The sequence below is a fragment of the Carassius auratus genome, chromosome 35 (genome assembly GCF_003368295.1).
Source record: "Carassius auratus strain Wakin chromosome 35, ASM336829v1, whole genome shotgun sequence".
In the NCBI taxonomy this organism is placed as follows: domain Eukaryota; kingdom Metazoa; phylum Chordata; class Actinopteri; order Cypriniformes; family Cyprinidae; genus Carassius; species Carassius auratus.
Window position 1 is genome coordinate 2,200,020 of NC_039277.1, and position 144,179 is coordinate 2,344,198.

Here is a 144,179-nt window from a genome sequence, read left to right on the forward strand (position 1 = left end):
TGACATACTGTATACTGAATGTAATAATTACATATACACACATGAATGAGGACAAGGTCGGTGGAGTGAATGTTAATAAGAGACAACTGTGACGTACTGGGGTGCCTTTCCCAAAGGCATCGTTAGCTGACTATGGTTGTTATATCCACTGAACTCTATTGGTAATGACGGAAATTGCAACCATAATTGCTTTTGGGTAACGCACCCCGATCATGAGTCCCACAGAGGAGCTCTGGAAGGATCAGACTCTGTTCCAGAATCAAATCACTGAGGTTGCTTCTGAAAATAGTGAGGGTGCTTTTTAGCTTTCATGGACATCTATTTTGACATATAATATTTTTGTCCCGTCCATTATTATGATTATCACTAGGTCAAGAATTGCAATTTATAAAATAAATAAAATTATATCTGGTGGGTTGAACAGAGAGGTGTAGTATTGTATTATGCTGACCCTATGTGCACACACAGCAAAGAAACACAATATCTGGTGACAAACATCTCTAGAGGCCCAGAAATAGAGAGTAACATTACAAATTGCATTATTCATATGCTGTGGAAGCAGAACTCCATTATACATGTAACCTTCTTTGACACCTTTGACCAGGATTTGTATATTTCTGCAAATATTCAGCAAGATAGCTGAGGCACTTTGTGTTTTGGGACTGATGCTTTAGAATTGAACTCTTGCTTCAGAAACTAAAACTATTTTGAATACTTTATAGGAATAATCTGTCATTGTTTACTCACCCTCAAGTTGTTCCAAACCTGTACGAGTTTCTTTCTGCTGCTGACCATAAAAGAAGATATTTTGAAGAATATCAGTAACCAAACTGTTGACTTCCATAGTATTTTTTTTCCCATGGAAGTCAATGGCTACCATCAACTGTTTGAGTATATACTTTTAAGTATATTTTAAAGAGCCACACAGATGGGAAATCAAAAATTACCTGTATTACAGTGTATGATGTAGCTGTCCATCAGTGTAAACAATGTGCAAAGTAATTAAACCAGAAAAAACACAATTTATGAAGTTATTGGCTTCTAAAGTAAGGAGTCGACTCTGAATCGCTGAAACGAGTCGTTATAGATTTCAAATCTTTTGCCCATCTCTATGTACATCACTAGGAACACTTTGCATAATAATCTCCGCCCACCGTCTTGGGAGAAACAAAACTCTGACCTGCCCCCCCCCCCCCCACCCCACACAGACGCTTTGGTTGGTGTGAGAGCATCATGTCGAGGAGACAGTGTGTTTCTTAATTGTAAAGGCAAGTTTGTTTTATTTTCACTGCCAAAGAATGAAGATCAGAAGAACCAATGGCTAAAATTCAGTTTTACCACAATACCAGAGCAGTACAACAAATCCCTTTTGTTGTGTTCATAACATTTCACTGATGACTGCTTTTTCTAATCTCTGTGAGTTCAAGATGGGATTTTTAAAGCGTTTGGCCATAAAAGAGGGTTCATTACCAACTTTATTTGGACCAACAAGCATTTCCGAATCACAACCTGTAAGTATGATGATTATGAAGTTATGTGTTTGTTTTCTCCCGAGCGTCTTCAGTATGTGTGCTGTCTGCAGCCTTTGTCTGCACTGATCTTCATTTACAAACATTAAAATGAAGTGTAACTCCGTGAATACTCAACGTAGAGACATAAGAGAGATATCTATAGAAAGCTTGACATGTCTACTTTACAACTAAACAAGTGCTGCCGAAAACAGATATACTGTGATAAAGTAATCCATATGAAAACAATGCGGTGTCTGTTTTTCACGTCTCCCTTCATTATATCTAATGTGACCACGCCCCCGCACTGAACGCACTATTCAGATTCAAACTGAAGCGCGGCTTGAATACGCTCACACAGAAAAAAAGCAGCGAGACTGTTCAAGTTTTTTATTTTACTGTTTGCTTCGCGATGAGAGGAATAAGACATAATTCACCCCAAAAAGATGCTAACGCATTGTTTACCGTGAAGCTGTGTGCGGAACAACCAATCAAACCTGACTATGTCAGTTGACCAATCAGAACACAGTATGCTACCGAAAGGTGGGGTTTAAGGAAACTGAATCTTTTGAACAGCTTCGCGCGAACCGTTTGGGGATCTCTGAGAATTGAAGTAAGTTTAAAATGATATTTTGACGAAATGACAATGTTTTTTAACCTTGGATGGATTTAAACCTGTTGTACAGGACTTATAAACAGTGATAAGAAGCTTAGAATTTTCATCTTACTGGCTCTTTAATAAAGTATATGTACGTCTTTTCCACAAGGGCAGTTCAGTATCCAATGCCAATAGCAATGCTGATGCACTGCTTTACGAAGTTACTTAAGACAGTATCAACCTATAAAAGAATTACAATAGCTGCACTAATGCTCATACTGAATACATTCATTAACTGGTTTGTTGTAGCGCACTGAATGCTGGGTCTAGTCTGAAATAGCAAGCAGCTCTAGATTTCTCTTTATTCGGAGGATACAGATCTTTGTGAGTGCTGCTGAGTCACTGAGCTGTTTATTCAGAGCTCTGTCAAAAGCATGTCTCATCTCCTTTGAAATTGCCCGTAATGAAGATTAATAGTACAGCTCCCTTGCATTCAGCGGTGATTTTAATCAGATAAATTGAAGCGGGCTGCAAGCGCGAGTATGAGCGCTCTCTGCAGTCATCGTTCATGGCTGGAAAGGTTCATCAGGTTCTGCGAAAGTGCCCTGAGGGCCATCGCTCTCCTGATTCACTCACGTCTGTGTTCTGCTGTCTCTGTCCCTTTCCAGACTTTCTCCAAACCTTTCTCCGGCTCACACTGTTCCTCTCACTTCTTCTCTCAGAGTTTACCTTGGAGGCAGACATCACTCAATAATGACTCAGATGCTTTTTGACTTTAATTTGCCTCTGTTTCAGTCTTACCATTTTTGTTTCATTCCAAAAGTATGGATGAGAAACCAAATGTATAAATATATATTCTGAGTAGGAGACACAGCTGTACACAGCTCAACACACTTAAAGTGATAGTTCACCCTTAATAAATTTGAATTATTTCATTCTTCACTTATGTGAACTCTTCCTTCTTTCTGTGGAGCTTCTTTTTTCCCCCTCTTTTTGAAGAATATCCTACCAGGTTTTTCAGTATAATTACAGCAAATGAGAACCATCCAAAATAAAAATAAATAAAAATAAAAACCCTAATAGCAATTATTGCAAAACAGTGCATTGTTCATCAATTGCTAAAAAATTACTTGCAATGTACGATATGTGCATTACTGAAAACACATTTTTCCTTCATATCTACAATTCAATGAGGTAAAACTGTATTTTGTGGTGACTGACAGCAGAGCTTGTTTAACTTATTTAACTTGCAGCATTCTATGATGTTCTGGCATTTAAGCAGTTACGACTAAACTGATGTTTTATGACTCTGGCATATTGACATTTATTATTGAATAATTTCTCCATATAAATAGCTTCAGTACTCATCTAATGTCTTATCATGCATATAAATATATCTGCAATGAATGTGGTGCATTACAAAACCAAATTGGTTTTATATTTACAACTACTGAACATTAAAGGTGCAGTTATGTATAGTTGTTTGGTAAAATGTTGTGGTCCAAATCCAGTAATTTCAATTGGAATCCACACAATCAGGAATTTCTTGTGAGGATGAAAGTCTTTCCAATGCTGATTTCCCATCAGGTTCAATTCACCATGTTGACCAATAGAAGGCTGCTTGTTTTGAAAGTGACTTCATGCATCACTGTTGGCAACAGATAATGGGGCTTCTTTGTTACAGTTTTGCTAATGTGATCTCACCTAAAGGCTTAAAGTCAACATGAAACCAAAAACGTACTTCTTTAACACACGTTCCATGGTCTTATTTGCATTAATTATCATTGTGCAATGTTCCAAAGAAAGAAAATAAATCAAAGCCTATAATGGTTTCCTTTATCTATTATTTATAGTTTGCTCCACCTCTACAAAGGATTTTTTTTTCTTCTTGGCTGACCTCCTCTTATTTTTCAGTTCCTCCCTTCAAAGTTGCTGTAATATACAGTAGAAACCACCCATCTCAATCCAATCAATTCCTAATGGGTAAATCCAAGCTGAAATACATAACAATACCACAGTAAAATAAGTTACCAATGCTGTTTCATGTTGATTTTAAAGCCTTGAAAAATATCTGGGTCACTGAATTCATTTGATAGCATATATGTGGCATGTTTAATTACTTCACAAGATGCTTTGGGCAAAAACACTGAGCCGTGAAGAGCCGTCAGCGCAGAAGACGGTATGCCATATTTGATGCTTTGATCTTTTTAAACGGTGAGCTTTATTCACTTACATAATCAAACAGACAATCTTCATAAAATATTCATTACATTTCTAATTTGTATATGTCATTAGTGGGTCCCAAAAGATGCTTCCGGATGGCAGCGAGGAGAGGATGTAACACTGGAGTAACTGTTTGGAGTGATATAAAGGGTGTTTACTATGATTCAATCATTTTTATTTATGTTTAAAGGGACAATAAGTAACTTTTTAGGTATTTTATTATCTAAAATCAATATTTTTATTCATAAATATGCCCTCAATGGTGTACAAATACCTATGCCAATGTTTAAACTAATCCTCGTAAATGAAGAATTTATTTTCTTTATATACATGGGACGGGTAGGTCGACGGAGGCTTCCATGTAGTTCCGCCATCTTGCAAAACTATAATAGCAGAGAGGGACAAAAAGTACTAAGCCAACGCTTTTCCACAGCACGTTTTCGGTCAGAGCCAGAAACGCAGGTGCAGAGCAGTGAGAGGCGCTTGAAACTGCACTGGCAAGTTTAAAAGTCTGGATTGCATTCTTATTATGGACCATACATATGCCGCGCCACAGGAAAAGAAAACATTGTTGCCAAAACAGTCAAAAATAGAACGTAAAAGGAAACGTGACCGTAGATTACAGAAAACAAGAGTTAATGTCGGGGAAGCTTTTTCTAGGTGGAAAGAGCTAATGCTTGATAAAGATTTCAAAAGAGACGCTGAAGTGGCCTGTTTTCTTCTCGACAGGTAAGTCAGTGTTACAATCTATAGACCCTTTTACAGTTGGTAAACAAGGTGACGTATTTGTGTGGGCGGGGCTTAGCTGGAGGCAGAAAGATTCCCCTCAACACTTGAACAAATGGTAGCTAGCGAGTTTTCTTAGCTTGTTTTTTTTTAACAATGGCTGGAGAAAATCTGAATATATCTGCTTTATCTGAATATTTAAGGTCACTCACTGTCCGGGACCGCGATAATTATTTGAAAAAGTTAACTTTAACGGACGGAACCAGATTGGTCGACCCGTACACAATCACTCATTGGATGGACGATCTGACAGGATTACCTCCGATTGAGTGACCTGACATCTACACTTACCTGATAGAGAAACCGAGCGTGTATAGTAAAGAGAAACTGAGGGCGTATAAATCCTTAGATTAAATAAAGAGTGACATTACAGTAAAATTATTATTAAGATGTAAATATTTTCTAGAAATAAAAATTCTGAAGACTGCTAATTAATTATAAACTTTATGTATTTATTCTTTCTTACCATGTTCTTAAATTCCGGTCACAATTAATCACAACAATGTATATACAATGTTCCCCGTCGATTCTGGCAACCAACAACACAACAAGACGACATTTTAAGCTCCTTGAGTAGCCGACCCTGTGTTGGTTTGTATTAGCCGCCTCCAGTTTTCTGTTTGTTTTGCCTCCAGCTAGCGCCGTGACGTACTTGTGAAATCCGCGCAAAAGGGGTCTATATTATAATATTTTTTCTTTGCTTGGTTGTTATTATATAGATAGACGAACATTAACTGTACAGACAATGAAAATTCATTGCTATTGCTAGACATAAATTGTACAAACCTCGGTTGCTTCTCTTCTCTGCCTTTGTAAACTTTGAATTCTATCAAGATCGTCTCTCGTAGCTGCCAGGCATCTTTGTCATCGTGGTATTGACTCTCGCTCTCCTCCTCTTCCTCGTTCACCTCCTCGCCTAGATCCCACTGATCCACTGCCTCTCTGTCCTCTCCCTCTACCTCTACCTCTACCTCATGTTTTCCACAGTCAGTAACTCATACTGTAACATGCGTTTGTTAGTTGTCATGTTGCAGTTTGTTTGAAATACTGTAACACACCTGTTCACTTGAAGGAAAACTCGACGAAGTGCTATTAGAAGACATCCTGTCAAAGCTTTTTGGTACATATCGTCTACCGTAGATGCAACGCGAATTTGAAAAAATGAGGCGCTGGAGAGCAAAATTAGTTTGAATGCAAAATACAATTTCACCACTAGATGGGAGTAATTCCTACTTAAAGTCCCTTTAAACTAAAGGTGCGTTCCATTCGACAGGGTCCCTACGCAGTGTTCACTGCTCCCTACTCCCTGAGCATGGTATATCGGTTGAAGTGGACTTCACTGACAATAACCGCTCATTTGGTACGCCCTGCAAACGTCATCAAAGAAAGTCACAGATGGGGTCGCACAGATTATGATATAAATATATAAGATTACATTCATATTTTAATTTTTATTTAAAATCACATTTAAAATATATACACTATACAATAAAAAAATCATTGAGTACTATATAATGAAAAACGTATGTTTATTATACACTTGACAATTTCTGCTATTACTTCACTATTAACAGAATTGAAGCCCTCCTGTCCTACAGATATGAAAATAAACTTTTATTTGGTTAACTGTATAGCTTATATGTGTTTTTAATAAATGGTCATATAATTGCATATCGGTCTCCGGTGCGCCTTCTTACTGGCACAGCCGTATAGTAAACACTGAGGTAAATAAAGAAAATAAAGAAATATTTCTAAAGAAATATTTAATAAACAAAAATGGCAGAGCCTCATCTGCTTCTAGTCACTTTTACATTATCATACCTTTTTACAATCCGTAATGAATATGAACGAAGACAGCGAAGACGGCCGTTCTGACTGGTGATGACGTGCTGCGCGCAATGACAGTTGGGGGATAATCGCTCTCCACTTCCTGTGAAGTGATGTATCGATGTTCCCTTATTCCCTGTGCCGTGCGCAGTGCCCTTCGAACTGAACATGTTCGCTCCCTTCGGATTGGAATCTCACTTAAGATGGCAGAATACCCTGTGAAGTCCACTTCGCAGTACACTTACGGTCGAATGGAACGCACCTTAAGAGTGTGAGATAGTAAGACTAGTCTACTGACAGGAAAAGACAATTGGTTTTAGTTTGTTGAAGAAATTAAAATAGATGTTTAGATTTTATGTTTAGGTTGTTTCCATGTGTAGGGGTGTTGTTGGCGCAGTGGATAAGATACATGCCTTCGGTGTGAGAGACCCAGGTTTGAATCCACTGTGAGACACCAATGTGTCCCTGAGCCTAGATGCTTCAGAGGCATGGGACCTCTGACATATCTAGCAATTTTAAGTCACTTTGGATAAAAGCATGAGCTAAATGAATAAATGTAAATATTGTATTACACTGTAAAATGTGGTAACTTGCAAGTGTTAAATAGCTACACTCTGCAAGACATTATCCATTAATTGTACACATTGAAGTTCAAAATACATTTAGAAAAATAGTTTATATTAATACAGTACTTTATGCCCTATATCTATTTCGAATCCAGAAGGAGGCACCTGCAGCAAAGCTGTTTGATTATAACGGCCGCCAGCAGAAGAACAGTGAATGCAGAGATTTGCACACGTATCTCTTCAATTGTTCCTTATACCAACAGAATCAACTTTAAGCATGTATTGTCTTTTTAATAATGCATTACTGTATAAGTTCAGCATACATAGGCTATGTTTGTTACAGTACATAGGGACCGGAGACAGAGAATGACAGGGAATGATGTTTATTCGACACAAGCAGAGGTAATGGTGAACGATGGCAAGTCAAACTGTAGGTGAAGAGGTGAAGAGTGAGTAATGGGTGCGGATACTGTCTTGATGTCTTGGAGGATTGATGATCCAAGAGGTGGAGGCTTGAGATGATGGAGGATGATGACACACACACACACACACAATGGGAACAGGAGGTAACTGGAGATCGCTGGGGGCAGCTAAGTATAGAACACGGTTAGTCCTTGAAGTAAGCAGGCAGGTTTGACCTAGTTGCGAATGAGACCGGACAGTGACTGCGTGTGTGTGCATGTCTTTTGAGTGCTGGGAGATTGGCAAGTTGATGAGGGGCAGGTGAGTGTGATCAGTATTCTGGTGATGACGTGACAGTACCCCCCTCCCCACGGCTTGCTCCTGTGGGCCGAGGACCCCGACATCGTGGTGGTCTTCCTCTTCCCCGCGGGGCAGGTCTGTTGGGGTGATTCGTGTGGAAGGTGTCCAGCAGGTTTGGGTCCAGGATGTCGTTGCGTGGGACCCATGAGTGTTCCTCTGGACCATAACCTTCCCAGTCCACTAGGTACTCAAGTTGTCCACCACGGCGTTGGGAATCCAAGATCTCACAAACCTCGTAGGCAGCACCTTCATCCTGGATGAGTGGAAGGGGGCTTCGGCTGCGGCTATGCCAGGCTCTGTGGAAGGGAGACAGAAGGGTGGTGAGTTTTGAGGAGTGACACATGGAATGTGGGGTGGATATGATACTCAGGAGGGAGTTGTAGTTTGTAGGTGATCGGGTTGATCTGCTCTGTGATGGTGAATGGGCCAATGAATCTAGGACTCAGTTAGCGGCATGGTAGATGCAGGCGAATGTCCCTGGTTGACAGCCAGACCTTTTGTCCTGGTTGGTAGGCTGGAGCTTCGGTGCGGTGAAGGTCTGCTGTCATCCTACTTCTACGTAGGGCCCATTGTAGCTGGTGGTGGGCCGAGTCCCAGACCCCCGGGTGGCCAGTGCCTAGTGAGGTGTGAGCAGAGTGGAGTGCACCGTGTCCTGGTGATATATTGCAGGTCCGGTGGGCAACCCGTTGAGCAACCCGGTGGAGCATTGGTGGAGGAATTGGAGGAGGGTAGAGTGTCCATGGACCAAGTGATTGGGCCAGCTATTAGTTTTTCAGGAAGTACAGTTTCAGGTTCCTCCAGGTTTTCTTCAGGAGTGTAGCAATGGGATAAGGCGTCAGCCTTGATATTCTTGGATCCGGGCTGATAAGAAATTGAGAAATTAAAACGGTTAAAGAATAGTGCCCATCGAGCTTGCCTGGGGTTAAACCTCTTGGCCATACGCAGATACTCAAGGTTCTTGTGGTCTGTGAGTACCAGGAAAGGATGTTTGGCTCCCTCCAGCCAATGCCTCCACTCTTCAAGTGCCAACTTGATGGCTAGAACCTCTCGGTTGCCATGTCATAGTTTGCCTCTGATGGGTTGAGCTTGCGGGAAAAGAAGGCAAATGGACGGAGTCGACTGGGGTTCCACTGCTGCTGGGAGAGTACCGCTCCTACCCCTACGGTGGAGGTGTCGACCTCCCCGATGAAAGGCCTGTCGGGATCAGGATGGACCAGTAGAGGAGGGGTTTCGAAGGCCTCCTTCTGGGTATTGAATGCCTCCGTGGCAGCTGGGGTGCAGGACAGAGACTTGGGCTTATTATGGAGGAGACTGGTGAGAGGATTGGTGATGGAGCTGTAACCCTGGATGAAGCAGCGGTAGAAGTTTGCGAAGCCGAGGAATCGTTGAAGTTCTTTAATGGTAGTGGGTGTTGGCCAGTTCCTTATGGCATCCACCTTCCGGGTTCCACTGCTATCGATGTTATAACCAAGGAACTGCACTGAGAGCTGATGGAAGGAGCACTTCTCCGCTTTCAGATAGAGTTGGGACTCTTTCAGGCGTTTCAGAACCTCCACAACATGTTGTCGATGTTCTGCAAAGCTCCAGGAGTAAATGAGGATATCATCGATGTAGACCAGGATGAATTTGTGGAAAAACTCCCGGAGCACCTCGTGTATGAAATCCTGAAATATGGTGGGGGTGTTGACTAGGCCATACGGCATCACAAGGTACTAGTAGTGTCCATGGAGGTGTTCCAGGGCCACTGGGATGAAAGTAAGTGGGTATCGGAATTTCACGGTGATACTGTTGAGGGAGCGATAATCAATACATGGCCGCAAGCCTCCATCCTTTTTCTCCACGAAGAAGCTTGAAGCAGCAGGGGGAGTTGATGGACGGATGAAGCCTTGCGCCTGCGCCTCCTTGATGTATTCCTCCATGGCCTTCTCTTCCGGGATGGAGAGGGGGTAGATCCTTCCCCTTGGCACTGGCTCACTCGGAAGCAGATCTATAGCGCGGTTCCATGGCCGGTGTGGAGGCTCATTTGGGGCAGAGGACGTCACTGAAGTGGCATAGCATAATGGGATATTTACTGGCCGTTTTCAACTGGACTCTCAATGGAGGTGGTGCAGACAGACAGTTGCTCCGGGAGAGGAGAAGATGGAACCGGAAACCCAGACAGACAGTTCTGGAAACAGGTGTCTAAAATGTACTCCATTTTCACAATGGATCTGATTAGATAATGAGTTAAAGAGATTAAAAGATTATATAATTTATGTTCCATTCGTAGTCATGGATCATGGAAGGACAAATTAATCACATTGCATCATGGCGTACAATACTCTACCCATCATGCACTGGTTGCACACTCAGTTTCACAAACGTAGTCATCTGGTTATTCATACATACAGAAAAATTATGAATATTGAAAAAAGTGAGTAGTATAGTAGTGTTGTGGTTTATTTGGTAATATTTTATAGGCTGTAGTCAGAATAAAATGTATTGTATTGCTGTTGGTCCATCAGAACTAAAAACTCTCAAATATGTACAGCTGATAAGGCCCTGTGAAAGAGAAAAGATACAACACGGTGTCCTTATTTACATGCACACATGGCCTTTTTGTCCAGTCATGTGTGAGAAAACCTACACCGTGACGAAATGTGATTCAGTCTGTGTGTGTGTGTGTGTGTGTGTGTGTGTGTTTGTCCCACATAATCTGCTCTTCAAACTCCATGTTTTCTGGAGATCACTTCTCACCATTGCATGCGTTTTGATGTTACCATGGCTACTTTCTCTCCGCTGAGGTTATTTTTAGTATCTGTGAGCTCTCACCGCAGGCAGACACGTTCTGTGTGAGAGGACGGCCGCTGAGCCAAGATGGCAGTGACAGAAGAATGAGGAATCCTGTGGCTGAGCATTTCTATATTGTCTCAGCTAAAGAGGATTATGTGTATGGAAGAGCAGCAGCATTCTGGAATATAAACACGTGTAGTTGAAAGAAAGAAAACAGACCGTAAACAGGGTTGTGAAGTGGGCACCGCAGCTCAAGCCATACACTGACAATGAACACCATAGCATTACCCACAGATTCACCATGGATTATGGTTTAATCACTTTTTGTGGCGTAAATATTTGAATTGTTCCTTATATTCATATATCATATCATCTTAATATAATATTTAATAACATTTAAAACATAGTTAATCTTCCTTAATTACAATATCATAAATAAAGGAACATAGTCATTGAACATAATTTCAGCATTTTAATTTGATCAGGTGACCAGATGTCCATGTTGTCCAAGTCTAGTGCTGTGTCATTCACTATTCCTGACATAAGTCCTCTAATATACTCCACTTGGAGTAGATGAAAATGAAAACAATTAAAAATAAATCTGTAGCTGTATGATATTAAAGGTGCCATATGCAGAAATTGAGGTAAAAATATCCATAACATGACCTACACGCAACAAAAGAATGAGAAGAAATAAGGGTGATGATGTCATAAAAAAAATGTCAAGTTATAGTGCTGCAGAGATATCAACCTTAATTAGCATTAGCATTACTAGCCCCGGCCCGACAGGTGTTGTAATACCAGTTTCGGCCGTGGGAGGCGGTATGCGGGCAACATAACCACCAGCCAACCTGCAATACACGAATAACTCACAGGGCGTACCTGGACCTGATGTCAATCGTGTGGAAAGTACAGCCCACTACTTTCAGTTCAGAGAAGAGAGCGGAAGGATAGCTGAAGCCCTTGGCAAGAGACCAACACCCGCTACAGGGAAACAACGCGCTCGGAATCACAAATCAAATCCGATAAGAATACCAGAGTAAACATCGGCACTGCTTTTAATCGCTGGAGACAACTGATGGACCTGAAAGAAATGAGGTTCGACTCCGAACTTGCAAGTTAGATGCTGTTAGTATTTCGCTAGAAGTTTTTTTTATATGTTTGGGTATTTGTTTTCGGGAAGTTATAACATAGAAATGTATAAACGTGCTAATGTTAGCGATGGCTAACCATAGCTGCGTTTGATAATTAGCTAGCTATAACTTAACGTTACCCATTTTATTATATAGGGTTGTTTATGTCTTTACTCATGTACATCTCATCAGTAAAGACGCTCCTGTAATTAGGAGTATATCTCCAGCACGTGTGTTCAGATCAGGTTTGCCAGGTTTTCACAACAAATTCTGCCCAGTTGCTTCTCAAAACTAGCCCAATCTCGCTTCCAAAACATGGCTTCCCGGGGTTAAAATATAGTTTTTTTAGCAGGGTTGCCCTGGTCTAATTCGCATTTTAGGGGCTAAATATCACATTATTTGTATTGGGGTCGCTGTGACCAGCGGACATGAAAAACAACCACCACAGACTTGGCAACACTGGTTGGCATTTACTTCACAGAGCAGTAATTCACTGACAATCTACACAACATCGATGTTAAAATCGCAGGCGATTTTTTGTCGATTTTGAAAGCGATTTTGTGTTAGTTGTCGGTAGACTAAGGCTCTGTGCAGTAACTGCCGCTCCACCTGAACCAGTGTTGCCAAGTCTGCGGGTGTTTTTCATGTCCGCGGTTTGAAGCAATCCCAATACCAATAACGTGATATTTGGCCCCTAAAATGCCAATTTTACCAGGGAAACCCTTCCCAAAAAATTATATTTCAACCCCGGGAAGCAATTTTTATCGGGGAACCTCCCGGAAACGCGATTGGGCTAGTTTTGGACTAGTTTTAAGAAGCAACTGGGCAGGATTTGTTGTAAAAACCTGGCAACCCTGATCTGAATGCACATGCTGGAGATATACTTCTAATTACAGGAGCGTCTTTACTGATGAGAGGTGCATGAAAATCGCATTCGATTTTTTGCACAGCCCTATGTATCATAACTAACCTGCTCTGTCAAGTCTGTTGGTCTCCTCCGTGTCCTCTTTGCTTCTCGGTTTTTCTGTGCATGAAAAAATTGATGTGTATCGTGAAAGCGTGTGAAAAGAGTCAATTGCGTGTGTCTCACAGTGAATGCTTGAGAGTTGGCACATTAGTTCTCAAGCAGAATAAAGGACAGGTTGATTATTGCTGTTTAGCGTTTGTATTAATCTATGATGTGTCCCTGTTTGCCTACAGGGACATAAAAAAATAAATTAAAAGTGATACGTGGACCAAGGTGTCTGAGATTGTTCATTTTAAGTAAAGGATCCTAATATTTCGTCCACAACAATATTTAATGAGGTTATAACTCTGCAGGAGATCAACAAGCTTGTTTGCTTTGCGGCCGCTTTAAATACAAAATAAGCATTCGATCTACGTTAGAGCATCTGAGTGCTCACAAATCTTTCTGCAGCGTCGTGAGCAGAGCGGCAAGAACGATTTTTGACGCTCTACACGCCGGCGGCGTGAACGCACAGTTAGGCTTCGGCTATGGCTGTAGTGTTGTTGTGAAAGTAGGGGCGGAGCATAGAGACTATGCCGTTTCTCGTTTGTTACTCTAGAGTAGACCAATTCACTTTATTGAGGCATACTGCCCCCATCTGGTATGGAATGTGGAGTATGACTTGATTTTTTTTGCCAAACATTACAGATGGCACCTTTAAGCTATACTCACATTAGATAAGCGTTTAGGTCAATGGATGGATGTATCATTCAGCTACAGCCACCATCTTCTGGTGATGCACGGGAAATCCCAATCCTCACAGAGTATTATAGGTTTTCTCTAGCCTTTGAATGTACACTCGTTACTATGGTTTCAGACACCACTACAAATGGCTGCCACTCAAATCCTGCACTATTTAAGGATACAGGTTGCAATTTCGAACATAGTCTAGGTTTTTCTCCTACTGGACATGTTCCTGAAAATCATTACTGCACAATTTCAGGCTCCAAATGGATCACTACTGCTCAGACTCAAGCTCCAAATGAATCACTGCTGCACAGACTCAGGCTCAAAAAGAATCATTACTTCGCAGATTTGGGCTCCAAATAAATCTCTATTGCATGGACTCAAGCTCCAAATGCATCACTACTGCACAGACTCAGGCTCAAAAAGAATCAGTACTGCACAGACTCAAGCTCCAAATGACGTGATGTGACATTCAGCCAAGTATGGTGACCCATACTTGGAATTCGTGCTCTGCTTTTAACCCATCCGAAGTGCACACACACAGAGCAGTGAACACATACACACACTATGAACACACACCCGGAGCAGTGGGCAGTCATTTATGCTGCGGCGCCCGGGGAGCAGTTGGGGGTTAGGTGCCTTGCTCAAGGGCACCTAAGTCGTGGTATTGAAGGTGGAGAGAGAACTGTATATACACTCCCCCCACTTACAATTCCTTCCAGCCCGAGACTCGAACTCACAACCTTTCGATTGCGAGTCCAACTCTCTAACCATTAGGCCACGAATTCCCCCAGTATTAAATCATTACTGTGCAGACTGAGGATCTAAATTAATCAATACTGCACAGAATCAAGCTCAAAATGAATCACTAATGTACAGAATCAAGCTCAAAATGAATCACTAATGCACAGACTCAAGCTCCAAATTAATCACTACTGTACAGACTCAAGCTCCAAATGAATCACTACTGCTTAGACTCAAGCTCCAAATTAATCACTGCTGTACAGACTCAAGCTCCAAATGAATCACTCACTACTGTGCAGATTCAGGCCCCGGAATGAATCACTACTGCAGACTCGTCAAGAATAAGCAGAGCAAAATAACAGTAGCCACTTCTGAGTCAATTTGGCTTCATTTTACAGTGAAAACAAACAGAGACATGTCATCCAATTAGTTTTATTTTTTGTCTATGTTTATAATAAGAATTGGTTAGTTGGACTCTCATTCTGACAGCACCCATACACTGCAGTGAATCCACTGGTGAGGATGTGATTTAATGCTACATTTCTTCTTTCTTCTACAGTTCTGATGAAGAAATAAGCTCATCTACATCTTGGATGGCCTGTGGATAAGTACTTTTTCAGTGTTTTTTGGGGTGAACAATTTTCAACCTACACACAGCAGGTGATATAAAAGACCTTATTTTCTGTGTTTACAAACATGATGTAAATAAGAATAAATACAAGACATACTCATAAGAACCAATGGCATAAGACTGGAACTAACAAACAAACAATAAATAAATGTACCGGAGATTAATCATGATTAACTATTTTAACCAGTTCTAATATTTAATGTAACTGAACCAGACATGCAATTTTTACAAAACTTTATAGGCCTAATTTAAAAATGTTGACACATTCCCTGTAATAGGAATTGCAGATGCATGTCACAGTGATGTTCTCTACTGCATTTGTGTTTCTCCTGGTTTCTCACGCTTCCTCTGAGCCGGAGGCAGGAAACTCAGCAGGGATCATTGAATAAACCCATCACAGGGGAGGTCAGATATTTCCATCGGTCTTATTTTCTCACGCAAAAACAAATGTCAACACGCTTTCCCGGCCTAAGATAGAGGGTCTGAAGACAATTTTCATTCTGTCACTGAAATATTGCTGTCTGTGGCTATCAGGGATAAATTAGTAAATATCTGCTTTTTCTCTTTCTCTTTTTCTTTTTCTTTCTTTCTTTCTTTTTTTTTTTTGCAATTCCTGGTCAACTGGCAAAAGCACATAATTGCCCTGCAAATAATTATTTAATTAATTAATTCATTCATTCATTCAACAATTTATTCATTTATTCATTCAATCAATCATTCATCCATTCATTCTGTAGAAAATACAAGTAAGGCTTTCCTGTAAAAAAGGTCCCACCATAACACTACAATTTTGTTTGTGGTTGTCATTTTCATATTAAGCAATATCGATTATCAATGCAAATAATAAGTATATTTAAATATATTGCTAAATTACGTTTTAAAATAATTACACTTTTTTTGTTCGAATTTTCGCTCTCTTTTCACTTTTCATGTATTTACTGACAAATAATGAGCATAAATGCAGTAACATAGGGTAAATTTAGAGCTGAGAATGAAGCACGGAATATCTTGGACACAATTCCCTTTGTCAGGGTGGGTTGGACTCCCTGGAGTCCCATTTACTAAATATTGGCTCAGCCAAACTGTCTACACATTGATTTAGTGCAGTCCTAAGATACCTATGTCCCTGCCTCTTACATCGCCATGGCAACCCATCAGTGCAAGGGCTGCCGATGTTGTGCTACTAGATAGAAATATCAGTTGGGCTTTATTCATACACATCACATGCTGCCTGTGTCAAGTAGCTGTTTTACAGTTAAACAACCATTAAGAGCTCAAAAATCAATATCAGCTGTTTGAAACAGTAGATGACATACAATTATGCCTTGAGATTCTCCATTCTTGAGCAGGACTCCTGTTATTTTGAGCTCTTGGGTCTTTTTTTCCTCCTATATATATGGGCTGTGGACACGAATCCTATATATATAACTCCATCAGCCACCTATCAGAACTCTAAGAATTTTTGGCAACCACTAACCCCCCAACCCCCCCCCCCAACCCCGAAACAATTATTTGATTAATTAATTTGTGATCACTTCAGTCCTCTTTAAAAACTAATTTGAAAACATACTTTAGAAAACCATCACGATTTATTTGACTATACTTTTTACAATTGAAAACATATTATTGTGTATTTCGGCATTACATTATGCAGCCATGCACAGAAATTATTAAAGACTCACATCATTGTCTGAAAGTACTACATGACACCGAGAGAGAAACATCATGTGGAGTTATTTTGTTTTCTATTATTAAATCTAATGTTGTATTAAGTAATAATGAATCATTAGTGTATCATGATACATATATTAGAGTAAGAGTAGAGTAAAGGGATTTATAGAAGTGCAAATTGATAATTAATGTTGTTGTTTTTAATAAATAAAAAATAAATATAGACCAGATTAAACATATTGCCAATAGACAATTACATTAATACATGTTTTGTCTATATTCTTAATGAATATTAGCTGGTTAGTTAAATGATTTGAAATTGAATAAATTTTCAGGGGGCGACTTGATGTATAACCAGCCGTATTGTTGATTATAAATGCTAAAAATAATAATAATTTATATTAATTCATTGTAGATGGATATACCACATTTTTTCTTGTCGTGCGAGAGTAGGTCTGCAAATGAGCAACAGTCAGGCCAGAATAGAAACAGACAGCCTCTCACACACAACACCACTGTGTTCCCAAGATTCATTGCAGTCATTGAACCCTTATGTTGTTTTAATTGTCTGCCAATTTCCATATACGTTTCATAAGAAAAAGCAGTGATATCATCAAAGGATACACATGAATGTCCTAATAATGAATCAGGAAGTCTATATTGTAAAGAAAAAAAAAAAAAAAATCTACATTCCTAACTCAAAGTTTTCTAGTGACTGGTCACATCTAAATTGTTCAATTTGTTTTTTACAGTGTTGTATATGGCTCAGTCAGTAGTCCTACTCCCATATATGAAATACATGGGATACAATGGAATAGTGGATTGCAATAAGGTATACAACCCTACCCTAATACTAAATAAATATTTTTTTAATCATACCCTTATTGGGGGCTGAGACCCCTAAAATGAAAATCCTAGAATGACCTCTGCAGTTTTTATCACCTAGTGGTGCACTTTAAGCCATGAAAGGAATAGTTCACCCGACAATGAATATTTGCTGAATATTCCCTCAGGTCATCCAAGATGTAGATGAGTTTGTTTCTTGATTTTGTGTCATTGCATCACTTGCTCACCAGTGGATCCTCTACAGTGAATGGGTGCCGTCAGAATGAGAGTCCAAACATCTGATAAAAACATCACAATAATCCACAGCACTCCAGTCCATCTCTTAATGACTTTAGATGCCAAAAGTTAAAGGTTTGTAAGAAGCAAATTAATTATTAAAGGGAACATGGGATGCCCATTTTGATTCTTTAAGGTCTTCATGAAATGTCTGCAAGATACTTTGGTTAAAATTCCTCAATGGTCGTGTAAAACAACAAAATATTTACCTTGTCAAAAACAGCTCTGTTGAAAGTGAGCCATTTTTTGGTGCATGTCTCTTTAAATGATAATGAGCTCTGCTTATCCAGCCCCTCTCTTAGTTGGAAAGATTTGCCAATAATCATAAAAAAATATATAAACTGCAAGAGGTTCACGAGTTTATGAAAAGCAAATAATTAAATCATAGAAATATAAAATTAAAATAAACAATTTAAAAATAAAATCAACTGAAAAAAAAAAAAAAAAAATTGTTTACCAGCATATGACAATTAAGAAATGTTAAATAACTTTGAATATTTAAATGTGATAATTTATTATTAACTCATTACCTTCAAATATCAGGGGTACTTCAAGGAAATATATCACGTGAAAGAAGATCATAAGACAAAAAAAAGTTGGGAATGCCTGAATTACATGTAAATAAGAAACGTGAACATGCATATCTTAATGTGCTTGGATGACAAAAGCTTACCAAAGAACACGATGTAATACATGGTTAAATATCCACTGAGTGATCATTCAAATAACTGAATGTGTTCATCAGTAGTTGATGCAGTTTGAAAATGCTGGGAAAAAAACTTTTTAAAACTGAAATGATTTTTATATAATTTTTATATAATCCCTAATAACGCTTCCTCTAGTGTAAAACTCTATCTCCCTTTGTCCTCTCACATCAAAATCCAACAACATATATATATATATATATTACAACCAACGGCATTTGATCTATGCAGATTTCACTCCTCATTCAGACCAGATGATTTTTTCACCGAACAAAGCAACATTTATATGATATTAAAATGCAAAAGCTGATGCATGATAAGTAGAAAAGTAATAGGATCTGATGATCACCGGCACTGACGTGCAGCACACTCCATCAATCCACCGTTCATTATGCAAACCCACACTCTGTTTCACCAACTGTCTGCTCCGTGAGGATCTGTAATGATATAGGCAGACATTTCATGGGAGTCTTTATCGCTGATGATTGTTTTAATTGTTGTTTTACAGACACATAACATAAAGCCATTTTCAGGTCCAGATGAACTCACATGCTCAAACTCAGCAGCCTTATAATAATCATAAACTGTCATACTTTAATAAAATGTGTAATGAACATGAGGAAAAACAACCTCCCCTCCGTCACCAAATCTGGACAGCACTCATCGTTTATATGGTGTTTTGAAGTACATGGGTTGCATGATACATGCTTCCCACTTCCCACATTTATGAAAGAAAAAATCACTGATCAGAATCCGTGTTTATGAGATTTAATGGGAGATGTATGATTCATGAACAAATTATATGTGAGTCAGATCTTTTCAGTGAATCAGTGGGTTCATTTAACAGAACTTGTCTGGATGATATGTTCATAATTAGTACCAAAAAAATGTAAATGTCCTCCACCTCAGGCCATCCAAAATGTAGTTGATTTTTGTTTCTTCATCAGATTTGGAGAAATGTAGCATTGCATCTTGTGTTCACCAGTGGATGCCCTGCAGTGAATGGGTGCCGTCAGAAAGAGAGTCCAAACAGCTGATAAAAACATCACAATAATCCACACCTCTCCAGAACTTCTCTGGATGATCTGTTAATGAATAAGACTGATCAAATTCTCAAAACTTCAAATTATTTCATGCAAGCATGCCATCACTGTGGGTGGGTATTTATTTATTAAATAAATGCATTTAATACGTATACGCATAGCTACGTACATAAATGAATGAATGTATGAATGTTCAGGGTATAAATATACTATCAAAATCATAAAAACTCTTTTATTTTAATTTCCACAAATTCTCATTACACACATACACATATTTACAGAATATATAACAGACAGAGAGAGAGAGAGAGAGAGAGAGAGAGAGAGAGGGCGTGGGTCATCTCCCCCCTGGGGAGAATTTTACCTCATCTTACCCTGTATATGATTATATTTGGTTACATCTGATTACACAAATTTGTTGTTTCAGATAGCCTAAAAAACAAAAAAAAAAACAAACAAAAAAAAAAACATTTCTTTACCATTGTCAGTAATAAAAGAGAAATGAGTTGATGAGAAGAGGATTTGGCCTAATAGTTAATGATTAAATACAAAGGAGAGTCTTCCCCTCTCAGATGCATTGAAAGCTGCTGGCCTGAGGGGTAAACACACACACACACACACATAGAGAGAGAGAGAGAGAGAGAGAGAGAGAGAGAGAGAGAGAGCACAAAGCAACATGCACTCTCTGCATTCCTCCAGTCTCTTTGTCCAAACTGCATATATTAAACGCCCGACAGCACATCCTCAGCGCAAACAGATGCCTGCCATGATGACAAATGATCATCTGATAGTAGCTGCCCCGTGAAACATGTTTTGTGGGCGTGAACAGGACATGTTCTTGTTTTACTTGTTGGTATAAGTAAACGTGCGTTCACATGGACGTATGTTGCCGTTTTTGAGACTAAAGTAGCTCAAACGAGCTTTATTGTAGCATCCCAAACGTTCAAATCACAGCACGCTTATGTTTGGAAACCATTGGGGTCTTGTCTGGAGTTTTTTACACTGTTAAAGAGTTGGATTCCCATGCTAAACATGGACAAAGTTTCAAAAATTAAGTTGTACAGTACATTTGAAGGAGTATTTTTGTTCCAAAAATACTCCTTCCGGTTTGTCACAAGTTTCAGAAAGTTTTTTTCGAGTATGGCTCTGTGTGACGTTAGATGGAGCGGAATTTCCTTATATGGGTCCTAAGGGCACTTCTGCCGGAAGAGCGCGCGCTCCCGTATAGCAGAGCACTGAGAGCACAACAGACTTCACTGATCAGAGCGAGAGCGTCGCGAAATGTCACAAAAGAAGTGTGTTTTTGGCTGCGAGGGCAGCACAACCCTGCACAGATTACCAAAAAAAAAAAAAAAAACAGCATTAAGGGACCAGTGGATGGAGTTTATTTTTACAGAGCATCAACGGAGTTGTGCAAGTGTTTGTGTTTGTTCCCCTGCATTTCGAAGATGCTTGTTTTACAAACAAGGCCCAGTTTGACGACGGATTTGCGTATCGTTTATTTCTTAAGGATAATGCAGTCCCAACGAAAAAGGGTCACGATCGGGTGTTGGAACCGCAGGCGGTGAGTAAAACTGCTTCAAATGTCTCTGTGTTGTTAACTTAGCTATCGGCGTGTAAGCACATCAAGTAAACAACATGCGATGTTGGCATCAAACTGCACTTTCCACATGTACAGCTTAAAAAACAAAAAACAAAAAAAAAGACGACATAAGGTGGAACCGCTTAGCAAATATGTATAGTTTCAGTACATACCACATAGAGACGTCGTTGCTAATGCTGCTCTTGTTAAATTTCAGCCTCTGGATTTGATTCTGGATCATAAATATACGCTGAATCTGACTGTTAGCCATGGTTTGTTTTTGGATGATGTTTTTTTAATGTCACAGCTTCCAAACGCTCTCAACGCAAAATCCTACTCGCGCTCGTGATTCTTTAGCTCCGCCCACAGGTCACGCCTCCAGGCGCTCGTGTTTTTCCGGGAAAAAACGGTACAGACTATATTTCTCTTATAAATATGATAAAACTTAAGACTTTTTGGAGTTATGAAGGATGCAGTACTACTCTATAGGTACTCAAGATTAACAGGATATTGAGTGAAAACTAGCATCCCCCCCCCCCCCCCTTTAAGTCCATGTCCAGTTCGCAAACAAATCGTTCTTTTGAACCGATTATTTTTTAGGGAGTCTGTTGAAAACATTTCTGAAGTTGACTGAAGTCACTTTCAAACCAAGTAGTTTTCTCTTAGTCAGCTTAAACCTGATGCGAAATCTGCATTGGGAAAATATTTCGTCCTCACATCAAAATAAAGTCTTGCGGACCCAGATGGAAACTGCGGGATTTCACCCGTGAAAATCCGCTAAAATGTAAACGTGACCGCATTTTACCACTTTTCAGAAATGACTCAGAATCGATTTTTGAACCAGTTCACTGAACCCGTGCGATCAAATGAATCGAATTCCCACCGCTTGTGCACAAGTAGGTCTCTGCAGGAATTAATGGGAGTTACCAGATCAGTGTGTTTTTACACCATGATACCTGATTGGTTGATGTAATAGTGACGTTAGGTTTAGGGGTGGGGTTGGGTAAGGGGGATCATTTAGATGATTTATTTTTTGCATGATTTAGAAACACCCAGCAGTTTGAAAACACCCACATGGTGATAAACGCCCACTTTTGCTCTGCAGAGACCTAAGTCTCCTTGTGCACGTACTCCCACCTCGAATTTCCCTGTTCTTCTCCCGCGAAGGCTCGGCTGCTGAGTATTAATCACATCACGCTGATAACTCTAGTAGATTTAGCATTGCGTTGCGTCATAAATATTCACGAGCGACTCCTTCACCATAGTAGGACGGGTACATTCGGGTTCCCGGCCCCGCCTCCCACTCTTCCCAGCGTCTGTGTGTTTGTAACTGAGTGTGTGTGAACTCCTTGAGCATTCACGATCGCCTCTAATCACTGATCTCCAATCAAACACTAAACCCAGCTACGCAGAAACGCTGCAGAAAACGCAGATAATGGAATACCGGTTTTCCGAATCTATGCCCAAATGAACACTGATGGATTAATTCGGGAGTAATATACATCAATCGCACGGTAAGTTGCTAGAGGAGGTCGGAGGGGTGAAATGAAGAGGCATGTGGTAGATTGTTGCAACCTGCCATTGTCTCGTGCGTCCGGTAATATTTTGTTTCCATTTTACATTTGTTGGCAAAGAAGCGAGGACATTTCTTAACACGCCTTTTATTTACATCTTTCAAAAATAATTGCATATATAATTGTAATAGTAAAGCATGTACAACCTGACTTGTTCGGACACCTAGTGAAAGCTACATGCTGAAGTGATCTTCTCATCCTAGTCTTGATGGAGCATCTCCGCGATGATTGACAGCTGTCTCCATGGTATGATGCATCAGTGATGTAGAATTTGCATTTGAAAGGCATAAAGTGTACTAATAGTGAAGTTCCGAAGATTTTGTGCATCAAGCAAAATAGATAAATTATACATGATTATTTTTACGAACAAATACGAAGCAGAATCGTGTTTGATGATTTGACATTTATCTGATTTGTCCCAATGCCATCTGTAAAGCCATGGGCACACAGATGGGTCCACGTAGCCTTTGGGTTCAGTTTTATTCAATCAGATACATGTTTTGGCCAGAAAAGCAGAATTCTGTGATTTATGTAGTGATTTACTGTATCCTGCAGACTTGTGATGATCATTTGGGATCTTTCTGCACCAGTGCAGGACTGTAGTATATTGTGAAGCCACATGGTCACATGATGGGGAAACCCTCAAGTGAGTGGGCCACAGATTTTAATGCATGTTTAAAGCATGGTCTCTGGTTGCTGTGGTTGCCCAAATTGAAAATAAGTTTACTTTATAATGATTACAGGCATTTTGTGTGGATTGTAGTCACACTTGTCCTGAAATCATACAGTATTGCAGCCTAATGTTATAAACTGAAACAACAACAACAACATCAACAAAACAACAAAGTACAAAAGCTGTCACTAGGGTGGCACCTCTTCAAAAGGTAGCCTACACATTTGCACCTTTATTTAGCTCTAAAGGGTGGATTTTGATAGCTTAAATGTATATTTTAGTGTCTACGGTTTACATATTGGTATCCTTTGCAAGGGTACTGCAACTTAGTTTTTTTTTTTTTTCTGAGGGTATGTTAGTGTTAAGTAAGCTGGTGCTTATTTGATTGGTGAAATATGGGTGTTTTTGTTCAACTGAGCTATCCAAGTGGAGAGAAATTGAATTGGCCATCTGAATGAAGTCTGAGTTTGGTGTTTAAACAAACTACTTGTGTCTTAGTTTGTTTGTCTTTAATTCCAGAGTGGCTTTTTGTGCCATGGAACGATTTTACTAGCATTATTTGTTTAGCTAGATTTAGCTAACATGTACTAAGTATGCTTGTGGAGCAAAAAGTCAGTCAGTCATTATTGTCTGATTTTTTTTTTTTTTTTTTTTTTACTAAGTAAGACATGCTTCTGGATCGACATCAGCTTTTTTTGTCATTCCTGTCAGACTAACCCAGCTGTAACTCTGTAAGCCGCTCTAAAGTCCCAGCCTGATAATAATGTTGTTGGAGCTCCGTCGCCAGCCCTAACCCTAAAATCTGATTGGATGACAGGACTGTTGTTCCTGGACCAACAAGGATGTTGACGAACATAGCTTGTCTAGGACAACGAAAAGCCTATAGAGAGACTCATTTGGTAACATCTGTTCATGACAAGTGAACACATGGCTGATAGACGGATGGGAATCTCACAGTATGCCTGAACTATCAAAGACTGATTCCTGCTGCTGGATTTCATTTCAGTTGTAGTTCAACATGGTTACTATCATTTAGCAACTACACAATATATAGATACTAGTACAGTATGTAATTAAAAAGGTAATGCTAGAGAGTTTTTGCATTTGTCAGAGGTCCGGTTTAGGGTTTCCAAAGTCATGGAAAACCTGGAAATTGAGGGAAAAATTTAAAAGAAAGAAAACTGGGACTTGCTTAGACCTCTTTTCTTGAGCTCTTAAGGTAGAAGTTACTGTAAGGTGCAGCAAATGTGAACCATCACACATGATTTACTATATACTAACCTCAGTATCCTGTCCGGTTGGAAAATCTGTGAGACTTGGTGCAAGTAAAACATCTGAGCACACATTCACAGCTCATCATGTTTGCCAAGGGTTTATTTGTCGATTTTCGTTTGGAAAGTGTCCTGGCAATGTTTGAACAGCATGATATATAGACAAGTAGTTGATTGTTTAGTTGTAAAAGCACCATTTAATCGAAAAATGCTATGAAGTGTGCCAGGTCAGATATCCATCTGGTGTGAAGTCAGCTGTAATGCTGACCTGAGAGACAGGAAGATGAAAAATACTGAGATCCGCTGTGACCCCTTTCATTCTTCTGATGATTTTAATTACTCAGCAGTTGAAATGCAAAGGAAAATCACGGTTTCCCAATGGAAAAACTTTTTGCGGGGCACTGCTGACTTTCCTGTACACCAGTAATCGATTTTCCTCGACTGTTAATTGCTGGTAAATTGGAAAGAGGAAATAGTGCTCAGCTCTTAGAGGGTTTAAAGCAAGAATTATCCATGCGAGACGCTTCAGATTTATGTGTTCGTTCTAGAGAACACATTTAAACTGAACCCTGCTTGACTGTGCTTCATTTGCTCATTTCTGTTCTGACATATTTAAACCGGGTTAGATGAATACTTAACCCATCACACAGTTAAAAAACAGTACTGTTCCATATACACGTTAAAACTATTTTTTATGTTTTATGTTTATGAAATGCTCGTTTTCACTCAATATCCTGTTAATCTTGAGTACATTTATAGTACTGCATCCTTCATAAATCCAAAAAGTCTTTAGTTTTATTATATTCATAAGAGAAAGATAGTCTGTACCAATTTTTCCCGGAAAAACACGACCGGCTGGAGGCGTGACGTGTGGGCGGAGCTAAAGAATCACGAGCGCCAGTGGGCTTTTGGTAAGCTGTGACATTACCCAGAGCCGTTGAAAAACATATTAAAGGCTCTGACATTACCGTGAGGGAAAACCCATCATCCAAAACAAACCATGTCTTACAGTCAGATTCAGCCGTTTATTTATGATCCAGAATCAGATCCAGAGGCTGAAACTGAACGAGAGCAGCAGCAGCAACGACTCGCTCCGAGCGGGGCTCGAACCCGGGTCTCTGGCACGGGAGGGGACGCACTAACAAGGAGGCAGAGATATTTGAAGCAGTTTTACTCACCGCCTGCGGTTCCAACACACGATCGTGACCCTTTTTCCTTGGGATTGCATCATCCTTAAGAAATAAACGATACGCAAATCCGTCGTCAAACTGGGCTTTGTTTGTAAAACAAGCATCTTCGAAATGCAGGGAACAAACACAAACACTTGCACATCTCCGTTGATGCTCTGTAAAAATAAACTCCATCCACTGGTCCCTTAATGCTGTTTTTTTTGGTAATCTGTGCAGGGTTGTCTTGCCCTGGCAACCAAAAACACACTTCTTTTGACTTTTCGCGACGCTCTCGCTCTAATCAGTGAATCGCTCTGATCAGTGAAATGTCTGTGCTGCTCAGCCTCGCTATACTGGAGCGCGCGCTCTTCCGGCAGACGTGCCTCAGGACCCATATAAGGAAATTCCGCTCCATCTAACGTCACACAGAGCCATACTCGAAAAAAACTTTCCGAAACTTGTGACAAACCGGAAGGAGTATTTTGGGAACAAAAATACTCCTTCAAACGTACAACTTAATTTTTGAAACTTTGTCCATGTTTAGCATGGGAATCCAACTCTTTAACAATGTAAAAAACTCTGTATGCATGAAATAGCATTTCACCCCCCCTTTAATATGGATTTTATTGTGATTATTGCTAAATAATGTTGTACTGTAAAATATAAAATAGACAATTGAATAAAAATGAATAGATATTTGTGTTTTATAGTAGAACTTTAAAATGACTTAAAATTACTAATAGATGTGTTCATGTCTTCATTTTAAACCGTTAAACCATCTAGTTTATATTTTGGCAGTTTACCTATGTGTTCATCTGCAGCTTGGTACTTTGGCATCGCAGAGTTCGATTTTTAGTAAATGAAGGTGCTCTGAAATGGGCAACACATGTATTTATTCAGTTAAATCACAACTTTAACGGTTTAACTGTCATATTAAAGGGATAGTTCATCCAAAACTGAAAATGACCCCATGATTTACTCACCCTCAAGTCTTAGGTGTATATGACCATATAAATGGCAGCTTAGGTGTGTATTACTTTCTTCCTTCAGACGAATACTATCAGATTTTTATGAAAGAATGTTCTCTTCCAAGCTTTATAATGGCTGTGAATGGTTGGTTGAGTTTTTGAAGCCAAAAAAGTGTTATAAAAGGCTACATTCACACTACAGGGCTTTATGCTCAATTCCAATTTTTTGAAAAAAATAGATTTTTTTGCAAGGCCGTTCACATTTCCAATTATATGCGACCTTTTGTGATCTCCTGTGTGAACGTGAAATGGGCCAGAAGTGACCCGCATGCGCAGAAGTACTCAACGGTGAACGACGTCACTCGTTGTTTGCGGAAGTAGCTAACGTTAAACATGGATGTCAACAACAGTGTAGTCAACAGCGGAGCTCTTTTTGCAATATAAAAGTTATTTTCCCAACAGAGCCAGCACAATTACAATCTTCTCGTTTTAAGAAGAAAATTAAGAAGGAGGAGAGCAAGGTTTTTGGCCATGGCGTTTTGCGGAGCAGTGTTAGCAACGTCGGTACAGAGAAACGTGTGGGTGCGGAGTCGCAGCCAGGAGTGGTGGGATACTGATGTGAGTGGCTCTTCTCGTTCCTGCCTACTTCAACGCAGAATTGTGACGTTTGTAGCGTATCAATGACGTATGGGTCGGAGACATGTGGCCTGGCCGTTCAGACGGAGGTCGCATTTCAAAAGATCGGATACGTATCGGATTCAGGACCACATACCTAAGTGGCCTGGGTCACATTTGAAAAGATCGGATCTGTGTCGTTCAGACTGTCATGAAAAGATCAGAAACAGGTCGCATAGGGTAAAAAAAAAATCGGAATTGGGTCGTTTCAGCCTGCAGTGTGACCGTAGTCAAAAAGTACTTTACACAACTCTGGCGGTTTATCCATATATGTATAAACTATTACCTCTAGCTTCCTCTCTCATACGTGTGTTCATGAGAGAGTGGCGTCGAGTAGATGATGTGGGACGTAGGTTTAGCGTGAGCTCTGGTGAGAAGTGATGAACACAGAAGAGCAGAGGAGAGAGCAAAACAAAACACCAGTCACACAATTTAAGAACAAAACAAGGATTTGTAAAGAAAAATGTTGTTTTGATATAAACCAAGAAGAGATTAGATTTCCTGTGCTGTAAACAAAACTTGGTTCTCGTGAGACTAGTGTATTCTCACCATAGCTCTATCATCTGGATGCTACTCTCTCATAAATGAGAAGCTAGAGAATACAAAAAGTTTTAAACAAGGATATTTTTCTTACACAAACACATCACTTCTCTTCAGGAGGCCTTCATTAATCCCCTGGAGTCATGTGGAGTACTTTTTATGATGAATGGATGCACTGTTTTGGGCTTCAAAATCTCAACACCCATTCACTGCCATTATAAAGCTTGGAAGAGCCAGGACATTTTTTAGTGTAACTACAATTGTATTCGTCTGAAAGAAGATGGCTTGAGGTTGAGTAAATCATGGGGAAATTGTCATTTTTGGGGGAACTATCCCTTTAACTATCCCACGAAGTTGACTTCATTTTGATATATGATGCAGCCATAATTCATAACGGTTAGTAATATCTCGTAAAGCCCAGCTACAAGCTCAGTGAAACAACTGCAGAAGCTCTAACTCTAACCATAACCTTAGCATAGTGTCAGTATCCTGATGATGTCGTTAACATTACTGTTTGTCACTATGGGATCCAGCCATTTTTTAAAGACTAATCTGTTTTTGACTGGCATGGCTGCATGATTAAGTTGATCAATTAAATCCGCTGGGTTTGGTGTTTGCGCTTAACTGGTTTAAAAAAACAACAAAACAAAACAAAACAAAAAGAATTACACGGAAACCATAAAGGATGGTTAAAAAAATTTGTTTATAAGTAATTTTAAGTATAAGTAATCCTGAAAATACTGTTAAAAATGTATAATGAAAAAAATTAAGGTGGGGACAGGGTTAATTGTATAGAGGGCAGATCTGAATCTGAGCTTGCAGTTGATTGTATGTAATGAGCAGGGTTTAAGCAGACTAAAAGTCTGGGGTCCAACACCAAAGAGAAGTCTGTCATTTCATTGGAAGGTTATGACATTTTGATTAAACATTACTAGTCAAATGTGGACAGACGATTCGTACAACAAGACGAGTAAAATGCATTTAGAATGTAAACTAAATTTCCATTTCATGATGACTTTAAAGAGTAACTACATCCTAAACCAACTTTTTTTAGTTAATGATCTGTACGAATGGGGCTTTATTAGTGCTGTTCATTGATTCAAGAAACTTTTTTGACATTTGAGTATAAAGTGTTTTAATTATAAAAGATATAGAGTAAAAACGTCTGAGTGCTGCCATCTTCAGGTTGAATGGTGGCTACTACAGTTGATTTTTCCTATTGGATGTTTGCGGTGCCGGTTGAAGTAAGCAGTTTCCAGCTCACCACACCCCTTGGTACGAGCTACCACGCCCTTGGCAGTGTAAAACTGTCTTGTTCCCTCAAAATCACTGTGAGTCAGGAGTTGGAATTGCGAGTATTGAAAATAACCAGGATAGAGCATTATAGCATCTATTTAGCATAGCATTTATATCGTTTTTTTTTTTTATTATTTCGTGTAGCCTATGTAGTTAATTAGCATAGTTGTTAGTGTAACGTTAGTATTGTTAGAAGCATAGCTAGTTAGTAGCATAGTATTGCATCAGTTAGGATAGCTTCAAGTTGGTGTAGATTTATTTGTATTTAGTACAGTGGTCAGGATGGTACATAGGTGTAGTGCTGCTGGTTGCAACAGCACTGCTGGACTGCATAGTTTTCCAGCAGACTTGAAAATTAGGCACCAGTGGTTGCATGCACTTGGCTTGGAAGACCGCGAGTTCCCGTCCAGAGCTGGAGTGTGCAAACTGCATTTTATGCAGGATCGCTTCTCCAAAGCAATGGAGGTGGAAATATATTCCACACAGCTCGCGCTGAAAAGCGACGCAGTGTCGATCGCGATTCAGGAGTTAAGACCGCAGTTTGAACTCAGGCCCTGGCCCTGTGTCCACAGACACTTTGACGTCCTCCACTTCAGGTGAAGGTGGGGGAGAAAAGTCCTCTACTTCAGATGAATGCTTTGTTGCAAAGCTACTTGCGTTGCTACAGTCACTCTCCATTTTAGCGACTCTGACAGCAGCTGTCAATTAATCCATCACTGCAGGTCTCAGGTTCACACCCCACCTGCTCAGCCCCACCCTCGGTTTGTCCCCTCTGTCTCCGCTGTGCTCTGCCCACTTTTCAGCATTTTTCAAATATTGTCAGTGGGTGGAGTCAGACTCTGACCAGGGGTTTAGTTACCCTTTAAGCAGAGAGTATCATATCGATTAGCTTATCAACTGTTGAAATCAATAGTGTCTAAAGTATTCTTTGTGTAAGGAACACTATTTGAGTTCCTCTGAAGAGTTTCTACTTATGAAGATCGTTCCAGTTCAGCCATAGAGAGCAAGGTGGCTTTCTACCCTTAGAAATAGAGTCTGTGTACCAGTTGGTCCTTCATCATTTATCATGTGCTGGGTCTCATGAACCCCCGGTCCATTAGTGGCTTCTGACTGGTATCACATTACACTGATGGCAGTCGGAGAGATGTTGTTCTGGAGATATGTCACAGCCATTCCCTCGGGGCAGCGCTTGGATCTCAGGCTCAGATATGCCAGCAGGAGAGATGCTGTTCTGGCTGGGATGGACACAGCCAGAAGGGCTTTATCTCATCTCAACCTCAGTGGCAAATAACTAGGGCTGCACAATTAATGGAATGAGATTAATCACGATTGTCATGCTCATTTATTCAGTAAAGCCGGTACTGTGATTAGCAGTTAATCTCCATCACCTGCTTTCAGGTGGAACAGCATTTACTACACTACACTCCTCTAACAAGCTATGCAAAATCGTGTTCTTAATCGCAGACAATAAAATTGTAGGATTATGAAATCGATTAAATTTTTTGCAATATTGACAGCTGTTTGCGTATCTTCTCTGAACTATGGCTGTGTGTGGTAAATGTTGCTCCATCTTAGAGCATGTGGAAATACCACATTTAATAACATGTTTTAACTCCAAATTCACTTCATCACGTCAGTCGACTGTTTAAAGTAAATTCTTTTGATGATGTGACTTCTTAAACAGATTAATTAAGGCACACAATGTTTCATTGTATTCTAAGCAGTGATAAAGCCTTGCCTTGCCTTCTGTTCATTCAGCTGCAGCGATTTCTTATTTGGGCCATTATTGTTGGGCGATATGGTAATTTTTCAGATCGTCGTATCGTCAGCCCGTGAGATCGACGATACACAATATTTATTGTCCATGGGTGGAGCAAGAGAGAGACTCTTTGTTCTTGTCATAGCATAACTATTTGGTGTTTTAAACCACGCAGATGCGCGCGAGAGAGCCTGTGGAATCACGAATAATCGAAAGACACACTTTCAAACATAGTGATAAACTAACGTTAAATAAAAAAAATACTGTATTTAAAACAGCTAGTTCATATGTGGTTGGACGCAACTGTCATATTGTGCGTCCGGTGACAAATTTTACGCATCTGCGCATGGAAGTTATCAGTCTGAATGTTCTGCAAGAATCAGTCAATGGTGAAAATCAATAGTAGATTTCATTTAAAGTCCAGCAGTTTAAAACTAATATTGGACATAAATGAACACTTTAAATATAAAGTATTGAAAACAGGTAAGTTCATATATTTGGAGTTAAGTTGAACTGAACTAATGCATCAGTCATACAGTGATCCGGACCGCGCACCTCATGAGACCGAGAACAACGCACCGTCACAGAAACAAGAATGAGACGCATTCTAACATAACTGTGGAATTAAACTCAGTTAGTGAGGGCTCGTTTAAAATATTGTACATACACAGGCCGTTCAGATTACTTGTTAAAGTGCAATGAAATGCCTTATATCTGCAGACGATGTGCGTCTGTTTGTGGATGTAGACTTTGTAAAGGCCAAAACTATGTATTTTGCATGCATCACATTATATTGTGGAGTGCATGAAAATGATAACAAGGAGGCAGAGTGAGGATGATAAATTCCCTCTGCCGCCTTGTTATTATTTTGTCTTTACTTTATTTGTAACGCCACCAACACCAACTCTTCGTTTTCGATCTCTTTCATTTCATGGATTTAACGAGTTATCCGAGTCAAAGTGTTACAACTTCTTCAGCGAGAACGGGCTCTAATCCTCTTTTGCGCGCACATGCGCATGTGTGTGTAAGTGTGTGAAATGCTGTGCTGATGTGAAATAGCTGGGTAGTTTGATAGCCAAATTATAATAGGCAGACTAAAAAAATTATAATAGTTATTATATTTATAACTTAATACATTAATAGTAGGGCTGTAGCTATCGAATATTTTAGTAATCGAGTATTCTACCAAAAATTCCATCGATTAATCGAGTAATCGGATAAAATGTGTTTTTGCTTAATTAAAGTGCAATATTAATTATGCAAGAGAAAATAAGACTCCTGGGTCTCTTAAAATGAACAACTAAGTCAAACTTAACTTTTTGGTAAACAAAGGGGATTTACTATTAAAAATAAAACATGAAAGAAATGTTGTGTGATTAAACCTTAAAAAACAGACCTTTATTTTGACGGCTTGACTTACCTTTACAGTTCTGTGTGTGATGTGACGCTAGTTTTACTCTCAAATCAAATGGTCAAATGCTCATGAGTGACTGTCAGAGCAGTTGGCTTATTTAGTGAGACAGCACGCGCGTTTCAGTGTGTGTGATAAAGGAACTCGCGCTTCTGCTCCATTCATTAACAGAGACACGCAGAACATGCAGGATTGATATTTAAATAGACTGTTCCAGCTTAATATTTACAGATATTAGTCCATATCGTGATTTGATGTAACTGCAATGACCTATTTTTGATTAATTCATTCAAAATCTGGCAAATTCCGTGCCATTCCGCGTTAAACTGTAAAATCCGTTTTTATGACTGGATTCCGCGATTCCCTCCGCGTTTTCTGCATCGCGGTAATCATAGGGCCCTAGTTGTGGAATGTCAGCTCTATCTACAATGGACAGTTGGACACACACCACGACATTGTCTTTACGTTTGTCCGCGCCCTCAAATCAAAACACTGCTGACTCCTTGCATTATGCGATTTCAGACTCCGCGCTTGTGTCTCCTTCCGCTTTGTGGGTAACGTAAACTCGCTGTGTCACAAGCATTGCGAAAGAACCTGACGTGAGATTTAAAATAAAGGCTTCGAGGCAGAGGAATTTGCCTCGATCATTTTTTGTAATCGATTAACTCGAGTTACTCGAGGAATCGTTTCAGCCCTAATTAATAGGAGAATGTCAGAGCCTAATATTGTCTTGACTATGGACAGAGACATCTGCTTACATTGATATCTCTGACTTTCGTCGATACACGATTCTATCATCTATCGCCACAAGCTTATGGGGCATATTTGTATTTTCAGCGCGAAAGCTCTGATAACAGAACTGTGCTTCACTGAAAGATACGCATGACAATAACTGCTTCTGCCAAATTGCGATTTAATCTCAATTAATTGTGCAGCCCTACAAACAACCCCAACCTGAGTATTTCCCACACATTCCTGCATATTTCATGCAAACAGGATGTTTTGGTCATGTAGTATTTGAGTATGTCATATTTGTGTGGTTTGGTTTTTCCCAAAGGATAAAATAAACCAAGCTAGCTGTTTTTACTCCTTTTTGAGAGCGTAGTCAGTGGAGACCAGGAATAGTTTTAGAATAATTAGTGGTGTTTGCCAAGGCAAGCATTATTGCTCATACTTTTTTTTTTTTTTTGAAAATACTAAGCAATTAATAATTACTTTAGTGAATAAAAAATCCTGCACTCTTTGTGCTACATACATAAATGATTGTGTGAATTGTTGAGGAGAGGGGTTCTATTACTAATTCTAATACTAAGCACTTTGTATTATGGATGATAAAGCATGAAATCTCATATGTTAACACTGAAGAAAGGACCCCAAGCCATAGAGACCAGAATATCTTACTTGTGGGTGGACTCTTTTGACTTGGGCCACAGGGCCAGTAAGTACAAACCTAGCAATGCCCTACCAAACACCCACAATACCCTAGCATCATTGCAATGAGTTTGGCTCAGGCAAGTGCAACTCATATTTCCTTAAATAAATTCAAAAAGCTTGTTCTTTATACTCTTTCCTCTGTGGATCCAAACTAAGGGTTTGTATAATAAAGTTGAAGACAATTTAAAGAAAATAAAAATATGTCCTGCAGTATTATGGCACATTTGATCTAAGTTTAGATTGTTTGTGTCTCTGTGTGTTTTATTTTTATGCAAGGTGTGATGCTGATCAGTTTTCATCTCTTAAGGTGCTGTCACATTTATAATTTTTGAACGTATTCAGCTATTTCACAAATGCTATGTCACACATTTGCAATAGATTTGAGTTGCTAGTAGAAAGCTGCTTGGTTTGACTTCTGTGTAAATTGTGCTTCATATGTCACTACACTGTTTACAATAGACCATGGACCTTTTTGGCCACAGAATTTTGCAAATGTGACCGCATGTTTAAACATTCTTATCTATAAGTTTGATTCTTTTACAAATAATTTGCATGGTTATAAAATTAGTTAATCAAAAACTATATCAAAAGTGGTTTGACATTTAAGACAAAAATGTTAAACAGTTATTCCTTTGTCTGACCTTCTGTCTTCGAGATCAACCCTGCACACATTCTTGAAGCAATATACAGCCTTGTGAATGATGTGTCTCCGGGATTCACGGTCCGAGGCTATAAAGTGGACTCTTACCATAATAACCTGTCAGTGGGTCTTACTGTAGAGTCCTTGAACCGCTTTTTCTGTGCTCCTCTGTCGTGATTGCCAGTGGCGAGTACACCATGCAGTGCAGTATTGAGTAGATGGATGTTGTTCATCCTGGAGATGTGGCCTGCCCAGTGAAGATGTGTCTTGAACACAGCATGGCCTCGATGCTTGTAAGCTCTGCCTGTTCAGAAATTTGTTGGGGAAAGTTACTTCTAAAAGTAATGCATTACAATAATATTCCCTAAAAAACAAATTTGTTACTTAGTTACTTTTTATGGAAAGTAGTACTTTTGCATTACTTTTTCTCTTCTGGACTTGGCTTGCTTGTTTTGCTTGTCTATTTTTGGCAAGTGTAAAAAGCCCTTTCACACCAAAAAGTGAAATGAATAAGCTTTAGGCTGAAGGGAATGTAAATTCAAAAAGATCAAACAAACATTTCAGCTGTACTGTCATTCTGGATTGCACGAAGAATAGGACAAGTTCAACACTTTCTTCTCCATCACAAAACAAAAAGAAATGGAAACAAAAATGTCATTTTCTTCTAAAGTCAGTTTTGCTTAGTATGGTTGAATTGGATCACTGAAGGTCAGCAGTAAAGATGGGTATATATAATATATAAAGTATATTTGTGCAATTTAACTTTGATTATTTTTTATATTATTATTTCAGGTATTATTTCAGGTTTGCATCATATTCTGAGTTTGCTTTTCACTGTTTTTCATTTTGAGGAATAATGTATCTGTTTTTGTGCAAGTGAGGTGAGTAAATGCCAAATGTTCTTATGTAGTCTAGAACACAATAAGCATCACACTTACACAACGCACACACCTACTCCTGATTTCTCTTAACATGAGGACAGGAGAGCTGCCGGTCAATACATTTGAAATCAAAGTAAAACTGAATTGTAAAAGTAATACTTTACTAGTTACTTGAAAAAAGTATCCCGATTACATAACTCACATTACTTGTAATGTGTTACCCCTAAAACTGGATGGAATGGAGGCAGCACTGGTGGAAGTGCTCAAGAAGCTGCAGGTGGTGACAGTAGATGATATTATGTGCTATAGAGCTGACACTTTATGGGGAACAAGGACAGTATCTTTATGGAAGAGCAGTTCATGGATCGATTGGCCATAATTTATATAATGAAAAAAAAAAAATCTGAAGATTGTTATGAAAATTAAAAATACAAATCTGACATGAAAATCTGTCTATGAAAACATGAACACATGATTAGGACAGATTAGATTATGATTATGATGAAGCAATGTTATTAATAAAGGAGCAAGTAATATCTGCATGAGGTGAAGAGTAAACCAATAAACGGAAGCTAATTCTGTGACACATCCTATGATAAATCAGATAACTGAGATACAGATGTAACATTACAACTTGTATCAGCACAATAGAAAGCTAAGTTATGCGTTAGACAGAGAGAGAGAGAGAGAGAGAGAGAGAGAGAGAGAGAGAGAGAGAGAGAGAGAGAGAGAGCGCGAGCTCCCGCTGATGCGTTTTCATGACAGCGCGCTGAAAGATGGGCAAGGACAGATTTTACTATAGATTCCTATAAAGTTCTCATTATAAATGTATGGCAGATTTGTGCTATATTTTTACATACGTTATTAAGTGTAATAGTTGTAATTAAGTTTTATTTTTAAGTTAAGTTTTATTTTCCATAAACCACCTGTGCGTTTTCGAAGCCATATGAATTGCATTATGCCCACAAATATGACGGAAAAAAAGCTTGGCTGAATTATTATAACATCAATAATAAAATAATAACAATAATAAAAGAAAAATAAAACATTTAAGAGCAATATCATTATGGGGCATTGCTTATACGAGCATGAAACGAATCGATGATATGCAGCGATTTCAGCATAATTGTTCATGTTAATTAATTAGACACTATATCTTGCAACTTTTATCTGAAAAGAATTTGCCGATGCAGATGCGAACTTGACCGAAAGTGTAACTCGGATTGCGCTTTACAAACACGAAAGTACAATAAATTCACACTATCGTTATTTTTTTATGTATTCTAATATTTTGTATTCAATTTGCACATTCTGATCAACCAAAATATTATTTAACAGCATCGAAATCACTGATTATTGCTAAATAATTGAATACGATTTAAAATATAGATAAAAACTATGACAGACAAATAATTTTGATTTCGTCATATGTACGAATATGTTTAATGTAATTAGGCTACAAATATATCCAGTCCATTTTTATTTTATAAAGACCATTTCATTATTTGATTTAAAAATTAACACAGAAAGATACTTTTTCTTTTTTTAGCTTCTTTATTCAAGTGCATTTTTTTAACAAAACATTGTCTTTCAGTATAACTTTAGCAGCATATTTTGATCCAGCGGTGAAACGTAGTTTTTAAAAGATAAAGAAAAAAGTTCACCAAGTTTAACCAAACTACTATTATAAGGTATAAAACAGAGATCAAATAGCCTAGATATTTTAACTGTTGCTAAAACTCAAAACTAAAATAATAATTATTTAAAAAAAATTGATATTATATTTACCACGACCGGTGAAACATTCAAATGTCTATTCAAAAAGATAAGGCGGTCTACGTGCTCAGATGAGAGCCGCGTGCGCAGCCTGTTCACATTTAGATGAATAAATTCGCTCCACTGGAACAGATGTTGCAGGAACAGCCAGGCACCACTGGACAAGTAAACATTCTCTGTCCCTGAAACCAATGGGCAGCAAATCTTTCACCACCATTTCAGCGAATAGCTTTGTCGTCTTCTCGGTTCTGCCTGCGTTGCATTTAAGTCTTACGGCAAGTGATTCAATGCTCGTCTGAGTTGCCGCTCTGTTATCGCCAGATATTTTATGTACACATTGTAGATGATAGCGCATTGTTTTTGTTGTAGATGTGTGTGACAGCTTGGCGCTGCACAGCTTAACCTGAACTGTATTTTCATCGTTCTTCTCAAAGGGAAGCCAGCCATCACTACGTGACTTTGAGGCCATGATTATATGTCTTCTTACGTCTTTTGAGGTATCAAGTGGGAAGCTAACCAATCAGAGATCAGGGCGCCGCCCAACGTGCTGCCATAACCAATAATAATAAAAAAAAAATAATAATAATTTCGATCATCGTTTACGTGATCGATCATCGCTGTCGCGGTCGATCACTGTTGCACATCCCTACAGAAAATACCAGCAAATACGCCCCTGACCCAGTGACGTCGAAAGCGACCTCTTACAGGAGATGCTGAGTTATGAAAAGGAGCCACCATTGCCAGCTGACAGCGACCGGCTTTTGAGGTGGAAGATTGGCAGTAATACTCCCACTTTGCGCAGCCTTCATTTAATTGTTTTGAATTGCCTAAATCATAAATGCAGCCGGGTTGAAGCCTGCAGTGATGTTTTTCATTTATGTTATCCCCTCTGCATATATATTTTTTTGGAGAATGTTGCACTCCTGTTGCCGTTTTTTATTCTGCACGAAACATCATGCCAATTACAGCTGAAGATCTTGGGTTTGGTCGGGTTTGGGCTTTATTTATATCATCTTACGCGGGCTCGGGCTTGGTTTGTGAGGTAAACAAGCAGTCATGTGATGTTACGATTAGTACGAGAAAGATAGAGTAGGTGTAACGGAGGCTTGCCTCTGGCGATTACGTTTTGGTTGCACAAATGATTGAATCCACTGTAGATGTCTTCAGCGCATTCCACTGATGGTGCGTCATTATTCACTCATTATAAACAGGTCAAAACTTTTCCAAACCTCAGACTTTGCTTTAGTTGCTGGTGCAACCAAAACGTAATCGCCAGAGGCAAGCCTTCGTTACACCTAACTTTTAAGGCCCGATTACAGCTCTAATGCCAATAAATAAGAAATATTGCTGACGTGTGTGTTTCCAGTGCTCTCTTTACGTTCATCTGTTATTTGGCGTTGAAAAAGGAAACGTCTTTCTTTTTTTTTTACATGGAAAATCGATTTTACAATCGATTCAATGAGCCCTCATTTCTTAAAAAGCGAAAATGCTTTTTTCACAAAAGTGACAGCCCTAGTTGCCGTTATACCAGCCATTAAATGTGCCGATGATACTATCGTCTGTCGGCACAACCCTACTACATTCCTTTTCTGCTTACAGTATCGAATGCTTTGGTAAGGTAAAGGTACATGAAACTGCTTGATGAATAGAGCTGTTTTTCTTCTTGGAGATATATCTGAAGTCAACATATGTAAAGGCTGGGACACACCAAGCCGATTATCGACCTGTTAGGCTAGTGTTTTTTGTTTAATGAACGAGTCATTAATGCAAAACTTATGAAAACGAGCAAGTAAGTCAAGGCGGCACAGACAGAAGGCTGTTGCAATGTTACAGTGCATTTTCTTTCTCAAGCATTACAATATGTCAATATTTTCATAACGGGAGTCACATAAAATGTAGTCTTGTGTAGCCAGACCTTCAGACTGATGGCTTGAATCCATGGCAGCTTTTGTTGGCCAAGGCCCACAAACAAGGGCTTGCCCACATCAAGCTACAAGTGTCAGCTGCGCCACAAGGATGCGTTGTTTCTACGTGTATTTATGCTTTGATCTGAAAGAAAACAGTGCATCCTTGTAGCGCGGCTGACACAGAAGAGCTTAGGCAGTTTGAGTGATGTGGAGAGACACAGAGGAGACGGTTGTCAAAGGAATTGTTGAATAAAGTCATTATTTTTGTTTTATTTGCATTCAAACAGTATTCACATCGCTTCATAATGTTACGGTTGAACCACTGATGGCAGATGGACTATTCTGACGATGCTTTTCATACTTATCTGATAATGAACTTGGATTTGCACAGCTAGTCAGTTAACAACAGCTCTGTGTAGTAACAGCTGCTCTATGTGAAATCACGCACCTGATATAATTTACCGCTGATTAGAGAACCGGCTTTACTGACAAGATGCGCATTTGATCGGCCCATCTTGACTGGTGCACCCCTATTGACAGTTTAATTTACTTGGCAGTCTATGCGACAGTCTCAAGCCTCCTGGTTTTCATCCAAAATATCTTAAATTGTGTTACGAAGATGAAGCTTTTACGGGTTTGGGGTAATATGGGGGTAAGTGATTAATTACAAAATTAAAAATTTGGGGTGGAGTATTCCTTTAAAAATTTTATGCCTCGAACTTTAAATATTTCACATAGGGGTGGGCGATATCTCGATATTTAAAATATATCGAGATATTTTTTAAACACAATATGGATTTTGACATACTCTATATCGATATATTGTTTATATTTAATTCTGATCCTGCCACTTTGCTTGTTTGCCTTCTCCCGCTCGGGCGAAACAGCAGGCAGATGTCTACTGTAGGGTCCTATGAAAAGGACCCTATGCGCAGAAAACGCGGAGGGAATCGCAGAATCTAGTCATAGAAATGGAATTAACAATTTAACGTGGAATGTCACAGAATTTGTCAAATTTGGAATGAATTAATCAAAATTAGGTCATTGTACTTGCATCAAATCGCGATATGGACTTAATCTGCAAATATTACGCCGGAAAAGTCTATTTAAATATGAATCCTGCATGTTCTAGGTGTCTGTGTTAATGAATGGCACAGAATCGCAGCTTCGTTTATTTGCACACGGAAGCGCGTGTGACGCTCGCGGTGATTTCAGCGTCCGCTGTCTCACTAAATTAGGACGCAAACACACGAACAACATCTCCAGAACTGCACTGAGAGCCACTTCATGAGCATTTGACCGTTTGATTTGAGTAAAACTAGCGTCATATATCACATCATAGACTGTAGTATCACATACACAGAACTGTTAAGGTAAACTCGTCAAAATAAAAGTATTTGCCAGAAATCTATTACTATTGTTCAGCACAATGTACATAGCCCACTACTACTACTATTAAAATGAAACGAACATAATTTTTAAAGGAATAATCACACAACATTTCTTCCATGTTTTATTTTTAATAGTAAATAAAGTTTGCTTAATTTTAAATAATTAAAAGATAAATTAAATTAATGTTTTATGCCTTCATTTGATAACCAGAAAAAAATAAATACACAGATTTTCTGAAGGGAAAAAACCTTTCACATAAGGCTATTTTAAGAATTTTAACTAATTAAGTTGTTTTTATGCATTTAAATAATTACACATGCTAAAACACATAATTAGGTAACAATAAAACATATGGTGAAGAAAAAAATAAAACGTTTCATAGGGCCCTAAACATGTAATATTTGTTTTTGCAGTAGTTTTTGGGTAGTTATTTTTCCTGTAAAGATATCGAGATATATATCGTATATCAAGATATATCAAAATATATCAAGATATATTTTTTGCTCCATATCGCCCAGGCTTAATTTCACATAACCTACTTTTGAGAATCCATTGTTTTAGTTGATTCTGATAAGCACTTGTCATCACAGTTGTAAACATGATGCATTTCTTGTTTCGTGATGGGGTTTGGCGCCACTGTGTCTTTATTTCCATGCGGAATATTAAAGAACGTCACACACGTCTCCCAAAAACCCTGTATAATTCAACCAATCCAGTGACAACTTGGAAACTCCTGAAGTTTTTCCACTATTGTGTACCATATGCATCAGATGTTCAGCCAACGCTCCATGGGCGTGATGGCTGAGACTACTTAAAATGAAAAAAGTAATCAACATGACAGATATTCAGAATGGTAAGCAAACACTACTTTCTTTACATTTAGTATATCTACATATATTATGTATATCCTTGTTTCAGTGTCTCCTTTTGAATGATGAATATAGACCGTTGATAGCTGCTGATATAAACAGTGCATCTCTTAAACACAGATGCAGAACACACTTGCTAGTTTGCAGTGGGCTGTAGGGCTGTGCAAAAAATCGAATGTGATTTTCATGCGCATCTCGTCAGTAAAGGCGCTTCTGTGATTAGTTGTATATCGCCAGCACGTGTGTTCAGGTCAGGGTTGCCAGGTTTTCAAAACAAATCCTGCCAAGTTGCTTCTCAAAACTAGTCCAAAACTGTATTGGGGTCACTTCAACCCGCGGACATGAAAAACAGCGGCAGACTTGGCAACACTGGTTTAGGTGGAGCGGCTACACCGAGCCATAGTCCACCGACAAGCTACACTAAATCGCTTTCAAAATCGACAAAGAATCGCCTGCGATTTTGAAATCGATTTTGTGTGGATTTTCAATGAACTACTGCTCTGTGTAGTAAAGGCCAACCAGTGTTCCCAAGTCTTCGGTTATTTTTCATGTCCACGGGTCGAAGCGACAAAACCAATAATGTGTTGTTTAGCCCCTAAAATGCGAATTTTACCCAGGCAACCCTGCCAAAAAACAAAACAAAAAACCGTGTATTTTAAGAATTTATTGGGTGCCATTTTTATCAGGAAACATCCTGGAAACGCGATTGAGCTTGTTTTGGACTAGTTTTGAGAAGCAAATGGACAGGATTTGTTTTGAAAACCTGGTAACCCTGATCTGAACGCGTGCAGGAGATGTACTTCTAATCACAGGAGCGCCTTTACTGACAAGATGCGCATTCGATTTTTTTGCACAGCCCTAGTGGGCTGTAGCTTTTTGGTCCAGACTCCAACACCATTAGCATTTGTTGCTGCTAGTTATTTAAAGTCCGCTTGGTCGTTCTTTTTATTTATTTATTTTGTTTTGTTTTGGGTGATGTCAAATTTACACCTTGCTTCTGACCATGTACTTCTGCTCTCTGAGGAGAATCTTTTAGCATCTGCTTCTTCTGACAGTGTGTTTTTGATTTTAAGTGGCCATTACAGATCTTCTTTTGAGTCCATTTAACTGTGTTTTGACAGAACTTGCAGAACAGTTGCTGTTCCCGAGTCATAGAAATCCACAGGATACAGTTCTGCTTTGAATTCCCTACCTTAGACGTTTCAGATGGCCTCTTTGACAGGCTTGTTTCTTCTCTCAAAATCCAGGTGCAGTCATGTAGCACCATGCTCCAGTCAAAAATGGGGAAATGCTACTAACTTCCTCAGATGACATGTTGTTCCTATAAGTAGGACTTTGTAGGACTTTCTTCTTGCTGTCAGCGAAAAATAAAACATGGGAGAAATGTTGTGTGATTTAAACCTAAAAAAAAATTATGCTTCACTTGTCTTTAAATTAAAGCTTTTACGACTGTATTCCGTGATTCAGCCCGTGTTTTATGCATCGCGGAAATCATAGGGCCATCATTTTCTAGAATGACAATAATACGAGTTATTATAGTTACACAAACAATATCCATTCAAATTATTTAATTGTTAATAAGATCTGTTTTGCAGCCTAAATTTATATCACATTGGTGTCTCAGAGGTCAGTCTGATTGATGTGTGAAGAAAGTCTATTCCTCATTTTGTAAAATATGTATTTTTTTTTTACTCTTGTGCACAGTTTTGCCTCTTAAGGAAGGAGATTTCAGGTGCTTTGTAAGCTGTTAACAATTTGACAATGTGCATCCAGGGACAGAATCTGAATACTGATGCTACAGTAGCAGGAAGGAAGGGTTTTAAACTACTCTGTATCAGCATAACTGTACTGTACATCCCAGACCTACTACAGGTGCATCTGAATAAATCAGAATGTAATAGAGCTGCACGATTAATCGTTAAAAGATCGCGATCTCGATTCAGACACCCTCTCGATCTCATTTCTAAAAGACGACGATTCCCCGAGTCTGTTAAACCTTTGACAAAGTCTTACCGGATCATTCAAATCCGTGCGCGCACTGCCGCTGACACAGAGAGAGCTCTTACCATGTTTGGTTAAGAAACATCTTCACAAACAGTCTTTTCAACTACACAGTATTATATCTGTCTTACAGTCATTTATATTATCACAGAAATACTGGGATAAAGTTTATAGTTTAAATATAAACATTGATGTCTATATGGCAGCGATCAAAATATAACAAATCCCCTTTTGTAAGTACTGCGCTTTAAATAACGTTTGTGTCGATTGCATTGTTTCACCAATAGGTGGCGACAAGTGTCTTAATTTATTTGTCAATGAATTAATTTTTCATTCAAGAGAATCGTTCAAAAACGCTGATTCATCCAGAAATGAAACAAGTGTAGTAGGTTTATGAGTGAGTCGTTGAATCAGTGATCTAAACAACTTTTTCATCATTCTAATATTAAAAAAACTGGGGTTTTAAATGTATTATATACACTACCAGTCAAAAGTTTTTGAACCATAAGATGTGTAATGTTTTTTTAAAGTCTCTTCTGCTCACCAAACTATATTTATCTGATCCAAAGTACAGCAAAAACAGTAAAGTTTTGAAATATTTTTACCATTTAAAATAACTGCTTTCACTTGAATGTATTTTAAAATGCAATTTATTTCTGTGGTGTGCAGCTGTATTTTCAGCATCATTCCTCCAGTCTTCAGTGTCACATGATCTTCAGAAATCATTCTAATATGCTGTTTTGCCGTTCAAAAAAAAACATTATTATTATTATTATTATTATTATTATTATTATTATTATTATTATTATTATGTTGAAAACAGATGAGTAGATTTTTTTTCAGGTTTCTTTGATAGAAAGTTCAGAAGAACAATAATTGTGTGTAATAGAAATATTTTGTTATAAATGTCTTTGTCACACTTGATCAATTTAAAGAATCCTTGCAAAATAAAATAATTAATTTATATACTTGTGATAATGATAATGTTAATAGTAATAATAATAATAAAGAATCGTAGGAGAATCGTGATCTCTATATGAGATCAAAAAATCGTGATTCTCAATTTATCCAGAATCGTGCAGCCCTAGAATGTAATGGGAAAGTTCATTTATTTCAGTAATTTAACTTACATTTTGAAACTCATGTATTAAATAAATTTTGTTCACACAGACCAAAGTCTTTGGTTCTTTTAATTTTGGCTCATATTTAGCAAACACCCACCAATTCACTATCTCAACAAATTTGAATACTTCATAAGACTAAAAAAAATATAATAATAAATATATATATATATATATATATATATATACACACACACACACTTGGTGGCTACTTTTGCTACTTTTGCCTCAGTTCGGCGTGGCATGGAGGTGATCAGTTTGTGGCACTGCTGAGGTGGTCTGGAAGCCCAGGTTTCTTTGACAGTGGCCTTCATCTCATATGCATTCTTTGGTCCCATCTTCCTCTTGACAACAGGGCCGTGCAGAGACCTTTGGAGGGGCAGGTGCTCAAAGTATAAAAGGGGCACATGGAACAAGGTTTAAATAGCGCGGTTCAAAATATCAATACAGCAATATATTGTGATGCATTCCTTGTCGATTCACGTGTCGATATGGATGATTATGTATTGATACGGCAGCAAATGCTGTGATGCACTTTTGAAAAAGAAACAGATTAGAAGAGACAATTTTACAAGTTTAAAAGTAAAAAAAAAATAATAATAATTCTTTCCACCTAATAATAACTCTGGGATTAGAAACTGAAATGTCTTAAATTGTCCCAACCTGATGCCTTTTTCTTCTCTGTTCCACAGAATAATTAAGAACAGCTGTTATAGTAAAAACTATAGAAAACACTTGTGCCTCTACATTTTCCTCTTTCTCACCAGCCTCTGTCTTCTGGCTTGCTGTTCCCTGCTCTCTTTCTATCACTTACATTTTCCTCTTTTCTTCCTCTATCTCCATCTCCTCATCTGATCTATTACTTTCCACTCTCTGTCCATCTAGGAACAAGGCTCAATTTACTATTTCAGCATTAATCTATTATTTTAACCATCAGTACTACTCTTGCACCTAATCAATAAGTCCACCTTAAATGTTGATACAAAACATGAAACAACTGATACACTGGAATATAGTGATTAATATTATTATTACTGTAGTAGTTCTTTTAAAATTGAACACCTTTGCAATGTTAACAAATGACAGGCTACATGTGTTATTCATCTCCTTGACACTGCACTTTGATGGCAGGTCTGGTATATTATTCATTTTATATTGACATTGATATTTGTAAATTTATTTCCAGAGAGATATTATTGAGTTTACAGGCTAAAGTGGTCTTGCTGTCGTAAACACTGTTGCTATTGTAGAAAAAATATATATTATATAAATATATAAAATATATATAAATTCAGCTTGATCTCAGGAATAAACTACATTTTGAAATAAAGCAGTTATTTTAAATAGTAAAAGTATTTCAAAATTAAAATTATTTTTGCTGTACTTTGGATCAAATAAATGCAGGCTTGGTGAGCAGAAGATTCCTTTAAAAACATTTTATTAAAAAAAAAAAAAAAAAAAAACATTTTAAAAACATACAAAATCTTACTGTTCAAATACTTTTGACTGGAAGTGTAAGCTGATTATTCTTATAGATTAAAACAAATGTGCTTTAGCAGTATAAAGAGTATGAAAAGTACTCTGAGCTGCTGAAGAGAGAAAAAGAAATGTTGCTGGAGAAGATGCAAACTGATTGTCTGCCAGCAGGAGGCGCTGTGAGAGCGGTAGAACTAGCGGTTTCTCCAGTAACGGCTGTAATCCAATCAGCTTCGCTCATGAATGCTTCTTTATCATATAAAATGAAAATTTCATTGAAACTTTTCTGAAGACAGTAGGATCCCTTCAGAGATACATTCATATAAAACACCCGCGACATGTTTTGATTTTTAAACGTGCAGTGCTCATGTTTATTCTACGAAGTCAAACACTACAAACAAATCAATGTATGGGAAACACTGGCACTTTATATTGAATTATCAGAAATGTGTTTAAAAACTTATATCACCGTTATTGAAAAAAATTATATAGCAATACATATTGATATTAAATTATTGTCCAGTCCTACTTTAGCACCAGCTAAATGAGTAACAGGGACTCTAGTTGTTCAAAGAACAGCCGAAGAAGGACGACATTACTGAATTGCCAAAATAATAAATGATTTCAATCAGGTTTCCCCAAACAATTCCCTAGTGGTAAATAATAATAATAATAAATATAGCTGCAAGCAGCAATTACGGGGCCAAGCACTCCAACGGCAAATGTAGGAGCTAAGCATCGCATGAAGCATCACACCAAATTCATTAATGAGCAATAACAGCAATTTTGGAATTATTGTAATTGAAATGGCAAAAAAAAATTATAATACCACCTCTAGTAGCATGATTACTTGGCTTATCAAGCTTGACCAATAGGTGGCACTGTTATAAAATCAATTTGGTGTACTCTGTGTGACTTTTCAATGACACACACAAAATTTGGTGTCAATATGCCAAAGCATTCCAGGGATACAGCCTCAAGTGTCATTTTCTCATTGTGCCTCAAATTCGTCGATGTGGTATGCGAAAACGGTTTTGTCTATCGACTCAAAAGCCATAACTTTGAGTCAGCATAGTCTGAAGATCATTTGATTCGAATTTGGTGAAAATCGGACCTACGGTTGATGAGGAGTTCGACAAAGTAGGTTTTCAACATAAATCAAAATGGCGGACCGGAAGTTCAGCTTACTATGGTATATTTGGTATCTATGTTATCGGCATAAACCAGGGAATATTTTGAGCCCAGTTCCATTCGAATGGGCTAATGCAATAAAAAGTTATTAGCATTTTTACAAGTGTAATTATTCATGGTTAATGAATGGTTTATTACTCTTGACCAATAGGTGGCGCTGTCACCAAATTTCTGTGGCATGGTCAGTGTGAGGTGGCGATGACACATACAAAATTTGGTGCAAATATGTCAAAGCGTTGCAGAGATACAGCCTCAAATGCATTTTGGCACCCTTCCAGCAAATTCGTTGATGCGCTAAATGAGAACTGTTTCGTATATCGACACGAAATCCATAACTTTTTGCCAGCATGGTCTGAAGATGATTCACGTCAAATTTGGTGAAAATTGGACTAACGCTCTAGGAGGAGTTCGAAAAAGTATGTTTTCAACATTAAGCAAAATGGCGGACAGGAAGTATGGCCAATTTTCACATAATTGGTATCAATGCTCTCGGCATGACCCACAGAATATAGCGAGACCATTTTAATTTTAATAGTCTAAATTATTCAAAAGTTATTAGCATTTATGTGATATTTCATTATAACTATTGGCCACAAGGTGGCGCTGCCACCAAACTTTTTGAGTACCTTCAGGGCATGGAGCCGAATATTTTTGTAATTATTTGCGAAACGATACGATGCTGCGTTCAAAAAATACAGCATTTTAACACATAATTCAAAATGGCTGACGCCTAAAATGGCCGACACGGGAAAATTGGATATCATTCGACTCGAGATGACTCACTGAATCTAAAGAGACCAGTTGTGTGATTTTTGGCCAAACCATTCAGAAGTTACAAGCCAAAATATGCATTTTTCATATCTCCTGACCACTAGGTGGCGCTGTGTCGAAACACTGCAGGTAGTCTCAGTTCATGCTTGTTAAAACACACACCAAGTTTGGTCTCAATATGACAAACTGTTGCCGTGATATAGCCTCACGTGCATTTTTGCGTGCATTTCGTCAAATTAGTTTACGTGTCATTCGACAACGGTTGGACGAATCAACTTGAATTCCATAACTTTTTGCCGGCCTGGTCTGAAGATGATCTGAGACAATTTTCGTGGCAATCAGACTAACCGTCTAGGACGAGTTCGAAAAAGTAGGTTTGTCGAATAATTGAAAATAGCGAAAAAACTAAACCTTGCGATTTTTGAATTTTGGGGTTCATTCGACTTGGCATGAGCCAAGGATTCAGAAGAAAAAAGAATTTTCATTTTCTGGCTTACGGTTCAAAAGTTATTAGCATAGAAACATTGAAAGTTTGGACAAGTGGTGGCGCTAGAGAGTTGGAGTTAGAGACTTCAAATTTGCTATAGTTAATGCTGGGACTGTCCTCTATCAGTGTGCCAAATTATACAACTTTCCCGCAATCGGTTCTATGGGCTGCCATAGACTTGCGGCGGAAGAAGAAGAAGCAGAATAATAATAAATATAGCTGCAAGCAGCAATCACGGGGCCAAGCATTCCAGCGGCAACATCAGGAGCTAAGCATATGTAGCATCAGACCAAATGCAACAATGAATAATGAAATTAATAATTGCATGATTGTAATTGAAATGGCTGAAAATCGTTAATAAAAGTTCCACAGCGAGGAGCTAAGCATGGCATGGAGCATCAGACCAAATGCAACGAGTAAGAAAAGCAATTATTGGAAGAGTGTAATTGAAACAGCCAGTAAAACTCCAGTAAAATGATGCATTATCATTTTTGGAAAATAGGTGGCGCTGTAATCAAATCGCTTTGTTGTGTTCTGTGGGAGGTGACAATGTTGTGGGCAATTTCTTTCAAAATACTTACAGACCTTTAGGGCAATGAGTCGAACATGCCCACCGAGTTTCGTTCCGATCGACTTCCATTAACCTTGTCAAATAGGTGCTTAAAGTTGTTTGGCCAATGACGGCCATGTTTTTTAAGATAAGTGAAATTCCTCATAGAGCACTTGTGCCACATTGGACCATATCAATTTTCAAGTTGATTGGATCAACGGTTGCTTAGTTATAGCCATTTGATTTTTTTCATCCTGTAGCGCCACCAAGTGGCAGATATGGAAAAAAAATAATAATTTGACTAAAGTTTTTGTTCATGCATATGAGTTCTGAGTTTGGTGAAGATATCTCATTTTGTTCCCGAGTTATAGCCTTTTTCGTAAAATTGGTCCACGAATTTGAATGTTTTGGGTCACCTGGTTTTTTGTTCAGTCTTGATCAAACCACTGCAATAATATTCTCTGGACTCTCTAGATCAATAATTTTCAAAAATATGTTGCATTTTGTCCTTTGGTTAGCTATAAGAGGTCATTTAGGAAAGGGCCGTGGCCACATGTAACCTAAAGCCTATAAAACTGAAACAAAAACTCAAAACTTTATGAAACTTGGTTATAACATGTGAAAGATGACCCACCAAGCATGCAAAGTTTCATTAAGATCAGAAAATAGCTGGTGCTATAACAGTTAAAATGGCCTAAAAAACAAAAGATTTCTGTTGTGAATGGCATTAAACTGCAAAAAAAAAAGGGGTAATATAATCACACATGCATTAGATCTGTATTTTTTCTAAACAATCATGCAAAATTTAACAGAGATTAGGTAAAAAAGAACACTGTAATATTTATAAAGCTTCAAAACCCAGTGTTGAATAAAAAATTGCAATTATAACCACTAGATGTCACCGGAAGACCACTAATGAGCTCACTAAAGACTAAAACATTACAGTTCATGGGCTTGTTGAGGGATTCATCTAGAAAAAATGTATATTGCTATTATTTAATATTACTGTTCAAGCATTTCAGATCACATTGAGTCAAAGTTTACCAATTTATTCATACAGATATATCTAATGTTTATAATTATGCAAGATTATGATTGCAATGAAACCTGAAAAATGACATAGAAGCCCATAAAAACAGAAGACTTGCAATAGGTTTTATCACCCATCATTTATTTTAATTATCTATATATATAACAAAATGTGTGCATCTGTGTGTGGGTTTAAGCATGCTTATTGAGTATTAATATAGTAGTTTAAACATTTCATGTTTGTGTGTGTCTGTAATTCTGTTCTATTCTTTTACTGTCAGCCATATCTAGGTTATTTAAAATCAGTGCAGTACTATCATCTAGACTGTGAAATTATACATAAATTGCGTATGCTTCTTTGGAATGAAATTAAGACAACATATAACAGTTATAAAGGTTAAAGAGACAGTGTTGTATGATAAATTGCATTTAAGACCACTAGATGTCAATGGAAGACCACTAATGGGCTCACTAAAGACTAAAACATTACAGTTCATTGTCTCGATGATTGATTCATCTAGAAAAATATATATTACTATTATTTAATATTACTGTTCAAGCATTTAAGATCACATTGAGTGAAAGTTCAACAATTTATTCATACATGTATATCAAATGTTTACTATTATGTCAGAATATGAATGCAATGAAACCTGACATAGAAATGTAAGAAAAGAAGTCTTTCTGTGAGTTGTGTGTCACCTATAATTTATTTAAAATATCTACATACAACAAAATGTGTGGGCATGTACTTCTCTCTCTGTGTGTGTGTGTGTAATCATGCTTATTGATTATTCATATAATAGTTGAACCATTTCATTTCTGTGTGTGAGTGTCTGTGAGCCTATTCTCCATGTTAGACAATGGCACACACAAGTTTGGCTTAATTACAACAAAGCTTTGCAGAGATATAGCCTCAGACTCATTTTGTGAAGATGCCTGACATCTGAAGCAGCGCTGTACAAAAACGGTTTCGTCTATTGACACGAAATCCATAACTTTTTGTCAGCATGGTCTGAAGATGATCTGATTCAATTTTGGTGAAAATCAGACAAACGGTTGAGGATGAGTTTAAAAAAAAAGGTTTTCAACATGAATCAAAATGGCGGACAGGAAGTTTTGCTTAATATGACATAATTGGTATGTATGTTGTCGGCATGTCCCAAGGAACATTTTGAGACATGTTTCATGATAATAGGCTAATGCAATCAAAAGTTATTAGCATTATTGGAAATGTAATAATTAGCGGTTATTGATTGGTTTATTACTCTTGACCAATAGGTGGCGCTGTGACCAAAATGATGTGGCGTGGTCAATGTGATGTGATAATGTCACATATTAAGTTTTGTGTAAATATCTCCAACCTTTGCAGAGATACAGCCTCAGATGCAGTTTGGCATCTTTCCAGCAAATTCGTTGGTACGCTAATTGAAAACGGTTACGTGTATCGACACAAATTCCATAACTTTTTGCCAGCATGGTCTGAAGATGATCCAAATCAAATTTGGTGAAAATCTGAGCAACGGTCTAGGAGGAGTTCGAAAAAGTAGGTTTTCAACATGAATCAAAATGGCGGACAGGAAATTTTGCCAAAATTGACAAATGGGGTATCGGTGTTCTCGGCATGACCCAAGGAATCTATCAACATCAGCTTTGTTACAATAGGCTAATGTATGCAAAAGTTATTAGCATTTTTCGAAAAATCGTTATAACTATTGACCACAAGGTGGCGCTGCCCCCAATTTTTTTGTGTACATTCAGGGCATGGAGCCGGACATTTTTGTAATTATTTGCGAAACGATACGGAACTTCATTCTTAAGATACAGCAATTTACAACTAAATTCAAAATGGCCGACGCCCAAAATGGCCGAATTGGGAAAATTCGGTATCATTCGACTCGGAATGATGCACTGAATCTAAAGACACCACTTTTGTGATTTTTGGCAAAACCGTTCAGAAGTTATGAGCAAAAACATGCATTTTTCATATCTCCTGACCACTAGGGGGCATAGCGCCGAAACACTGCAGGTAGTCCCAGGGAATGGTTGTTATAAGACCCACCAAGATTGGTCTCAATAGGCCAAACCGTTGCGGAGATATAGCCTCACGTTCACGTTTGCGTGCTTTTCGAAGAATTCGTTCATGAGCTATTCGGAAACGGTTTGAGAAATCAACTTGAATTCCATAACTTTTTGCCAGCATGGTCTGAAGATTATCTGATTCAATTTTCGTGACAATCGGTGCAACGGCCTAGGACGAGTTCAAAAAAGTAGGTTTTACGAACAATTGACGATAGCGAAAAAACTAAGCCTTGCGATTTTTGAATTTCGGTGTCCATTCGACTCGGCATGAGCCAAGGAATCACAGGAAAAAAGAATTTTCATTTTGTGGCTTACGGTTCAAGAGTTATTAGCATCAAGTTTTTGAAAGTTTAGACAATTGGTGGCGCTAGAGAGTTTGAGTTAGAGACTTCAAATTTGCTACGGTTAATGTTCAGACAGTCCTCTATTAGTGTGCCAAATTATACAACTTTCCCGCAATCGGTTCTATGGGCTACCATAGACTTGGGGTGGAAGAAGAAGAAGAATAATAACGCCAACAAACACAATAGGTGCCTTCGCACCTTCGGTGCTTGGCCCCTAATAACGCCAACGGAAACAATAGGTGCCTACGCACCTTCGGTGCTTGGCCCCTAATAATAAAAAAATATTCTGCCCCAAAACTACACCGTGTGTTGTGGCATCAGGCTGGTTTTGATTGTGCTACAAAGCCACAGCATTTACACTTTTCTGATGAAACAACCCAATATGTCTTACTGAGATATTCCTGCTTATAAAGCTGGGGCAAATTCTGCTTAATTGCTGCCCTGGAAAACAGCACATTTCCATCGTGAATCTCATGTGTAGAAATGTTTCTTCTTATTTCTGTGTGTACATTTTGTATATATGTATGGGTGATAAAGGAAAAAGAGAACAGCAGAAAAAGTGTTTGTGTTTGTCCTTGTGTTGCTCTACTGTGAATGCTGCACAGTTAAAGTCACAGTTTAAGGCCCGTTCACACAAAGCACGATAACTATACAGATAACGATAAAGATATAGTTCTAAAAATCGTTCTCAATATAAAGGAATAGCAGAGTCAACACTACAACTATAACGAGAAAGGCATAGAGAAACGGTATCATCGTAATCATTTTCAGAACAATTTTTTTTCAGCTGATGAACGATACAAACATTGACATCCAATCAGAATCAATCCTGCTGGGGCTTTAAGGCCCGTTCACACCAAGAACGATAACTATAAAGATAACGACATTAGCGTCCACACCAGCAAACTATATTGTCTGTGTATTCTAAGCGGATGCGCGTCTGCTGCTTTAAATTCACGAGCTCATTACAGCAGGATTGATTCTTATTGGTTGGCAATGTTTTTATCGTTATTCAGAAAAAAAAAATCGTTCTGAAAGAGATTCCAACGATATCGTTTCTCTGTGCCTTTATCGTTATAGTTGTGGTGTGGACTCCGCTATTCTTTAATATTGAGAACGATTTGTTTTCTATCCTCTTTCCTTTTGACAAAATTCCCTTCAAGGACCAGAGGTCCTCTTTTTGGTTGCTCGTTTCAGATTCTGTGGGCATCTGTTGTGGTTGTGATTTATACAGTTTGGGTGTTTCAAAATTAACTGAATGTAACTGTAGCATCTGTAGCCATTAAGAATTATTTAGTAATATTATTTCCCCCAACATAAATGACACAGTGACACATTCTCTATACAGTATACTTTTTTTTTGTGAGTGTGTTTGTTTTTAAAGAAGTCTCTTATTCTCAGTACAGCTTATTACAAGTCTTTTCTATGTGAATATATTGTAAAATTTAATTTGTTTCTGTTTTCAAAGTTGAATTTTCAGCATCATTACTCGAGAGTCACGTGATCCTGATAACTTTTTATCGTTACGTTTACTTTCAGTCAGTACAATGTTTCCTTGCCAAAAAAAAATAAAAAAAAATTATATATATATATATATATATATATATATATATATATATATATATATATATATATATATATATATATATATATATATAATTATAATAATTATTATATTGAAACATTTGGACAGCAGTGTTCGAGTTTTGAAGGTGTTGTTTTTTAAAGGAAAATGTGACATGAAATCACTATATTTCTTGATTTTTCCACATTCGTTCTCCTGTTTTTCCTTTGTCTGCATTTCACAGAATTGTAGTAAATTTTTAATTTTAAGCACAGTATTAATTTGACTATTTTTACTCCTTTCTTCTTTAGATTGCCAACTGTGGAACTTTGACTGAATCGATGCAAAATGGCTTCAGATAATACACACCGTAGTTACTCCATCATACCATGCTTCATATTTGTGGAGGTAAGTTTTGTTTTACAGCCAAAACACAACTATATAGCTGCAATTATTCACTTGCTATTATATTCTGTTGACCAGTTTTTATGCTGTCCCTTACTCTCTGATATGGCTTTAAGACGTTCTTTCTTTCTGAAACTGTCCGGGAATTTCATTAAAACTTCTGATAAATCCTGTTTAATCACCGGGAACTGTGTATAGGCACTTCAAAGCGCTCGTGTCCCTCAGCAAGTCGAGCTGTGGATATCTCTCAGACAGGACTGTTGGGCTTGTGAGATGAAGCGCTGTGCCATTTGCCTGAACTCGAGAACACTGGATGCCAGATATTCAGAGCTGTGAGCTGCTGATACTGCAGGGTAGTATTCAGGACATTCAGCTTTGTACTCCAGCTGAAATATGTGCTAGTATGGGATCATTAACCATGTGGTGGAGTTGTAGCCTAGTGGCCGTAGATCTAGCTTCCAGCCCTGCAAGTGTTGTGCAATGAGCAGAGATGTATAGTAACGAAGTAGAACTACTTCACCACTATACTTAAGTACTAAAAGGCGGTATCTGTACTTTACTAGAGTATTATTTTTTCCTCCTACTTCCACTTTACTTCAGTACATATTTTCGATGAGTTTAATACTTTTACTCCGTTATTTTTGTTATGTGCTGCATCGTTACTCGTTACCCACATTACCACTGCCAGAACTGTAGATGGCAGGTTTGATGAAGCTGGCACATCATTAAGCGAATCAAGCGATTATAAGAAGACTGCGCGTGCTGACTGAACTGCTGTGAAGAGAGAGATGAACACAGAGCCGAGTCAGATAATGACTCGTTCACGAGTCAAGAACGGGTTGCATCGGTTTCGCGGTTTTGCGCTCGACGAAATGACGTCATTGGCGATGATTGCAAGCCTTCGGTTTACCTGGGCTCATAACATTAGCACAGAATCAGTTCAGAATCAATCACCAAAAGAATCAGTTCGGTCCAGCGCTCTGTGAGTCTGCTTCACGCTGAATCACACATGCGCAGTATCATCAGCTCCTTGGTTCTCGAATCGGACACGAATTCGTAAACGGTTCTTGACTGGTGAACGAGTCAGTCTTTTGTTCATTATCTGGCTCGGTGTTCATCTTCAGTTCTCTCTTCACAGCAGTTCAGTCAGTGTACTGTTTGAGTAAATGAATTACTCCACGATATTGGTTTGTTTGAACTCAGAGGGAGGGTCAGCCACATAAAAAAAAGTTAACAGCTTAAGTCAATTGTGGATTAATGCGTATTAGAAATGCGAACTGTTTAAAACGATTCAGTTCGATTTGGTGAACTGTTTCAAAAAGATCCGGTTACATCTAATGATTCTTTCGCGAACCGGATATCACAAACTGCTTTGTTTTGAACTGTCTAACAACAGACAAGGAAGATAAGACAATGCTGAATAAAGTCGTAGTTTTTGCTATTTTTTTATATTTAACTGACCCTCTGATGTCACATAGACTACTTTGAAGATGTTTTTCTTACCTTTATGGACAGTATACCTAACATATAGCTTCAAAGGAGGGACTGAGAGCTCTCGGACTAAATCTAAAATATCTTAAACTGTGTTCCAAAGATAAACGGAGGTCTTACATGTTTGAAACAACATGAGGGTAACTTATTAATGACATAATTTTGCAAATTGGGCGAAATAACCCTTTAATCTGTTTTTTGTTTACAAAAAGTTACAGTCAAAGGAATTGTGATTGTCCTTTAGGTTAATAATTTGAAATAGTAAAAACAATGTTCAAACTTTTGACTACTTTCTTTAATATCTACATAACACAATACTTGTAATTTTACTTTCAGTACTTGAGTAGTAAATTTTAAAATAGACTACTTGCAATACTTAAGTACAAAAAATGTTGAATACTTTAGTACTTCTACTTAAGTGTGGTGCTTAAAGAGCACTTCAACTTCTACTCAAGTCACTTTTTTGATAGAGCACTTGTACTTTTACTCAAGTATGGGTCTCTAGTACTTTATACATCTCTGGCAATGAGCTATGACCACTGGATCCTTGATCGAGATGCTTAACCCTCAGGTTACTCCAGGAGTGCTGGGCAATTAGCTCTGTAATACCAGGAGAAATATATCTCCAGTTCTATCTCCAGCTCACCTAGCTCAGGATATACTGAATGCTTGCAAAAAGAGGCCTCTTTCTCCACTGACAGTGAACATCAACAGTGTCATTATGCTGTAGCTTACTGACAGTAAATCGACGCATCGCAAATCGAGATATGATTCTGCTTTGATTCAGAGATTTTACGAAAGGGCTGCACGATGTGTTGTTTAAGCACCGTTATCGCGATGTACAAATCCACGATAGTCACATCGCAGGATGTGCGATGTAGGCTGTCGTAGTTGATCTGTTATTCATTAACTGTATGGCCCAAAGAGCGCGCGTGAGAGAGAGAGAAAGCGCGAGCCCGGCGACACACTAGATGCGTGGCGCAAGCGTCTCAGCTGCGTGGCGTGTCCGTTTTTAATTCGGCTCCGATGTTAACAGGCTAGAGCTTGCAGACTGCCTGCGTGAGACGCGCGTCTCTGGCGCTGCTCAAGCCGCCCGGAAAACACGTGCATGCTAGAAATAGAGCTGACGCCTATTTATATTGCACCTGTCACCGGCAAAGCGAGCCCCGGCTGCACGCTCAATGTCTTCAAACAACAGGAGCGCTGTCTTGCTCTCTCTCCCTCGCGCATATTAATCAATTGACACGATGGTGTCGATGTTTAAATCATTTAAAATGAGAATGTAAGTGTGCTCACCCCATTTTTGTTTGTAAGAAATGTTTTGTATTTCATATCACAATATATATCACAGAAAAATTAAATATCGCAATGTAAATTTTTCCCAATATCGTGCAGCCCTATTTTACGAGTGCATTGTGATTCTTGTTTGAATCGATTCTGAGCTTCGGTTTTAACAGAAGATGGCAATGCATGCTTTAGAAATAGCCATACTCTTCTTGCATCCTGTTCCTTACACGCACCTCACTTAACAGTACACATATGAACCTAAAATAATCAAGTTAGAAAATGTTGTAACGAATTACAAGTTGTTCACATTGGGCTGTGTTTACATTAATTTAGCATCATAAGAGCATTCTGAGCTGAGACGCAGGTACATTTCAACACTTATGTTACTCAGTCGAACCCACAAGTGCTTTTCTTCATGAGAATATGTGTGTGCGGTTAGAAACTAGCTTAGAGCACATCTGCTGTTAAAAACTGAGCTCAAAATCTATTCCAGAGATAATCGCAATGTATTCGGAAAATCTCAGAATCGATCCAGTGATTTATTGTCACAGCTTTAATGGACAGTTGAAAATTTCTTGGTAGATGAAAGCTGAATTCTTCAAATATTCTTAAGAATATTATTTTGTAATATTTTTTTTTTTTCAACTTTAGAAAAGTTCCCAAATTCCCTAAAACATTTTCCTAAGACTTAAAACAAACTTCATCCATAACAGAGTTATATTAACGGTAGTCGAGATTTTGCAGTTCAAAAAAGTGCATCCATCCATCATAAAAAAAGTACTTCACACGCCTCCAGGGGGTTAATAAAGGTCTTGTGATGAGAGATAATGTGTTTGTGTAAGAAAAACATCCATATTTCAAACTTTATAAACCATAATCTCGAGTTTCCTCTCACTGTCGTATGTTGTCGACTGTCAGACTGTTGTTCTTACACAAATGCATACACGAGAGAGTGGCGTTCCAGCGGATGGCATACCCTTGCTGACACTTTGCTGTCTCAAAGTATCACCTATGTTGGATGTTCTTTGATAGGATGGAATCATAGTCTGAAGATAAATAATTGTAGTCTGTGCACATCATACACAATATTAATTGAAATCTGTTAGCTCTTACTTTTGACAACTAGCATTGACTTGTCCAGACTTTAAATCAGGGCAAAAGTTGTGTTAGTCCAGAAGGTACAGCAGCAAAAGAAAAGGTATACAGTACATCTGGATAGTATTTCAATATGATATGTAAAAATATAATACCAACATTAATTTTCTGAGAATGGTCACATAATATTTTTATGTGTATCGCCCAGCATTACTTGTATCTGTTTTTGATTTTTAGTTGCCTACTGAGTGTGCACTTGAATGACATTTAACTTCCTCCTTTAGTGCTGGTGATTCTTTCCTTTTGTGACTGGGTACAATAGAGGGATTACACGTTGGCAGCAAAGTACCAGACCACTTGCCAAACGGCGTAAGAGAGAGTAAAATATTTATATATGCAAGCATCTTCTCAATCCCGCTTTAGTTGGGACTTCTCATGCAAACAGAGATAAAACACACTTAAAAAACATGCTTATCACAGTGGTTCCCTTTACAGAACGAGTCCTCCATTCCTCAGTGCTTTCCATTAAATGGCTGTGTGTGAGTGTGTGTTTTTTTTCTTTCGCCTCTGGATCTGCTTGAAGCTTTCAAGACATCAGAGACGGAAACTAGGCCACGCAGAAAAGATCATGCAGCCTAATGCTCACTAGTGAAGACGAGAGATGAGAAATACAGTCGTGCACGGTTTAATAAATAGATTCCTGTGAAAAGGCACCCGATCCGAGAAGCGTGTCCAATATGGTGACATATGCCGGCTACCTTTCTTTCCCAGCTCCTGACTGTGCAGGAACTGGACGCTGGCCATCTTCTGATCATGTTGTTCCTGTTTCTGTTGGTCAGTCATTGGGCTTGTTTTTTTACTGACAAATAGCAAGGCAAAAAAGGGATGCGTAATTGGCTTCTGCTATAAGATCTGGTGCCTAGGTTTAAAATAATAATATTTCGATATTGCATGCTTGGTTCAAAATTTCTATTAGAATATTTGAGGTGATCTACATGTCTGGCTTCACCAGTAATGATGACCGTATACCTGGATTACGCCACAACCATCTGTTCAACTATTTTCACTGTTAGCTCTGATCAAAGTAATATTTGCGCATTGCAGACTATAATTATACTATATGCATGATTACTGTGCTGAGTATACTATATGTATGATTATTTCAAAGGCAATTTCATGAATTTATAAAAAAAAAAAAATGATAAATGGTGTTTACCCATGATGCATTACAATCCTTTGAAATGAATGTTTTGTTTAAGCAATGTTTGTTGAATCTCAGAACGTAAGTTGAGCATTTTGACCGCTCGCAGGTCTGTTATGAAGGTCTCGAGTCTTAAGTCGTGGCATGGTGAGGATAAAAAACTAAATTAACAAAAAAACTTCAGGTTCAAGAATCCGTTCAAACTGTTTAATTGAACTGATTTGAAACTCTGATTCAGTTTGAATCTAATTCAACTCTGATTCATTTGTGTCATCATTTGAAAATTGTTGTTCATATTAAATTGGCCAGTGCATTTTTATACTTGATAATTAACTTTGAAATTAGGTGTGTAATGATTCACTCATGCCACGATTCAGTTTGATAACACAGGGAAAATGTGTAACGGAAACCTTGCAGATATAAACGGGGTATATAATGTTTTAGTTCAGTAATTCAGTACTCGCAATGTTCTGGTGTTCAGGGCTAACGCAGAGAAAGGCGTCTCAAAACACTTGAACATCGAATTTGCTTATTTTTGCTCTTGTGCCGACAAATACATACAAAATATGTCAAAATATCCACCTTGGAAATTATGCTCGAAAAAACTGTCAATTATTTCTTAAGTGAAAGTAAACAGTTGAGGAAAAAAATGGGATGTGTATTATATTGGATGCGTTCATCGTCTCTTAAAGTGGCCGCGCCTAATTTAGCTACTGGCTGCTGTAATGTTAATCCAAGAAAATGAAAATGAAAATCACTCACTGCTCTTGACTGAATTACTTTGTAGTTTTAACAGTCAAACCAAAAATTATTCAGACACCAGATATAATTTTTGATATATATATATATATATATATATATATATATATATATATAGCAAAACTGTAATAATGTGAGAAATGTTGAAGTTGTCTGAATAAATGTAGGTTTGATTGTATATTTCATTTTTACATTGAAGACTATCCAGTGCTATTTTACATTTAATTATTTGGTTTCTGTACCTTGACACCTATAAACTTGAACATTGTGTAAATAGCGCAAATAAATAAAAATAAACGAACATACAAATTAAACAATTTCAAACAGGAATACACTGACCAGACCGCAAACTTGTGAAAGCCGGAATCCGTTAACATGGGTGCGTAAAACAATATGCAACGCTTACGCACTGCAGACGGAGGATGTGTGAAACAGGCATAAGGTTGTTTGCACCTTGTGCAATGTGGAATTAGTTTACAGCTTTTTTAAGCACTTAGTGATACATTTTGGAAACAGGAGATGAGCCCCTTTTCTAATGCTCCACCTAGCTTGATAAACCCCTTCTCAAAGACTTACTTTTTGTCAATTTTATTTGGGTAACAAACATATTCTGAATGCCTTTGGCAGAATTTGAATGAGCCATTTTAATCTAGATTAATGTAGATTAATCTAGATTAATTTCAAGATCACAGTGAGATTAATCTAGATTAAAAAAAATAATCTATGCCCACCACTACTTTGGCACCACTTTTTTTTTTTTACAATAGTGCTCTCATTATAACGTTAGCCTAAAACGTTAGCAGTTAATGTTCTGCATTTCTGTTTTGAGCTGCACACGCTGAAGATGACCAGTAACGTTAGAGTGATGCATTTGATTTCATATAGAATATGCTTCGATATTTATACAACATAACAATAATATTAAGACTTAAAGTCTAATTACAAAAAGGGCCCGAATGCACTTGAACATATCTGCATGGCTCAGAATGCAAAATCATTTTGTGGACAGTTCTTCACCAAACAATGTGCAGAAACACAGCAGCTAAACTCTAAAAATGCATAGCATTTTAGTATAAAGGTCTTCTCATTATAATAGTATGTATATAACAGTCCCGGTCATAGTTATTAATATTCTGCATTGTAGTTTGATCTGCTCGCGCTGTGCACTGAAGAGATATCACCATAGCGCTACATTGAAGCCCTTGACTCAAAACCAAATGCATCTTATATCAGGTAAATAATATATCCACGATAATAAATGTTGAAATGTTCTGAAATCAGTTGTACCCTACTTGTTTGAAAAAAATCCAGCCTTTGCCTGTGTCAGTTTGAGTCTTTGCAAAGTTTTAAATCCCTGCCGCCAAGACGCTCCTCTGTCGATGTCACAGATTATGGAAAGTGAAACATAAATCCATAGGGGTGGTTGGATTCACAAACTTAAAATGTTAATTTGAAGCTTCTTTCTTTTCAGATTCTTACAGCTTTATCATAATAAGCTGTATATTAACTTATTGGGAGAAAACCAGTAGTTCTATGTGAAATCAGACATTTGAGCTCCCCCATATAGTCAAAATGGCATAATCAATAACACCCCGCGAATATTCGACTGTGAGATTGGTAGTCGAATCAGGCTCCTCGAATCAAAGCATCGATTCGTCGACTATTCGACTTACTGATTTAATGTTGGGCTGCATGCGGCTCGTGCACAGAACACGTATATAAATGCATCATCATTAATTCACATTGTACTAATTAAGCTTTTAATGTGATTTAAACTTATGAAGGCTATATCTCGAACGGCATCCAGAGGCACGGTCACGTTTTTTTTTTTTTTTTTTTCTCTGTCTCAGCTGTTTCGATCGCCCCAGAGCCTGGATCACATGTATATTCTATCGATTCAAACTTACATTGCAGTCTGTTCATTTTCAAAATAAAATACAGTCAACTAAACATTTAAAAGGTTACACTGGTCAGTTTAAATAGACAATAGTATACTGGTCCACTCTGCTGTTCCAAGGACCTTTTTGCTCATATGAAGAGGATAATATTTTCTGTCTATGTGTGAATGTGTTAGTAGTTTACATTATAAATAATATCTTAACATTCAAATACATTGTGAATATGGAAACATTTAGATTTGTGCTGAATGAGACATGAGCAGTAATCTCCAAACAAATCTAGTCAAAGCCGTGCTCGCTCGCCCTCGTATGCACGCACACCAGTGTTAATTTTGACACGAAATTTTAATTTAGTTTTAGTCTTAGTCTTTTGACTATAATTCTTTTTAGTTTTAGTCAAGTTTTAGTCATCTGATTTGTTTTAATTTTAGTCTTATTTTAGTCGACTAAAATTGCTTGGTATTTTAGTCGACTAAAATTGCTTGGTATTTTAGTCGACTAAAATAAGACTAAAATCAATAACAGATTTACTAGACAATTTTTTTACAGCTGGTATAGGAAACAAACTTAACCAAAATATATAAAACACAAATTCAACTTTATTTCAACACAACTGTGTCTTTATTTCGATTCAAAAGCTTTTATGCAGCAACAAACACTGTCATGATAATGTAAACAATAACTAGCTGCCAATTGACCATCAATAAAAGAAAAATAACGTTAGGTCCAGGACCTTAAAGCTTACAGCTGAGCTGAACAATAAGTGCATAAATTTAAAGTAAATATTTTATAAGTTGGCAGCTAGGTGGATAAAAAAGTAACAAGATTTTATAAGGTATTCATTTGTCTAGCAATATTGTATGTTTTAAATACTACAATATTGCTAGATTTGTATGTATAATGATAGGATGTGAACATTCATGTTTCACATGACTAATATAGAAATATTTGTGATATTGTCAACAAGTAGAACATTATAAAATATACTAAACATTAGTATTAATCAAATGTATTTATCATGATATTACGTATTAGTATTGTGCTCGCATCTAATTTGAAGAAGGGGCTATTTTACAGTACTTTTCAGTTCGTAATATTTAATGCTACAACATCTACGCACTGCACTATTCCAATTTTGCTTAGCTCAATAAACAAAAGAACATCGTTGTGAAATTACATTTGAGAAAATGTCCGGGTGTCTCGTCTGTAAATGTCTTTTCAAATTGGTTGTGTTCTTGCCACGAATGAGCGCTCTGCGTGCTTTACACTTTGTTTTGTTTTGTTCGTCGTTAAACGTGAAGTGAGCTGTGGACATTTTGTCGCTCTTTTAGACAGTAGGGACTTTAAGCAACAGCTGCGAATGGAACGGCTACAGCGACCGGAAGTTTGCCGTCACACCGCTGTAGCCAAGAACGTAAAAGTCACTAAACAACGGTAAAACAGAACAGCGCAACGCAGCATTAATTCATTTATTGAGATCCAAAAAAATATATAATTTAAAAAAGCAAGAGAAGGATTGCTTTTGGCGTTAAATGACAATCTTTTGTCAGAAGAGGAGTTTTTAATATTGTATGATGTAAATAAGTCTAAAAACATAACATTTATTTACCTAACCTCTCACGTTGTAGCGACTCTGGCAAATCAGCTGTTCTCCCGTAGTAGACCGTTAAATTAGAACGTCAGAAAGTAGCAGTTAAATTCGCGCAGGCGCAATACAACGCCAGAATGGCGTTGCCGTTCCACCAGAGGCTGTTGCTTAAAGTCCCTATCACCTCTTCGAATGACGACTTCCCGGAAGCTCATAAAAACTGAAAACCTTCGCTTCAATAAGTCAGGCTCTGATTGGTTCTCTTCTCTCATGCAGTCTGTTCTGTTTTGCCGGTTCTTTTGCTCATTCCTCGCATCTCTCCCGTCTGCTGATTTGATTTTCGTCACAGTCTATTTTCGTCTCGTCCTTTATTCGTTGACGATAATGTCAATCAATTTAGTCATAGTTTTAGTCTCCATCAGTGCCTTCTATTTTAGTTTTCGTTTCGTTTTCGTCGGCAAAAATATATTCGTGACGAAAATAATGACGAAAATATTTAGTCAACGAAATTAACACTGACGCACACACTGTCACGATTTAATGCACTGTATGTTGGATTTTTCAAAACAAATAGGCTAGGCCTACTGGGATGCAAAAATTCAAAATCTTACATTTTCTAGAACAGAATCCAGTAGGATCAGATTAATGGGAGCAAGAGTAGGTGTGTTTACATGGACACTTTTTACTTTCATCGAATTTAATTCATTCTTATTGACAAATCTGAACATAGTGTTTAAATGAACACTGAATAAAGTGATCGGGTTCATATGCGCGTTTACATGTCACAAGCTTCTAAACGAATTTACTCTTTTGACATGCGCACACTGCATGAATATACATAGTTTCCCAATGCTGTTGCATACTGTTTTAAAAAGCACACATGATATTTATCTACTTTGAGTCCTAATTAGGCAATGATCAACACATGAACATGAACTGCTTTAACGTTACTTAAAAAAAAAAAGGTGTAAAAGTGCCCCTTCTCGCACTCAAAACTAGTCATCTTAAACGAGGACTGGTGAAACGTGGTCCTGTTCCACTTCACAAACGCTGAGTGAAAGGGGAGATTTATAATGACAGGACACTTATTTATGACATTTTATTCACCAGGAAGAACTCCTCGTTCCGGGCATCATACGGCATCACAATATTTCTACGTCACTGTGCATGCGCATTACTTTCCCGTTTCGGTTTTCAATCCAATCAAGTGTTTACATATCCTCTCGCTCGGATTACAAAAGGGATTATCCACCCCTTACAATCAGATCAAATATTTAGTCGGATCTGGCCAATTAAATCCGATTGATGTGTTTACATGTGACTTTTTTATTCTGATTGTGCTTCTAGTCCTATTACGATCGGATTAGTAGTGTCCATGTAAACACATTTCACAAAGAAGCAGGAAAAATTATGAATCGAAAAGATCTGAGGCCCTGCATACACCAGGTATTATGATGCATTTTTTGTCGATCAAGTCACAAGGGGACAACATAACACTAAAAAGGTCACCCTACGTATAGTTTTCCATTGTCTCCTAAGTATATTTTGCGAATTTACTGTACAATATTAGATCAAAAGATCAGAGAAGCCCATGTATTCTGCCCATTGATCATCCACTTAAAGAAATCAGGAAAGTGGACAAAAGACACAGATCAAAATAGGGCTGCATGATTAATCGAATGCAATTTTCATGCACATCTTATCAGTAAATCCAGTTCTGTGATCAGTAATAAATCTAATAAAAATTTTAATAAGACAAACCCCGGTAAACCATATATTGTCATAGTCGTGTGTTGTTTTGACATGGACCAGCTACCTAAAGTTTTTCGCAGACCATGTACCAGCAGCACACACCAACATGGCTGTGGCCTCTTTCAGCAGGACAATGCACCTGCCACACTGCAGAAATTGTTCAGGAATGGTTTGAGGAACATGACAGAGTTTAAGGTGTTGTTTTGGACTCCAAATTCCTCAGATCTCAATGCTGTTGAGCATCTATTGGATATTCTGAATCATCAAATCCGATCCATGGAAGCCTCACCTCACAGCTTGCAGGACTTCAATCTGCTGCTAATATCTTGGTGCCAGAGACCACGGGACACGTTCAGAGATCTTGTGGAGTCCTTGCTTCGACGCATTAGAGCTGTTTCTTGGGACCTACATGATATTAGACAGGGGGAAGGTGGTTTTACTGTAGTGGCTGATCAGTGTTGACTTCCCAGCAAACTTTGGAAGTCAGTAGAAAACTATAGTCATGCTTAAATGTTTCCTCCCAGTGAACATACTTATACCTGCCAACATCAACAAGCAAGCCAACCTCAGCCAGAGATGGATTTACTCCTTGGATGGCTCACCTGAAGACATTTAGTCTATTTTATCCACACTGCTATAAACTTGTTCAACATAAACCAGATGCATTGTGCTCTCAGTTGATACTCGATGGCGTATAAGATTTCAAATGGATTGCATCATAATCCGAAGAGACAAGGACGATAACAGAGTTTCTTTTCTTTAAACCCGGCACAAAACTTCAGTGATGTGCAGATCATAGATGCTCCACAAATAACCTGAGACAGTTTGACAGTATGTTCATGGAGGAACGAAGAGAAACTGCTCAAATCCACGAGTTGACAAATGGTCTAGAAACTCTTGGCTGCATTAAGAGTAAACAAATTTGAATATTGAAAAGAGAAAACGCTTTTAGTGATGTCTGTCTAATTATTTGTAGGAGAGTTTAGGACAGGCCCACTGGTGAATCAAGATGTAATTAACCTATTAAAATAAATGAGCTGAATCAAATACGACTGAGTAAACCGCTCTCTCTTTTCACAAGCACACGTTAAGCCCAGAAATGTTCACCCCAAAATGTCATAAGGACAGCCTCAGTGATGTTTTTATGGTCATTTCTGGAACTTGAAATGCACTACCTTTTAAAATCACCTGGGGTCAAATAGAATTATTATTTTTTTTAAACAAAACTACAGTATAAACAGTAATATTGTGAAATATTTTTTACAATTTTAAATAGCTGTTTTCTTGTTTGATATATCTGAAAAAGCCATTTATTCCCGTAATGGAAACGTTGAATTTTCAGTGTTTAGTTGCACATGATCCTTCAGAAATTATGCTAATATGCTGATTTGATGCTCAAAAACATTTAATAACAATATCAACTTTTTTGCTGCTTAATATTTTTGTGCAAACTGTGATATATTTTGTTAAGGGGGTTTTGATTAATAGAAATAAACTAAATATAACCTTAAAATATTTCTTATGTAATATGATATCATTCATTTTTAACATTATTTATGTATTTACTGCCACTGTTTAATAAATGTAATACGTGATTGCTGAAAAAACTTTTCAGAAGTTTGGAACACAATTAATGATATAATTTACATTCATGTAAGCATGTGAAACTTCTCCTCTTCTTCCTGTCTGAAGTCTGGACACATTAGATAGTTATTAGGCCATGACTCTCTGAATAATAAATCGTTTGTGAGCTCCTTTGATGTTTATTTGATCAGGACTAATGATTATGCAAAGCGTTTCCCCCCTTTCATTTGCTTCAATTTGCAATCAGCAAGAGCTGTTTCAATCAACTACACAATTAACCTAAATAATATTTTAATACGTCGATGTAAAAATGTAACCCATCTTCTGCTTCCATTGTAGCAAGAAAAAAAATGTCCATGTGTATTCAGGTGTAATTTTACATTTTGATTTGATTCCATCTTTAAATTCAGAAGAAGATGATCAATTATTATTCTATCTGCTTAAACTCATGCGGTGTCGAAGCACACTGTAAACTATTTTTACAGCACACCTTCTGAAAATAGAGTACTGGTGTAATTGGTTTGATTCAGCAGTGAACAGAATGATGAATCCTGGCTGTGTGCAGTCGTTCATCATGTGACCCGGTGAACCGCTGGGGTTGTAAGTTGGCCGACTGCTCGTGTTTATGATGCACACAGCCTGTTATGATCGATTCTGCTGGTCTGAAACAGCTGTAGCATTGCTCTTCCGTTTAGTTTTAGTTCAGTCCGGAGAGGTTATGAGAAAAACACTTTCACATAGCTTGTCATATCAAGCACCACAATCTGCGGCATCATTTGAGAGTATGAAACAGATTTCGGGACAAGGCACATGATCAGGTTGTAGGGATCTGAACAGAAATCTGTGGTGGAAGAAATGTTTTTCAGTGATTTTTATTTTTATTTTATTGTTTTATTTACAATATGTAAGTTTTATTTTTTAGGTGAAGTATTTCTTTAAAGCAGCTTAGCATCCATTGTTAATTAGTTTCAAGGGCTCAGCTGATGACACAAAATGAGGTTATGAGTCAGTAATATAGTGTAGTAGTATCTGGATAATGCCTAATGTCTGTCTGACTTACTAGAATACTTGGTAGTAAAGTGAATTCTGAACAGTGTGTATAAATAGTAAGCTTGAGTTTCATTCTGAGCACCTCTCTCTCTCTCTCTCTCTCTCTCTCACTCACACACACACACACACACACACACATTCTGTTAATCTCTGCTGTGTTGTTGGTGCTTGTAGTCACATGCTGCCCCCTGTAGGATCTTTTGTATCATGCTGATTATTGCATTGTGTGTTTGGAAATGAGAACATTCTCAAGGACTGAGCGGTAATTAGTTTATCCAGCATATAATGAAATAAATACATTACAATTCGGTCTCAATCATCACAACTTTATACATTAAAGATGAGATGTGCTAAACAGTGAGTTAGCACGGGATACTAAAGGTATTTTAATGACTGTCAATAATAGACACGTTACTGATAGAACGTTCAGCAGTCGACTAAAATTGAATACATTTTAAGATTAATGTTGCATTAATGTTTATTAATGATGAGTAGTTGCTGTTTTGTTTTTGTTTTGTTTCCCATGTGAGAAAAAAGAACTTAATTGCATTAAATTGCATAAAATAACACACTTTCAAGACTGTTTCATAAACTTAAGTGCATACAAATTTAATCTACACTTTAAATAATTGATTTTGCAATATTTTGTCATGATTTAAACTAAGTTATACACTTGTGTTCACTGAAGTACTGAACATGTGAAGTATTTGATTATAATTGTAACTGTAGTGTGTTGTTTATTACATTTAAAATTAATATAGTTTAAATGTAGTAAATTGCAACTTAATCATTATAAAGGTGTATTTACAAAAAGATTTACCAACATGACAAACAGTTTTTAATTGAAATGACATTAAAATAGAGTTTAACTTATGGTGAAACCTCGCCAGTACATTCAACAGTATGAAATTACGTATTAGGTTGCATTTAAATCCTACTTAAGAGGGGAATTAAGTTCAGTTTACATGCAATTCAGTTTCTAAGAACATTGCATTAAATTCTGGAGTAGCAACCCTTTTTAAAACGGTAATTCTTTTTCACAAGGGTTGTGTTTGACAATGAATTGTCATTTTAATGACTAAATATGTTAAATTTGACCATATCATACCTACATCATATGAAATATACAAATGCAGTGGCATCTCTGAGATTATTCAGAAATTAAAATTAATATATAAGAGTATTAGAGCAGAGTGTAAACTGTACAGCTCAGTCCATCAGAGTGACTGATATGATTGATTTGTAGGGCAGTCTCTTCTTAAGTCTGTTTAATAATGGTCTAGGGAGAGATCTTGATGTTGTTCGTAGTGCAGTGGACATTTCTTTGCTGGATTTTCATCTTGGAGGGTAGCACTGTTAACTGTTCTGTGCTCAGTCCTGAGGGGTTATGAGAAAAACACTTTCATGTTGTTGGAAATATAGGCTGCATTACCCACAGGCATTCACGTGCGTTCACAACACAACAGTTCAACATATTTGGAACCGTTTCTTGTTCTTTGCATCAAGCTAAATCAGTTGGTTAAAAACAAAAGTCAAAATAGCAAACATGTTCGTATGATCTGCTTACGCCCCACTGCTAGTTAGGTTTAGCGGTGGACCTTCATGCTCACCTTTAATAAACATTTTACGTTTCCATACAAATCATACTGTCTGAATTCATACAAAATCACCACCTCATAAAATAGCAACGTTTTTTTTTTTTTTTCGTGAGATTGGGTTGAAATACACCAAGTTGCAAGGTTTCTTGTCAACTTTAAACAACTAAAGGCTGGAGTACACTACACGACTTTTTAAATCTGAACAGATTTTAAAACGCTTGAATCATACACTTGGCGACTTTGTAAAGAGTTGCAGAGGAAGAACTGACTATCATACACTAAACGAGCGCGGGAGTCGTTCCGATCACAGCAAGCTCACACAGAAGTGTGCGCCGCCTTGTTAGGAGACAAATGAAGTTTAACATTTTCTAAAATTAGCTGGAAATATCAAGATATCCTCCGACTGGATTACATTATTTTAGCCCATATTTGTATTTAAGCCAACTGGAAATCGAGAGCAAAAAAATTAATAAAAATAAAAAACTAGTGCCATTTGCCTCAAATTCATGTTCAGCACTGTTTGCCAACTACTTTCAGCCGAATATAAAGTCATACTTATAAAGTCACTAGACGTCACTAGTATCAAATACTGTGGTATAAATGAAAGTACTATACAATAAGTTGCTGTCTAATAGCATCAGCTCAGTACTTTTTTGTAAGGGTGTCTATGCCAGTGAAGGGTTAATATTATGTTCCACCTATATTTTGAAGCTGCTTTAATGAATTCAGCTACTAGAAAGAAAAGTGCTGTGTCAGTGGATCAGGACTGTAATTGGGTTAGACATGCTTCCCCTTCGGCTCTATAGATGACCTTTATATTATGGTTTAATTCAAGCATGAGGAATCATGGTACGCGTGCTCATGAAATACTAATGAGGCGCTGACTCAGTACACAGCTGCAGGGTTCAGATTGTGTTGTTTCAGAGTGTGAGTCGTGCATAAAGACCCTATTCAACCTGCTTCTGTCCTGATATGATTTCTGATTGTGCTGGTGTGGACTGTGATTTGATTTAGGGGTCGGCAATGTCAGCTAGTGGTTACAAACCAGAGACAACTATTTCATCTTGTTATAGCAAAAAGATGGGTCATGTACAGTATTTACAGTGTAGGACAGTGGGAACGCTTTTGAGCAGTTGAAAAACACTGGCTAAATATTGTTTTGAAGTAAAGATTTGTGAACAAATCTAGTTTGTGTTGACTTAAATCCCATTTTTCAGCTTTTCATTATTTTCAGACTTTTTGTTCCGAAACAGGGACTTTGTTACATTGTTATAATGTATCATTCTCTTCTTGTTTCAGCTCACTAATTCAAAACACACCAAAATGTGTTTATGCAAGACATAGTAAAACTGAGCAAAACTGTCCTTTTTAGGTGAGAGTGCACCTGTTTATGTTCCACATAGAGTCATTCACATTTCTATCAATTAGAGCATGAATCAAGACTTTGTCAGGAAAATGGGAATAATAACGTGCTCATCCACAGAAAATCAGATGCTTTTGCTTTTTGCTAATGCATTTCCCATTATGAATCAGTATACAAACTATTGGAGAAAATCAAGGTGTGAATGTAACCATATACACGTAAACCTGATAGCTTTAGACATATCATGACAACTCTCTGGAGATTTTAGCATGGTAATTAATATGACAGTGGTAATGGATTTGGTCTTGGTGGAATAGATCTGCTACACTGCTTGTACTGAATTGCAGCTCCTGTTGGTTATTGCTGTATTTTTATTTTATTGCAAGTACAGGAACTTGCAACTGCCAATACATAAATACTCACAGCACCACATCGACTTAAGTTATAAAATGCTGTGCAAATAGAATATAAAATAACACGTAGCAGATCTATACAGGTGGAGCTGGGGAAGGTGGAGGGTTTCAGAGGAACTCTGAAAGCACGCTGCAATGCTCAAGCGAATGTTATTCAGACATTTAAATGTAAAGCAGCAAGCTCATTTGCCTCATATTGGTATTTTACACTGGAAGTAGTGCTGGTCGGTAAACCGGTTCATAAAACCGGTGTATATTTTCGTTACGAAGTTAATTTTGAATTTACAGCCATACCGATGTATTTAATTACTCGGCGTTTAGACCGAACGTTATGCTGCGAGACACTGTTTCAGACGGACCCTTTACAATGTTGCACTTCTAAGCAGCGACTGCGAGGTGTGGTGAGGGTAAACACAGCAGTGTTCTGGTGTTACGTTGTAACGCCTGTTTCACACATAGTTCGTATGCCGTGCATATTAACGGATTCCGGCTGCAGGAGGTTGCGGTCCGTCAGTGTGTTCCAGGAGCGGTGCGTCTGCAGCAATGCAGCGATTGTTAACGTACTGAGTCTATTTTTGCTGTGCTGCAGGCGCTTAATCAAAGTGAAAGCGCATTGTCTAGAGGGAAAATGAGCATGGATTGACATGGAAATGCAGTCACATGGGTTTTTTGGCTAGGTTTAAAACTAGAAAAAGAGCACTTTTAGATAAACAAGGAAAACAATATATATGTGTTCACTTTTATGGAAGCAGAAACACTAAGTTCAATAAGACCCGTGGGATTGCTTGTGATAAAGATTTAAATGCAAAATGCACGAGACTGTTTCTGTCTGTGGTGTTTTAATTTGAAATATTTTAACAAGAAAAGTTATTATTTATTTATTATTTATTATTAAATTATTGTGTTTAAATGTTTTTCCCATTGCTTGTGCAGCTTATTATACAAACCTAGAAGTAAAATGCATTAATAAGCCATTTTATGCAAGTGCTGTCGGGCTAAAATTGTCACCAAAGGCGGCAACACGAGCAATTTGCTCCACTTTAGCCGCAAGCACGTCCCAATATCAACCAGCAGAAAATGCATTGTACACCTGATATGCATGAATTGAAAAATTTTTTATTTAAAATTGAATAAGTGTTAACCATATGAACGCTCCAGCTCACCAGATAAAAAAACACTCAGGAACTCCTCCACATATTGCTCCACACTCCGTCCACCCTGTCAGATGTTAAACAGCTTGTCCTCAGCCCAGTTCATTTTGAATGTTTCGGTCATCTGTCACAGTTTGTGTTGAGAAGCCAGGCAAGGGATACAGCAGGCAAAGTCCAAAGATTCACAGTTTAATAACGGACTTTAAACTCAGGCAGAAAAAGAAGAGAAAACACAACATAATGTAACGGTGACCGAACCACGAGTGACAGAAAGGGAGCAACTTAAATACATAGACAGATCAGGAAAATTAACTAAACACAGGTGATTAAGGTAAACTAATCCGGCTAAACGAGACTAGAGACATAACCAAATAAGGGCACACAGGAACTAAAACAAAACCAAACACAGGAAAACACAGAAACAAAGTTGTCCAAGGCAACTCAGAGGGTGACAGGCAGCAGACACTGGAATAATTAAATGTTTTTAAAGTTTCTTATTCTAAAAAAGATTGCAATTGTTGGATCACAATGACAGTAAAATAGTTATATTTTCTGCTCAAGAAACATTAACACCTGATTATTATCAATGCTGAAAACAGTTGTGCTGCTGAATATTTTTATGGAAACATCATTTATTTTTTCTTCTTTTTTTTAGGATTCGCTGATGAATTGAAAGGATGATTTGAAAGTTCTGAAGAACAGCGTCTTCGCTAAATAATATTAATAATAATAATTAATAATAATATTTTTTTAATAACAAAAATAACTGAACATTTAAATACAATAAACCAACACAGAAAAAAAAATACATGAAAAAAATAAATAAAACTATAGCAAGCAATCTGTATCACTTTACAATAAGACCTCATTAGTTAACATTAACATTCACAATGAGCAATGGCTAGTCTTAGTTCATTAAATGATACAGCTGCAACATTTGATTTTAGCATGTTATTAAATATTGGAATACCTAAGATTGATGAATTTTCAGAAGAATTTGTCATTGCCCTAATGTCAAGTGTGAATGAACAATAATCAAAACACTTCTAAAATATTCAAACAATATCTATGGGCATGTTGTAGTCCAGATTAAAATTTGAAAATAAATAGCCTTTTTAGTCTAAATATTTAAGTATTTGGCACTGTGATGAACACAATAGCAAATCCACGAAATCTAAATGGCTATTTAAAATTATTTAAATATGTTTTAGAAAGTAGCACAGCTGCTATATTTATGGGGGTTCCAGGGTAACGGCTGCATTTTCTGCAGTTTAGCGCCATCTGCTGTCCGAGAGTGAATGTGCTTTCATTCAGCGCTCTCTCACATGTTCCCCATGTGCTTCTCATGCGTGATTGACACACTGTCTTTTAAGCAGCATACAGCGGTGTTGTGCATTTTGACCAATTGATGGGAAAATTATTATTAAAATGCATTCCAAATTCTAAATAATTTGTAATATATAATTATTCACGGTATTAAGAAGTGCCCACGGTTACAATACCATGCATACTCATTACCGTGATATCTGGCTTTACGAATACCTGCACATATCTTGTCTAATGCAAGCGGAAAAACAGATACTTACATGAGGTTTGGTGAGTGGAGATGAAGAAGGGGCACATTTTGGAAATCGTGTGTGTCTGTGAGTGTTGGTGAAACGAAGATGTCTACAGACCCTTTTGTTAAGTTTTGTTCTCTGTTATCTGTCCAGTTGGTGATCATGGCCGGGACGGTGCTGCTGGCATACTACTTTGAATGCACAGACACGTTTGGGATCCATATCCAGGGTTTCTTCTGTAATGACGCTGATCTGATGAAGCCGTACCCCGGGGTGGAGGAGAGCAGCTTCATCCCTCCTCTCATCCTCTACTGCGTGGTGGCCGCAGCGCCCACAGCCATCGTGAGTAGTGATAGCTCCAGATCGCCGACTGTTCATCCAACAACCGACTGGATCATCAGTGAGGTTGACTGGAGTATGATTATTACTTTCTGGTGATGTAAACAACATTCCTGTTAAAGGTTCAGTTTCCTTCTGATTAATAAATACTATACTGTAACTAAAACAACAACAAACAAACTCTTCTTCCAGTGGCCAGAGAGGGTGCTCTAAACACATAGTATTATATTATGTTAAAATGCAAACACATAGTATGAATATATAATATAATATAATATAATATAATATAATATAATATAATATAATATAATATAATATAATATAATATAATATAATATAATATAATCAAGTTTATTTGTATAGCGCTTTTTACAATACAAATCGTTACAAAGCAACTTTCGTATTTTTTTGTAGAAAATTACGTTTCTACAATATTTAGTAGTAGCTTATAAGTGCTGACTGTCAGTTTATGTGCATATGACAGGAATTTTCAGAAAAATTAATACAAGACGTAGTCAGCCAGACCATGAACATTATTAACAGCAATTATTATATGATGCAATCACACTATACGATATAATTATGATCATTATTTTTAAGAAAAAATCCTACACAATTGATGTTGCACAATTAGTAGAATTGGGATCTAAGGATCTCTGGCAGATGGGTTTGTAAAACAGATCAATATAAATGAATGATTCCAATAGATCATGGATTATTTCAATAAATAAATTCTGCAGTTTTTGTTTTCTTGTGATTGTTGGTTATGAACACCAGAGGGCACTGCAATACCGACACGCTACAAACACTACATTCATGCTTCTTTCAAGGAAAATATAAGAATTCAGTAGCCCAATTATTTTAATTTCATTTTATTATTATATTAATATTATTATTATTTGACCTCTATATTTCAATTAAGCGCCGGTGTAAAGCATGAATGTGAAAAACAATTTAGTCTCCAGAGTGGAGTTTCAGTGTGACTCATTCCCTTTTAATAACCACATGGATCATAAAACCAAAGATAAATTAGAGAGAGTATTTCTGCTAAAAATGATGGTCTCAGTTTTACAGCCTGTGCTTTGGGCCTTTATCAAAAGTGCAATGTAGCAGATAGGAGTTACGGAGGTCATTTTTGAAATTAGATACACCATGAGGATGTATATATTTATCCTTTTTATCAAGAATAATTGCAGAAGTACTTCACCCTGGTATGAAAACTCTGTTATACTGTGCCAAACACACAGTATTAGATGTTGTTCATTGAGGCAGGATGTCCATGCTGCTCTTTTCCATACAACGAAATTGAAGGTGACTAAGGATTTTAAACTCAAAGATGGCACAAACGTATTACAGAAGTACGTGTGCACTGTTTTCTTCTGAAGTCATACAGTACAGAAGGTTTGTGCTGGAGACAGACTGAAATTGTTATATTCATCCCTTTAAAATGGCATAATATCCTTTAAAGGACTTACATTTTTCTTGTAATATTCAGATGATTAGAGTAAAATAAGCTTTGATTTTTGGGACTATTGATTTTTTTTTCTTCATTTTAACATTATTTTATCAATGTAACATTAAAACATTGCAAAAATCTGATGGTCTATAAAGCCTCATATCTTTCTACAAAAGCTGCATTATTTAAAGTGTAATTAAATTAAAAGAGTTCAACAGATATGCCCATGCTTCATAAATGTAATTTTATAATACAATAATAATAAATAAATAATTGGCTTCCATGAATTAATGATTGCATAAGTTTATATGAAAAGGTATTTAGATTTTTATGTGGAATATGATCCATGACCACCTATAAAACATTCACCAAATGATTAAATATGTCAATTAGGGCTGTCACGATATACCGGTATTCACAATAACTGTGATATTCAAATACACAATTATCGATATCGTGTTAATTTAGTATTATGTATAAAATAAATTCATCTTTATACCAGCAGATTTTCAGCATTTCATCTGTACTCTATTATTCAGAAACTAACACTGCCTTTCAGTTCCATCGTTCCAAGCACAGCAATCAACTCTAAACAAGCCAAAGTGAGTTTGAATCGAGAGATATAAAGACCTGCAGCAACTCTTTATTAATTTTAAAATTTACCCAAGCATATGAGAGTTTGCTAAGGCTCCCTGGTGGGCCCTGGACCCCTGGTTGAGAACCACTGTCCTAAAGAATTAAGGGTGTGCATATGAAGCTTGTATAATACCTTTGAAATATTAGAAGGAAAGACCAACCAAAATGAAATGTTATCATGGCCTATACATTCCAACATGTTTGTTTGTTTCATTTATTTATTTATGTGGAATACTAAAGGACACGTTTAAGATAAATGCATCTTATAAAGACATGGTGTGTGTGGATGAGGAACAGTCCCAAATTTAAGTTTATCACATTCGTGTTTAGATAAAAAAATAAAATAAAATGGTGCATAAATGAATCCTAAACAAAAGTGTTGTAAATAAACACAATGTACCATTTCCATTATGCAGAATGATCTTAAGATCTTAAAAAAAAAAGTGCTGTGTAGCAACATAAGGATAAGAGAATTATGACAGTTTTCAGTTGGGATGAAATATTGCTTGGTTTCATAAAGTATGAATAATATTTGATATTTACGACTTTGAATACGCCTTTGAATATTTATGGCTTCTGCCAGGAGTCACATTTTGTTTGTTATTGTATATCATTATTGTTATCTTTAGTGCGAAACGCTGTGATTAGTTACAGTTGATTTACTCAAAATAATACAAGGGCGTAGGGAACTGATCATTAGAGGTTCACTCAATTTCACATCACAGAAGACTTCTGAAAACCTGATTTTGCTCATAAAATGGAGATATTATTGAAACTATTAGAAAGAGTTTGATGCACTCTGACATTCACAATGCAAAGTGACAAATAATTTACTTAAAAGTGGAATGTGTAATATTTACAATGATCTATTTACAGAAATGAAATATAATATAAATAATAAGTGTGATTTTAATCACGATTTTGACACACACAGACATGCTTTACAGTCATAAATGCATTCAGTATAAATTTGAAACATATTTCCAAAAGAAAACCAATGAGAGCTTTATCAAAAAGTTGTAATATGTCTCTAGAACAGACTTAAGTCAACATAAGTAAAGATATAAACAAAATCTTGACATATGGCAAAATAATATAATAAAGAAATAAAATAAAACCCGTGTTCAGGGATTTGTATTATTATTTTTTTTTTGCCATGCATTGGTCATAAGGCACACTGTAGCAGTGCCTCAGGTGTAATATGTTTTGCCCAATATATTTATTGCCCAAGGTTCACACGTACTCCGTCTGCAGTGCGTATACAGTAAGTTATGTGTACGCGGTTGAGAAGCAGCAACGAGAACGCATTATTGTAACGCGAAAGCACATTAAAATAATGCACGAGTGGATAGACGCAGATGCACGCAGATTTCCTTTGCTCTGTTAACACAACCAGATGCGCGTGCTCAGATCATAGAATGTTTAAAGGTCCCGTTTTACGTGCTTTTTTGAAGCTTTGATTGTGTTTACAATGAGCAATATAACATGTGTTCATGTTTCGCGTGTAAAAAAAACAGTATTTTTCACACAATTCACCTATCTGTATACTGCTGTTTTCACTGTCACAAAAACGGGCTGATGTCTTCCTTGTTCTATGAAGCCTCTCCTTCAGAAATACGTAACAGGTTCTGATTGGGCCAGCGGTTCCTGTGTTGTGTTTCGACAGCAGCGGAGCGCGCGCTGCCCTCCTGGTAACGCGATTGGGCTAGAACACACGTGCTGGAGATGTATTTATAGTCACAGGAGCGTTTTTACTGACGAGATGCGCATGAAAACCGCATTCGTTTTTTTTGCACAGCCCTAACATCTTGTTAACAAAGCTAAACAGCGTTGCCCTTTGTGTAATAAGTTACAGAAACTGTTAAACGCACCAACTTAAATAATAAAATACACTTACCGGTTGTGGTCCATAAACAACGCCTTCTCCAGACAAAGAGGGAACTGCTCCATCTTTCAAGAATAATCTTTGTACTAATCCAGCATTAAACTGATTGAGATGGAGAAAGTTGTCCTCAGCAAAATGAGCTGCACATAGTTTTACATGTGCATTATAATTTTCGGGAACCGAGTTAAACATACAGTCAGGTCCATAAATATTGGGACATCGACACAATTCTAATCTTTTTGGCTCTATACACCACCACAATGGATTTGAAATAAAACGAACAAGATGTGCTTTAACTGCAGACATTCAGCTTTAATTTGAGGGTATTTATATCCAAATCAGGTGAACGGTGTAGGAATTACAACAGTTTGTATATGTACATCCCACTTTTTAAGGGACCAAAAGTAATGGGACAGATTAACAATCATAAATCAAACTTTCATTTTTTAATACTTGGTTGCAAATCCTTTGCAGTCAATTACAGCCTGAAGTCTGGAGATCAATTAGACATCAGCGTACGCTGGGTTTCATCCCTGGTGATGCTCTGCCAGGCCTCTACTGCAACTGTCTTCAGTTCCTGCTTGTTCTTGGGGCATTTTCCCTTCAGTTTTGTCTTTAGCAAGTGAAATGCATGCTCAATCGGATTTAGGTCAGGTGATTGACTTGGCCATTGCATAACATTCCACTTCTTTCTCTTAAAAATCTCTTTGGTTGCTTTCGCAGTATGCTTCGGGTCATTGTCCATCTGCACTGTGAAGCGCTGACCAATGATTTCTGAAGCATTTGGCTGAATTTGAGCAGATAATATTGCCTGAAACACTTCAGAATTCATCCTAATGCTTTTGTCAACAGCCACATCATCAATAAATACAAGATAACCAGTTCAATTGGCAGCCATACATGCCCACGCCATAACACTACCACCACCATGCTTCACTGATGAGGTGGTATGATTTGGATCATGAGCAGTTCCTATCCTTCTCCATACTCTTCTCTTTCCACACTCTGGTACAAGTTGATCTTTGTCTCATCTGTCCATAGGATGTTGTTCCAGAACTGTGAAGGCTTATTTAGATGTTGTTTGGCAAACTCTAATCTGGCCTTCCTGTTTTAGAGACTCACCAATGGTTTACATCTTGTGGTGAACCCTCTGTATTCACATGGTGAAGTCTTCTCTTGATTGTTGACTTTGACACACACATACAACTACCTCTTGGAGAGTGTTCTTGATCTGGCCAACTGTTGTGAAGGGTTTCTTCACCAGGGAAAGAGTTCTTCGATAATCCACCACAGTTGTTTTCCATGGTCTTCCGGGTAGTTTGGTGTTTGGAAAGCAACCAAAGAGATTTTTAAGGGAAAGAAGTGGAATGTTATGCAATGGCCAAGTCAATCACCTGACCTAAATCCGATTGAGCATGCATTTCACTTGCTGAAGACAAAACTGAAGGGAAAATGCCCCAAGAACAAGCAGGAACTGAAGACAGTTGCAGTAGAGGCCTGGCAGAGCATCACCAGGGATGAAACCCAGCGTACGCTGATGTCTAATTGATCTCCAGACTTCAGGCTGTAATTGACTGCAAAGGATTTGCAACCAAGTATTAAAAAATGAAAGTTTGATTTATGATTTTTAATCTGTCCCATTACTTTTGGTCCCTTAAAAAGTGGGATGTACATATACAAACTGTTGTAATTCCTACACCGTTCACCTGATTAGGATATAAATACCCTCAAATTAAAGCCGAATGTCTGCAGTTAAAGCACATCTTGTTCGTTTCATTTCAAATCCATTGTGGTGGTGTATAGACCCAAAAAGATTAGAATTGTGTCGATGTCCCAATATTTATGGACCTGACTGTAAATTGTAACCATTAATCTCAAAGTACAGCGTTCCTGGGAAGCCCAAACAAAGATGATTGGTCTCAGAGATGAAAAAAACAGCGTTTCAACAACATGGCGACAAACACAAACAGCTCTTCCTCCTCCTCCGTCGGAGCGCAACAAGGCCACACCCCCATTTGTGAATTCATGTGGGCGGTGGTTAGTCAAAAAAACTGTTTTAGTGACGTTATTACTGCAGGAACTAGAGGGATGTAGTCCAAACGGGTCGTTTTTTGTAGGCAAATTCTGTTAAATCAAATATCTCGCTTGGCATTGAACTTTGAGCTTTAGAATTTTACAGATATTATTTATACTCTAACAACAACATTACACACTAACTAAAGTTTAAAACATGGAATCACGAAGAAGGGGACCTTTAAGGCTCAGATACACGCTGCCTTAAAACATGTCTCCTCTCGCTCAACCTGTGTCCTTTGCACTCACAACTCTCTCTTTGCTTATGCGAAGGATATTAAATCTTTTCGCACATTTCTATTTATAACCGTTTCTGTTCTCATCTTTTTGCCGTGTGCAGTGCGAACGTTCTGATCCATTAACAATGGCTCGAAAAAAAAAAGGCTACACATCACAGTGTGTGTGAACCTTGAGTTAGGCATGTGCCCAGTCTGCTCCGTTCTCGCGCTCCACTTAGGTGCGCTGCATCCTGATTGTTGCAGATAACACTGCGGGAGGTCGGGGCTGTGTTACACAGCCCTAATTCAGAGGTGTATAAAGACCTTACTTAATAAGCTATTATGTTTATGTTACCTTAGATTGAGTTATTTCTATCTACGTACACCGTGGGTCCCTTTACCTGGAAGTCACCACCATGTTTGAACAGCTCTAAACAGCCAACTGTTGTTCTTACGAATAAAACACTCATACAAAGATGAACAACTACATTAACATTAGCAATAACACTGATTTATTGAATAAAGTAAATAGAATTCCTTAATTTACCTTTGTAAAGAAATCTCTTTGGTCTCTGCTGTCTTTACCAACAACATCTTTACCTGCGTCAGCCACCGTAGCTTCTCTGAAGGGAGGGGTGAGCTGTTGGTTGCAATTCGCAACCTCACCACTAGATGCTAAAACATCAAAAACCCTCAGAAATTGCCAGGGTTATGATATCATGACCGAGAGCTCATTAACATATTACTGGACACATTCACATATCCTGCAGTTCTGCACCTGTCCTGATGAAGCCACTCATGTTTTCATGTGTGACAAAGTTAGCCAATCACAACAGATGTCCTTTACACAAAGATATCTTAAAGGTACAAACCAAATTGACTAAATTTGTGTTTATACTGAAAACTGGAGCGAGTTACACCAGGTCTGATGCCATTGACTCCGAAATTGCGCCTGATTTTGGTTTATGACTCCATAATGTAAGAACTTAAGTGAAGAATATAGTTTTCTGCTAGGGCTGCATGATTAATTGAAATGGAAAGAAACCGCTTTCATTGTTTCAGTGTGACTAATAAACACAGGACTACGGAAATATATTGTTTATCTGATTTCGTCGCCTTCTTATTTTATATTAAAATAAAGTATATTTATAATGCAATGCCATTATCACTTCTTAGAATACTATGAAATATGTTGCGTGCCTTATTCTGTGTAAAAAGCCACATCATCTCATAGAGGGATTTATTTAAAACACTCGACTGACGTTATGAAGTGAGTTTGGAGTTAAAATATGTTATAAAATGTGGTATTTTCACATGCTTTAGGTTCGAGCTGTATTTACAACACAGAGCCATGGTTCACTGAAAACTATGCAAACAGCTGTCAGTATCGCAAGTGATTTCTTCGATTTAATAATTGTGCAATAAAATCGTCTGTGATTTTATTTATTTTTTGTGTAACTTGTCAGTGAACTACTGCTCTGCATAGTAAATGTTGTATCTGAAAGCACATGATGAAGATTTACTGCTGATTACAGAACTGGCGTTGACGGAAATGCACACGATAATTGTGCAGCCCTAGTTCCTGCCATTTGAGAGATGAGCAAAAGAGCAGAAATTCTGATATAAATCTCACTTGTATTTACATAAGCTGCATCAACTGCTTGAATCTAATGGCTTTTTTGTCGTGTCTGTAGATATTTGTTGGGGAGATTTCCATGTATATCATGAAGTCCACTAGAGAAGCCCTCATAGCCCAGGAGAAAACCATTGTGACGGGCGAGTGCTGCTATCTAAACCCTCTCATCCGCAGAATCATTAGGTTTATTGGTGAGTCTTTGCTTTTCATTGGTGTTAAACATTTCAGCTCAGTATACTTTGGTTCCAGTATGGATTTTTCAGTGTCTAAAACTGATATTTTGGGGCTATGATGAGATAATCCATACTTAGACTTTTAATCTAATACATTGCCATTCATTTTGGACTGGTGTGTGAGAGTGCTGTATCCAAGCATTTTAACAGAAAGTTGAGTGGAAGGAAAAAGGGTGGAATAAAAAGATGCACAAACAACTGAGAGAACCTTATGAGGATTGTTAAGCAAAATTGATTTCACAAGAAATGGACTGAGGCTGGGGTCAAGGCATCAAGAGCAAACACACACAGATGGGTCAAGGAATTTGCTGAACCACAGACAACATCAGAGGTGTCTTTCCTCGGCTGAGTGGAAGAAGAAAAGGACTGTTGCCCAGTGGACCAAAGTCCTCTTTTCAGATGAGAGCAAGTTTTGTGTTTCATTTGGAAACCACAGTCCTAGAGTCTGGAGGAAGGGTGGAGAAGATCATAGCCCAAGTTGCTTGAAGTCCAGTGTTAAGTTTCCACAGTCTGTGATGATTTGGGGTGCAATGTCATCTGCTGGTGTTGGTCCATTGTGTTTTTTTGAAAACCAAAGTCACTGCACACGTTTACCAAGAAATCTTGGAGCACCTCTTGCTTCCTTCAGCTGACAAGCTTTTTGAAGATGCTGATTTCATTTTCCAGCAGGATTTGGCACCTGGCCACACTGCCAAAAGCACCAAAAGTTGGTTAAATGACCTGACCATGGTGTGCTAGACTGTCCAGCAAACTCACCAGACCTGAACCCCAGAGAGAATATATGGGCTATTGTCAAGAGGAAGATGAGAAACAAGAGACCAAACAATGCATATGAGCTGAAGGCGACTGTCAAAGAAACCTGGGTTCTATATCACCACAGCAGTGCCACAAACTGATCACCTCCATGCCATGCCGAACTGAGGCAGTAATTAAAGCAAAAGTAGCCCCTACCAAGTACTCAGTACATGTACAGTAAATTAACGTACTTTTCAGAAGGCCAACAATTTACTAAATGTTTTTATTGGTCTAATGAAGTATTCTAAATTGTTGAGATAGTGAATTGGTGGGTTATTGTGAGCCAAAATCATCACAGTTAAAAGAACCAAAGACTTAAACTACTTCTTAGGCATGGGCCAATTACTGGTTTCAAGGTATACCGCGATTTCAAAATTTCACGGTTTAAAAACCACTAATATTGTCCATTATACCATTCCTGTGGTTTTCCATTTCCATTCCTGCGGTTTTCCGGGAAACCGGTCTTGGGCTCCAGGGTGATATGGCTGCCGGCTATTAAATGTCTAAAACATTATCATAATTAATTCATGCTGCTTTTTGCTTCCTGAGGCTACAATTCTGCTTTTCCTCACTTCCTGTGGATAGCGTTACATGATTGTGCTATTTGCAGGTCATTTGCTATCGGCTCAGTGAAGCAAATGAGTTTTATTACATATTTAACATAATATAAAATAATGTAAAATAATATTTGAAGGATTAAAATGATATATCTCTCGTTTAAACAGAAGAGCACACAGAGGGATGACAAACATCTGGAGTTATCTCATAAATAAAGGCAAAACAAAATGAGACATTGATTTATTTGATAAACAACTTAAAGGGTAAGTTCACCCAGATAGCAAAATTATGTAATTAATAACTTACCCTCATGTTGTTTCAAACCCGTAAGACCTCCGTTTATCTTCGGAACACAGTTTAAGATATTTTAGATTTAGTCCGAGAGCTCTCAGTCCCGCCGTTGAATCTGTGTGTACGGCATACTGTCCATGTCCAGAAAGGACATCAGAGGGTCAGTTAGAATTTTTTGAAGCATTGAAAATACATTTTGGTCCAAAAATAGCAAAACCGACGACTTTATTCAGCATTGTCTTCTCTTCCGTGTCTGTTGTGAGAGAGAGTTCAAATCAAAGCAGTCTGGATATCCGGTTCGCGAACGAATCATTCAGTTCACCAAATCGAACTGAATCGTTTTAAACGGTTCGCATTTCTAATACGCATTAATTCACAAATGACTTAAGCTGTTAACTTATTTTATGTGGCTGACCCTCCCTCTGAGTTCAAACAAACCAATATCCCGGAGTAATTCATTTACTCAAACAGTACACTGACTGAACTGCTGTGAAGAGAGAACTGAAGATGAACACCGAGCCGAGCCAGATAACGAACAATAGACCGGCTCATTCACGAGTGAAGAACCGGTTGAATCGTTTTTCGGATCACCAGTACTTCTTTCGGACAATTAGATTAAATAAACCGGTTGAAGAAAACTGTTCACCGGTTCTTTTGCGCTCGACGTAATGGCGTCATTTGCGATGATTTGCCCTTGATTCAAGCCTTCGGTTTTCCTGCGCTCATAACACAAGCACATAATCAGTTCAGAATTCAGACGCTCTGTGTGTCGGTCTGCAGTGTACTGCAGTGTTGAGTACTCGAGACTCGGACTCGGTCTTGGACTCGGTCTCGAGACCGCATTTTAATGGTCTCGGTCTTGTCATGGACTCGTGTGCATTTTGACTCGGTATTGACTCGGACTCGAACATATTAGGAATCGGACTTATGCCCGAGTCCACTCGAGTCCCAATCAAAATATTTCATGATTATTACTGTATGTTAATGTTTATTTAAATTGATGTATGTTTGAGACATCCAATGACTGGTGATTTTCTTTTGACGTGAGACGTTAGGCCAGCGACACACTGGATGTGTGGCGCAAGTGCCTCAGCTGCGTGGCGTGTCTGTTTTTAATTCGGCTCCCATGTTAACAGGTAAGATCTTGCAGACTGCCTGCGTGAGACGCGCGGAAAACCCGTGCATGCTAGAAATAGAACCAACGCCTATTTTTCACGCGACACGCGTGCATGTTAGAAGCGTTTCCAGGCAAAAAAGTAAAATATGTTTATATGTCATTTTGTACACAAATACATATTAATTCATGACATTGTGATATTTGAAAGTCTATTCTATAGGTTGGCATAAATTCAGATATAAATGTAATTTAAAAAATAAATTAATAATGAACGATTTTCAAATATTGCACCTGTCAAACATACTCTATTGTGCCGTCAATACTGTTGACGGTGTCCTATCAGTAGGTGTGTAAAAAAATAAAAATAAAGTTGATATTGTTGTCATGAAGACAAGAGTCTGTTTTTTCGGCGGCCTCCCTCTATGTCACCTACAGCCGCAGCAGCGCGCCAAGCGCCGCGTCAGACACGCTTCTGGTGTGTAAAGACACAGAAAACGCGAAGCAGCCACCACGTTTCTGGCACGCAGTAGAGACGCCACGCAGCCAGTGTGTCACCGGCCTTAAGTTACCCTACTGCCATCCGCCTGTAGTGATCCCGCTTTCCAGGAAGCCACATTGCTACATTATTTCTCTCAACTGTGTTATTTTTACAAAGTAGGACAAAATGGTCACAGAAAAAAAAAAACAAATATCGTTTAATAAACTTATATAATGAATACAGACACAGACAGACTGTCTCAACACTATTCATCTCCCCCCAAAAACATGTCTGACAGAATGCATTGAATTTATATGGCATTTCATCCAGCTTTCTTCCCCTGGCACATACACACTTTTGCATGAAATTTTCCTGGACAGTCAGTCGGCTCTTGTGTGTATGCCCTCCGTAACTAAAAAAAAAACTTCGACTAGTGTGTATTTTACCCTGCATTAAAATGCACCATCCAGGGAAATTAGCATTAGATTATCCGTTGCTGTTACAGAAAGTAATAAAATGGTAACTGTTGTCGGTCCCCGCTTCCTCTGCACCAGTAGAGAGTGTTTTTAGTTGGGGTGGATTGATCATGAGACCACATCGTGCTTGGTTGGGTAGCAGGATGGTCTCCTCACTTATTTTTTTGAAAGGTAATTATGCCCATCTGTAATCTTCACAACATCTAAAGTGCACACAATCCAATACATTGTAAGGATATTAGCAGTCATTAGTTAAGCTTCAAGGTTAAAAGTTATGTAAAAGCTGTTACAGTTGAACATTTACAGGTATAGTGGTACAGTAATGTTACTTGTACTAGAAAGGTTATATGGATGTGTATAGTGGTACAACGATGTTATGTGAAAATGAGCACTTAATATTGACAAGTTACAATTCATAATACTAATAAAATTACCTTTACACCACAAACTATGTGGCCCTTTTACCCTTTATTGTTTCCACCAAACATTTTACATACTCTTGAAGATTTCTTTAGGTCTTGTCAAAGACCCAATCTCTCTGGTCTCGGTCTTGACTCGGACTCGACCCTTTCTGAACTCGGTCTTGACTCGGACTCGACCCTTTCTGGACTCGATCTGGACTCGGACTCGAATGAGCTGGTCTCGACTACAACACTGGTGTACTGTCTGAGTAAATGAATTACTCCGGGATATTGGTTTGTTTTAACTCAGAGGTAGTGTCAGCCACAATAAAAAAGTTAACAGCTTAAGTCATTTGTGGATTAATGCGTATTAGAGATGTGAACCGTTTAAAACGATTCAGTTCGATTTGGTGAACTGAATGATTCGTTCTGCGAACCGGATATCCAGACTGCTTTGATTTGAACTCTCTCTCACAACAGAAGACAATGATGAATAAAGTCATCGGTTTTGCTATTTTTGGACCAAAATGTATTTCCGATGCTTCAAAATATTCTAACTGACCCTCTGATGTCACATGGACTACTTTGATGATGTTTTTCTTACCTTTCTGGACATGGACAGTATACCGTACACACAGCTTCAATGGAGGGACTGAGAGCTCTCGGACTAAATCTAAAATATCTTAAACTGTGTTCAGAAGATGAACGGAGGTCTTACGGGTTTGAAACAACATGAGGGTAAGTTATTAATTACATAAATTTGCTATCGGGTAAACTAACCCTTTAATAATGAACAAAAATATTAGTTTGCAGTTTGTGTATTGAATCAAAAATATTGTTGAATGACTATAATTTAAAAGTATCCATTTAACAAAGGTACTGGCAATGCTTTCATTGATTACTTTGTAATAATTGAATATTTTGTACTGATGCATTACTCTATACTCAAGATGGTGTTATAGCTGAATTTTATTTTATTGCAGTTAACATTTTATTTTAAGAAAATTGTTATGTTTTTGTTTAATAGTGTTAGTTAATTACGTTGTCAGGATTCTGGACTGTGTTGTCGTGTTTTGCTCCTGTTTCTGTTCCTGTTTTGAGATTCATACATCATCTGAAAGCTGAAATAAGCTTTCCATTGATGAATGGTTTGTTAGGATTGGACAATATTTGGCCAAGACCCAACTATTTGAAAATCTGCAATATGATGGGGGAAAAAAATCTAAATATTGAGAAAATCGCCTTGAAGTTGTCCAAATGAATTCTTAGCAATGCATATTGTAAATCAAAAATTAAGTTTTGATATGTTAACAGTAGGAACAAAATATCTTCATGGAACATGATCTTTGCTTAAGATCCAAATGATTTTTGGCATAAAAGAAAAATCTATAATTTTGACCCATATAATGTATTTTTGGCTATTGCTACAATTATTCATCCTTCCAGCAGCAATCGTGACATACGTATAATAACCCTGATTTCACATTTATTTGGGGTTTCTGTGTGTAAATATATTTCTGATTACAATGAATATAATATTGTGTATAATTAATTCCAGAAACCTGTACAGTATAATGCAAGTATGATGACAAAAGTCAGATTTTGAGATTTTGTCCAATGCAAATTATTTGTGAATTGATGGGTAATCAGAAGTAAAAGTGTACCACAGATCCAATACATTTCTGTTAGGATGGTGTGACTTGACCTGGATTTTTTTTCTAGAATTTTTTTTCAAGTAAAACTTCTGAGCTGTGGCTGTTTTATTGATTAGTAACAGTCAGAATGCACAGCAGAACCTCCACAAAACCTCCATTTTAAATGTTTGCTACAGACATAATTGACAAACAATCAACAGAACTTTCCAATAAAGCTTTCCCTCACTGTGTTTCTTTTCAGCGTTCATGTTTGCTGGATGCTGGTTTCAGTACACATGTCCATGCTGCCCACCCAGACTTGATGTAAAATGAAATGAGAAACATGGGGAGCATTGGTGTGCTGGATGTGATGCATAATGTAGTGCAGTCTCTGGTAATGGTGTCTTCTGAGGCTTGGGATTGTGGGGGTACGGACCATTGGACTGCAGCCTTTTCACAATTGTGGCCAGAGAGAATATTTTGTCTTTCTCTCTCCATCATTGCTTTTTTTTTTTTTTTTTTTTTACAGTAGTTCAACTTTTGCTCATCGACACCCTTCATACTTTCAGCAAGACCATGAATTGTAATCTACTTCACTCCAAACGCACAGTCTCATGGTGAAACAAGTGTAATACCATTTTATTCCACAAAATCAGTTGGAAAACGTCAGTCTGAGAGAGTTGACATCATAATTACATGCACAAGATTTTAAGCTTAATAGAGTAGTTTTGTTTGTATGCAATGGAGCTTTTGCTCTAGTGGGCATTTGAAATTGCTTCTGGTTGAAGATAAAAATAACACTATTCCGTCAAGACTGCATTGGTATTCATAGGTGTCCTCCAAGCGCCTTGTCTGATTTGGTTATATTTTCCAGCCTTGATTGGGAGCAACAAGATGAGTGCTTTTCTGTTGTTGTTGTCTTTCGCCGCAGGTGTCTTTGCATTTGGCCTGTTCGCCACTGACATCTTTGTCAACGCCGGCCAGGTAGCGACTGGCAATCTGGCGCCGTACTTCCTGAGCGTCTGCAAGCCAAATTACACGGGGATGGATTGTCGCTTCAACCACCAGTTCATTGCCAAAGGAAACATCTGCACTGGGAACCAGGGGGTGGTGGAGAGAGCCAGGAGGTCCTTCCCATCCAAAGACGCTTCGCTCAGTGTCTACTCAGCCGTCTACGTTACTGTAAGACACTGCAGTGTGGATGTTAAATTCAAGTTTTATTTGTCTGTTATGTGTTGATTTCAAACTGTGTTGTTGAATTTCAGCCGGCTTATACGTCATGGTTTGTTAACCTGGAAAAGAAATCTGCTTTACACAACATTTGTCCCAACTACTGCAGTTCCAAAGCAATTAGTCTTAAAATATAATTGGTCCAAAATCTTCAGTTTGGACAGATGCGGAAAAATGAGGATACTTGGTTAATTGTTTTAATTTGGTTTATGAAGGGACAGTATTGTGAGCTGCACTGCATTTTAAACAAACATCTGAACAATTTATTTAAATGTAAAGTTGTTATCTATACCAGTTTTCACAATTGTTGATACCAGTTTAGATAAAATTGCTTTTAAATACACACTATGTAAGAAATAAAATGTTATTCTACAATTTAACCAACCAAACAAATATATAAACAAATGTATACATGCATTAACCTGATATTATAAGGTTTATCACAATAATTTGGAATAGATATTTAATGTGTTTTAATGTCATGCAAGTTATGTTATTCAGAGGTAATCCAGAAAAAAAATTATATATAAAAGTAAAAATTAAATTGCTTTAAATTGATTAATTGTGACAATAAAGACATTTATAATGTTACAAAAGTTAATTATTATTATTATATTTTAAATAAATGGTGTTATTTCGAACTTTATATTAATCCACAAATCCTGAACATATTTAGTATTATTAATTATTCAGGATATATTCACACAGTTAATTAATAAATTACAGTTGCTTAATTAGTTAATTACTACATTTTATATCAAATTAATGCAGAATAAAATACTGCCATCCAAAGGCAATTAGTGTAACTCTACATTTAGTTGAAAGTGATGAGTGAAGTTCTGAACAGACCTTCGGTGTGATTTGATGTCAAGTTAGTGATGTTGAATCGTTAGGGTTTGTGTTGAAGTTTTTCTTTGGTTGGGGTTTAGAGCAGTTCTTCCTCTCTCTCTTTCATGAGAGTAAAAGGTTATTTACTCTGACTCCGTTCTCTGTAATTGGCCATCATTTCGCTGAGGTGGAGCAAGTGGTGTGCATTTATTTAAGCTTGATTTCCTCACAGTCACCTGCTGCACAATAAATCCACTGAATAAATCGGTTCCTCAGCTCGTGTGTGTGTGTGTGTTTCAGATGTACATCACGAGCACCATCAGGACGAAAAGCAGCCGTCTGGCCAAGCCTGTTCTTTGTCTGGGAATCCTATGCGCTGCTTTCCTCACGGGCCTGAACCGGGTGTCAGAATACCGCAATCACTGCTCCGACGTTATTGCTGGATTCATTTTAGGAAGCGCCATAGCTCTTTTTCTGGTGGGTTTCATCTTTTTACACACACACACACACACACACATACACACACACACATATATATATATATATATATATATATATATATATATATATATATTTTTTTTTTTTTTTTACGAGGGTCAGTAAAAAGTAATAATTAATAATTGTATTGTATTACTATTAATAATAAATATTAATGATTAATAGTTGTATTGTTGTTATTATTATTAAAAGAGTAATAATAATTTGTATTTAATTATCAATATAAAAAAATATTTTGCAAAAATTTAAAAAAGGTTCAATATTGTGCCATAGTTTCTAATTTAATAAGTATTTCCAGCCTTAGTAGGTACTGTAACTATCGCAATCTTACAAAAGTTGTTGTTTTTATCATGGTAGGGAATCTGTGTAGTGAACAACTTCAAAGGGAATCCCTTCCCTCCTACCAAACAGAAGCAGGAGGATTACCGCGGTCTTCCCATGATGACATTCCCCCGTGTGGAAAGCCCTCTCGAGACACTCAGCGCACAGGTGATGACGTCTTCTGAATCTCAGGAAATCATCTCTCTCTCGGCCTGCTCACAGTGACCAGTGTTTGTTTTATTACATATATAGTAGTAAGGGTCTTGCTATTTTATACAGTTTGCATTCACAGTTTGAATTTGACAACACGTATAATAACTTGCATTAATAAGTGATTTATTGAAGTAGTATCACACAAGCAAGAGTGTCATTGCACTGAATATCAGCACTGTTAGCATGAGGCCATACTGATATTCAGTACAACAGCACACATGTGATGTTACAGTTCTATAAACAATCATTTAAGAGTAACATTTCAGGCTTGTGGTTATTTTCTTTTTGTATATACATATTGTATATATAAATATTTACTGAGAAAAGCCAGCAAATGAAGATAAATTATCATTATTAATGAGAAATAATTTCCACTATCACTGGTTTTCAGTCCACAGCGCTGTATTTTGCAGTCGGGTTGTTCTGCCTGAGATAGACTTGGGAGTTGTCCAGACATGATCAGGTCTTGTGTTTCACTTGCACAGTTTTTGTCTCCTTTTTTTCTTTTTTAAAGTGGTGGGGCCCTATTTTAATGATCTAAACACAAAGTGTAAAGCGCACAGCGCAGGTACACTCAGGGCGTGTCCAAATCCACTTTTGCTATTTTAACGAAGGAAAAACGGTCCGTGCGCCAGGGTGCATTTTTGGAATGGGTTGTGCCTATTATTTTAATAAGTAATGGGCATAACATTCAATAAACCAATCAGAGTGTCATCGCCCATTCCCTTTAAGAGTAAGATGCGCCCGCACCATGGCAGATTGCGGATTACATGGCGGAATTTGTTGGCGGAAAAGCTGAGAAACCTATTTAACTTCACGCACGAGCAGATCATCTACTCGACAAGCAGGATTCTACCAAAGGTTCCCAAAGAAGACAAAAAAATTACATTCATCATTTTTAAGTGTCTTTCACCATGAGCGCTATGTGAAATTAAACACAGTTCAACTTTTAAAAATCCCCCAGAACTCACTGTACAATATTTATTTTGCTTTATTGAGATGCTGTAATAATTTGTATTATTATTTGAATTAGTTTTAGTTAATTTTAGCTATAGTTTAATAATTTTGTAGTGTTTTTATTTTTTTATGTTTTATAGGTTTTATTCATTTTAATTAACACAATAATGGAAGTTTATTTTTAATTAATTATTATTATTATTATTAATATTCTTATTATAGTCATTTTAATGGTTTTAATTTAAGCCTTAGTTTTATTTAACTGTAACAAACCTGGTACGAAGACTAAACAATGACGCAGAAAATCCGGTTTCGGATAGTACTCAATATTTAACGCTTATTTTGTAAATTTGTAATAATGACAATAATGAGAAATTTTGGTAACACTTTAGTATAGGGTCCAATTCACACTAATAAGAGTTTGCTTATTAGCATGTCTATTATTAACATATTGGCTGTTAGTGCTTATAAAGTACATATAATGCATGACATCTATAATCCTACCCAATACCCTAAACTTAACAACTACCTTATAAACTATTAATAAGCAGCAAATAAGGAGTTAATTGAGGCAAAAGTCATAGTTAATGGTTAGTTAATAGTGAGAATTGGATCCTAAAATAAAGTGTGACCGAAATTTTATTTATCTTCAGTCGCATCACCAACATTAGTTTCAGTGTCTATTTGGCTTGAATTTGCTTTGCGTTTTGTAAAACCAACTGCACTTTTAAGTAGTTTAAGTAGTTTCTTTATTAGGGCAGAGTAAAAACAAACAAACACCCAAAATGCTTTGATTTTGCAGTTTCCCATGTATTGTTCCCAAAATGCCCCCCCCCCCCCCCAAAAAAAAAAATGGATTTTATCACCTAATTCAGCAGGGAAATACAATACTGCTTCAACAAATTAATTCCAACACTGTTTACAGCAGGGAAAATCTTGTCAGGCGTCTCTATTGACAACCAGCCAGTGAAATACCTCGAGTGTCTAAGCAGCTGATGTGGGTCAGAGGAATTCTCCTTTGCTTCTGACACCAGCTTAACACCCTAGTGACTTAGAAAATTGTACTATATAAGCCAGTGTGTTTGGGAAACAAGGAAAATTGAGTGTTCTGTCATGATCTGGCCAAGTACTATAATCGAAACAGTTGATTCAACAGGAATTGGCATTGTGAAATTACACATTCTGCTCCACAGCTCTCTGGTGTTTGCATTAAATGCGCCTGATGGGTAATAAGCATTTAGGCGATGATTAAAATGCTTATTACCGTTTGGAAAGGTGCAGCATGACTCTGAATGCAATTTTGTTTCTCTTGCAGAACCATTCGGCGTCCATGACTGAAGTCACATGACTAAGGGGGCAGCACAGAGTCACGTTCGCGTCACCTCAACTCTTCTAGGCACAAAAAGTATTTTTTTTTTTTTTTTTGTACTGTGCTATACTGTAAAAAAAAAAAGGCATAAAGACAGTATTATGTTTTAACTAGTTGTACCTAGAAGCAGCTGTTTTGTACATTTTGTATAAGAGAGTGCTGTAGCGTTTCCTCATAATGTCAACACTGCTCAATTCATGTCCAGATTTCTGCCTTCTTTATGTTTTACAAAAAGTAAATATATACAGTCTATATATAATGTAATTGAAATATCGATGTTGTTATGTGGTATTTGTACAAAGAATTATTTTATTTAGATTTTTTTTTTTTTTAATGCCCATTTTTGGACAGATCATTTTGTATTTTTTTTGTTACCTGTATAAAGCATTTTGATCAACTTCGCTTGCTGATTTTCCAGGAATGTTTTGTTATACCTATTTTTTGGTGTAAGATTTAAAGAAAACGTGTTGAATTGTTACACGTCGTCATATCAGATTCTCCTCGGGAATCTTTTGAATGGCCATGTACTCAGCATGAAATACACAACACTGTTTGAATAACCTGTTATTCTTGACTTGTGTTTTCTTTTTCTTTTAAGTTTGCATTTCATTTGAAATGCTAAATATATTCTCCTGAGTAGTCTGTCAAATAAATAGTCTGTGGCTGAGTCCAATAACTGGAGTGGGTTTCAATTTGTTTTTTGTTTTGTTTTATACAAATGGTTATGTAGTTGATTACGAATCGCATGACAATAATGTTTTTACAGTACCTTTATTACTAGCACTTTGCAAAAACTTTGACCATTTTTAGTGGATGAGTGTTCATCCAAGAGTTAAAAAGCATATACAGGCAATACAAAGTTATTATGTGGTTATCAATATGTGACCCTGTCTGTGAAATCTCAAAGTCTCAAAATCGAAGTTTGCGATAACAAGCATCGGTGTTTGATTTCAACCATTAATTTCACTATGATTTCAATCTATGACATGGCCTTACTCATTCAGTTAAAGATATAAAGGTTATATTTTCACAGAATGTTCTACATCTTTATGAAGGATGATTGTAGATCATGTAGAAAACCGTAAATCTCAAAAAAATTACTTAAGCTGGGTTTTCACAGGCAGGGTCACCTATATTTAGGTCTCATGATGTAAATCAATTGCAGCAGACAATTGTCAGAAAACAAACAAGACCCAGCATTCATGATATGCACGCTCTTAAGGCTGTGCAATTGGGCAATTAGTTGAAAGGGGTGTGTTCAAAAAAATAGCAGTGTCTACCTTTGACTGTACAAACTCAAAACTATTTTGTACAAACATTTTTTTTTTCTGGGATTTAGCAATCCTGTGAATCACTAAACTAATATTTAGTTGTATGACCACAGTTTTTTAAAACTGCTTGACATCTGTGTGGCATGGAGTCAACCAACTTGTGGCACCTCTCAGCTGTTATTCCACTCCATGATTCTTTAACAACATTCCACAATTCATTCACATTTCTTGGTTTTGCTTCAGAAACAGCATTTTTGATATCACCCCACAAGTTCTCAATTGGATTAAGGTCTGGAGATTGGGCTGGCCACTCCATAACATTAATTTTGTTGGTTTGGAACCAAGACTTTGCCCGTTTACTAGTGTGTTTTGGGTCATTGTCTTGTTGAAACAACCATTTCAAGGGCATGTCCTCTTCAGCATAGGGCAACATGACCTCTTCAAGTATTTTAACATATGCAAACTGATCCATGATCCCTGGTATGCGATAAATAGGCCCAACACCATAGTAGGAGAAACATGCCCATATCATGATGCTTGCACCTCCATGCTTCACTGTCTTCACTGTGTACTGTGGCTTGAATTCAGAGTTTGGGGGTCGTCTCACAAACTGCCTGTGGCCCTTGGACCCAAAAAGAACAATTTTACTCTCATCAGTCCACAAAATGTTCCTCCATTTCTCTTTAGGCCAGTTGATGTGTTCTTTGGCAAATTGTAACCTCTTCTGCACATGCCTTTTTTTAACAGAGGGACTTTGCGGGGGATTCTTGAAAATAGATTAGCTTCACACAGACGTCTTCTAACTGTCACAGTACTTACAGGTAACTCCAGACTGTCTTTGATCATCCTGGAGGTGATCATTGGCTGAGCCTTTGCCATTCAGGTTATTCTTCTATTCATTTTGATGGTTGTCTTCCGTTTTCTTCCACGTCTCTCTGGTTTTGCTCTCCATTTTAAGGCATTGGAGATCATTTTAGCTGAACAGCCTATCATTTTTTGCACCTCTTTATAGGTTTTCCCCTCTCTAATCAACTTTTTAATCAAAGTACGCTGTTCTTGAACAATGTCTTGAACGACCCATTTTCCTCAGCTTTCAAATGCATGTTCAACAAGTGTTAGCTTCATCCTTAAATAGGGGCCACCTGATTCACACCTGTTTCATCACAAAATTGATGACCTCAGTGATTGAATGCCACACTGCTATTCAACTAATTGCCCAATTGCACAGCCTTAAGAGCGTGCATATCATGAATGCTGGGTCTCATTTGTTTTCTGAGAATCTACTGAACCTACTGGTAACTTGTTTGCCACGTAGCAATAAAAAATATACTAAAAACCTTGATTATTCTGGTTAGTCACATTGTACTGCTATTATTTTGAACAATACTGTATGTTCAAATGTTCAGTAGCGCCATGACTGCGAATGCTTTTCACAACCTCAGTTTTCATGAACTTTTTCAAAGAAAACGTCCCATCCAATTCAGATTTTTACATGTCTTGTCAAATTTAGCCAAAACACTTTTTAACAGTGAAACTTTATGCACATGAGATATGGCCGAAGGAGATCAGTCTGTGATAAACAATGAGTTTAATTCTCTAGATATATGGGCAAATAAAATCGAGTAAACAAATGATTGGCCATCAGCACCAAATCCTCATGCCAGCTGTGCAGAGAGTTTGAGAGTGAAAGTGTTGGCTTGATTGCTGCTTCAGGGTTTGAATGACTTGAAGTGATTAACGGACCAATGAATCAGAATATCTATCATGATTCAAGTCATTATTGTACAAAGAGAATGAAAAGTTGACATAAATCTGTAATAAATATCCCAAGGGCTTGCAGATCGTTCATGTAGCAGGGCACTGAAGCAGCATTGAGCTGAAGGGTAAGGATGGTTTAACTATGCCACAGAGGAGCCAACTTTGTTTATAGAAGATTCCTATTTAGTCTCTACGATAATTAACATCAGCTGAAAATATCTGCCTGCTTGTGTTCTTATGTTTGTTTTTTGTTATACTCTAACATTTTACTGAACAAGATCTGTGTGAATGATCATAGAGTGACATGAAAAGGTTTTGTTATTTGATATTCTCTTTTGATTTATTCCCTATTTGAAGAACAAAAAGGTTGAAAATTTTCAAACGGAATGTAATATTGCACAAACGGAAACATTTTGTTCAAAATACTTAACGTAGACTCCCTTTCATTAACCCTGTGAAAATGCATATTAATGTTAGTTAACAAATAACTGGTTGGACAACACATCCTCGCACTGCCCAAATGGTGTTCTCTCTGTATTACAATTTTTTTTTGTGCTGTCAATCGATTTAAGAAAAAATAACATTTACTAATAACAAATTACAAAAAACATTACTATATCAAGTACAATTTTTCTGGAAATTATCCCATGCACCTAACATTAAAGTCTATCTGTCTGTCTATCTATCACTACTGTGTGAATAATATGCAATCATGTAATCCATAAAAAGTAACTGTAGTCTAATTATAATTATTTTGAAATGTTATATAATCAAATTCTAAGTGCTTAATTTTTTGAATCTGATTATGTAATCCAGATTGCATGTAATCAGTTACTACCCATCATTCTATATCCGTCTCTATGACGGTGCTTGTCATCTCGAGTGTCGAAACACAACACGTTATAAAGGTGGGCATTAATACAGTGCGAGGATGTTATCCAATCACAGCAGAGGGTGTTTACTTCTGTTTCTAGAAGGTAACACGCCTTTCACTTCAGTGTTTTCAATGAAACTGCATTGCATGTCTCCAAAAAAAAACAAAAAACAGTTTTGTTGGTTTTTTTATGAATATTACTTGTTTGGAGTCAGAATTTTAAACCAGACCATCATCATCAAACCAGATCTAATCTTTTAGTCAAAACTCTTACAGATCATTATATTGCAAATAGACACGTTAACTGGTGATTAGAAATTTGAAAGAACTTAATCGCAAAGAAATATTTCTCAAAGCCATTTTAATTCATAGAAACATAACAATTCAAGGTTAACAGCATTTGTTCAAGGTTAACACTTTCTCAGTACATCTCTAGAGACGACGGCGTGGCTTTCTTCTTAAAAACAAAAAATCTCAGCTCTGTATATCAGTATGCAGGAGACGCTATCATACATCACAGTTTGACACCTTAAATAAATATCTTTTCGACGCATAAATGTCTTCCCTTTAGGCAGATACGCACTGTCTTTTTCCACTTTGCCACATAAAAACAAGGTATCCTCAGAATTTAACTTCTGGGAATACAGAAATACACACCACTTGCTTATATCCGAATTCATTTCTTCTCTAGTCCTTTTTTTTAACGTTCAGTTCAATGAGAAATAAAATGAAAAGATTAAAAAATACTTCAGAGAATGTGCAGTGAAAGTCTTGCTTCCCTTAGGAACTGCAATTGAAATAATCAACCGGTGGGTCCAAGCTCTTGAACAGTAGAACTCCAGCCAAATCTCCCATGAGTCTAGGACTCGGTTGAAGACTTTGTCTTCTGATTCTGTTCCAGCTCTTTTTTCTTCTTCATGGCAAGCTGTAGTTGCTTTTTGATAAGCTGGATTTGTGTTTCCAGGTCTGTCAGTTCCTGTACTATGGGGTTCTGGGAAAGGCCAAGCAAGTCGTTTCTTCCGTTCGATGTGGCCTGTAACGGAAGCTGTCTATTGTCCTGCGGGGACAGCAGCTCTTTACAGTGAGAACATTCCAGGTCATTTTGTTGTCCCTCTTGATTGGACAGTTTTCGTCTGTTGCAGTTGGAGGTTCCCAAAGAGTTCCATGGCATTTGCTGGTTGTTTCCAACATTGCAGCTTAATTGGGACAAAAATGAAATTACAATATCAGTATTGCATGTTCATGTCAGTATTGCATTTTATTGCATGCCGCGATCATGAATACATTTTCTTTTTTTGTACGTCAAATATTTTAATGAACTGCCTGATCTGTTTCATAAAACTGGTCCGACAAAAAAATTATTTCAGCAATGCTGTAATATTGTGTAAAACCTAAGGTGGTTTATGTCATTTTTGAAGCTTAAAAGCTCCAGTTAAATGAAATGAAATGAAAAACAGCAACAAGTGCAATGTTGCAAAAAAAAAAAAAAAAAAAAAAAAAAAAAAAAAAAAAAAAAAAAAAATATATATATATATATATATATATATATATATATATGACAATGACATTATTTCTTGACTGAAACACACAAATATATATATATATATATATTAACAAATTAAATTACTAATTTACTAAATTATTAAAACTCTTTTATATTGAAATAAAGTTGAAATAAAATAAAATATGTACATTTGATGAAATACTTGAGAAAAACTGCATACATTTGCACTAAATTGCACTAATTTACTGATTTGTTTAAAGTTTTAAATTAAAATAGCACCAAATGGAAATGTAAAAAAAAAATCTATTAAAATTGAATTTACTTCAAATTTAAGTAAAATATTTCTTTAAAAATGTCTTTACTAATAATCTATCAGAAGTTTTCAGTATTTTAAAGAAAATATAGTTATAAGTAAAGCATAATAAAGAACTTGGTGTTGTTAGTGTGAGTGTAAACATAATGAAATACTGTTAAAGCTTGTAAGAGAAACTGTATCCTGTTTGATTCATATAATGTCAGAAAGATCAATGCATTCTGATTATTATTTTTTTTTTTATAATGCACTGAAAAGTTTCCTGAGAATGACAACTCTTCAGCTCTTCTATTCAATGTTGCTTGAATGCTAGACACTATTTAACAGCTCCTTCATTGTGAAAGCAGTTTACCTTTTCTCCGGTTTTGCAACTGTCTGTAATTTGTCTTCTTTGAAAGTCGGGTTAAGTGCTCGATGTAATCGCTGAAAAAACAATTAAATTGAGTGTCATTAAAGAAAACTAGCATTGAGAATTACAAAGTGAGTAATGAGCAAAGCATTCCTTTAATGCTGCACTATAATTATCTGTAATAAAACCAGGAGTGGAATTGTGCAGATGAACTTACTTGACTGGTGTGGAGCCAGTACGTAAGCTGTGACGACTGCTGCATTCTGGGTATCAGCCAGCGATGGACGATGTGTTCACCCAGTGTGGTGAGGAGAGACAGGGCCACTCCAACGCACAGCATGACAAATAACCCTGAGAAGTGCTTTATCCCCATCTGTAACGTCTGAGGATGACAACAGAAAGTCAAGCTTAGAAGAGAGGAATAGTTCAGCCATAAATTAAATTTTGTTGGTTTTTAGTCACGTAAACCCCCATATTCTTCTGGTTATTCTATAAGAAACAACACATTATTAGAATGACATGAGATTAGTAAATGTTAACGAAAGCGAGATCTGAAAACAGAAGCAAAATAATAGAGTAATAGCGTAGTTTTTTTGTATTTGGATGTAAAAATAATAGCTGTATTTAATCTAGATAGATGATAGTATTTCAGTAGTATTTTTAGTTGCTATCAGACTGACCTCTGTGACTGCAAAGCTTCTTTTACCGCAGGGTACAACCTTATACCACTTATCATGCAGCATGTCCATGAACCCATCAGATTTGTACTGACTGACCAGCTCAGAGATATTTGAGGTCAGAGGAGAGTTCTGTTTGAGCCCAATGCCATAGCCTGTGGACGGATGGGAAATATATTTCTGATCAGCATGTGCACAGGAGTTCATTCAATCCATAGCTTAGAAACAATAAGAAGTGAGAAGCATTCATTTACTGGCCTTCAATCGCAAAAGGCTTCCCCACTGTCAGCATCTTGCAGTCTGCATCAATAGACACTTCATAGTCTAAAAGAGCTTTGTCCATTATAAAAGCATCCAGCTTTTGGGGATCATCCCTGGAATAGCATCAAACAGTTTGCTATTATATAATAGCACATACATTTGCTACATTCAGACATTATTTTATCTATGGAGTTACAATGTAGTCACATTAAAATTGATAATGATGTTGAATCAGTAGAACCGCTAGAACCAAATAAATACACACTCATAGAAAGGAACAGAACACAGACAGTTAATAAGCCCAATTTACTACTAGCAGTAACATCCTTGTTTATCCTATGCAATTCAAAAAGTATGTTATCTTGCACAAACACATGCTGGATTGGTTTAAAAGGAGAGACCTGGCTAACCTCCTTAGGAAAATATTGCAAATTTCATCTACTTCTCCTGAAATCTATTCATTCAGCCCTGCTTGAAGGAATTCTACACTTTGGCAATATTTTGGACTGCATCAAATCATGCGCCGAAGGTTGTGGAAACTAGAAAGAGGAGTTTTCAGACTTGCAACAGAGGATGTGAAAGGAGGAAAACCTCTTCTAAATTTAGTTAAGTGTGACCTGTCGATCACTCAAGTGACATCTGGGAACCTTTGGCACTAGCTTATTTACTTGGATCATAAAGTCTTTTCCCAAAAAAAAAAAAAAAAACTTGAAATGTATACTTTTACTATTATTACATTATTACACACACCTATTAGTTAAAATATCTTTAGGTTTAAGTGCCCTTACCCCCAAAAATATATTATATTACTGCGCAACCTTACTTTGTTAATATTGCAGGTTAAAGAAATGTGTTTTTTAAATATAGCCTTAAATGTATTTAATTTAAACTTACACATCGGCTACATTACAAATTAAAATATATAATAATAAAGTATGTTTTAGACAATGCTAAATGTATATATATATATATATATATATATATATATATATATATATATATATATATATATATATATATATATATATATATATATATATATATATATTGGACAACAAATATATTTAGATTTAAATATATATTTACATTATGTGAAAATATAGTTTTGCTATTAGGATTGTTTGATATTTAAAATGTATACTTCGCATTGAGGCAGATCATGCAGTATTGTAGGAATATATATTTTGCATGTATTGTTCAGACCATTCCAGCAATGCATGTGAGTCAGATCATGCAGTGAGAAGGAATAAGTGTTTTGCATGTAAAACGGGTGTTTGGCAGCCACCCAGATCGTGTAGTGAGTAGGAAAGTGTGTCTTCAACACAGTCCAAACATTAGTCAAACAAGTCTATTCATTCCTAGTCTTGTACAGTGGAACCACATGGACTTCTATGACACTGCAAGAAGCCTAAAGCCATCAAAGAAGGACATGGTAGAGGGCATCCAGTAAATTAGTGCTGCTCCACTGATCGATACCACTTTGCAATAACGATTACGACTTACTTAAGATGATATATCCCATCAGGTGTTGTAGGGACATTATATCGTCTCATGTATTCATGCATCTCTGGAAAGCTTTTTTTCACATAGTCCTCAGCGCTGCTCTCCCGAACGGTTCCAAAGCGGAAACCTTGTGATGGATGGTGGAGCTTGAAAGGCAAGAGGACCGGTTTAATCAACCAGGAAGTGTGTTTTTAACCTCTAAGCCTGCCAGTCATATTGACATAATTTGAAAACGATAAGCACGAGTTACTCTTACCTTGGGATCATGTATACCTGAGAGTTGCTCGTAGGTTTTCTCACCGACCATTACAGCGGCAAGATTAGCCGTGTACGTTGAAAGGCAGAACAGACAGAATATGGCCCAGAGGTTCATGAGGAATCTGCCGGTCCAACACTTTGGTGGCTTAATGGCGGCAGTCCTGCCGAATAGAATTGCGTAGCAAACGTTTAGCGCAGAGGAGAAAGAAAAGACACGGTCCCTGTTCCTTCCCCTCGGAGTCATGCCGAAAGGGCTTTTCCACTCATACAAGGTCAGGAACACGGCCGTCACGTGTAAAGACACAAATATTCCCAACCACATACTCCAGTGCAGAGGCCACATGAAGGCCCCGATAGGTGCGGCCGTGTCCATAGTCCTGACAAGGATTCCCAGACTGGTGGAGAAAAACGGGCTGGTGAAGTCAATGACCTGACTGCGTGCTGAGTTGATGCTAAAGGAAGTGACGGCCAGATGTGCCGCCCCGCTCATGAGGTCCCCGACCAGCCCCGTCCAGCGACCGTTCTTGTAAGCTCCATATTTCCCGTCTCCCACAATGTAGAGGTTGAAGTCAAACCTCATGTCCTCTGCTAGCTTCTCTAAAAGATCAATGCAATATCCGTAGCAACATTTTTTAAACTCCATGGGGACGCTGTCGTTGGCGCCTTGCAAACCCTGAAAAAGACTTTCCAATAAGGCTGTGTCATTTGTTAGGGGGTCAAGGCACAGCTGGCCAGCCGGGCACAAGCCTTCTTCATCGACGTCTCGGGTGAAGACAAATGGATGTTCTACCAGGGTGACGACGCGCAAGTGTAGACGTGAGGAATGCCGCCAGTCCGCTCCTCCCTGAGACTGTCTCTTATTAGGCCAGACACCGTAATCCATTACCACTTTGCCTTGCTTCCAGCTGCCGAGACGTGTCCACATGGGCTTGCCTACTGGGTCATGCTGGAGATTCCAGATGAAGGTATGGCTTTCAGAGATGATGATAGATTCCTCTTGAATATTGATGTAGCCACTCAGGCCGCCAAAAGACGTGTTGGCCATGTATCTAAGAATTAAGAGAAAATCATAAATCATAAATCAATTCAATCCACAGAAGTATATACAATCTAATTCTTTCTGACAAATGCAATATCAAACCAAAATGAACCTGATTTACTTTTATAGCCAAATTCTCTGATCTAAAGGACCATTCACTCCAAGGACAATAACTACTGTATAACATTTGAATAATCGTTCAAATTCTTTGACGATAGAGAAGTGGATAAATCAGCGGATAAACATAACCTAACCTAATCTAATAACTCATAGTAGCTTACCTAACACATTTTTTTTTTCTGTTTTATTTGAAATTATGTAGCAGTACAGAAGTGAAATGTGCTTGTTAATGCCTTGTCATGTTGTCTTTAAAGTCCACATGAAATCGAAATTTACACTTTATACTCTCTTAGCACACATTTGTAGACTTAAGGTGAACAATTAATTTGTCATTTAAAACTGATATTATGGATTTTTTTTCTGTCAAAGTTTATATATACAGGTGCTGGTCATATAATTAGAATATCATCAAAAAGTTGATTTATTTAGCTAATTCTATTCAAAAAGTGAAACTTGTATATTATATTCATTTATTACAGACAGACTGGTATATATCAACATTTTTTTACTTCTTTTAATTTTGATGATTATAACTGACAACTAAGGAAAATCCCAAATTCAGTATCTCAGAAAATTTGAATATAACTTAAGACCAATACAAAGAAAGGATTTTTAGAAATTTTGGCCAACTGAGAAGTTTGAAAATAAAAGTATGAGCATGTACAGTACTCAATACTTATTTGTGGCTGCTATTGCCTGAATTACTGCAGCAATGCGGCGTGACATGGAGCTGATCAGTCTGTGGCACTGCTCAGGTGTTATGAGAGCTCAGGTTGGTCTGATAGTGGCCTTCAGCTCGTCTGCATTCTTGGGTCTGACATATTGCATCTTCCTTTTCCCAATACCCCACAGATTTTCTATAGGGTTAAGGTCAGGCGAGTTTGCTGGCCAATTAAGAACAGGGATACCATGGTGCTTAAACCAGGTCCTGGTAGCTTTGGCACTGTGTGCAGGTGCCAAGTCCTGTTGGTCAGCAGCAGGAAGCATGAAGTGCTCTAAAACTTCCTGGTATATGGCTGTGTTGACCACAGAAAACACAGTGGACTAACACCAGCAGATGACATGGCACCCCAAACCATCACTGACTGTGGAAACTTTACACTGGACCTCAAGCAACGTGGATTGTGTGCCTCTCCTCTCTTCCTCCAGACTCTGGAACCCTGATATCCAAAGGAAATGCAAAGTTTACTTTCATCAGAGAACATAACTTTGGACCACTCAGCAGCAATCCATTGCTTTTTGATGCGAGACGCTTCTGACACTGTCTGTTGTTCAAGAGTGGCTTGACACAAGGAATGCGAAGCTGAAACCCATGTGTTGCATACGTCTGTGTGTAGTGGTTCTTGAAGCACTGACTCCAGCTGCAGTCCACTCTTTGTGAATTTCCCCCACATTTTTTAATGGGTTTTGTTTCACAATCCTCTCCAGGGTGCGGTTATCCCTATTGCTTGTACACTTTTTTCTACCACATCTTTTCCTTCCCTTCGCCTCTCTTAATGTGCTTGGACACAGAGCTCTGAACAGCCAGACTCTTTTGCAATGACCTTTTGTGTGTTGCCCTCCTTGTGCAAGGTGTCAATGGGCGTCATTTGGACAACTGTTAAGTCAGCAGTCTTCCCCATGATTGTGTAGCCTACAGAACTACTGAGAGACCATTTAAAGACTTTGCAGGTGTTTTGAGTTAATTATCCGATTAGAGTGTGGCACCAGGTGTCTTCAATATTGAACCTTTTCACAATATTCTAATTGTCTGAGATACTGAATTTGGGATTTTCCTTAGTTTTCAGTATATATATATATATGTACTGAATTTTTTTTATAACGATAACAGCCCACCACTAATATATATATATATATATATATTAGTGGTGGGCTGTTATCGTTATAAAAAAAGTATCGCCGTTAATCTATTCTCAAAGTTGGGTTGGGAGCTGGATCTATACTAAGCAAGCTATGATGACTTTCACCTTTATATTTTATATAACCGACTGTCTGAGGCCAGCCTGAAAAGATGCTCAGGACAGTTGACGGGCCACTGCTGTGCATCGTCATGAAAGCTTATCTTTTTCACACGTTTTTACGCTTTACCGCTTGTCGATTTAAACATTACAGCATCCAAAAACAAGACAGGGGAAAAGCTGAACGTAGTAGCTGGTTACTGGTGTTCGGTGCGCACCAGAGAGAGAGAGAGAGAGAGAGAGAGAGAGAGAGAAAGAGAGCTGCATTTCACGGACAGCAATCAATTGTTAACAAGCTCCATATATATATATTATAACTGACTTTTAGTTTGTGTGCTTAGGATGCATCATGGATTTCCTGCATTTACTGCCGGCAAAGCAACACATAGTGAAATTCTAACAGTGTTTTAATTTTCATATTATTTTTATCTTATACAAATATATTTTTTACTATTTGTTTACACCCCTAGTAGGAGGCACTATTACACATTTTCTTAAAGAGTACTGAATCTCTGGATTAAAATTTGGTGAAGAAGCAGAAATAAGCAGATGCATATGTAAAATACAGAGAGCATCAAGCATTAAAAGCATACAAATCAAAACTAATGCCTAATGTTACCGAATAAAATGTCGATCCAAGAAGTGATTTAGGACTGTGCAAGATATGGGGATGTTGATGGAAGTGATCTACTCAATCCATGGTTTGAGCAACATTCTGAATCTGATCCGGATGTAGTCTTTGACAAAAACACAATTTTCTCTGCTTTTTTTGCTCAAAACGTTCCTTTTTTTAAAGGGTTCATATGATGCTTTTTTTAAAGATAATTTTTTTTGTGTGTATTTGGTGTAACAGAATATGCTCAAATGCTTTAATGTAAAAAACAAAAAAAAACAAACATTATTTTTCTTACCAGTTCAAGTGCCCTTGACAGACACAGTGATGAAGCAATGCGCAAAACTCGTAGTTTTTGCTATTTTTGGACCAAAATGTATTTTCGATGCTTCAAAATATTCTAACTGACCCTCTGATGCCACATGGACTACTTTGATGATGTTTTTCTTACCTTTCTGGACATGGACAGTATACCGTACACACAGCTTCAATGGAGGGACTGAGAGCTCTCGGACTAAATCTAAAATATCTTAAACTGTGTTCTGAAGATAAATGGAGGTCTCATGGGTTTGGAACGACATGAGGGTGAATAACAAAGCATACTTCCAGTAGCTCATTCAGAAGCACCATATTGTCATAGCAAAGTCAGAATGACCTCCTCGAAATGGTTGTCTATAAAATGCGTTGCTGTTCTGTTGTAAGTAATCTTAAAGATTCCTAAATGCAACTACTTTCAGAAGGACAAATACCGTATTTTCCGGACTATAAGTCACACTTTTTTTCATAGTTTGGCTGGTCCTGCGACTTATAGTCAGGTGCGACTTATTTATCAAAATTAATTTGACATGAACTGAGAGAAATGACCCAAGAGAAAACATTACCATCTCCAGCCTGTAGACGGTAATGTTTTCTCTTGTTTCTTGGTTCTAAATAAATAAGACTTATAGTCCAGTGCGACTTATATATGTCTTTTTCCTCATCATGATGTATTTTTGGACTGACGTGACTTATACTCAGGTGCGACTTATAGTCCGAAAAATACGTTAAAGTGATTTTTTTTTCTCCTAGATACACATCATCTCCCTGACATGACTGCTTCAACACTGTGTTACTGAAACCACACCTTCTTTCTTTCTTTCTTTGAAGTTTGGTGTTCTTCATGGAACCACAGGTGCTAATAATGAACTTTTAATTAAGAGTGGATTTTAGAACTGCATTTTTTGTTGCAGCCTTTACATGTGGAGCATGTGATGCCACTTAAACAACACACATATTAATTAATATCAAGCAGTGTGTCAAATTAAATACCTGGACAGAAAGGTTCCTGATGTGAGATTTTTACTCTTAAGTCTAGTCAGACAGTTTGTGATGCCAGGAATCAGCGCCAGTTCTGGAGACACAGTGGCAGCCGATCCCACCGCTCGAGCCACCAGCTCCAGAGCATCCTGGACATAATGATCCAGCGAGGGCTCACCCATGCCACCATGTGCGAGAAGGCCCATGGGTAGCCCCTCTGTCCGTAATTCCTCCACATTCTGAGAGTCTCCTATAATCCAGTGGTAATCAGGAAGAATCAGACCTAACTTCACAATGGTAGTAAAGATTCTCCTTATATCCCTGATGTCACATCCAAAGGTCACTATGGTAGATGTTGAGTACTTGATGGACTCCAGCTGAACTTGCAGGGACAGTTGAAAGTCACTTTTGGAGCTGCTGTTGGTGGACAACTTGAGAACCGTCCCCAGATGAAATTTGGAGTTGTTATGGAGCAAGAAAACAAAGTCTGAAATGTTCATCTGTTGACACATCAAGAGACTGACATCAAACCAGTTGTTCATGGACAGCAGGGAGAAGATGAGATCTGCCTGGGAGGTTTGAGGGTTTTGCATGGCCATCTGGAAATGAAGAGAGTTCTGTTGAGAAGAAACAAATGTGGTTATCATAACAAAGTGATGAATGCATCTTTTAATACATGCATGGCCTTTTATACAGTGCTTCTTGACAATCGACAGATTGGCCGACTACTCTTTCAGGCAATTTTCCATCTAGTTGATTTTACACACCTCTTCCTGTCTGCCAAACAGAGGGAAGGCATGAGTTTTAAGCTCAACAGATATTTATCATAATGCATGATTTGATATACAGGCTCTTTCTGTTTACATATTGAGTTTCTGAAGCAGAATCTCCGACGAGAAAAACAAAAACAACAACAACAACAAATATAATAAGATTTCCAACATAGTGTCCAAGTGAGTGTGCAATTCTTTTCTTCTGAAAACAGTTACTTTAAGCGCTCTAGGGTTCCATTTGTGATGCATGGAAATAGAAATGCCTCTAGAGGGGCAGCATTTCAAACTAGTTTCAAACATTTGGAAGTTGATGAATCCTCTGAAAATGGTCAAATCAGGCCAATTTTTTTTTATCTGTTCAATTGGCATCTTCGAATGCTTTGAACTAACATTCATTACTTACATTTGACTGCATCATTTTACTCTGTCCAAAAACAAAAATACATACAATTAACCACAGTTATCTGCTTATTTTTACATTTTAGGAAATATAGGTCAATGGACCAAAATACTAATTTAATTGTTTGATTTATCAGTTACTTGAGATGGGCATTAACATGACCAGGAGCAGTTATGTCAAGTCTGCAGTGTACCTGCATAATTTGGCAATTTTTAATTTATTAATTTATTTTTTACTGTTACCACTGGTTGTTTTTTTAGTCCATGGCAAACTCTCCCCGGAACGCAATTTTGGAGTGATTTTGAATTTTTGATTAGATGGTCCCCCCAGAACGCAATTGGACTGGTTTTGTTACAAATACCTGTCAACCCTGACCAGGAGTCAAAAGGGCTCTTAACTCTACTGAGTCTCAGGCATTCCCATCAAAATATGGATGTAGATCGATTTCAGATATAGAAACATTACCCAAGAACATCCAGAAACATTAAAGGGTTAGTTCACCCAAATATTAAAATTATGTCATTAATAACTCACCCTCATGTCGTTCCAAACCCATGAGACCTCCGTTTATCTTCGGAACACAGTTTAAGATATTTTAGATTTAGTCCGAGAGCTCTCAGTCCCTCCATTGAAGCTGTGTGTACGGTATACTGTCCATGTCCAGAAAGGTAAGAAAAACATCATCAAAGTAGTCCATGTGACATCAGAGGGTTCGTTAGAATATTTTGAAGCATTGAAAATACATTTTGGTCCAAAAATAAGAAAAATTACAACTTTATTCAGCATTGTCTTCTCTTCCAGGTCTGTTGTGAGTGCGTTCATGACACTGATGACGTGTTTTCTGGTGCGCCCAATAACAAAGATACCACGTCAACAGCATCAATGCAGTGTTTTGAACGCGCTTTGTTATTTTTTGACCAAAATGTATTTCCGATGCTTCAACAAATTCTAACTGACCCTCTGATGTCACATGGACTACTTTGAAGATGTTTTTCTTACCTTTCTGGACATGGACAGTAGACCGTACACACAGCTTCAATGGAGGGACTGAGAGCTCTCAGACTAAATCTAAAATATCTTAAACTGTGTTCCGAAGATGAACAGAGGTCTCACGGATTTGGAATGACATTAGGATAAATTATTAATGACATAATTGTAATATTTGGGTGAACTAACCCTTTAACTATGCAAGGTCTGGGATCTCAATGGGGGGAAGTCATGGCCTAACGGTTAGAGCGTTGGACTTGCAATCCAAAGGTTGTGAGTTCGAGTCTCGGGCCGGAAGGAATTGTAGGTCGGGGGAATGAATGTTCAGCGCTCTCTCCACCTACAGTACCACAACTTAGGTGCCCTTGAGCAAGGCACTGAACCCATAACTGCTCCCCGGGCACCAGAGCATAAATGGCTGCCCACTGCTCCCGGTGTGTGTTCATGGTGTGTGTGTGTGCACTTTGAATGGGTTAAACGCAGAGCACGAATTCTGAGTATGGGTCACCATACTTTGCTGTATGTCACGTCACTCACTCAATGTTTTAATAATATAATAGCATGACATTGTCCTGCTAAGGAAATTAAGACCTTAACAGACATTGTCAGATGTTTATCTGAGTCATTTAATTTCCCCTGACCAGGAAATCAAATAGGAACAGATTAAGGAAAAGCTTTCCAGGGATTAATTTCAAGATGTCTTAACAAATCTGACTTATTTTCTGTAGGGTTGCCATGAGATCTAATTGGTCTAACCAGCGGGAGAGTAATAAGTACCACTAACAGGTTAAGAAGAGACATTTAGAGGTTTCGAGTGTCTACTTCATCTGGAGTATGGTTTATCTTGAGGGAGCAATGATTTGCAAGCTGGGATACAGCCAGATATTACTGCTGGGTCATAAAAAAAGCACTGGAGGGTGATACAATTATCTGCATTTCCAGCCGTTTTGAAGATGAATGGATAAAGATGGGTGATTCGATACACCACAGTTCTTCAGGCCTGTCGAGAGGAGCTTGATGGACCTTTGGTTTGTCTTCTCATAACCTTGAAATATCTCAAAAGGGATTGAGAATGAAAAATAATGAAACCACCAATGTTGTGGAATAATACAGTTGTTTTAATAATCCTTAATAATATAGACATCTAATTGTCGCCTGTGTTACAGTGGAAACTATTAAGGTTACTTTCTTCATAACATAATTATATTGTTAAAAATCAACAGAATTTGACCAGATTGGCACAAATAAAAGCAAAAGATTCATAAAATAAATAAATAAATATTTGGATGCAGAAATAAAATCTTTAATTTTTACTAAGAGACCTAAATATACTACAGTATATAGAGTAAACACGTATTGTGTTTTTATGATGCCTTGGTGATCAATTATAGAGTCCTGTATTCCATGTTATTTATGAACTGTTAACTCCAAAATGAATAGGTCCACTGTACTTGAACTGAAGATAAATAAATAAACGACAATGCTTTTCCATTTGGACAGTTTTGCTGCTGGTGTTTTCTGATTCATTCATTCATTCATTCATTAAAAAAGAAATCGGTAAATCAGAAATCAGTAATGAGCACACTGAGATACTAATTGCTATCTGGACAGATAACAGACACTGATTCTGAGCTCACAGAGGAATCTGATGAATCTCACATGATCCATGTAAACAAGGAACTGACCAGAAGATGGTGCTAACTTCTAAAGATCGGATATCAAACAGCTCAGGCCTCAGGGCATTCAGAACCACGCAAACAGCTAGATGTGTCATCATTTATTTATTTATTTATTTTTGGTTCCACTATAAAGAACCAAGTGAAAACACATATTTATTTGAGAAGCAGCAGGTTGCAACAAAGCTTTGAATCAATGATTTCCATCATGCATTCATTCTCTGTCTGTAGTGTATTGTTTATAACCCCCCCCCCCCTAAAAATAAAATCCTTAATAACTACCAGTTGATCATTCATTTATAATTCCAGTCCAGTTCCTCAGCTCCAAACGTGTCAACATGTGTCATCTAATTGAACTTTATATAGCAGACTCCCTCAACATTAAATAAACTGAGCTCTCCAGAAACTATACAGTAATCTCAGTGCTGTAAATGTAAACATAAATATAATATTTTTATGAAAATAAACACAATGTTGGATAAAACATGTGCAACAACTTCATCCTGTCATTAGTTTTGTCAAATTTAATTACCCTCCCCCTTTATGCCATCAGACTGCAATTTAGAAAATATAAGCCTATAACATTATAATAACCAAGTTACGAACTTATGAAATGCAGAAACATTAAGTGTATTCATGTGTATGTTATTTTATGTTAATTTTATAATAATATAAACATTTTACAGCTATGTCATTTAGCCATATAATTATTTTTGTTACAATTATTTTAGCTCACGATGGTGACAATCACATTTTGGATTTTGATATTCAGTTTAAAATCATTCCATATGATCAGCTCATTCTTAATTTAAGATAAGTCAGAATTTGTAATATGTATTTGACAAACATTATTTTTTTGCACCTGACACACATGGAGTGATCACAAGCTAAAACACACATGTATCTGAGAAGCAGCAGGTTACACCAAAGCTTTGAATCACTGAGTGTGATCATACATTCATCCTCTGCCTGTAGTGCATTGTTTAGAATGTTTAAAAAACCTCAATAACATAGTTGATCATTATTTCATACTTACAATGCAGTTCCTCAGTTCCAAGTGTTTCAACATACTGTATGTCCTCTAATTGTACTTGTTGAATTTGCAGTCCCTCAACATCTACATTTCTAAATGAAAGAAACTGAGCTCTCCAGAAATACATTATATGCAGCTGCAGACCAGAACTGCCTCAGAGCTGTACATGTAAACACCAATATTTTCAGGAAAATAAACACACCTGACTCTGGCGTTTAATTTCGCTCTGGACGACGCTGATGACTGGAATCTGTAGCGTCGTGGCGATAAATTCCAACTTGACCAGTTCGTCCCTGTTCTGTGGGAACGCGATGATGGCGGAGACTCCTTGCACGACGACCGTGTGGCAAACACTTTGCAGGAACGACGCGGGATCGCCACAGGCAGCCGTAGATGAGGAGGAAAAGGAGAAAGCAGGTAATTCCCCCAGTCCTGCTTCCACGGCCATGACTATCTCAAGGCTGAGGTTGTAAGGTAAAAGCCCCGCCACTCGATTGAGAGTCTCTGTAGCGAGCAGAACAGAGTCTCGAGGTAGAAACACAGCGTCCGGACCCACTTGTTTGAGTGCGCTTTTACTTTTGAAGGCCTTGTGGGGGTTATTCGCTGAGTTTTTAGTCCTAATGCCCCTCCAGCCTTGTTCGTGCCTACTTTGGGTGATCGCGTCCCACTGTTCCCACGTTTCTCTGTCTGCATCCCAGTCCGTGTCTCTCCCTCTGAGGGAATCCTGCCTGAACACTCGAGGCTGCAGGTGCAGAGCTCCGACTCTCACCGTGTGTCCGATCCTCTTCAGAATCTGACATGGCTGTGGATGCGCCAGAGATGCTGGGGGAACAAGGAGCATTATCATAGCGCCTGGCGCAAGTAAAGAGAGCCACAGCAACCTGCCCAGCGCACCCCAGATCCAAGAGCCCGGCATTACTCCAAACAAGCCTCGGTTAAGCTCTGGAAACGACGGGATCCGTGTCCACAGCGCGGGATAGATGATGGATCACCGGTGAATCTAGACGCAGCAAAGTTGCGCTCCTCTCCAACAGGCTTCTGAGGGATCGCCAGCAGTGCACATGTCCAACGCGGCTCAAAACACTCGTTGCTCATCTCAAAAGCGTGCATGGACAAAATATTCCAGAGGGTGTTGTTTTTACGCGCTTTCCAAACAGGTAAAAAGGCAGCCACTCAAATGCAAAGTGACTGTAAAAACCCAAAAGCGCTTCTGTTCTCCAGATCAACGTAAAGGAAGTCCGTGGATATGAAACACAAAATACAAATTCCATTTAACTTTATTATTTGCATCCAAACCTGTAATCCATCCTCAATTTGATCATGAAAAATCCCGACGGATCTCCAAAACTGTACATAATTTATTCGCAAGCTATGTCAAAACAGAAACGAGTGTTTAAATGGCTTATATTTGCAGTTTAAACATATTGCGCAGACAAACTCCCAGAATGACACTGGAATAGTGCAGATTATTGCACTGGCTGTGCTGTGCGTTTAACCCGTTCACTGCTGCATTCTCACCTTTGCTATACAGTACACAGACATTGATGGATTTAGATTACAGTACATATTTGCTGAAAATTGCATATAATTTAAATTATATAAATCAGGCTAACCCTATATATATATATATATATATATATATATATATATATATATATATATATATATATATATATATATATATATATATATATTTTTTTTTTTTTTTTCCTTAGGATATATACACAAACAAATAACAAAATAACTTTATTCTCAGCTTTATCATGCTGAGATCTATTTGATTTGATTTGATTTTATCTGCAAAGCATTTTTCACAACACAAAAAATATGTAGTATCTCCAATTTTCCTTTGATACATCACAACGCTTTATCGGTAATAGTAGCCAAAAGAAGTTACACACCAATTTTCATGACAATAGTTCTGATTTGTTCAAAAGTCTAACCTTTCTAAACTAGCAGTGTTGTCATTCTATCAGTGATGCAATCCTGACTTACAGCCGGAGAGGTTGGATAAGAGGAGGAGCGTGACTCCAGATCAGTGCTGTCGGTGAGTGAAGAACAAGAACATTCTGATGGCTGTTGTACCCCATCACCACTGCCATGAATCTCACACTTCATTCTTTTGGTGACACTGTGCAGCCAGACCACCACGTGGTCTGGCTGCATAGAACATACTTTATAGCAAAACGTGTCATTTGACATTATTATAAGATTACAATTAATCTTATAATAACCCCCCCCCCCACTCTTCTTTTTCACAAGGGCCCACAAAGTTTCTGGCTCCATTTTCAGCAAGGGTTGGAAGGAAGCCAATAAATGGAGGATTCAAAAACACTGAGACTAAATTTGCATAAACAGTGCATGCATTTGCTGAGATGAACCCCTGTTTGAATGGGCATGAGTAAGTTAATCATGGCCATGATGTACTAAATTATTCCTTCATTTTAATTATGATAAATAAATATGTTTTGTCTGCATGTCCTGTGTTGGGCTCCATGAAGCAGTCTAATTTGCCTTTTGCCAAATGACGAGTGTGTGTGCGTATGTGTAGTAGGGCTGTCAACGAATATTCTAAATTCGAATATGTATTCGAAAAAAACGAATTTCGACGGTGAAAATTAATATTCGGAAAAAGAAAAACGTGGAAAAAAAGGCCTGTGGTAGTAGAGGCGTGGTTGTCTGCTTTGCGAGTGGTTGTCTGCTGAGGGTTCAGGGACAGGTCACAGGAGTCGCACTGTCTGGCACAGCATCACTGCTGAAAGTTGACGCTTCTTCATGGAAGATGCCAGCAAGTGCAGAGCCCAACTCGAGAAAATGAGGTAAAATTGTTGACCCGCGAGATAAAGTTGTATGCAAGCCATTTAAGATACAGTTAGCATACCATTCGACCACTAGCATCATGAGGTCACATCTCAAAAACATGCACCCAAATGAGCATGGCATAATGTGTGGAACTCCAGCTAAACCGTCACGTCCTGACACTTAACGTTACTTTGCATCGCCCGCCGCAAGCTCTTTTTTTCTGCAACATGACAAGAGGCCATAACGGATAACATAATTTCGTTCATTTGTAAGGACATGAGACCGATTAGTATCACGGATGGGGCAGGCTTCGGGGAGTTCTGTCAAGCAATGGATCCGAGGTTTGATTATTTATCGTTTCATGTCAAGGAAAAGTTCCATGTTTACCTCAGCACAGCTCGCTCGGAGCATTCAGTGTCAGTTCTATATGCTTTAAAACTTCAATTAATATTAATAATATTTGTTTCAATCACTGAATGAAGACTGCTATATTTGGGACAACAGTCGGGACCTTAAATTGCTCGCACAAAAATTTGTGTGTTCATTTAGGCCGTTATGCGCAGAGAACGTGAGGGTGAGAGAGCGTGAGGTCTGCACTCTTGGCCATTAGTTGATTTCCTTGTTTTTGTGTAGGTAATACGTCATATATGTTTAAACTTAAATAGACTACCTATACAAGTAGTTATGTCTCTTTTTATTATTTTGGCCTGTTATTGACGTAATGCGCGTCATTGACAACAGATGTTCGAATAGTTTGAATATTCGTGTATTTTTTAGAGTGAATATTCGAACGTAATCTTTGAGCAATTTTGACAGCCCTAATGTGTGTGTAAGTGTTTATTTATTATTTAAATAAACAGTTCTGCTGTCTTCTGAGCATGAAAATCGCTGGGCAATCGTGTACAATTTTGCTTGCTTAATTATAAAAAATAAAAACAATCATTTTTATACTGTTTATTGCATACCACCCTCATAAAAACCTAAGTGCATGACGCCCCTTCAAAAAAACATCACCAGATGTAAGATCACTGGATATACTGTCTTTCTTGCACGCAGAACTGGATCATGGTCCTTTGAGGGTTTTGGCCATGGCTTAGAACCGCTGCCAGCTTCCCTTGTTCCCTTCTCTTTTCTTCTCTGCCCATACTCTCCCTTCCAGCAGCCTGTCACTCACACGAGATCACAACAATTAGCCAGCATGCACTGATTTATTCACTTCTGAAGTCCTTCTCTGTTTTTCATAATTCAAGAAGGAAGAAAACATATTTGCAATGTTTGCTTCATGGCTGAAATAAATAAATAAATAAATAAATAATAAATACATACTGAAAAGCAGCTTGCATGAGAACTCTTTTAAAATATGTTTTTTTCATATATATATATATATATATATATATATATATATACACACATTAAATTTTTTACAATAAAATCCATAGTGCATGCGCTGAGGCAGGGGTTTTCAAACCTGTCCTGGAGGACCAGCAACATTGCACATTTTGTACTATATGTCTCCCTTATTGATCACCTTATTTAACACCTGATTTAACTTCATCAGCTCATTAGTAGAGACTGAAAGACCTGGGTGTGTCTGATAAGGGAGATAAAGTGTTCAGTCCTGGAGGTCCTGCGCTGCGTTGAGGGACCCGGTTCTTAGTTGTTAGCTTGCACTTTAATGCACCGAGGGCTTGTGTTCAGCTTCCTTTGACAGTCTTTAGTCACGCAGACTGAGGTTTTGGAGATTCTTGGCACTCAGAAGCCCGAGTCCCTGCTCATGTGGTCTATAATCCAGCACCGATATAAAGCTTTTCCAGCATGGACACAGATCATCTCCTTTATTTGACATTTTTGTTAAAGGGGGCGTGAAATGCTATTTCATGCATACTGAGTTTTTTTACACTGTTAAAGAGTTGAATTCCCATGCTAAACATGGACAAAGTTTTAAAAATTAAGTTGTACATTTGAAGGAGTATTTTTGTTCGGAAATTTTTTTTCGAGTATGGCTCTGTGTGACGTTAGATGGAGCAGAATTTCCTTATATGGGTCCTAAGGCACTTCTGCCGGAAGAGCGCGAGCTCCCGTACATTCACAGAGCAGAGACATTCACTGATCAGAGCGAGAGACCGATATGTCACAAAAGGAGTGTGTTTTTGGTTGCCAGGGCAAGACAACCCTGCACAGATTACCAAAAGAGAAACAGCATTAAGGGACCAGTGGATGGAGTTTATTTTTACAGAGCATCGACGGAGTTGTGCAAGTGTTTGTGTTTGTTCCCTGCATTTCGAAGATGCTTGTTTTACAACAAGGTCCAGTTTGACGACGGATTTGCACATCGTTTATTTCTTAAGGATAATGCAGTCCCAACGAAAAAGGGTCACGATCGTGTGTTGGAACCGCAGGCGGTGAGTAAAACTGCTTCAAATATCTCTGTGTTGTTAACTTAGCTATATTAGTGTTGTCTTCAAACTGCACTTTCCGATCGTACACCTTAAAAAAAAAAAAAAAAAAAAGACAACATAAAGTGGAACATTTTCCAAACCCGCTAAGCAAATATATACAGTTTCAGTACATACCACATAGAGACATCGTTGCTGATGCTGCTCTTGTTAAATTTCAGCCTCTGGATCTGATTCTGGATCATAAATATACGCTGAATCTGACTGTTAGCCATGGTTTGTTTTGGATGTTTTTTTTCTCACGGTAATGTCACAGCTTCCAAACGCTCTCAACGCAAAAGCTTACTCGCGCTCGTGATTCTTTAGCTCCGCCCACACGTGTTTTTCCGGGAAAAAACGGTACAGACAATCTTTCTCTTATGAATATAATAAAACTAAAGACTTTTTGGAGTAATGAAGGATGCAGTACTACTCTATAGGTACTCAAGATTAACAGGAGATTGAGTAAAAACAAGCATTTCACCCCCCCCCCCCTTTAATGAAATTCCATATTTTCAGTATAAATCAAATTGCTTGTCATTCAGATAAATGGCAGTGAGATGTAACAAAACGCAGGATGATTTCTTTAAATCACTAATTATTATTGATTTAAAAACAAATGTGGAATGAATGAACGAGATCCTGGTAATTACCCCAGCGTGAAATCTACCATATAGAGGACATTAAACTCAGAGCTCAGACCTTCATCATGAGAGAGGTGGCTTTCAGCGATGACTCTTTGACCCTTCATCGACAAGCCGCTGCGATAAATCTCATCTTCACATTTCCCTTCTATCAGACTTAATTATAAGAGAGGACCCGAACAGCAGGCATGACTGGCTGCATCATCAACTTCTAATGCTGTGCTGATGCTTAATGTAGGTCATGAGAAAATACCATTTTGACCTGTTTCTACTGCAAAGTAGGGGTTCTGAACTAGTGGATCACAGACAACACAACTCACCAAACATTTCTTTTCTGAACTGTCATGATCAAACATCATAATAAAACGTTACACCAGTCATGTCCAACTGTTGCCAGACACTGAACTGTAAGCAATGCATCGTCATTTTGCAACCATTTTGTATCTACGCCTATATTTTTTCATGATATTGTTCAGTTTAATTAACCTGCATTTACAATGGAGAGAAAAAAATAAATGTAGGGCTTATAGCTCCTCTTGTGGACGAGTCCACATATTTCAGCAATGTATTTCGGGTTACACAGAAATCAAGGCAGAGGCGCATAATTACTAATTATTAGCTTGTATTGTGAACTATATTTGTTTTCTGTTGCTTGTGTCCTGGAACAAAACCAGATGAGATCAACAGCAGTATAATATTAATTATATTTCACATTGATGCTTAGTATCACATAATAAAATATGGAAGACCAGGATGAGGACACAGGAGAATTCCATCAGGATTGTTCATTTCATTTTCTGTCAAATTGGAAAAATGTTGAACTACAAATAATGCACTGTGATGTTCTGGAAATTTCATCTAAGCTAGAAAAAAAAAAAAAATAGATTACGCACCGCTGCAGCTCTACAAGAAAGAAAAGCCTAGCCAAGGTAATGTTCAGGTATTGATGTAGCCTATCTGTCTGGGAATAAGTGTAAGATTGGCTAACAGGCCTGGCATATCTAGGTTTTAAGTACTTCTCGGATGTACACACTAGACATGAATTTGACTCATTTATTCTATCTGTTTGGTTCATTTATATTTCCTTTGCAAGGTAATGCATTCAGAATATTAATTTTCATGATTAGAGAAATTCTAGCAAATGTCTTTAGGCAAACCTAGGTGCAGTTTCTTCCTGAAGATGACCGATACCATTCAAATCATCGGGGTCTGCAAGATTATTTGGTTGCACTTCATTTGAAGGTCCAGTTCTCACCATTAACTAACTAACTTAAAATAGGAAGCTCAAAAGTAATGTATAGATCCCTGTTTCCACCACAGAAAAAAGGTAATTGTGATTGTGATTGTAATTGTAATTGTGACTATTTATCTCACAATTTAGACTGTAAAAAAAAAAATAAAAAAAAAAATAAAAACTCAGAATTGTGACATTCTTGGTTGCAATTACATTTATTTAATTATTTAATCATGTGTTAGAAACTGGCTTGCATAGTAATGTAATGTAATATAATGTCAATATAGAGGTCTTTACAGTCAGTTTTGTTTCATTTAATGCATTGTTAGCTGAAAAAGAAAATATTAATTTAAATAAATAAATCAATAAAAAAAATGACCCAAATCTTTTGAATGATAGAGTATGTGAATTACTTAAGAGTAGTGACTCTTACCACCTTAAATGCCTCTAAATAATGTTTATATAGATGGACTGAGCAGCCTATTTTTACACGCCATTTGGTGCCTAAGGTAAAAAAAAAACAATCTATGTTTCTAAATATCATTTCATCAGGTTCATTACAGAAGATATGATTTGACAGAAGTAGGGATTATTTGAATTCATGACATTAACCAGACCTGGCACAGATGCTACACAGGGCACTGTGATGTAATGATAGTGTTTTAATAGTGTATAGGAAGCCTACAGTTTCTTGTGTTGATACTTTTTCATTCCCCCTGGCATTAAAAAAAAAAAAAAAAAAAACCTTTTCCTGCTGTGTCTTTTCAGTCTCTTTAAGGTCTTTTCTATAATTGTCAATCTTTTTCCCTTTCCATTTTTTATTTATTTATTTATATATTTTTTTTTCAAATTGCACTTTTCATGACAAAATTGACAGAAAGACTTCTAGCTGCTGAGATGGTCAATTTTAAAGTCTTTTTAGAAATCCACAAAAATATATATATATTTTTTAAATATTTCTTTTAATAACAGTCACTATGGATTAAGTGAATCTTATTCAGAATGGCCCAACAATGATTTAAATGAAAGCGGATGAATATACATTTAATTATTTATTAAGCCCACTTCAAGGCTAGCTGGTTCATATGACTTTCATCCACTTTCACAGAGATCAGATTCGGTTAATACATCTTGCGAGGCTTGTTCTGTTTGAAGGTGTATTATTTATTTAGCTTATCTTTTTCAGGGACTTCTTGACATGAAAAAAGTCTGTCCAGACTTTGAACTGGAAATTGAGGGGGGACTGTGAATGTGAACCCACAGAGAGTTTAAATAGCATTTGCAGACAGAATCATCTCCGGAGGATGTCAGTAACGTCAAAAGCTATTACAGAAAACATGTTGTAGGTCGTTTGAGCAAATGATTCTACAGATAAGCCATAGTGATGTTATAACCTCTGCTGCCTTGAAATTATGCTATTTTCTAAAAAAAAGTATTAAAAGCTAATTTATATACAAGTCATTTATCCTCATTTGTGAGTCGCTTAAAAGCATCCGCTAATTTAATCAATTTAAAAGGAAGTTTCATTTGGTGTACATTTACCATCTCTGATAGTTAAATATTTTAAAAAGTATTGCCCTTTTAAAGGGTAGTTCATTTAAAAATGGTTTACTGGCCCTCGTGTTGTTTCGAACCTGTATGAATTTCTTTCTTTTGTTAAACATAAAAAGCAAATATTTTGAAGAATGTTAGTAACCAAAGAGGTGACGGTAGCCATTGACTTCCAATGGCACATTGTGCAATAATTATGCTGTCTAATCAGCGTCTGGATATGCCACACCTGTGAGCTGGATGGATTATCTTGGCAAAGGAGAAGTGCTCACTAACACAGATTTAGACAGATTTGTGAACAATATTTGAAAGAAATAGGCCTTTTGTCTACATAGAAAAAGTCTTAGATCTTTGAGCAAAAACAAAAGTGTTTCATTTATCATTTTGTTCAGTGTATAATGCACAAATTTGGAATACTATTACATTGTTTTTCTCATAAACCGTTGTACTTTGATGCTGTATTGATGGGAGAGACTGACCTTTTAGGAGCTTTAAATCAACTGAGCCATTTGTTCCGCAAAATGATTCAATGTTTTGAATCGCTTGAAACTCGTCATTCTGGTGATGCCTGCTGGTCAAAACTGAGCAAAAGCAAGAAAATCCCAGGCCAAAACATGCATAAATACAGCATTTTGCTAATCCAGTACAAATTTTGTATTGAAAGTATAATATATTGGGATTTTGTGTAAAAAAAAATATTTTTTTTTTTCTTCACAAAAAGCAATGCTGTATCTCATTTAATTGAATGGCCCTATAGTGTAGACTTACCACTGACATTAACTATATTATTCAAGTTGACCACTGGTTGCCTCAGATCACCTCGAAATTCAACATTGCTGCTATAATGATAGTGTTAAAATTGTTTTAATGTCATGTGGTTTTTGAAACATCCCTCTTGAGTCTCACTTTAAACATACTAGTCGTTCCAGTCTTTCCACAGATGTTTTAATTTAAAAAGCTGTCAGTTTGCTGCATTATGAACAATGAGAATTAAATTTATTTCATGTATTCGGCTACAGAGTGTTAAAATGCGAGTGAAATGCAATCGCAGGTCATAAGAACATTAGGATTATGAGGACAGTAATTGTCAGAGCATATCAAATTATCTCCCTCTCTTTTTCATCGACTTGACAGAGTGTCCTCCCTCTCTAAGATGTCTCCCCAAGGCAGACATGAAGGCTCTGCGGTCCTTTGACAACATTTCTGTCATTTTAGACAGAGTAACAAGAACTGGAGGTCTTTTGGGAACAAGTGAGTTCTCTGCATAACAAAACAGCTGCGCCGGAGTCAAAGAAGCATATCCACAAAACAACACGGATGTGTCATCCATACATCACGCCCAAAACAGCTCTAAATATTTTACTTTTTATCGACACTGATTTAAGAAGAATGCATTGTTTGAAATAACAGCTCAAATTAAAGAGGAGCAATTTTTTTTAGGAGACCTAACTATAGGATAATAATACATATTAAATCAAGCATGTAAATTTAACAAAGCATGTAAATAACTAAATAAATAATACAAATAAAGCATTATTATAAGAGAATTAATTGACAGCAGACCTTTGGATTAAATAAAAAAAATAAAAAAATAATAATACATTAGCTGTTTTGGAGAAACAATATACTTTAGTTTGACCTGCGACTGATTTTGTATCAATCAATCAATCAATCAATCAATCAATCAATCAATCAATCAATCAATCAATCAATCAATCAATCCAAACTCACCCTTTAATTTCATGTTTGATCTTCATTTCAATCTTTGAAATGCCTGAGTATCAACATCTGCAGTTCTGAAATACACTGTTTTTAATTCCCTTCTCCTTGTCCTTCAGACACCAGATGTTGTTTAATTCAGACATGTGAACAAAGGAAAGATTTCAGAAAAAACAGACTCACTGAACAACAAAGTTTGAGTTTTTGAGGGATGAAAGTGACTTTTAATCATAAACTTAATTTTTATCCTTGCAGTTTACAAATATCTTTTTTATTTCCCACTTTATGTTTCGTAACATGTGTCAATCGAACAAACAAAGATAACAACAAATACCCCAAATAAAACCCAGAGATAGCAATCATAACAGGCTCTCCACACAGATCAATGTGGTATAATTCCCTATGTGAAAAAGAACACAGCATACTTACAGAAGTAACAGAAGTGTGAAATTAAAGTACTATTTTTAGACATTTAATTACATGTGACTTTCAATTAAACAAAAATGCACTATAGTTTAAATAGCTGTACATAGCTGTACTTTTTAAATCACTTATTGAGAACTTAACGTACAAGTTTAAATGTGATTTCATATGTTATTCTATTGTATTTGAAATATGGTGAAAATGCTGTACTGCTGAATGTACTGTCAAGCATTTATGGTAAACTAAAATAAACATAAATACTTAAAATAAGTATAAAAGTATAAATCAAAGTACAAAATGCTTTGATGTCATATCTATTGAAATTTCTATGTGCTTATCATATTAGTATAACACATTTGTAAGGAGGAAGTTGCAGTACATTTCAAATGTTTTAACTTTAAATGTAATATTGAATAACACAGCTAAAACAGATTCAATTCAGTCTTTACATGTATGTCAGTTGACACATCAAAATAAGTGTACTTCTTTGAAGAACGACAAAACATGAAGTTCATCTGATTTTATAACAAAGTCCACTTTTAAAAACTGTGGTAAAACCAGTCACAAAAATGCCTCTCTTTAAGTACAGTTAAGTGACTCTGTAGTTCATTAATATCATACTCAAGTATAGTTTTTTTTTTTTTCGTATCCTTTTAAGATTTTAAGTACACTGTATGTGCACATTCAATAAAATTTTATACACTTCTTTTTTCACAGTTCATTCTTATTCAATGTTTTATTTTATTCATTTATTTTTTATATATTGATTGATTGATTGATTGATTGTATTTTCACAACCTGATATTGGTAACCTTGAAAACATTAGCATGGACTTGCTAATCAGCTGTGATCTTCCCTGTGGAACATCTGTCCTGAGCTCCTTGGTATTCCGGTCAAGAGCTGACGTCTGAAGACAGGCAGGAGCATGGAAGAGATTATGCACAAATTAATAGGAAAAACAAATTTGTGGTCTGCAGGTGTCATAGGCTGAGACACAATAAACATAATGTATACACACACACACACACACACACACACACACACTCCGACATCCAACAAGATGATTTCTGAGCATCCTAGAGACACTTCCACATTCAGATTTATTCCTGCCATAAAAACAGATAAGAATTAATACGCTTCAATAAGAGATAACTAGATTTTCTCCTATCAGACACTTTATTTTATTTACTGTAAAAAGCATCTGGCCTATCAACCAAAGACTATATATTCTTACCTGTCCAAATTCCTGCTTTGCTCTACATTTTCATCCATAATATATTTTACAATTATTTTACACAATCATTTGTTCTAAAATAAACAAACAACACAAAGAATGCAATTGTTTTCTCACTAACCAGTACAGAATAATTAACTCTAAAGCTAGTAAAAACATCAGACTGCTGCCATCTGTTTGTCAGCATCAAATATATTCAGGATGTGCTCAGGTACAAGCAGTAATTGTTTAATCGCCATTCTAGACTATTCTCGTCTGTCTCTATTTGCAAGATTATGGAAGTGTGTTGGTGAATACAAATGTATTTTTTACATCAGGGGATAAGATGACAGATACACATGGCTCTATGTCAGTTTATGATATGTTTTGTAATGGAATTGATTAGTTATACTTTACGTGTTCTTTAAGAAGTGTAACTATATAAACACATCAATTTTATTTATGTATGGTGATCTATTTCTTTTTTTCTTACACAGTATTTTCTATTTCCTCTTTTATTTATTTAAAATATTGCCATATTTATATCACATTATACTATGGGGCCGTTGAATGCTTGAATCTGACTGGCTGACGAACGTTCTTAGGTGTGCAATTATTTTCAGTTCCATATCACTTTGCCTAGTTAACTGTAATAACGGTCACGCAGTTTGCACAAAAATGTATGTGTATACAGCTAAATGCGTCTCCGTGTAGACGAGGCCTTAAAAATTCTAGACTTGTCAGACACTGTTCCGTGTTTTGTGTGTGTTTTGCTCCTCATGTTCCTGTTCTCGTTGTTTCATTATTAGTTCATTATGATCCACCTGTATTTGCTAATTTAAGCCCTGTGTTTTCCTGTATCTAGTGTTTGGTATTAATGTTGAGGTTCCAACCCGATCTGACGGCAATTCGTACATATTTTACAAGGTGGCTTATTCGTACGAATTCGTACGACCACACTCGTACAATTTCATATGATTTTTGCCAAATCGTACGTATTTTACAAGTTGTACAATTCGTATGAATTTGTACGAATGACCTACACCTAACCCCTCCCCTAAACCTAACCGTTAGACAAATCGTATAAAATCGTACGAGTGAGGTTGTACAAATTCGTACGAATAAGCCACCTCGTAAAATACATACAAATTGGTCATGAGATAGCGTTGGATGTTCTTGTCTGTCTGTCTTGTGGTCCCCTTTCGGAATTAAGACAGTTTATTTTGAGTTTATCTTCATCTCTGTGTTCTTTGTTTTGCCTCAGGTGGCAACTGTGAAAAAAATGCTTTTAAAGTTTTTACACCAGCCAGTCAAACATCTTGTGGGTAATGTAATGCCACCTTAAATATATATATATATATTTATTGTATTTAAATCCATTACCACATGTGTGACCTTTGACCACCAAAATGCAGATACTGCACTCTGCCTTTGGATGACCTTAATTGAAACACTATTGCAAAAGCAAAGTGCGATATCTACAAACTAAATGTGTTCATCCAACTTTCTTTTTTTCTTTCTTTTTTTTATTTTTATATATAACTTTAATAGTTTTATTGATGGTTGCATGTGAATGTTAAAACTGAATAAGAGTTGTCTTATTGCAATGCTCCATTCACCAAAAAGTGCATTGCTATTTTTTTTTATTTAAAAAGTAATTAATTACAGACCATGGTTGCTTTAAAAACAGAGGTTGAACAGTCACACCATTAAAAAAAAAGAAGAACAACAAACAAAATTCTTAGCTATCTATGAATCCACTAAAATAGAATAAAAACCTGATTTGCAAGATGGACTCTGACAAGCAGATCATTATTCTTGAACTAGCCTATGACAGGACACAAATTAAAATGCCCAGTTCTCTTAAATGTAATGATTATGCAGTAAAATCTATAATCATAAAAGCAGTTGTATCCATCTTTTTATTGAGCTGCCAATTTAAGGCTGACTTATTTTATTTTAATTGTGGATGGCAAACACAGGCAGACTGACAGCTTTTTTAAAACTGCTTCTGTTGCGCTCATCTGGTTGTCCCTTTGCTGAGGTGCAGCTAACTTTTAGCTAGCTTTGAATAACATTATAACTTCACTGGACCCAGCTAACTTTTGAAGGATTAACTCCTCTAACTAAAATTTGAATTAGTACCTGAAATGTGGAGAGATGTCCGCATCAACAAACACCAACACTATTATAACTCGGATTATCATTACGTTGTCAGAGATATTGGCTTCAATGGAGCAGTGCAGGTAGAATAAAATGCTGGCCAGTTAATGTTAATTTATTATATAGCTGTCATTCTTTCTTACCCATCTTTGGATATTTGTGTTTTAATGCGATTTCAGTCATCATTTGGTCAAGGGACTGTGCCACAGTAGGTTAGGTGGTTGGCTTGTTGGTTCTGTATGAGAGTTAGGGCTACCAAGGCAGACCACAGTATTTGTGGTGTCAAATTGGGTAAAGCAAAGCTAGAACCCTGCCTTGGTATTAGCTTTGATTTTTTAGGTACTGCAACTTTTACACTCTTGTTTCTCTGAAACGGGACAAAATTGAACCAGGAGACTTTGTCATAAGACAGGACATATTCGGTCTTAAAGAGATAGTTCACCCCAAAATATAAATGTGATGTTTATCTGCTTACCCCTAGGGCATCCGAGATGTAGGTGACTTTGTTTCTTCAGTAGAACACAAACTGAGATTTTTAACTCAAACCTTCGCAGTCTGTCAGTCTTGTAATAAATGTAAAATTTTCATTTTTTGGTGAACTATCCCTTTAACTTTTAAAAAGTTTTTACTAAATGTGTAGTTACTGTGCTTTGACTTTGGGCAGCGGAGTAGCTTAAAATAGGTTTGGTATTTTTCTATCAACAATTGTATTCTTTAGAATTTTTGAATGTGAATTCTGCACCGTAATACTAGGAACATGTAGCAAGCAATTAAATATGATCAACTGTGGTCTCATGTTAAATTCAATGTTGTCTTAAAGCCAAAAGGTACATTAGGTATTCATACAGATTTTCAGAAAATATGGCTTATTATAGATATACCGATGAAGTATAAATGTTTAGCTCTGGTTTCTTCACCCACCTGGAAAAGCTTTCCTAACAAACCCAGCTCATTTTGTGAAAGTAAAAGTTGTGACATTTGCCAATTATGGTAACCCATACTTGGAACTGGTGCCCTGCGTTTAACCCATCCGATTGCACACACACACACACACACACACACACACACACACACACACACACACACACACACACACAGAAGTGAGAAGTGAACACGTCCCGGAGCAGTAGGCAGCTATATCCAGTCTCGGAGCAACTGGGGGTTCAGTGCCTTACTCAAGGGCACTTCAGCCATGGGTGTTGAAGATGGAAGAGAGCACTGTTCATTAACTCCCCCTCACCTACAAGTCCTCCCAGCACCAAGACTCAAACCTGCCACCTTCAGGTTACAAGTCCAACTCTCTAACCATTAGGCCACAGATGCCCCTGTATTTTGTGGTAATGCAGATATTTTAATGTAAATTCTCAAGGATGAAGTCCTTATGTACAGAGCAACTGCAGAAGTGTGGTTTGCATATATTTATCTGCGCTGCTGGGAGTCTATGAAACATAGACAGGTTTTTGAAAGTGAACAGATGGGCTTATACCTGTGGATTAATTTGTTATTTTTAATTATGGGTTAGTAATTAGTATCTATGGGTTCCTAGTAATTCTGTAAGCCTAAGTCTTTTGGGGACAGAAGCATTGTGAAGCTGATCTAAAGCATTAAGTAGAATGCTCAAGTTGCTCAAACAATTCAATCCAGTTCATTTTATGGAGCAGGTTGGAGAACCGTTATTGGTTCATATATAGAACCTATATGCTTACGAGTTAAAAAAACAAAAACTAAATAAATTAAACATATGTAATGAGGCTGAGGCCGTGTTTGGATCCATGTGCAGATGTTTATTAAAATCCACAGCGACCAAATCCAAATCAGTAGGCAGAAATAAAAAATACGAAGGCAGGCAAAGTTCATAAACAGTGAGGCAGTCCAGTCCATATATATATATATATATATATATATATATATATATATATATATATATATATATATATATATATATATATATATGAAGAGTTCAGATGCAAAAGCCTCTAAGTGCCATCTGAAATTTTTTATCTAAAATTTTGATTTTTATCAAGCTCCTATACTTAGGTTGAGTCGTTTTACTTTAATTGCAATGTGCAGGTCCTTTTCCAGGCTATTAAAGTGAAATAACTGAACATAAATATAGGAGCCTTATAAAAATCTAAATTTTAGATCAAAATTTCAGATGGCACATCTTTATATTCAAAATAATCAAAAGTTCAGCTCAATTCATGTTTATTTGTACAGTGCTTTTCAGCTTCACAGAAAATAGAGTAATTTGGAGTAGTTTGACTATGTTAAGGTGATTTTCACTTGGACGATCGGACAAAACTTGGTAGTTTTGTATGTTGATTCAGGGTTGTTGTCATTTGAGGTCTTCAAGGGTTGACATAATCTCTTCTGTTCGGTCATCTCAGATCTTCATATTATGGTAGATCCAGAGTGAAGTCTGTGAAATTCCTATTTACCCCATGTCAGAAACAGAGAAATGAGTAGAAAAATTGTGTAGTTCCGGTACTCCATTATAGCCTTTATATATAGAAAGAGAGAGTTTTTTTTTTTTTTTGATAACTCCCCTCATCCCCTGAGGTAACAACAACTATATTGAAGGGGTTTTATATACAGCAGTAAACAGACGACCTTATAAAAAATAATAAATAATTTGATTAGTTTGTGGATTTGCTTGAGCTAGAAAGTGCATTGACTTGAGTGTGAGGTATACTGTACTGAATCGCGTCTTCCCCATCTGTAGCACTGTCTTTGACAATTGTGCAACCAGGCCCGATTGTTTTAGATATCTTACAAGTCTTTTCGCAGCAGATATGGTCTCTCCTATATCCGGCACATTTCCGTACTGTGCGTCAGCATGCAGACTGTGGCAAAGGACAGTATTAATTAGGTGACTGAGACAAGAAAGCCTCATATATGGTTCCAGGGCTTTGGTTATGTTGCTGCCTTCATCTGTTACCCACACTATTCGGTTGAGGGAGCTAGAGTTGAGGCCAAATTTGTTGACAAGCAAGCACACTATGTCGCGTCTGATATTTTTTCCCATTTTAGCATCTTCCACGGGAAACATTGCGGTGGTGAGAGTTTTACCAACTAAATTATAGTCGTCGTGATATAATGGCATGTTATTGCGATGTTACTTATCTTTCTGTAGTCATCAGTCCACATATCTGTGCTCATCGCTACGTCTCCATTCTTCAGAGCATCTTTTAACATTTGTGCCAGAACTTACCTCCTCTCATCTGCCTTTTCTACGAAAGCTTTGGAAACGCAGATGTGATGCATCACACGTGCTTTATCAAGGGCACGACCCGAGGTCGGCTAGGGCAGAGAATCTAAACTCCATTCCAGATTTTAGGAACCAAATGCAAAAAAAGCTCAACCTAGTTTAGCGGACTTAGCTATCATTAAGGGCCTTATAAGTAGTAATGTTTTGTAATGGATACAGAACTCATTGTAGAGATCGTAAAATTGGGGTAATCATATTTTCTTGACCTGGTAAGTAGCAGCTACATTTTGGAATACCTGTAGCTTCTTTATAGAAGATACATGACAACTACCTATCAGTGCATTACAGTAGTCCAATCTAGATGTCATGAATACATGAACTAGATCTTCGGCATCAGAAACAAGTTACATATTCTGTAGCTTGGCAATGTTTCTAAGATGGAATAATGCTGTTTATGTAACATCTGAAATATTTTGTAACATCTGAAATATGCTTTACAAAAAACAAGGTGCTGTCTAATGCAAGCACCCAAGATGACTGTTGAGGAAATAAAAGTATATACGTCTAAATGCAAATTGTAATCTAAGAGATTCTGTATACTATTTTTTGGTTCAATACATAAAATCTCTAAAGGTTCCACAGAACGTATTGATAGAATATTTTCAATTGTTCTCAGATGTCCCCAGAGTGTGTATTTGAAGTTTTATCTCAAAATACCTCACAGAAATTTTTTTTTATAGCTTGTTAAAATTGTAACTTTTAGGGTATGTGTCAAAACACGGTGTTATTTGTGTTTGTCCCCTTTAAATGAAAATGAGCTGCTGCTCCTGCCTCCCTCTTCGAGTGCGGAGCAGTCTGTGTTGCTAAGTCCCTGGTTTTCCCACAGGTTTAAGCGACCACAGTAACATGATATTTAGCCTCTAAGATGCTAATTTTACCACGGCAATCCCACCACAAACTTTATTTTACATTGAAAAACACCAACATCACATTGGCTGGCGACAGCACATGACGTCATTACCGGTGCGAGTATAGTATAAATAGGCACTGGGAGAACATGTCATCCACTACATCTGAAGCTTGCGTCCAAAGCATAGCAGGAAGCTAGAGGACACAGTGTCTCATTCCCTATTCAGGGAACCATGGTTACCTAAGTAACCTCAGACGTTCCCTTTCAAGGTAACTTTGAACTGCGTCCTCTAGCGGTTGCTATTGGGAATGGTATACACACCGCCATGCTGAGGGGAGTGCAGGCCAGAATCATGGCGAGCAATAAGTACCAAGTCTACCATTTCCTTGGGAGTTGCCCCTGGGACATTAGACGGCTGTCCATGACATTATTCCTTACAGGCAAAGGCCTAGGCTACATACCCAAACTTACCTGTTAGGGCCAGATTCCTGGGCCCGGGGTAGAGCACTAGGCTTGGAATCAAGAATAGATTCCTTTAAAGGGATACGACCAAGAGCCTAACATCATACTTAGTCTTGGCCTGTCACACAGGGGCTACCGCTTGCTCTTGCATAAGCTTGCTGAAGGAACTGTCTCAACAGATCCCTAGTAGCAACACCCTGTTTAAACAGGTATCCTGAGAACACATTGGTGGAGTGGCGCCCAAGATGAATGGGGCATGAAGTATGTGGGATAAGGGTCAGCTCCTTTTGACATCTCTCACCCCAAAGCTAACAACTAGGCAGACAGGTACAAAGAGCATCTACAAGATGACCTCCAGAAAAAAAACATACAAACAAACAAACAACAACAAAAAAAAAACTCAATTTTATATATATATATATTAGTGCTGTCAATCGATTAAAAAAAATTAACTAATTAATCGCACAATTTTTTAAAATTAATCGCGATTAATCGCGATTAATCGCAATTAAAAGACTGAAACTTTTTGGATATGTAAATGTAAAATGTAAATAATTAATGTAAACTCAAGACAAAGAAACTATTTAAATTCAAAATATGATTGTTTATTGGAATTTTTGTTTAACTTGTAACACAGATTTTCTCATGTAAACAACATACCTGCAATAAACCATCAATATCCTCCAAATTAACTGTTGGCTTGAAAGCCATATTTATTACAGAAATAAAAGCACAGGCATGTAAGTACCATTTGAATTTCAAAACAATCAATGCCAATAAAAAACAAAAATGATTTCTGTTATGTTGAATTCTAAGTGGACTGCAAAAAAATTCCAAAGTATAGTCATTGCCAGTGCTTTAAGTGGGCCGGTATGCACCGGTACAGAGTACCGCCACTTCCAAATATAGCTCTTGAGCGTACCGCCACCTCTCCGTGCGCCCAGAACGTGCTTGTAGCGTACCGGTACGCTCATCTGGACATCTGTTTTAATAGAGGTTTTAATCTTTTACCTGCACTGCCGATTTTCAGAGCGCCCTTCACAATGCAAGCTTCCTAATTCATCCCACCCAGAGCAGAAACTACATTACCCATTCACCCTTAAGTTATACAAGTGAATAGCGCATGTGTCGCTTTTCCCACTGTTAAGTGTCAACAACTCAACGTGGCCGGAGAAGGTGTGTGAAACTCGTTGTGAGTTATACTAAAGCAAAATCTTGAGTATTTATTGTCTGATAAACATTAAAAACTGTCTGCGGAGGTTGAATCGTCCTGCAGCCCCCGCCGGCTGTTCATTGGCTGCAGCATCTTTTTTCTAAGTTCTAAAAAAATCCCGTAGACGGCAAGGCACAAATTTAGATATTCATTTATCTAATTAATCTATAGCCTATGCACAAAGACAATATGATCTTTTTGTCCCCTTTTTGTTTTAAAGCTTGATGAAGAGAGAGAGCGCAAGTTGCTGCAACTGAGGAGGACAGTGATGCACGCGTACAGGAGTGATTGACAGTTCGCGGCACTGTGTACAAAAAATACTCCTCTACACAATTATTTCCTTATATTCGTTTGAGCTTATTAACGTTAGCGTTACAGAAAGGTCTGATTTACGCACTGTTACAGTCATTGTTTTTTTTTTGTTTTTTTTAAACAATGACATTTGAGTTCATGATTTTAATGTTGCTGTTTCTTGTGGCAGATTGAAGAGTAATCCGGCAGAGTTTTATACTGAAACTTTCCGTCTAAAAGTCCTTCCTTGGTCTTATCCATATTTCTTTGCACGTTGAACACACATAGGCCACAACTAGAAATAAAAAAAAAACTGCAACCGCGTTAATTGCGTTATTTTTTTTTTACGCGTTAAATATTTCAAATTAATCGAATGCGTTAACGCGCTAATTTTGACAGCACTAATATATATATATATATATATATATATACATAGACTTAGTACAGACCAAAAGTTTGGACACACCTTCTCATTCAAAGAGTTTTCTTTATTTTCATGACTATGAAAATTGTAGATTCATATATATATATATATATATATATATATATATATATATATATATATATATATATATATATATATATATATATTTGACTACACTTTGATGAGATTGGACCCCAGAAAGCAAAATGCAAACTTTGTAACATTATTTTGTCAGGACAAGGAGGATCAACATAAAATTTTAGGAGACATCTGCAAACAAAGCATCCAGTTGCATTGCGTGAGCAAGTGAGACGAGGATTCTACAGAATCTACATCAGCACTCAGGTAGTACAGCACAGCTGCTGTCTCTTCTGATACTGCCTCTACTTCATCCACATCTGGAACTTGCACCAGTGTCTACAAGACAAGACAAAGTCAAATTACAAACTTTGTGAGAACACCAACTGACCCTGTCAGAAAAAGCTAAGTCGATGAGTAGTTGGTTAAAATGACTGCACTGGATTTACATACTTTTTCAATAGTTGATGACACAGAAAGACTATATCAAACACTCTGGTGTCACAGCTCTACAGCTAAATAAAATAAGAGATGATGAAAATCAGCAAAGCCTCAGCTGTACGTCTGACCACTGATTGCTGGACATCACAGACATCTACAAGTTTTATTGATGAAAATTTTACACTTTCCACATTCCTTCTGGACTGCTTAGCATTTACACAAAGGCATACTTTGGGCAACCTGGCAGCTGAACTTAAAAAGATTTGTGATGAGTGTGGAATCACAAAGAAAGTTGTTGCTTGTGTCACTGACAGTGCCAGCAACATAAAAGCAGCGGTTCGGAAAGCCGAATGGAAGCACTTGCCATGCTTTGCTCACACTTTAAAAGTGTAAATAGTGAGGGAAAGCTTAAAGCACTTTTTTGGGGACAGTGGCAAAAGTGAATAATCTTTTGAATATGTCCACAGAAGCAATGTTGCAACAGAATGTTTGAAATCAACACAAAAACAACTGGGCCTTGAAGGTGAGCTGAGGTTGAAGCAGGATGTAAAAACAAGGTGGAACTCCATTTACTACATGCTGAAAAGATTTTGGCTGCAGAAGGAAGCAATCATTGCCACACTTGCACTTGTCAGCCTTCCAACCCTGGCACATGATGAGTGGGACATTATCAAATACGTGTGTGAGATTTTGAAGAAGTCACTGGTTGAAATTAGTGTTGAAAGGTATGTATTATTTAATTTAACACATAACTGCTTCCACTAAAATACTTTTAAATGTATGACATTGTCACATTGCAACCCACCTGGTTTATACTTATTTCCTTCTTTTAAACAATGATAACTCGTTTGTATTTTTATTAAAGGGACAATAAGTAACTTTTTAGTTATTTTATTATCTAAAATCAATATTTTTATTCATAAATATGCCCTCAATGGTGTACAAATACCTATGCCAATGTTTAAACTAATCCTCGTAAATGAAGAATTTATTATCTTTATATACATGAGACGGGTAGGTCGACGGAGGCTTCCATGTAGTTCCGCCATCTTGCAAAACTATAATAGCAGAGAGGGACAAAAAGTACTAAGCCAACGCGTTTCCACAGCGCGTTTTCGGTCAGAGCCAGAAACGCAGGTGCAGAGCAGTGAGAGGCGCTTGAAACTGCACCGGCAAGTTTAAAAGTCTGGATTGCATTCTTATTATGGACCATACATATGCCGCGCCACAGGAGAAGAAAACATCATCGCCAAAACAGTCAAAAATAGAACGTAAAAGGAAACGTGACCGTAGATTACAGAAAACAAGAGTTAATGTCGGGGAAGCTTTTTCTAGGTGGAAAGAGCTAATGCTTGATAAAGATTTCAAAAGAGATGCTGAAGTGGCCAGTTCTTCTCGACAGGTAAGTCAGTGTTACAATCTATATTATAATATTTTTTTTATACCTAACAATGCACATTATTCAGAAAATATAATGAATAAAGAAGACATAACTACTAATTACAATATTTCATGTTTTCCACAGTCAGTAATTCATACTGTAACATTCGTTTGTTTATGGTCATGTTGCTGTTTGTTTGAAATAACACACCTGTTCACCTGAAGGAAAACTCGACGAAGTGCTATTAGAAGACATCCCGTCAAAGCTTTTTGGTACATATCGCCTACCGTAGATGCAACGCGCATTTGAAAAAGCGAGGCGCTGGAGAGCAAAATTAGTTTGAATGCAAAATACAATTTCACCACTAGATGGGAGTAATTCCTACTTAGTGTCCCTTTAAAACAGATATGTGACATTTTGGTCATTTTGATGGCAAGGGGATTGCAAAAAGTTGTCCAGTGATTGCGGGGTGCTGTGTCTCAACATGGCCCAGTTATTGCAATGATGGACGGTCAGGCTGAGGACATGCAAAAACACTTCCACAACATGGAGCATTTTCGTCTGCTTTCTGAGTCTACCTTGTTTGACCCCAGATTTAAGCAAAGGGCCATTTTATGATGCTGCAGCAGCAGATGAAGCAGCCAAAAGCATAAGTGGAGCTGCTGCAAGGGTTTGGACCAGTACAGATGAGCAAACTCAAGCTGAGTGCACATCTCCTCCAGCCCCTCCATCATCTGAACAGCAACCTTCAATCTTTAAGGATTTTGATGAAAGAGTGGCTTATGCAGTCAGCTTCAGCAACCCAACATCCATCGCAGTGGCAGAAATGAGAGGGTATCTTGCAAAGACCTTGATTCCAGGAATAGAAGACCCTCTGGCCTGATGGAAAGCAAGGCAAGCAGTATATGAAGGGTTAACTGCTGTTATGAAAAGGAGACTTTGCATTGTAGCTACATCTGTGCCTTCAGTTTTCGAAAACAGGTCAGATTATTTCAGAGCGACGAAACAGGCTGAGTCCTTACAAAGTTAGGCAGATTGTTTTTCTGAATGCAAACCTATCCTCATAAGAGAGGCAAGTTGCATATTGTTAATTCGATTGAAAAAAAAAACACAAATCTGGGGGTCGTTCAGGAGGATAGGGCTCTGGAGGAGTGGAGCTGGCTGGGATCAGCATTTGGCTTGAGGTGAAGGAAGTCAAACTAAGGAGCAATTGAGATTATAAATACAACACAGGTGGAAACTATTGACTGAAGATTAATTGATGAGAACAGAGAATGAACCAAAATGAGGACAGACGGGAACTAAACAGAAACCATCACGTGACACAGATAAATTGACTGAGGGATTTCTGTTCAGTTCTTGTTTACAGTGCCAGACTTTTTCGGCATTATAGTGTGTGAGGACACCAGTTGCAATATTTTGGCAGTCTACAGAATCATTTCTTGTAAATGGCTTGTATGGTTTGGCTTCATGCCAGAGACACAGTTTAGAAAATTGATTTGTGAGAGTTTTGAGAATCACGAGTTCAAAAAACATTTTTTCCATTGACAGTAATTCAATTATTTAATTAGTCAGTTATGTATGTATTTATGGATGTATGCAAAATCACAAAAGATTTAATGTAATTATACAATATGATTTAAAATGTGTTATGATAGTAGTATGCTTGGTGAGTGTTAATTTCCCCTCTATTATATCTGCTTCTCTTTGCTGTCACCCACTTCTCCTCTTTCTGTATAAATTATACTACAGACACTTTAACATCCTGTCTAGACGACATATATTTTATATCCTCCAGGCCACATGTGCAACAGTTCTGGTTATCTGATGTTCTTCATGAACATCACAACCTCAATAATGATCTGTTAATTTACACAAAAATCTGTTAATTTACTATTTTACCAATTTTATTGTTAATTTACTTTTTTTTTTTTTTTATTGATCACATGGGAAGAAAGACAGTTAAAAACAACAACAACAAAAAAACTGCAGAATGATATAAAAGGAAGTTAGGTGTACTTAAAGAGAGAGTACACTTGTTTCTTAACAACATTTAAGTACATTTTTAGAAGAGTTAATTTCATAATAATGCCAAGTATTATTTTACCATGTATTTTAAGCCATTATGTTTAAATAATATATTGTCATACATTTATTTTGATGTGATGACTAAAGCACAACATATAATAGTATAATTCAACATATTTTTATTTGAGATGACATTTAATATATTTGAAATACAGAGTATTGCAACTTCATCATTACAATGTTTAATTACTAGTGCTGTCAAAAGTTTACATGTATGTTTGTATATTTACATATACATAATACATAAACACAGTACACACACACACACACATATATTTTGTAAACAAAAACTTTTGTTTTGGATGCGATTAATTGTAATTATTTGTTTGACAGCACTAAATATTTACAAACAATATCAATGACATTAAAGTATATTCTTGATTATTTTAAATGCTTGTCAGTACATTCTTAAAATAATATACAATTAATTATATATATAAATACATTGCATATACTTAATTACGTATACATGAAAACAAATAACATGTATTTAAGTCCTACTTTTCTGGGCAGGTAAAACATTATAAAATTCAGCTAATTGCAGATAAATAAAGTTAAACTATAACGCATCTTTATTTAATTGCAATTAATATGTAATTTAGTGTCCAAAAATATACATTCTTTCTTTGTTTTTTTTTACAAGGGCAATAATAATAATAATAATAATTATTATAATAATAAACAAACAAACAAAAAGGACAAAACACATATCTTCCCATTCAAAATAAAATTGCTTTTTCTGTATTTTTTCATATGTCTGAGGTACAAGTGTTTGGTGTCCTAAATTTTGGTACATTGCTGTTTCAAGACATTCACCTCCACCTCGATCTTTGCAATATTTTATATATACATAATTTTTTTTTTTTTTTTTTTTACAGACAACACAACACACCATCACCAGTCAATGCCCCACAAACAGCCACCACCCACACGCAGCTCTTTACTCTTCTCTTTATCTCCTTTCACAGAGGCTGAGGTCTTTGAACCTCTCCTCTCTAACCACCCTACCTCCTGTATCCTTGACCCTATTCCCTCTCATCTTCCAAGCTATCTCTCCTACACTCCTTCCCACATACTGTATCATCAACACTTTTCTATTGAATGGCGCTTTCCCCACAACATTCAAACAGGCTCAGGTAATCCCACTGTTAGTGGAAAATTACAGACTGCTCTCTCTTCCCATTCATAGACCCTCAAGCACATTGTTTTCAGGCAAGCCTCTTCTTTCTTCAGAATAACCTGTTAGTCACTGGTTTGCAGTCACTGATCTATATAGATTTATTATAAAGATAAATGTTAGCTGTCCTGCAGTTCTATACAAGAACCAAAAGGAACACAGCAGCTGATGAAATTCAGCTCAGCCTATTTGTTTTCTAAATGATTCACCCATTTTAAATCAAAATATAACTGTCAAATTTAACTTGATCTTATGTTGCAAACCATTCATGATGTATGCCATATTAATTTCATGTATATAAATAAGTAGACTGAAGTCTGCATCCAGTGGACACTTTACTATCTTATGAGGTCACGCATGAGGATTTGTGAATCACAATAAAGTGATGCAACTTGTGATGATAGGTCACATGACAAAATGACAAATGTAGTATGCTGAAATTATGGAATAAACATGATCTTGGAATAAACAGACGATATTGTCCGCTGTTGTCGTTCTCGTTCATGGTGTGTCCCTGAGCAAGACACTTAACCCGTAGTTGCTCGAAAGGCGTGTGACCTCTGACATCTGACCTCTGCCACCACAGATTACAGTCAGAGATTGATGCCTTACTGTTTATTTGTGATCGTTGTTTGGGAGCAGCGTTTTATTATTCATACTGTTAGCACAGGTAGATCCGTTTTTTTGTGATTTAATTACTCTGAACTCTGGCTCTGTAGGGTCTAAGGCTGATTTATACTTCTGCATCAGACCTATGCCGTAGGCTATGCATCAGTTTTCATTTATACTTCTGCATCATTGTCTGCATTGTCTCCTGGAGGTTCTTAGAAGTCAGGTGATTGTTTCGACGTGCCCCTGCCCCGAACTTTAGTTCATACCAATTAACTCCATTTCACAAGCTAGGACCACACCACAAACAAACTACGAACCTGGGCAAGAGTAGAAAGAGGATGAAGGGGTCGAGGGAATGGGATGATTGTCAGGTTGATCAGGGCATCTTGAATTGAGGTCTAAGAGAGACTCAGGGTGGGGGTACCGTCTCTAGCATATATTTAGGCCAGACAATGAGGACCCCCAAAGATGGAAAGAGCCGAGACAAGTGTGAGCTCGGAATGCCCGATCATACAGAGAGGATGCAGAGGCTGATTAGTTCAGGCGTTAAATGGATAAAGCAGGTTCTTGTTTTCATAAGCCTTTAGAAGTATGAATGTGTGAGAATGAGAGAAGCTGGGCAATGGCAGCCAGTGGTTATTCGAAGGAATAGATGATCCCCCAAGTAGGTTTAATTGCACATGGGGATCTGAACAAGGAATGACTGTAAGATGTGGGGACGGTGGGTCAGTTGATGGGAAAGGAAGCTTTGAGACAGTTCCAGGTGGAGTGGTATCCTGGAGACTTCTGAAATGGGAAATGAGACGAAGAGACGGTTTACGAGATTAAGGAGTTGTGGTACAGGATTGCTTGGAGGAGGAATTGTTGTTGAGTAGATTAAGTGGCCTATGCATGAATTGCATAACTGCCAAACATAATCATCCCTTGTTTATGGTTTCAATTTCTACTGTATAGTCTGGGTGGATGAGCAGATTCGGACTATTCAAACCCCCAAGGATGGCTGTTATGACTATGCTGTGGCAACTGCTATTGACAGTGGATTGTAAGAACTGAATTCTGGAGGCTGTTTAGAATCGACCCGGCAGCCACCATATTAACTGCCAAAGTCTATTTAGGGTGTTGCATCCATATACAGTTAGATGCAGCCAGATGAGAGATGTAGATCAGTGTGGATATCCTCATCATGGAGGTACAGATGAAGGTATGACTATCTGAAGTCTTCGAGGAGGTGAGAACGTAAGGAGACTGTGGTTGTTAGTAGGAATCCTTTGTAGCTTCGGGAGAGAGACCAACATCCTAGGCTGCTTCTGCAAATGAATGAGGCTCACAATGATTTGACGGCACCATCCCAAATGCCTCACCGGATTCATGATGGATCGGCAAGACTTGGCATTTAGTGGTATCAGCTTTGGTTGGCCAGCTCCGTGGCTTGCTAAGTGAATGAGTATTCTGTGGTTGTGATATGGCTAATGGTTTGAATGAGAGTGTCATTGAGAGAAGATAAGTTGATTTAATTCAGTCTCTTCTGCTAGTGACCTGTCGACCATGTCAGGTTCTTGATAGGAGTGCGGAGGTGCTTTGCAAGTCAGTCTGCTGGTGCCACGTGGCTCTGTCACGGAATGCACAGCTGTAAATGCACCTGTAGATGAGAGACAGCCCTGACAGTGGCTGAAAGAAGGGTGGAAAAAAGGATGATGGGATGAAAGGATGTCTTTGAGTGGCGGGGAGGGGGTTTGAGGATGAGAGGATATAGGAGGTGGGGGGTAGGAGGTAGAGGAAGGTAGGGAAAAAGGAAGTGTGGAAGAAGGGATATTGGGATGAGAGGATATAGGAAGGGGGAGGAGGTAGGGCAAGGTAGGGAGAGAGGAAGGGTGGAAGAAGGGATGTTGGGATGAAAGGATGTTTGTGAGTTGGGTGTGTGCTGCTAGTGGTGCTGTTGTTAACTGCAGGCTCGACCGCTGAGGCACTGTATTGGTGGTGCTGATGTTAACTGTGTGGTCATCCACCTGAGGTACAGCCGTGGTGGGGGTGGTGATAGCTGCGGGTTTAATAATGCTATTTGAGCACAAGTAACAACATTATGACACGGTGGATGTCAGATTTGTTAGAGATAATTAGAAACACAGGGCCATATTCCTGTAAACAGCTGAAGTTAGGGTGGAAAAAAAGGATGTTGGGATGAAAGGATGTTTGTGAGTGGGGTGTGTTGCAAGATGCAGTGAGAGAGGGAGGTTGGGAGTTAGAGAATGAAAGGAAGATTTAAATAGAATTGGAGGTTGAAGGGAGACCGGCTGGTCTGAATGAGTGTCACTCCTTTAGTTTTGAATGGCTTGAGGGAAGGTGAATGGGCATCTGGAATTTAGAAGTAGCTGTAGAGAATTATTAAAAACATGTAGCCATGTTGCTGATTGTTGTATATTTACTATTAAGCCATACCTGCATATGAGGCTAAATGTCATGGCAAATCAGTTAATACATAAAATCAATCTGTGCACGTCTTTAATACATACGAGTCAAGGGGGGAACAATTTAGACTGTTCAATTTGACCAGCCAGCGTGTCTTTGGGCTGTGAACCGTATTGCTGTAATCAGCTGAAAAGAAGGGTTTAGGGATGGATGTTGGAATGAAAGGATGTTTGTGAGTGGAGTTTTATGAACGAACTGTGAGCATAGAGAAGAGAGGTCAGGTTGAATGAGTACAGGTGGAATAACATCTTGCCTGCAACTAGGGGGTGCTGTGGTTTGATGCTGTGTAGGAGAATTCCTGTGACGTCACGTGTGATGGAGAGTGGAGTTGCCGAAAGTGCTGAGGGCTCAAGTTTGTCATGACAGAAGTTTTATTGAAACTATATGTAGTTGAAATAACTGTTTGTTATCTGCCTGATTGAATTGTATACCTTGGATTTAAGTGCGTGTTGAAGGCGACCCATGGTCCAGATGTCCTCAGCTCTGGATTCTAGAAGATGTGCAATGAGAGCACTGAGGAAGCCTGAGAGAGCGGCCATGATGGGAGCGAGAATTCAGTTTCTGCTCCCCCACGAAAATGATGATGGCGAACTCGGCCCGCAGATCTCACTGACGGAGAGCAAGGAGGCCGGGAACAGCTCAGAATCCGCCAGAGATTAGCCTGTGAGTGGGCGCTCATGGCCCAGAATGTGCGCAATCGAACGCGACCGCTCTGAAAGAGACTGAGATAGGAATGATGAGAAGTGATCGTCGAGTGTCGCCAGTGACATTGAATCAAACAGCGCGTCGTTCAGACCAGGCAAGTACACCTGTCCATCAAGAGAACGAGACTAGCAGTGCAGTGTGACGTGGCCCGGTATATATAGAGGTTCTTAGAAGTCAGGTGATTGTTTGGGCATGCCCCTGCCCCGAACTTCAGTTAATACCAATTAACTCCATTTAGTTAACATTAGTCAATGCATTGACTAACAAGCAATAAAAAATAATGACCTCTATGTGGATTCAACCCACTTCATGTAGAATAATCATAATCTCAAATGAGTGATCATCATTTTTAGCATGCATTTATTAAATGAATCGTCCACCCAGAAAATTATAATTAGCTGAATATTTCCCTAGCCCATCCAATATGTAGATGAGTTTGTTTCTTGATGGGAACAGATTTGCGGAACTGTGTCATTCGTTACTATAATGGCATTATTTGATACCTGATGACACACACAATCTTTGTGTCATTTGTTAGGGTGAAGAGCACGCACGCAATGTCTTTGAGGAGGCATAAATACAGAGATCAAAAAGGAAATTAAAGAGGCAGTTTTCTTCTTGCATACATCGGAATCTGCATAAGAGTTGTGCTAACATCGAGGCGAATCGCGAGAACGGTTATGAGAGGATGCCCCTTGTAGAAAGAGCTTTCTTTCTGTGGGGGAGATATCCTCTCTTAATCTCCCTCATTGCCATCTAAGCCCCTTCAAGAAATACATCTTGCTTAAATAGCAAGGCATACGCAGCAGCAGGTCAGGCTTTATTACACACAATGGTGCTGCGTCAAGCATATCAGACTGATCTGCTAAGAGATCTGGATAGAGGCGAGGGCCTTTTTCTGTTCAGGTAGCCAAGCTGCGCCACACCACAGATCTCTCTCCATGCTACCAAGCAAGCTGCCTCTGCCATAGGCAGGACTATGGCGACCATGGTGGTGGCGGAGAGACGTATGTGAATGAACCTGGCAGACATCGGGAAGAAAGAAAACCTCTCGCATAAGTCTTCTATGCTGGACCTATTATGGTTTTGATATGTTCCGGTAGTTGGTGGCTGAGATCACAGGTTTCTGCTGGAGCCTCCTTGATCATCAGGCCTGGCACAGCACTGCAGGGAATTCATTTCTGTCCGGCCAGGTCATCCTGAGGGGTCTCCTGGCTGCTTAGTTGTGCTGTAGCATCCAGCGGGAAGTGTAGGTGCTTAGGAACCTTTAGGTACACATGTTAAGCTCTGTGTACTTTCTGAAAACCACATGGTGGTTTGTATGCACGTGAACACTTTGCACCCTTTCTAAAATCCATGTAAGTGGTAAGTGTGTATGCAAGACTCTCTGACTCTCTGACAAGACTCTAAAGACTTTCTGAAATCCTGTACGGTAAGGGTTACACGCTCTGCTTTGTTCCCTTTCTTGAGATGATTAGACCTTGGTTCCTTGGTCTCCAGTCATCCAGTGTGTATTTGTTTATACACTTCAAGTATTGCTTCCCTCAACATGAGTGGCTATTTGGGCGATTCTCATGGTAGTTTAGCAGCACTCCTCTTTTCCAAGAAGGTCGCCTATGAGCGCGCTACTCTGAATTCACAGTTCTCCTCTCATATGATACTGAGTTCACAGTTTTTTTCCCCAGAGTGCTCCAGCACTCCTGATTTCCAGAGATCACGTTGATGACTCTCAAACATACTGGGCCCTATCTTGCACCCAGCGCAATTGACTTTGTACACTGACGCATGTGTCATTCCTATTTTGCACCTGCGCAAAGCGCGCTT

General features: G+C 37.6%; 2 protein-coding genes across 2 annotated transcripts; one reads left to right on the forward strand and one right to left on the reverse strand.

The window, feature by feature from the left end:
* The first annotated feature begins 22,523 nt into the window (after window positions 1–22,523).
* plppr1 (phospholipid phosphatase related 1) lies at window positions 22,524–94,088 on the forward strand. The gene is made up of 8 exons (XM_026219292.1): window positions 22,524–22,879; window positions 54,528–54,624; window positions 74,564–74,752; window positions 82,712–82,844; window positions 89,568–89,818; window positions 90,995–91,171; window positions 91,550–91,681; window positions 93,999–94,088. The coding sequence occupies exons 2-8, from the start codon at window positions 54,565–54,567 to the stop codon at window positions 94,029–94,031; spliced, it is 975 nt and encodes a 324-aa protein (XP_026075077.1). The 5' UTR covers window positions 22,524–22,879; window positions 54,528–54,564; the 3' UTR covers window positions 94,032–94,088.
* A 4,228-nt stretch (window positions 94,089–98,316) lies between these two features.
* grin3a (glutamate receptor, ionotropic, N-methyl-D-aspartate 3A) lies at window positions 98,317–113,866 on the reverse strand. The gene is made up of 9 exons (XM_026219293.1): window positions 112,918–113,866; window positions 107,859–108,463; window positions 102,819–103,869; window positions 102,563–102,708; window positions 101,057–101,172; window positions 100,802–100,953; window positions 100,339–100,503; window positions 100,125–100,195; window positions 98,317–99,151 (listed from the first exon to the last, which is right to left on the reverse strand). Exons 1-9 carry the CDS (start codon window positions 113,629–113,631, stop codon window positions 98,815–98,817), a joined length of 3,357 nt encoding a protein of 1,118 aa, XP_026075078.1. The 5' UTR covers window positions 113,632–113,866; the 3' UTR covers window positions 98,317–98,814.
* Window positions 113,867–144,179: the final 30,313 nt, after the last annotated feature.

Excerpts from the sequence above, each read along its gene's own strand:
- plppr1 (XM_026219292.1), top strand. The coding sequence starts at position 54,565 with ATGGCTTCAGATAATACACACCGTAGTTACTCCATCATACCATGCTTC. Across the intron at positions 89,819-90,994 it reads ACTCAGCCGTCTACGTTACT|ATGTACATCACGAGCACCAT; the intron begins GTAAGACACTGC and ends TGTGTGTTTCAG. Across the intron at positions 91,682-93,998 it reads TCGAGACACTCAGCGCACAG|AACCATTCGGCGTCCATGAC; the intron begins GTGATGACGTCT and ends TTTCTCTTGCAG.
- grin3a (XM_026219293.1), bottom strand. The coding sequence starts at position 113,631 with ATGCCGGGCTCTTGGATCTGGGGTGCGCTGGGCAGGTTGCTGTGGCTC. Across the intron at positions 103,870-107,858 it reads TCAGGAACCTTTCTGTCCAG|ATACATGGCCAACACGTCTT; the intron begins GTATTTAATTTG and ends CTTAATTCTTAG. Across the intron at positions 101,173-102,562 it reads GATGGGATATATCATCTTAA|GGATGATCCCCAAAAGCTGG; the intron begins GTAAGTCGTAAT and ends ATGCTATTCCAG.